Source organism: Meriones unguiculatus, chromosome 17, assembly GCF_030254825.1.
Source record: "Meriones unguiculatus strain TT.TT164.6M chromosome 17, Bangor_MerUng_6.1, whole genome shotgun sequence".
NCBI classification, from domain to species: Eukaryota; Metazoa; Chordata; class Mammalia; order Rodentia; family Muridae; genus Meriones; species Meriones unguiculatus.
The window spans coordinates 16,642,303-16,777,206 of record NC_083364.1 but is presented as its reverse complement, the minus strand read 5'-3'; the positions used below and the strand labels follow the sequence as shown (position 1 = coordinate 16,777,206).

General features: G+C 57.8%; 7 protein-coding genes and 1 long non-coding RNA gene across 23 annotated transcripts; 3 read left to right on the top strand and 5 right to left on the bottom strand.

Annotated features, from left to right (window-relative positions):
- Window positions 1-1,918: 1,918 nt before the first annotated feature.
- Window positions 1,919-11,949, bottom strand: Midn (midnolin). 5 transcript variants are annotated; one of them, XM_021641877.2, is made up of 9 exons: window positions 11,711-11,949; window positions 9,804-10,406; window positions 8,665-8,752; window positions 8,415-8,477; window positions 6,455-6,583; window positions 6,044-6,358; window positions 5,707-5,851; window positions 4,894-5,166; window positions 1,919-3,920 (listed from the first exon to the last, which is right to left on the bottom strand). In XM_021641877.2, exons 2-9 carry the CDS (start codon window positions 10,037-10,039, stop codon window positions 3,643-3,645), a joined length of 1,527 nt encoding a protein of 508 aa, XP_021497552.1. In that variant the 5' UTR covers window positions 10,040-10,406; window positions 11,711-11,949; the 3' UTR covers window positions 1,919-3,642. The 5 variants fall into 5 exon arrangements, with proteins under 5 accessions (XP_021497552.1, XP_021497555.1, XP_060227086.1 ...); XM_021641880.2 differs by having other exon boundaries at window positions 5,707-5,848; window positions 11,711-11,946; XM_060371103.1 differs by lacking the exon at window positions 11,711-11,949 and adding an exon at window positions 10,496-10,515.
- Window positions 11,950-14,244: 2,295 nt separating this feature from the next.
- On the bottom strand, window positions 14,245-17,836 carry Atp5f1d (ATP synthase F1 subunit delta). The gene is made up of 4 exons (XM_021641934.2): window positions 17,564-17,836; window positions 16,218-16,371; window positions 14,720-14,808; window positions 14,245-14,609 (listed from the first exon to the last, which is right to left on the bottom strand). The coding sequence occupies exons 1-4, from the start codon at window positions 17,834-17,836 to the stop codon at window positions 14,487-14,489; spliced, it is 639 nt and encodes a 212-aa protein (XP_021497609.2). The 3' UTR covers window positions 14,245-14,486.
- Window positions 17,837-18,895: 1,059 nt separating this feature from the next.
- Window positions 18,896-28,819, top strand: Cbarp (CACN subunit beta associated regulatory protein). Of its 4 annotated transcripts, none has more exons than XM_021641884.2 (10): window positions 18,896-18,919; window positions 22,160-22,259; window positions 22,365-22,504; window positions 22,605-22,669; window positions 23,054-23,198; window positions 23,911-24,082; window positions 24,236-24,364; window positions 24,693-24,906; window positions 26,174-26,354; window positions 27,110-28,819. In XM_021641884.2, the coding sequence occupies exons 2-10, from the start codon at window positions 22,167-22,169 to the stop codon at window positions 28,068-28,070; spliced, it is 2,100 nt and encodes a 699-aa protein (XP_021497559.1). In that variant the 5' UTR covers window positions 18,896-18,919; window positions 22,160-22,166; the 3' UTR covers window positions 28,071-28,819. The 4 variants fall into 4 exon arrangements, with proteins under 4 accessions (XP_021497559.1, XP_021497558.1, XP_060227085.1 ...); XM_021641883.2 differs by lacking the exon at window positions 18,896-18,919 and adding an exon at window positions 20,317-20,587; XM_060371102.1 differs by lacking the exon at window positions 18,896-18,919 and adding an exon at window positions 21,567-21,684.
- A 77-nt stretch (window positions 28,820-28,896) lies between these two features.
- On the bottom strand, window positions 28,897-45,313 carry Stk11 (serine/threonine kinase 11). Of its 3 annotated transcripts, none has more exons than XM_021641886.2 (10): window positions 44,227-45,311; window positions 34,538-34,621; window positions 33,801-33,890; window positions 33,214-33,346; window positions 33,010-33,146; window positions 32,623-32,750; window positions 32,277-32,334; window positions 31,218-31,417; window positions 29,263-29,468; window positions 28,897-29,134 (listed from the first exon to the last, which is right to left on the bottom strand). In XM_021641886.2, exons 1-9 carry the CDS (start codon window positions 44,514-44,516, stop codon window positions 29,275-29,277), a joined length of 1,314 nt encoding a protein of 437 aa, XP_021497561.1. In that variant the 5' UTR covers window positions 44,517-45,311; the 3' UTR covers window positions 28,897-29,134; window positions 29,263-29,274. The 3 variants fall into 3 exon arrangements, with proteins under 3 accessions (XP_021497561.1, XP_021497562.1, XP_021497563.1); XM_021641887.2 differs by having other exon boundaries at window positions 28,897-29,131; XM_021641888.2 differs by lacking the exons at window positions 28,897-29,134; window positions 29,263-29,468 and adding an exon at window positions 30,088-30,907 and having other exon boundaries at window positions 44,227-45,313.
- Window positions 45,314-65,256: 19,943 nt separating this feature from the next.
- Window positions 65,257-110,895, top strand: Sbno2 (strawberry notch homolog 2). 5 transcript variants are annotated; one of them, XM_021641815.2, is made up of 32 exons: window positions 65,257-65,382; window positions 82,040-82,214; window positions 83,873-83,943; window positions 85,555-85,666; window positions 95,734-95,895; window positions 98,333-98,416; window positions 98,628-98,724; window positions 98,913-99,067; window positions 99,160-99,293; window positions 99,369-99,459; window positions 99,541-99,684; window positions 100,699-100,816; window positions 101,200-101,305; window positions 101,570-101,723; window positions 103,785-103,961; window positions 104,108-104,205; window positions 104,670-104,755; window positions 105,583-105,774; window positions 106,008-106,177; window positions 106,638-106,769; window positions 106,894-107,029; window positions 107,104-107,216; window positions 107,340-107,411; window positions 107,484-107,592; window positions 107,734-107,808; window positions 107,889-108,032; window positions 108,981-109,075; window positions 109,149-109,241; window positions 109,328-109,459; window positions 109,553-109,629; window positions 109,759-109,949; window positions 110,028-110,895. In XM_021641815.2, the coding sequence occupies exons 2-32, from the start codon at window positions 82,134-82,136 to the stop codon at window positions 110,474-110,476; spliced, it is 4,050 nt and encodes a 1,349-aa protein (XP_021497490.1). In that variant the 5' UTR covers window positions 65,257-65,382; window positions 82,040-82,133; the 3' UTR covers window positions 110,477-110,895. The 5 variants fall into 5 exon arrangements, with proteins under 5 accessions (XP_021497490.1, XP_021497491.1, XP_021497493.1 ...); XM_021641816.2 differs by having other exon boundaries at window positions 65,307-65,442; XM_021641818.2 differs by lacking the exon at window positions 65,257-65,382 and adding an exon at window positions 66,817-66,895.
- A 535-nt stretch (window positions 110,896-111,430) lies between these two features.
- Window positions 111,431-114,244, bottom strand: Gpx4 (glutathione peroxidase 4). Of its 2 annotated transcripts, none has more exons than XM_021641900.2 (7): window positions 114,086-114,244; window positions 113,209-113,303; window positions 112,966-113,110; window positions 112,679-112,830; window positions 111,920-111,944; window positions 111,753-111,812; window positions 111,431-111,678 (listed from the first exon to the last, which is right to left on the bottom strand). In XM_021641900.2, the coding sequence occupies exons 1-7, from the start codon at window positions 114,167-114,169 to the stop codon at window positions 111,646-111,648; spliced, it is 594 nt and encodes a 197-aa protein (XP_021497575.1). In that variant the 5' UTR covers window positions 114,170-114,244; the 3' UTR covers window positions 111,431-111,645. The 2 variants fall into 2 exon arrangements, with proteins under 2 accessions (XP_021497575.1, XP_060227084.1); XM_060371101.1 differs by lacking the exon at window positions 114,086-114,244 and adding an exon at window positions 113,497-113,769.
- Window positions 114,245-120,340: 6,096 nt separating this feature from the next.
- On the bottom strand, window positions 120,341-127,450 carry LOC132648758 (uncharacterized). Its single transcript, XR_009587157.1, has 2 exons — window positions 126,266-127,450; window positions 120,341-125,481 (listed from the first exon to the last, which is right to left on the bottom strand). It is a non-coding gene; the product is annotated as an uncharacterized LOC132648758 (long non-coding RNA).
- Window positions 127,451-127,509: 59 nt separating this feature from the next.
- Polr2e (RNA polymerase II, I and III subunit E) lies at window positions 127,510-132,349 on the top strand. 2 transcript variants are annotated; one of them, XM_021641930.2, is made up of 7 exons: window positions 127,510-127,764; window positions 129,233-129,407; window positions 130,520-130,716; window positions 130,965-131,023; window positions 131,102-131,180; window positions 131,353-131,453; window positions 131,832-132,349. In XM_021641930.2, exons 1-6 carry the CDS (start codon window positions 127,708-127,710, stop codon window positions 131,416-131,418), a joined length of 633 nt encoding a protein of 210 aa, XP_021497605.1. In that variant the 5' UTR covers window positions 127,510-127,707; the 3' UTR covers window positions 131,419-131,453; window positions 131,832-132,349. The 2 variants fall into 2 exon arrangements, with proteins under 2 accessions (XP_021497605.1, XP_021497604.1); XM_021641929.2 differs by having other exon boundaries at window positions 131,353-132,349.
- Window positions 132,350-134,904: the final 2,555 nt, after the last annotated feature.

The window sequence follows — 134,904 nt, the reverse complement described above, 5'->3', positions numbered from 1 at the left end:
CACCCTTTCTCTCTTCCAGCAACACTTGGCAAACTCCTATTCTTCCCGCAAAGCCCCTTCCTACAGGTCGCCTCCCTTCTTCAAGTCCTCCCAAGAGGCTGGGAAATGCAGGAGAACCGGGTGTGTGTGTGGGGGGGGCGTCAGTCAACCCAAAGGGGATGTGGCAGGAAACGCCGGTGTGCCAAGCGGGGTGCACGTGGCGTGTCTGTGCTGGGGGGTCCACGTGCGACACCCCCGGGGACGCCCCCTCTTCCGTCCAGGCCCAGCCGCAGCCGTCAAGCCTCAGCTGCGACTCCCGCCCCCAAGTTTGCAGACACGCGGGCAGAGGGGCGGGGCCGCTGCGCCTCCGCGCTGGCGCACTCGGCTTCGCCAGGCCGGAGGCCCCGCCTCCAGGGGACAACCTCAGGCAATTGGCGCTTCCGGAAGACCGACGGGCACTTCCACCAATGAGCCCTCCCCGCGGGCGGGCGGACCCCGGACCGACGCGCGGGCGGGGGCGGACGGGGCGCTCTCCCTGCGGTGACGTCGGGAGCCTCTCTCGGTGCGTTTCCCTGGCAACCGCGTTTCCATCTCAGGTTTCCGGGGGGCCGCCCCCTCCCATTCAGCTTTTTCCTCAATGGGGTGTTGTGCGGGGGGGGGGGGGTGCGGAAGGAAGCGAGGAGCCGACCCCGCCCCTCTGCGAGTTCGGCTGCCTTTGCTGGCCTGAGCCTCGGTTTACCTCTGCTTACCTGCCCTGCGCACTGGGCCTCTACTCGGGGACGGGGTGATGGCCCTGCGGTGGGTGGTTAGTCCGTTCGCCCCGAGCGCTGGCGGGGTGCAGAAAGCTTTGTGGTCCGGTGATCTGGAGGTTTCACGGCCTCAAAAGGTCGTGACCTTAGACTCCCAACATGCACGCACCTGCAGATCAACCACCTCCAGGGCCAGGCCTTGAGGTCCCCCGGGATAGCCTACCTTCCACCCCCAATTCGTGGACTAGGTTGGCGGATTCCTGATGGCTGGTGGCGCAGGCGCCTCCCTTCCTGGCCCCTCACCTACGTCCCGTGGTCCCCAAATATCTGAGCGTATTGACCATGAACTCTCCAGGGGTTAGGCTTGATGGGTCACCCGCCTTCTGGGTGTGGGCGTGGGACGATCTGGGGTTGCTGGGCGGAGGGAGGGGCAGAAAGCTCCTAAGGAGTCCCAGGCCGCCCTCGGGGAAGCAGCTGCTCCCTCACCGGCTGAGGACTCGAGAAACATAGATTCCTACAAGTCCACACCTCCAAGCCCAAAGCTGTGCTGGGGCCTCAGTCTCCTGGGTTATAAAATGGGAGTGTAACTACTTCTGACCACAGCAGAGCGCAGAAAGACAGAGGATTAAGAGGCTGAGAGGGAACTGTGTCAGCTCGAAACCTGAAGGCACGGAGGTGCCAAGGTCCCAGGCATCACCAGAGACTGTTGTGCCCAAAGGGGGTATAGGGGGAGCAGAGGACCGAAGGAGCCCGCCCTCAGGGGTGGGCACCGAGGGGCTAGTCACCTGGCCTGGCTGGCCTAGCTCCCCCAGAACGCGAACCCGCAGCGCCCCCGACCCCACACTGCCTGGAGTTTGGCGGCGAGAATCTGCAAAGTCCTTCCCAGACCCTGAGCTCCCGGGAGCTGGGAAGCTCTGCCCCGCTGCTGACTCCCACGTTCCCGTCTCCTGCCCACGGTGGAGCCGGGAAGTGAAGGCGAAAGCGTCGCCCAGGGCATGCCCCGGCCCCACGCCCAGAAGGACTTCCGGCCCCGGGTAGCAGGAAGTGGCGAGGCCCTCCCTCCCTCCGCCCTAGGCAGCTTCCTGCCAGACCCGAGCCGAAGAGGCTTGGGAAACCATTTTCGGGAACCAGGGCGCCTCAGTCCTAGAACAAGGGGCCTGGAATCCCTAAGGAGCAAGCGGGGGCTACGGTTACGTCTCATTTTTTTATTTGAAATTCGGTGCTCGTGTAAGTTTTTTTTTTTTTTATCACCCTTCAATTTTCAGTAAAAGGAGACTTGGGCGAGGTGGAGCCCCACAGCCGGATTCTCTCCCCCTCCCCCCGAGGGCGGCTAATGCTATGTGGGGAAGTCCGTCAGAGGGAAGAACTATGGGTGGGCTCCCGCCTGAGGCTTCCACCCTCAGCCCAGGGACACTTCACAGGCAGTTTAAAAAAATCCTAAAAAAACCCAAAACACACATTTAAATAGGTATCCAAGACAGCTTTAAAAAAATGCACCCACCTAGCCCACCCTCCCTTTTCTTTTTTGGAAAAAAAAAAAAAAAATTTGAGAACAAAACCAAACCAAACCGAATTCTTGCTTGGCCTCTACCCTTGGGGATCCCCTCCCCCCACCCCCCACAAAAGACCTTTACAGCTAGTCAACACGTTCACATCCCAAACCATTAAGGTTGAACACAGTGAGGAGGCAAAGACGGGGTCCACACACTAGAACAAAGGGATCCGAGGACAGGTGTTGGGGTGGACACACATCCCGTTATCATGAAAATTTTCAATGTGGAAGGGAAAACAACGAAAACCACAGATTGACCCCTGCTGAACCGGCCCCAGAGTGAGGGGAGGGCCAAGTGGCCCAGCAGCGTGCTCTCCCCAGAGCGGGGTTAATGCTGTCACAGCTCGACAGCCCACTCCCCATCCCGCCTTACAGGTGAGGTGGTCCCTCGGTTCACGTCCCCAGCAGGGCCTGGAGAGGGACAGGGGCTTCTCGCTGGGGACCCCTCCCACCACCTACCCCCCAGTTTTGCTTTTTTCCTAGAGAATAGCAACCATTACTGGCTCAGTCAGAGAAACGAAATCTATAAATAGTCCCCCAAGCTCCATCGGGAAGGAAGGTTAGGGGAGTGGGTGTGTGGAGGAAGGGAAAGGACAGTGGGGCAGTGTCCTGCAGAAAGGGTGGCCGGAGGCCTGTCCCTTCCTGTGAGGAAAAGGAGCCTCCCCACCTGACCAACAAACAGCCACCAGCTACAGCGTCTGCCATCAAAACAGCTTTTTGGGGTGAGAGCAGGGCTGGCCAGGCATGCTGGCAAAGGCCTGTCATTGTAGCACTTGGGAGACTGAGGCAGAAGGCAGGCTGTGGGCATTGTGGACAAAGAAGTATTTCCCTGTTGAATCTCTTATTAGTTTCCAGGGTGGGAGGGGCGGGGGATCCAGCTGGCCTGGAATGGAGGCCAAGTCTGCAGACGGGGGTGGGGGTGGGGGACACTCCTCTCGGGTCCCCAACCCTCATCTGTAAAGTGCTTCTTGGAGAATCTACGTGGAGTTAAAATCCTGAATCGGGTTTCGGGTGGGGGTGGGGAGAGCTGCGCAGAGCGGAAGGGCTGGGGTGGGTGGCTTCCTCCGTCTGGGCCATCTGGGAACAGACTGCTACATATTTGGAGCTGGAGAAGGTGGGAGGGAAGGGCCCTGGCGCAGAGGCCGCGACCACGGTGAGGGAGGAAGGAGAGGTGGGCATGTGAGAAGGGATGCAGGGCAGACAATCAGGGGGAGGAGCTAAAAAAGAATCAGAAAGGCTGGTGAGTGGCGACGGAGGTAACCTCCTGCCCCCTAGAGCTGGGCTGCTCAGCGTCCGTGCTGTGGCTTCCCCCTGCCCGTGTCTGGGGTCCGGGACGTGACAGACCCAAGGGGACTGGATCCTTTAAGCCACCACAAACTCGGACTGGATGTCCGGGTTGACTTCAGGCTTCCAAACGGAGTCCTCGAAGTCGAGGCCCAAGCCTGCAGCCTCGCTGGGGCTGCCTCCGCCCCCACTGCTGCTGCTGTCACTGCGGCCAGCTTTGCGGCTGGGGGTCCAGTGGTAAGGACCCCGGGCGTCCCTCCGGGCCTTCCTTCGCAGGCGTTTCTGCTGCAGCAGGAGCTGGAGGCGTTCCACTTTGCAGCGCGTGGCGCGGTTCTCTGTCTGTCGCAGTCGGTCTCCTACAAAAGGGGACAGGCCTCCGTGAACCCTGAGCCCCGACTCGCGATGCCGGAGCACCACCAACGGGGAGGAGCAGGGCACACAATGCCCCAGCCCCACTCCCGTTCCTGGGGAATGCTGGGAGGGCAGGCAGGGCTGTGGGCTGACTAAGTGTTGTACCGGGGTTTAGTCACAGAAATGCAGGAAGTAAGCAGGGCGCAACTCCTCTAATTCCAGAGGCAGGAGGCCTGAGGCCAGCCTGGTCTACAGAATAAATTCCTGGACAGGCCGAGCTACATAGTAAGAACCCCGTCTCAAAAGACCAAAGGAGAAATGGCACGGTATGGTTGGATACACCGGTCACCAGTTATTTAGGAGGCAGAGACCCAAAAACTCCAAGTTCAAGACCAGCTTGGACAACAAAGTAGAAAATAAAGACTAAGAGAGCCGAAGGCTTGACTGAGCAGGGAGAGAGCGCCCTGCCTAGAGGCCCCTGGTGAGAGACTGAGGGTCTCTCTAATGAAATACAAACGCCAAACAAGCAACCTCAAAAGAACCTGTTTCCAGAACAGGTGCTACCAAGCTTCTGCCTCAGTTTCCCTCCTTGGAGAACAGGGCTATGGAGGCAGGTGATCTAGGTAGGGCACAGTGGCCACAACCATCCCACAGCTCGGGTGGGGGAGGGCCTGTCTGGCCCATCTTAGGGGCTCGAACTGATTCAGCCATTCATGAAAGAGCCAAAGGCCATCTGGAGATGGGCCTGGGGAGGGGGGAGGAGGAAGTGAGGCCGGGGCCCTCCGGAGCTCACAAGGACCCTCTGTGCAGCAACGAACAGTTGCCTCCTTTTCTCCCAGCTGGGGCAGGTCTGAGGGGGAGGGGAGCAGCTGCCAGCTCCAGGGGGACCCCAGGCAGGTCAGCTGTTCCCTCTGCCACCAGCTCACAAAGAGAAAGCCTTGACCGACAGGGAGGCTGGGTCGGGTGGGGAGCACTCACCAGGGGGCTTGCACATTCGGATCTGGCTCTGGCCCTGGAGCAGGGAGGTGGGAGCTGTGGCTGCCAGCTTCTCACAGGAGGTAGTTTTGGGGGTGAGGTCGGGGGCCGGTGAGGCAGGTGAGCACTGGGCATGGCAGCGGAGCTGGGTCAGCGAGGGTGGCATGCCCTGGTAATGCCGGGTGGCACTTAGGAGGTCATTCAGTATCTGCAGGATGGTGCCGATGTCCCGCCGCGGCCGCCCGCTGCTGTCTTGGCAGTTGGGATGCAGTGTGCCTGTTAGTGGAAAGGATCACGAGCCCCTGTGAGCCCCAGGCCCTGTTCAGCGTGGGGGAAGGAGACAGCGAGGTGCAGCGAGGGAGGTCTTAGACCCCAAGCCAAAGCTGGGCGGCGGTGGCGCACGCCCTTGATCCCAGCGCTCTGGGAGGCAGAGGCAGGAGGATCTCTGAGTTCAAGGCCAGCCTGGTCTACAAGAGTTCCAAGACAGCCAAGGCTACACAGAGAAGCCCTGTCTCAAAAAAAAAAAAACAACAAACCAAAAAGACCCCCAAAAGACAAAAAACACAAAACCAAACCAAACTCCCAAGACGGCTGGGGAACCTAAAGAAGAGCCCACCTCGAAAAAGGGTGTGGCCCAGCAGCAGCAGCGCAGCCTCAGCAGAGCCCATGTGACCACAGGGGCACAGGTGGCACGCCCTATGTTGTCTCGGGTCACACAGGTGCGCGCCCCAGATTCCCGGGGGGGAAGAGGTTTAGAGAGCGCAGCGGGGACGTGGGACCTCAAGCTCAACAACACTCAGGTGTGGCCACACCTACCAGAGAAGGTCCCTGAGAAGACCCCCGGGGCGTGGTTCACGAAGCTCTCGATGACGGCACCGGGTTTGCGGGAGCGGGCGGTGGGGCTGCTACCTGGGGTGGAGGTGGCGCTGCTGCTGGCCGGCGGAGAACAGTCCATCTGCTGCTGAGAGACGGAGACAAGTGGGTACCGAGGTGGGGGCACTCCCCGCCTCAGCTTCCCCAGCCTCCAAGGGCAGCCTCAGGGCGCTCCGACCAGCCCCAGGCTCCCATCTGCGAGCCTGCACTTGACCAAGGCCACCTAGCCGGAGCCCCCCACCCCACCCCCCTGGTGCAGAGGGAAGATTCGCATCCTCACCTCGGGACAGGCGGTGGAGGCTGCGTGGGATCGGAAGGAGCCGGCGGTGACGGGGGCAGGGGACACTGGTGAAGGGCTGCTGGATACTGGGGGCACACGGGCGGCACTGGACACCGACCGACAGGGCGAGGACACCGGGGCGGCCACGCTGGACTCTCCCCGGGCCGCAGCGGCGGCGGCCGCGGCGGCGGCGAGCACGTGGCGGTGCTGGAGTGGGGCATGCTGGGCGGCCAGCTGCAACTGCACAAACATCATGTGATCCCCGACGCGCAGGGCCAGGGTCAAAGGCGAGCGGCCTGACAGGAAGTCGCTGACCTGCGGAGAGAAGCGGGAGGCAGCCGTCAGTGGCCGGCGTTCTCATTCCCGATGCCCCCGGCCCAGCCCGGCCCAGCTCTCCCCGCCGTGTGTGACCTGGGGCCTCTCGCCGCCCCTCTCTGGGCTCTGGGGTCCCTGTCGGTGCCACGGACGCTTAAATAAAATCAATCTGTATTTCCGGAAGCCTCCTCCGGCAGCCCGGCCTGGCCCGGGTGTCGCTGGGGGCTGTGGGGGGGACAGAGGTGGGTCAGATTGGAGCCCCTGGTTCTCCCCAGCCAACTTGGGTCCTTTAAAGGGGAAACTGAGACCAGATGGGCGGGGCCCAGCTGATGGTCACTGCCCTCCCTCAAGTCATCACCTCTCCTTTCCCCCACCTCAGCCTCCAGATCCTGCCTGCCCGTGAGTCTAGCATTGGAGAACCCCTGGTAAGGCTCTCCCTTAACAGCTAAGCTGAATCCTGAAGGACCTCTCCAGTCAACCTTTGCTTTCCCAAGATAAATATTTATATGTCCTGGGCTGCGAGAAGGGGAAGGGCCTGGAGGCCTGTCCCCAAGGGCCTCCATTTGCTCTGGTAAGCATGTGCTCGCTCTCTGACCTGCTGGCTGTCTGCCCCCTCCCCGGCCTCGCACACTGTGGGGGCTTCTCTGTGGGCCTACCTGACCCCTGGATACACTGGGCACCCTCTGCCCCACCTGTGGGGCCCTGGCATCAGCCTTGTTCTCCCCATAGGCTGGGGGGGGGGGAGGTGGAGGTTTCTGAGAAGTGACATAGAGGCTATGAGTCACAGCAGACTGCCTCGCAACTCCCTCCCCTGGCTCTGCTGGCAGAGGGCTGGAGTAACCTTCTCCACTTGGGGCCCCATGGGGAGGGGATGAAGGGGTGAGCAGGCAAGAAAGCAGCCAGACCCCGAACTCCCGCCTCCCCGCCCCAGGTTCTCCTCCGCCTTACTCCCTTCCAGGCAAGGGCTTGAAATAGCTTCCTGAGCACCTGGGGTCACCCCTTTCTCTCGTGGGGGTGGGAGGCACAAATGGGTGGCCAGGTGAGTGATGCACTGTGGGGGGGGGTGTCTCAAGGCTCCACCTAACGCCCCTTCTAGTTCCCTCATGCCAGGCCCATCCCCCACAGACCAGCAGGCAAGTCTGCTCCTCGGACCCAGAGGCCGGACCACCCAGCCCCGGAGCCCCTGCGCCCCTAGCTGGGGAGACAGCACACCACACATCTGCGGCCACCGTGGGGGCCTCGGGCGGGCAGGCTTCCTGTATCCAGGCCTGGGCAGGGGAGGGTCCCGGGACCCTGCCTACTCCCCCTATCAGGGTGGCCACAGTCTGCTCCCCTGCTCCGCCACTGTGCCGAGGAGCTAGAGAAGCTGGGCGGCTGTGAGCAAGCAGGGCCCTGCTGCAGCCAAGAATATGCGGAAAGGAAGGGGGGGAACCCTCAACAAATCTGGGAACCCTCCTCAGAGCCAGGCCCAGCCTCCCTCCTGGCTGCTTACTAAATGTTTTCTTAACATCCTGTGGAGGCCTCCCTGGCCTAGGGCTGGGTGCCCCTGCCTGCCCCTCCCCTTGTTGGGGCAGAGAACAAAGACCAGAGAGAGGAGGGGGGGCTGGGAGACTGCCCACCCCTTTGCACCAGCGGCTTAAGTTCTGTCACCCTACTTCTCCAAAGGCACCCCCACGGGGTTTTTATTTCGAGGGGCGCAAGGGGCACACAGTCTACAGTGGGAGGGCACTAGGCCTCGGAGGGGACAAGCTCCAGTGAGCATGGGCCAAGGTCACCCACAGTCAGGGCCGGTGGGAAGATCGGCCCTTCCCCCCCAACCAATGGCAGCCACCGTGGGAGAGAAAAGTTCTCAAGGTCAGCTGGTCAGGTGCTGGGGGAGGTAGGGAGGAAGAGGAAGCGGGGTGACCAGGCCAAGCTGGCACCAAGGCGGGGCTTTCTTCCCCTCCCCCACAGGCCACCAGGGAAGCACAAACAGCTGGAGGCTCTAAGGGTGTCCCTAGGCGTGGCCGCTGCCGCCAGAGCCCACCTCCGGGTCAGGACGGCGGCGGGTGCTTACCTGGGTCTCGGTCAAACTTTCCAGGGCTTGCATAACGGACTGTTCGGGCCTTGAGGCCTGGGACTACAAAGAGAGGGATGAAGAGTGACCTCAGTGTGGGTTTAGAGCAGGGAGCTGGGGAAGGGGCCCTGTGAACTGGGGTCGGGTGGGAGAGCTCATTTCCAAGGGACAAGATGGTGCATTTATGGAGTGAGGTGGCCAGGGTTAAGATTACAGAAGCCTCCAGGGCACGCGCCCCTCAGTCATTTACCATGAGGCCAGCTTCCACCGTGGGCACGAGCGTCAACTTGCTCCCATCCCCCACGCCGAATTCCTGCAGCTTCCCCGAACTGAGCCGGCTGGGGGTAGGAAGGAAGAGGGTGAGACGGGAGACTACACAGAGACGCGGAAGCGGAGGCCGAGGAGGAGGAGGGCTGAGCGTGCGCAAGGAGTGGGGAGGACGAGCGCGCGTCCCACCCCACCGCTCGCTCCCCAGGGCGCTCCGAGTGCCTCGGGGAGGCCTCCTGGTCCTGGGAGCCCCCCTCCTCACCGGATGACTTTACTCAGGGTTAAAGCACCCCCCCACCTGCGAGGAAGGAGACTCTGCTATCACCTGCACCCCCGTGGGCTCTTTGCCACCCTCCCCCGCAGCCCCCTCCAGGCCAGCTCCTGCCTACAACTCCCCATTTCTTGCCCGGGCCCGTCTTTGTGGGCGCCGCGGGCCCTTTTAGAGAGAGGCCTTCCGGGGCTCTGCCGACCCAGGTTCCCCCTCCTCCCTCCCGGGCGCAGGCCGCTGCTCAAACAAAGAAGACCCTCCCCCTCTCGCCCCTCCCCCACTGAGGCCCCTCCGCTGGGGATGGACACCGTGTGTCCCCAGAGGCCCGCGAGGGGACGGGTAGGGAGGGGGTGAGGGACTCCCTGGCCTGGAGGCGATTTAAATACCGGGTTGGGGGGAGGTGTGGGGAAGCGAGAACAAAAGGGGGCAGAGAGACGCAAGTGATGGGGAGACAGCCAGACGCAGAGGGGGCCGTCAAGCAGATGCGGAAGCGGCGAGACCGCCGGCACAGGAGGGGGTGGCTCTGCACCCCCTCCCGGCGCTGAGGACAAACCCCTCCCCGTGCCATCCCGGGGGCCCACATCTGCCGTGCCACCCCCGTAGTTCCCGTGTATCCTGTGGCCCCGCGGGGCGCTCCTGCCTTTGTGCAGACCCCGACGGGGGAGGGGGCGCAGGCGAGTAAGGCCGAGCAGAGGGCGCCCGAGAGCGCGCAAGGCGCGCCGCGCGCCCCCGCCCCCCGTCTGGCTGCCCCCTGCTTCCCCGCGCGGCGCGCTCTTTGTTCCCGCCCGGGGCCCGGGCCCGAGGGGGCGGCCCGGTGCCAGGGGGCGCGCAGGCGGGGGCGGCGCTCTACCTACGTGTCTTTGTGAAGCAGCGCCAGGCGTTCCTTGGGTACTTTGAGGCGTTGGGACAGCCTTTTGCGCAGCCCTTCCACAGTCTCGTCGTGGGGCACCGACAGGTCATAGCGGGTCCCGGTGGTGCTGTGTATCGCCAGGCTCATGGGTGCGGCCGACTCCGTGGCCGCGCTCAGCTCGCAGGCGCCGCCGGGGGCCCCGCGCCGGCAGCTCCGGGCGCCGCCGGGCTGCGGCTCCATCCCCGGCGCGCGCAGGACTGGGGTCCGCGGGTGGCCTCCAATCCTCGCCGGGACTCCCCCGCCGGAACGAGGTCCTCCTCCGCTCCGCGGGCGCTCCTTGGTGAAGGTCCCAACCTTAGCAGTGGAGCCGGCAGGCGAGAATCCGAGCGGCGCTCCGGGGTCGCGTGGGCTCCTTGGTTTGCGCCCCGGGGTGGGGTCTGCGATCCGGTTTCAAGGGCGGAGGATGGCGACCCGGGCAGGGCACGGGGAGGGTTCTACAGAAAGGGGGCGAGCTACCCCGGCTCGCACGGTGCCTGGATCCCTCTCGGGTCGTGCTACCCCGCGCGTCCCTTCCCTTAGCAACAGCCGCAGCCGCCGCTCGCAAGATCTGGGGGTGAAAGTACGAAGAAAAAAAAAGTTATCATGTATCAACGTTCCAAGGGGCGGGACCACCGCCCCCTCCCATTCACTACTTACTCCGCCGGCCAGGCGGCGGCCAATCAACACACACAGGCCGCCCAGTCCGTCGCGCGCCCGGGCCAATGGGAACCGCCGCGGGGCTGCCCCACGTGGCAGCGAGGCCCGCCCCCTCGCCCCGCCCCATCCCTCTTGCATCCAATGGAGACGCCAAGGGGGTTGGGCTGATGGCGCTCCTGACCCGCCCCCGCGACCCCCACCCGAGTCCAGAGCCATTCATAAGGCCCAGAGAGCGCAACAAAGGGCGAGGGTAGCGGACCCCGGGTAGGAGGCCGAGCGGCCTGCCCCCCCCTCCGCGGGAGCGCGGCCCCACCCGCCCGCAGAGGCAGCGCTCTGGAGAGCAGGCCGTGGGCCCGGCCATTGTTCCCGACTGAGAGAGGAACAGGAAATCGTGGGGCCTCCCCGCGGGCTCCGTCCGGGAAGCAACGGCCTGCGGAAGCTGTCGCTCGAGCCCAGAGCCTCATGGCCAAGGGTCGCGGGTTGGGCTCTCAAGGACGGGCCAGTCCTCCGCCCCCGTGGGTGGGCGGATGCAATGATATCGGAGAACTTGGGCGGGACCCGCGGCTTGGGCGGGGCCCTGCAGCTCGGTGACGTGGCTCTGATTAGATCCGTCCCTCCCGAACCAGGGCCACTTCGCGTCCCAACCTAACCCACCCTCCCCTGTTTTCTCTGTCACCCCCCCACACCCCATCCCGGGTCGGCCCGTTTCCCGAGGTGCTCCCGCCCAAGCCGTGACGTGACGCGGCGTCCCCGGCTGCGCCCGCGCGCGCCCCGCTCCGGGCAGCGGTGAGTCAGCAGCCCCGGCGCGCCCTCTGCAGTCCCCGCCCGGGAGCGCTGCCCGGGTCCCGGGGGAGGAGTGCCCGTGCGTCTTGCTTGGGGAAAGGGGACGCAGAGACTCGGGGGTGGGCAGGTGGGGAGGCTCCGTCGAGAACCTTTGCTTTTACGCGCGGAGACTTAAGGCCGCACGTACAGGGAAACTGAGTCTCTTATCTGCAACTAGTTCAAGGTCAATGCCTGGAAAGAGGGAGGGGGCGTGGGCAGCGGTCCCGACAGGGCGGTGCCCATAGGACGCGGCCCCTCCCATCCCACAAGTGGGGGCTCCTTGTCCGGAGGCACCCCGGGCGCCGAAGGTTCAAAGAACAAAGAGTGGAAAGCCCGAGGAATCCTCGACGAGTGGGGACCCCTCTCCCCGTCCTGCGGCCTCCCTCTACTCACCGGGCACCGTCAGTCCTGGGTCCCCACTGCTCCAGACAACCTGTGTGCGGGCCGTGGCGAGAGGTGGCCGTGCGGGTCTGGGGACAGGCAGGCGGCCCCTGAGCCTTTATCCGCGCCGCCTTCCCTGGGGTGGAGTTTGGGCGGGCAAGGGGCGGGGGGCCGGGCACTGGTGACGCATCTGCCCCCCTGCCTGCTGGCCTGGGCTTGGGAGACCGGGCCGTAGGGCTTCGCAGCACCCACAGAACAGTCCCTCAGGGGTGCCACCGGCTCGGGTAACTCCTACCTCCACCCATACTCAGGTGCACCTCACATTGTGGGGGGGGTGTTCTGGCCCACTTCCCTGCCCCGCCCCCTTTCCTGTTGTCCTGGTGCTTCCGCCTGGGGGCGCCCGCCTTGGGAAGGGGGGGGAAGGACGGGAAGGGGTTCCTGAGTCAGCAGCCTGGGTCCAGGAAAACAGGGCAGTGTCACCTGGCAGGCAGCGGGGTGCCCCGGACAGCTGCCTGATGGCCTGGCCTCCGCATCCTTTCCCGGTGACCTCAGAGGCCATTTCTGTGACGATTCAACCACCCCTGGCCTGCCTAGGCCAGTCACCTGTGTGACCTCCATGAGTAGCCCAGTCCCCGACGCACCCTGTACCATGTGTCCCAGGAGTCAGCTCCGGTCATTGGGCTTGGCAGCACGTGTCCGCATCTCCAGCCCCTCTGGGCCAATTACAAGGTAGCCAGACAAACAAAGGAGACCTCCTATGGGGACATTCTGCAGCCCCAGCTGTGGGGTCCGTTCTCACACGCTGGCCCTAGCCGTTGGGGTGGACACTTGCCCACCCTACGGAGCAGGAAGCCAGCCCTTTAGCCAGGAACCAGACTGTCGCTCGAGTGGCCTCAGCAGAGGGCTTCCTGAAGACGAGGCTGCACTCTCCCTCCTGTCCCCACTCTACCACCGCCTGTCCACTTACCCACTTATCGGATCTCCTGCTTTATCTGGCCAGGGCACCTCTACCACCCCTACCCTGGGCGCCCCTCCCAGGCCAGTTCCTTCCTGCCCTCTGTCGTGCTCTGCCTGATCACGCTGGACAGGCGTGCTGGGCCCCCTGGGTGGCAAGCAGGCGTGTCCGGACACTCCCAGCCCCCCCAGGGTCACTTGGAGGCCCAGGGACTGAGGGATGGACAGAGCCTGTTCAGGAAGTAGGGAGACCTTTACCACCAGGTCAGAGGCAAGGTTGGACCCAGGAAGGATGTGATGGTGTGCACTGGGGCAGGTGAGGTGGGCTGGCTCTGGCAGGACCATTAGACTGAAATCTACTGCCCACACTTCCTGCTTCCTGGCCCTTCTTCCTCCATGATCCACTGCCCTTAGGTGTGAAGCCCCAGGACTCAGAGCTCTGTCCAGGCCCTGCCCTCAAGGAGGTCCCAACCTCTGGGCGCCCCACCCCGCCTGACTGCTGTCCCAGGACGCAGCACAGGGTGTCCTGTCCCGAGGCCGGGCTCCAGAGCTCGCACCTCCTTGCCGGAGATGCCTCTCTGGTTTTGGTAGGGCGGTATGAGGGAGTCACACTAGGTGTACTAGCCCAGGCTGGGCTGTTCTGAGGGCCTCCTGTTGACATCTGTCCAGCCTGTGTCTTTGGTTCTAATTGACAAGGCCCCTGGTGGCCCAATCAGCCAGGACCTGGGATCCCAGCCTGAGGACAGAGGGTGGGGCATGGGCAGGCCCTGAAAGATGACCTCAATGACCTCTGGGGCCCACACACCTCTAAGCCTGAGCCAGGCAAGGTGGGGCCCTAGAATGACCCTCCCATCAAGTATCCGGGAACACCCCCAGGCTGCAAGTGTCTGGAGGGCTCTGGCACACTCAAGCCCAGATCAGGCGCAAGTGGCCATCAGGAGTCACCCACACAGGGCCCTGACGTGTGCGACAAGCTTCACTCAGGCCCTAGCTGGCCTGCTGGCCACTGTCCAGGTAGTTCAGATGACTGGTGATGGCAGGCTCTGACCCTCCTCGCATTCCTCGAAGCCCAGAACTAGTGTCGGCCCCTGAAGGGGTGGGGTAGGGGAGTCAGCACACTACCTGGCCGTCAGGGTGGGGTTGGGGGGTGGTTGTAGAAAAGGGTGGGGTGTGCCAGGGCCACCCCACCCCACCAGGGGCCAGCTAGGGGCCTAAGTGCCTAAGGAGGTGCCAACCGAACCAGGCACCGGGAAGGTAGCCAGCTAGGCTAGGGCCACCCACAGGCTGGGTGTGCCCAGGGCGGGGCCTCCGTGGGAGCAGGTGGTACCTGCCTCTTCCCAGAGCCTGTGGGTGGAGCAGGGGGCCTCAAAGGGAGGGCCGTCCTCCCTGGTGGTCAGGTGCTGAGTCTGGCCAGCAGTGCTAGCCACACCCACCGTCTCTTGCCCATCCCACCTTGGCAAGCGGCACCCCAACAGCCAGTGAATCCCACCCACTGTTGTCCAAGTGCCTCTGGGGGCCCAGATACAGGAACCCCAGGCAGGGGCGGGGAGGGTCTTGGCTTTGTGCTGTGCAGTTAGAAACGAGAACACTCAGCTGGTTCCTGGTGTTTAATGGACAGGCCGGGGCAATCGGTGCCAGCTCTCCAGGGCAGCATGGGGATCCCGGGCCGTGGGCAGCCTGGGGGAAGACCTCCACGACCTGGCAGGCAGGCACCAGGAAGTTTTAAGCCAGTAACCGGAGCACGGCTGCCCCCTGGTGGCAACTAGAACAGCAGCCAGCCGCACAGCCCCGAGAGGCTGCAAAGACCTGGCGGTGGGTGACGACCACGCACTGCCTACTCCAGGGCTTTCACCAGGGCCTCGTTGGCCTCAATGCGGATCTGGATCTCGGCCCGCGCTGGCCCGTCCGCTGCACCTGACAGTTCCGACTGCGCCTTCTCCAGGTTGGCCCGGGCCGCCTGCCAAGGGGCAGGCAGGGTGAGCACGGCAGTGCCACACTGTGGCCCGCCCCACCCCAGCAGCCACACCTGCCCTGCCCAGAGCCTCAGTTTCCCCTTCCGATGCTCACCCCCAGGTCCAGCATGTCCAGCGTCACAGCTTCTTCAGCTAGTAACTGCACTGAGGAGTCCGCGTTCACGGTGATGGAGCCACTGCTCACTATGGAGAGATGTCAGAGACTGCTCACTACGGACAGAAGCCAGAGCAGCCTCCACCTGCCAGTGTGCTCACAGGAGTCCTCCACCTCCTCCCAGTGTGCTCGCAGGAGTCCTCCACCTGCCACTGTGCTCACAGGAGTCCTCCACCTGCCACTGTACTCACAGGAGTCCTCCACCTCCTCCCAGTGTGCTCACAGGAGTCCTCCACCTCCCAGTGTGCTCACAGGAGTCCTCCACCTGCCACTGTGCTCACAGGAGTCCTCCACCTCCTCCCAGTGTGCTCGCAGGAGTCCTCCACCTCCTCCCAGTGTGCTCGCAGGAGTCCTCCACCTCCTCCCAGTGTGCTCGCAGGAGTCCTCCACCTCCTCCCAGTGTGCTCGCAGGAGTCCTCCACCTCCTCCCAGTGTGCTCGCAGGAGTCCTCCACCTCCTCCCAGTGTGCTCGCAGGAGTCCTCCACCTCCTCCCAGTGTGCTCATGGCCAGCCGTCCAGGGTGACCCCGAGCCTGGGGCTCAGGCCCAGCATGTAAGCGGCTGCAAAAGGATTCCTGCCTGGCCTTGGTGCACAGGTCACCCAGCCCTGGGCTGACCTCATCCCCAGGCTGAGACAGGGGACTACCAGCTCAGCCAACTAGGGCAACACAGAGAGATGTCCTCTCAAACTAAGAGTGAAGGAGGAGCTAGCGCTGAGGTGCGGTCAGTACTGTGCTTGCCTGGCACATGCAGGGCCCTGGGTCCAATCCCCAGCATGAAGGAAACTGGGTGTGGTGACACACCTGTCGCCCAGCATGTGGGGCGAGGAGGCTCAGGAGCGCACAGTCAGCCTGGGCTACAGGAGGCCCTGCTGTGAGCTAAACAAAACAGGAAAGCGAAGGGGCTGCAGAGCTGAGAAGACCAGCTATGCCAGCAGATCGAGCAGGGTGCCCGGGAAAGCCCAGGTGCCCGTGACCCTGATGCCGGGGGCAGGCACAGCGATGGCTGCGGCTCACTGGGCAGCCTGCCCAGCCAGAAAGAGGGCAAACTCCAGGTTCAGGCCCTCCGTGAGAGGAATGAAGACAGGAGACGGACAACAGCCACCCCCTCGAGAGTGCGCACGCACGCTCGCACACCCCTTGCCCATGCATGACCGCGCAGAACAGACAGGGCCGGGGGTGTGGAGGCCTAGACCAGTGATGCTGGCGGCTCCCCTGCCCAGAGGGCTTCTCAAGGTCCCCCTCAACGCCGAGCCCCGAGACAGCACAAGACATTCCTCTCCATCTGGGGAAGGGGCGACGGAGGGCCCTTCATCGGGCTTCCTCCTACCCTGCAGGCTAGCTAGCTCAGCCCCTCACTTCCCTCCATGCTCCACCTGGGCGAGCTGCCTGTTGCCTTTGCTTTCTCCCTGGCCTGTGGGGGACCTGGGCCCCACTCACCAAAGTACTTCGTTGTGGTGCCGTCCTCAGCGTGGACCACTACCAGCCCAGGCCGCAGGACCTGCAGTGTGGGAACGTGGGAGGCCAAGATGCCAAAGGCTCCGGTCAGCGTGGGCACGTCCACCTGCCGGACGTTGGCAGAGTCAAAGAAGACCTGTAGGAGAGTGTACAGCATGCGGTAGGCAGTGCCCCGGCATCATGGCGACTGCGCTCTCCTGCTGTGCGATGGCCGCATGGAGGATTTTTTTTTTTTTCCCTCTTTGGTTTTTTGAGACAGGGTTTATCTGTGCAGCCTTGGCTGTCCTGGACTCAATTTGTATGCCAGGCTGACTTCGAACTCATAGCAATCCACCTGCGTCTGCCTCCCAGGGCACTATGATTACAGGCGTGTGCTGCTGTGCCCATCGAGGGTGAGATTCCGGTGGGGCATGGAGGCCATTAGCCTCAGCTTGCTCACCTATGAAATGGGACGCCTGTGTCTAAGGAGTGTGTAGGTGGCTCAAAACACAGGGCCGTGCAGGACAGGGTGCTGCTCCAGCCCCTGGGATGGCATCCTTGGAGACGGAGTTTCTGGGAAACCCTATGGCTGTCCTCCCACCAGTCCAGGAAGTTGCTTTGAGGGGAACAAAAACCTAAGGCCAACCTAGGCTTATGAAGGGCACAGGTGTGAGTTGAAAACCCCCGGCTGGGGTCTGCACAGGGAAGAGCTTTGGTCCAGGGGAACGCAATGGGATGAGGAGCCAGGCAATCCCACCAGTGCTGGGGCTTCCATTCTGAGACCATTCAGTGGCAGGATCTGGGTCCAAGAAGGGGTCTGGGTTTGGGTAGTGGTGACTCCTGCTTGGGTGACCTCTTGGTAACATCATGGGTAATAACTGGGATCCATGTAAATCCCCAAGAGGACAGGACTGTGGCCCATAGCAATCCTGGGGTCCAGGTGACACCACCTAAGCCTTGGGTGGAGGCTGGGGTTCACATGAACCTCAGGGACAAGACCTAGAATACAGGTGACGCATCAGAGGATGGGACCTGAGTGACCTCCACCAAGGTGTGGGGCTTGAGATCCGTGTGAGCCCCCCTCAGCTCAGCGGGCAAAATCTGGGTTCCAGGTATAGGTGACCTCTCCCCCACCAACACACAGGGTGGAGTCTTGGGTCCACGCCTTTAGGGGTGGGACCTGAAGTTTCAGTGAACACAGGTCTGGCCCTGGGTGACCCTACCGAGGGGGCGAGGCCCGCGGAGAGGGTTCCCGTGGGGTTGGAACTTGAGACCCAAAACAAGTGGATCCTCCACCCACCACAGGTTAAGTCAGGGTCTTGGCGACCCCGGGGACTGCGAGTTCGCACCTGCGTTGGGGAAGCGAAGGTGAAGGACATCTGTCCGGGCCCGGCGGCGGGGGCAGGCGCGGCCGCGGCCTCGGCGTAGGTTCGCGCCTGGAGCAGCAGGCGGCGCAGGCCCGGGCGGCGAAGCAGCGCGGCAGGCAGCATGGCGGCGGGGGCGTCCGTGAATCTCGGGCGGCGTGGACAGCGGACACCCTGGGACGGCGAGGCGGCCTTGAGGGAGGGCGAGGAGGACGGCGCGCGCGGCCTTCTGGGAGGCGCGGTTCCCACCGTGCGCATGCGCACACTGCGGTCCCCTGTAGGCCGCGCGCACTGCAGAGCGCGCTGAGCATTCTGGGAGGTGTAGTTTTTCTCGCCTTCCCTGCGAACGAAGCGCAGGGTCCTCAGGACGAGGTTAGGCTGAGCCGCAGCTGGACACCCACCCGCCGGAGGGGACATTTGGCGCGGAAGGGATGGTGACAGGTGTCGATCAGCGTAGAGTAGCGTATTCGAGGTCCAAAGAAGAAACCTGTTGGGAGAGGAAAATGGAAACGTAGACTAGCAGCTGGGTGTCGTAACGCGCTCTTGCAGCCCCAGCCGAGTGATCGGAAGGGGACCACCGAGTTCCACGACACAGTGAGAAGTGCGCACCGAAATACATCGTTAAAAAAAAACAAATGGAACCAATGTGCGGTTCATCCCAGCTCTTCGGAGGCAGAGGCAAACGGGGCCCCTGAGTTTGGGGCCACCCCGGTCTACACAGTGGGAATTTGCCTACACGTAATAAAATTGGTGCCGCCGCCGGCTGCGCAACGGGGAGCGGTGGCGCGCGCTCGGGCGCCCGCAGAGGGCGCTCGGAGCCTGAAGACGTGCTCGCTCTTCTCCGCAGTCACCCCACCCCCCTCCCCGTCCCCGTGGGCCTCCGCCCCCGCGCGCCACTGACGCAAAGGCGCGTGCGCGGGCGGCCGAGGGGCCCCACTAACGTCAGCCGCGTCCGCGCAGCCTCGCTCTCGGCCATGACGTCACCGCCCTGCCCCCGTGATCACGCAGGTTCCAGCCTCCGCTCTGGTCTTGGTCCCCATCCCTCCCCCGTTCCCCCCACCTCCCCTCCCGCCACAGAAAATGCGGACTTAGATTTGGTGGGGTGAACAGTAGGGAGGCGCGACTTAGGGGCGCAGTGTTGGACCTTAGGTGGGCAGCCGGCAGCTAGAGGGTCGTGGTCACTCATGAACCGGAGTCTGGGTGATGCAAGTGTAATTTCTTTTTTTTCTTTAAATTCTCCAAAGCATAGACCCTGGGGCTCAGACTTGCGCAACAGCCAGCTGTCCCGGCTTCAGTCAAGCCCCGGGAGACACATCAACCTGGACATTCTCTGCCTGTTCAGTGAGTAACGAACACGCCCACCTCCGTACCCAGGTGTGTCCTGCACACGTCTTACACACACACACACACACACACACCAACCCAAGGACCCCGCATCTACTCAATGCTCCTCGAAGCAAGGACCCAAACCTAGGACGTGTCTGTCAGGTCCTGTCCGCGCAACATGGCCACTGTGCCTTAGCAGACAAGCCTTTAAGAGCCTAACCTAGGGTGGTGGAGAGAAGGCTCCGCCGTTAATGGAGCGCTCCATTCCCGGCACCCGTGTGGGGCAGCTCAAGGCCTGTAGCTCCAGCTTTAGAAGTGACACCCTCTTCCACACACATGCGGGGAGGATTTACAGTATTTTAAAAATCCAGGATTGGTGACATGGCCTGAGCTTGAGGCCAGCCTGGCCTTTCGGTCTATGTAGCGACTTGCCGGCCAGCCTCAGGTCCTGAGTGAGTCTCTGTGTCAATCCTCTTCACTGGGGGCGGGGGGGGGGGCTGTTGTCCTGGAGACCAGTATAAGCAGCCCACCTCCGTTCCAGCAGGTAGGGCCTGGAAACATAGGCTCCTAGAATGAAACGGACCTTGGGTTTGAACCCAAGCACCAACCGGAAGAAAAAAAAAAATCACTGCAAGGGAAAGGATTTGTCTGGTATGAATGACAGACCTACGGACCCGTATGGATGCAAGTTAAAATTTCAATATGCTCATTTAGTGGGCAAGGGGACAGCAAATCTTCGGCTGGCAAGGACAGCTTGTGGGAGTAGGCCATCTTCGTTTGGATGTTGTGCCCAGGGATGGAGCGTGGGTTATTGGGCTTAACCGCTGGCACCTGTACGTGCTGGGCCATCTCAGCACACTTTTGTTTGTTTGTGAGGGGGGTCGCATGCAGCTCAAGCTGACTGAGGATTCCGTGTAGCTGAGGGTGGTCTCGAACGCCTGATCCACACGGTTTCGAATGCAGTTGATCACCATCACAGCCACTTTTGGGTGCAAGTTCTGAGGAGGTGCGGGGCAGCAGTGGGAATCTGGCGGGCCCGTAAGGGGACCCCGCAGAAGAGCAGCACAGGAAAAACAGGCGAGTTGCGGGACGTGGGGTCCCTAGATCTCACAGCTTGTAGACCGGGGGTGGGGGTGGGGGGACCCGCAGGCTGGAACCGAACACCCGGAGTGGCAGGTGACAAGCTGGATAGCCCAGGGTCCCCAAGACCCAGGGTCCGGTGTTCCGCTGGGGGCGCCGCGCGCCCCGCCCGCGCTGGGTTCCGGGACGCTGCAGCACCAGGTAGGCTGAGTCGTGCGGGGGGGGCGGGGCCGCGCGGCCGCGCGGCCGCGGGAGGGAGCGCCGGGCGCTCAGGCTCCGCCCCCCGCCCCCGCCGGAAGGGAAGAGGAGGCGGTGGCCAGCGCGCAGCGAGCCAGACGCGGCGGCGAGAGCGGCGGGGGCGGCCGGCCTGCGGGACCGGGCGGCTACCGGGGACACCGAGCCAGGGGCCGGAGCGGGCGCACCGCCAACGCGATCACGTGCGCGCGGCCCCTCCTCTCGCGCGCGCCACCCCCGCGCGCCGCTGTCTCCATTCATAAATTCTCCGCCGGCTCCGCGGCCACCGAGCTCCAGAGCCAGCCGGGAGCGCCGTGCATCCGCCGCCCGCCCTCCCGCCGCCCATGGGCCGCACGCCCCGGCGCTGAGGTAGGCGCGGCGGGCCCTGGCGACGGGGCCGGGCGGGGACGGGCGGGCCGATGCGCGCGGCCAGGGGATGGCGACCAGCTCCGGGGCCCGCCCTGACCCACCAGTCCTGTCGCGCGCGGTTGCGCGTGGCCCCGGGGAGGGAGCGGAGCGTGGGAACGGCCTGAGCCGCCCTGCACCCCGCCCACCGTCCGCAGCCCGGAGAGGGAGCCCGCCCATGCCCTCCCTCGGCCTCAGTTTACCCTAGTGACAGGACTAGAGCAGTGTCGCTCTGGCCCCTGGATCCTCGTGACCCTGCGCTTTCCCTCACCGTATCCTTCTCGGGAGGCCTGGGGGGGGGCGCCCTGTGGGACCCCTATCTAGGCTCGCGGTCCCGCCTGCCCTCACGACCCCACCTTCCTCGCTTCGGGTGTCCAGCCATCTTCCTCCTCACCCCTCATTGCCATCCTTGCCATGCCCCACCCCCCCTCCAGCCTGAACTCGTTTTCCGACCCATATTATGCGCCCCTTGCCGCCCGCCGACACTGATGCCCGCCGGCCTCTGCCTCGGAGCGCTGAGGACACGTAGCCTTTCTAGGGACTCATCTGTTCACTCAGCCCCCGCCCCCCCACTATTGAGTCCGAAAAACACTGACGACGCCGGAGCCTGCAGGCTCCTCTTCCGTGGGAGCGGGTTTTGCGCGCTCACGCTCAGTGTGGGAACTAGGGGTGGCTGGCCAGAGCTGCCCCCGACACTCAGAACCTCGTCCTTCCCGGAGTGAGGCAGGTGCAGTCCTGAGTGTCGCCCCCGCCCCGCGGTGTGGCCCAGCCTCAGTTTCCTCACTACTGGTGAAGGCCTAGTGGAGCAGCCATCTTGGCCACGGCTCGGGGCGCCCCTGTGGGCGTCCTCCCCCGCGCCCCCTCCCGCCTCCTTCTGCCTGGCAACCCGCCCCCGGCGCGGCCCTGCGCACCGTCGCCATGGGAACCAGATTTTTCAGGCCAGGAACAGATGAGCGTCTTTTGTCCTTTCCACTCCCACCAGTGGGGGGGGCACGGGGACCTTTTCAGCTGGTGTCGTGACTGGGGGGGGTGTCACTGGTGCAGCCCCTCCCGCGCCTCAGGTGCGCAGTCTCCAGTTGCTTTTCTGTCTCATGAGACCCTGAGACATGAAGGACCCCAGGGCTGTCTCCTGAGTGTGCCTCGGAGGCTTCTGGTCCCCATCCCTCCGAGGGTACTTAACATTTCCTGGGCATGGCTGCGCTACCTTGCTGGGCCGGCCACACCGGCCAGCCAGGTGGCTGGGACGTGGGAGACCCACGCTTGCCACAGACACACACACACACACAGACAGCGCTGCGCACGCGCGATGCACCTTCTGTGGGTTAAAGATGGCGAAAGAGAGGTCCTGGGAAAAAAGCCCTGGCTCCAAGCGCCCTTGGGGGAGGGGATGCGGGGGGGGCCTCTGGCCCCACCTGTCCATGAGTCACCCTGGTGACGGCTGCTGTGCGCGGGGATGATGGGGGCTGGCTTGCAGGGGCTCCTGTGGGGAGGGCTGGGCAGAGCTGAACCTGAGCTGCCTCTCTGCCCTGCCCGCAGCCTCAGAATGCAGCCCACGGCCACCATGGCCACCGCGGCCGCCACCACCGCCACCGATGCCCTGACCACTTCGTGGGAAAATGCCACCATCCGTCCCACGGTGGGTGACTCCTGGAGGCTGGGGAGAGGGGTGGGATGGAAGCTCCTCCCCGCAGCAGAGCCCTTACACACGCAGTCCCTGTGCGCTCACCCCGCCCCCACCCAGGCGGAGCCTGACCCCATCTTGGACAACTACGTGCTGCTGGTGGTGGTGATGTCGCTGTTCGTCGGGGGCACGCTGGTGGTGCTGTCTGGCGTTCTTCTGCTCTGCAAACGCTGCTGGGAGGTGCACCAGCGCTTCAACAGGTGCATGCCCTCGGAGCCTCGCGGGAACGCGCCCGGGTGCCCGCAGAACCTCCCAGGTGGGCGTCCCCGACCCTGCTCACCCTTCGCCTGTCTTCCTCAGGGCCATGGACGAAGCGGAGAAGACCACCACCACCTACCTGGACAACGGCACCCACCCCATACAAGGTGAGGGGCCCGCGCGGCCTGGCCTGCAGCACCCCTCGCTGCGCTTGACTGTGCCTCCCGCCGCGCCCCGCCCCTCGGTCCCCTGCCCGCCCCCTCGGGCCGCCTGACGGTCTGTCTGTCTGTCTCCCCCACCAGACTGGGCGCAGTTCGAGTCCGACTCATCTCTGTTTCCTTAACGCCCAGGCGTAGGTGCGCACAGGCGCGTGCTGAGAGCGAGTGAGTGTGTGAGCGGATGAGCGAGTGCCCGCCGCCCCGCCCAGCCCGCCCCGTCCTGCCCTCACTCGGCCCCGCCCTCCTCCCGGCCCGCCCCCGCCCAGCGGCCTGCCTGGCGGCGAGACACGCGCGGCCCACCCCGGGCCCACCCTCTCTTGGCTCTCCTCACAGACCCCGACTGCAGGAGGGAAGACCCCGAGTGTCAGGACGCCGAGACGGGGCGCTTCCTAGCCACCAGTTCCACCGGCCGCCGGGTGTCCTTCAACGAGGCTGCCCTGTTTGAACAGAGCCGCAAGGCTCAGGACAAGGGCCGCCGGTGAGGGAAGTCAAGGGGTTGGTCACAGCTGCTTGGTGTGAAAACGGGGGCCCCGGCTTCCCACAGGGTGGTTAGTAGAGAGATCCAAACCGCAGGACGAGACAGGAGGGTTACCGGCCTTCTTTGAATGTTTATTTTCATTTACATGTGTTGGCGGGCAGGTAGGTACATGTGAGTGCAAGGGCCCACAGAGGCCAGAAGAGGGCGGCCGATTTCCCCAGAGCCAGAATTACAGGTGGCTCTGAGGGGCCCGGAATGGGTGCTGGGAATGCCCCAGCCATCGCTCCAGTCTGGATTTCTACAAATCTGAGGCCTGCATAGGCAGTACGAGGCCAGCCAAGGGTGCATGTTAAGACCTGCCTTTAGAAAGAACACCAGCAGGCCTGGAGTCCCAGCGCATGACCAGCAGAGGCTGGAAAGGTCAAGGCAAAAACATCTACAAACAAAAAAATGGAACAACAATAATAACCCACAAACAAAAAAGGGGGGGGGACGTTGAGTGTGACAGGGGCAGAGGTAGGTGGATAGTCTGAGTTCAAGGCCAAGCTGGTCTACATTGAGAGAGACCCTGTCCTAAAGAAATAAACAAAACCCTGTCATGCCAACGCTTAATAGGTGGAAACATGAGAATTCAAAGTTCAAAGTCATTCTTGTTAAAGTAGATGCTATGCTAGGGACTGCCGTGGGCTGACTGTTGGGGTCCCTGACATAGGTACACCCTGACAGAGGGGGACTTCCATCACCTCAAGAATGCCCGCCTCACTCACCTCCACCTACCGCCCCTCAAAATCGCTACTATCCATGAGTGTGATTCGGGCGAGGCCAGCGCAGCGGCCACGCCCCACCCAGCTACCACCCCCAAGGACAGCTTGGCTATTTTCCAGGTGAGGGTCCCGGTTGCTGCTAGCCCCCGTCCTCGGCAAGGTGGTGGCGGGTACGCTGAGGAGGGCCCCGGCTGCCTAGGGTGAGACGGTGGGTTCACCCCTCATCTTTTTGCGCTGTTACTCCACCCCCCTCCCCGTCTCTCCGCTTCGCAGCCCCCTGGGAAGGCTCTCGCTGGCCGCTCAGTCGGTCCCAGCTCTGCCCTGCCAGGTGATCCCTACAACTCTGTGGACTTCTCAGAGATCAGCCCCTCGGCCTCCAGCGACTCCGGGGAGGCCGCCTCGGTGAGGGTCTTCTCTGGTTTCCCCTCGGCATCCCTTCTCGAGGCCACCTTCTCCCTCACAACCACTCCAATCCCAGAGCACGGCACCCTAGGATTCCCTTAAGAGCCAGGCTGGTGGGAAGGGTGAGGAGCCAAGAGAAGAGAGCTTCCGGTCACAGTCCGTCCTTCCCCCACCAAAGACGAGATTCAGGACGGCAGAGCTGGCCTGAAAGAGAAGGCTGCTAGAAGGGGCTGCAGGCTTGCTCAGCAGGGACCCAGGGGTCGGGCCGGGGCCGGCTGGGAGGGGACTCCACCCCTGACGGTCATCCTGCTGCCTCCCCCCCCCCCAGTTAGATGCAGGCACATGCGGTCCCAAGGCCGCCGGGCCCGGGCCTGAGACGGAGGCTGGGGAGATGGGCCCGGGCTCTTCGGGGGCCGGCACTGTGCTGCAGTTCTTTACGAGGCTTCGCCGCCATGCCAGCCTGGATGGGGCCAGCCCCTACTTCAAGGTCAAGAAGTGGAAGCTGGAGCCTAGCCAGAGGGCATCCAGTTTGGACACGAGAGGTAAGGCACCCCAGAGTGGCCGTGACTTCCGGGGGCCGTCTCCCTGGAGGCCTTGCGGATGGCCCGGAATGCCCAGGGCCTGAACGTGTCCGTCTCTAGGAAGGCTGTCAGCTACCAGTGCCCTGTGTCTCCTAGGCAGGGTGCCCCAGGCTTGTGTGCACGGGCGTCTGTCAGCATGCCAGTCCCCAGCCTCCCTGGGCCACACCCAGTCCCTTGGCCTGTACAGTTCTGATCATTAGAACAAGTCTCAGCGGTAGAGGACCTCTCCGGCACGCAGGAGGGCCTGGCTTTCCTGCCCCGTGTGGAGGTGTATATCCCAGTACTTGGGAGGGCAGAGGCAGGAGGACAGGAACTCAGTCGGCTGCAGCTGTGTAGCGGGTTTGAGGCTAGCCTTGGCTACATGAGAACGCTTCTCCGAAAAGAGAAAGCAGAGGGAGTGGTGGACTAATTTTAGGATCCGTGGATGCCTTCTTGTTATTTTGAGAAGCTGTCTCCCTGTGTGGCCCGGGGAAGGCCTTAAGCTCCCAGTAACTCTCTTGAGTCCGGGGGACGAGCCATACCCAGCTAACCCCCACTTTTGATAAGGCTCTGGACAGTAACAGTTTGGGCTTCAGTGGCGACAGTGTCCCATCCCGACGGCTGCCCGTGGTTGTGCCAAGAAAGCTGTTTACGAAAACAGGTGGCAGCCTGTCGGCCCCAGGGTACAGCGTGGCTGAGCTGTAGGGAGGACACCCTGGCCTTGCTTAGGTGACAGTGGGAGAGTGCCGGGGAGGATCCCGGTGGCAGAGGGCTCGAGGCCGCCAGTGCTCTGTGGGGGGTGCTTCTGTGGGATTGGAGGTGCTGCTGACTGCCCAGGTGAGAGCCTGGCTTCCCAGGTGGTGCGGATTGGCCGCAGGCTACTGTGGCCGCCCAGAACCTGTTTGCTGGGCGTCTCCCGCCCACCCTCCTACCTGGAGGCCTGCCCATTGGCTGTTCTGTTTGGGGAAGATCCTGGCTACTGGCCAGGCGCCGGGGTGGGGGCGGGGCAGCTCCCCCAAGCTTCCCAGGCCAGGGTGCAGCCTACAGGCAGCACCTTCCTCTCCCGTGCAGGGCCGCGCCAACCCCAGCCTCCCTGCCTCCTGCTTCAGCAAGCGCTGGGCCGCGCTGGCCAATGGGCGTCCTTTCTCACGGCCACTCCTGTCCAGCCAGGGCTCTCTGGACTGCCTTCCCCCGCGGTCTTTCAGTCCACGCCTAATCTCTGCTCCCGATCGACTCTGCCCCACTACAGGCTCTCCTAAGCGGCACCATTTTCAGCGGCAGCGGGCAGCCAGTGAGAGCATGGAGCAGGAAGGCGATGTCCCCCACGCGGACTTCATTCAGTACATCGCCAGCGCAGGCGACTCGGTGGCTTTCCCACCCCCCCGCCCCTTTCTGGCCAGCCCCACCAGCCCGCCCCCCACTCTCGGCAGGTATTTTTCAGTAGATAGAGGTGCTAAGGGTGGGCCCCTGGGCCCCTGCCCTGCCCCGTCCCCCGTAGGTGGCCCGGGGACTGCCCTCCTGGCCCTGTGGACACGAACTCGAGTCACCTTGGCCACTTCATGGGGGCCACCTCTCCAGCGCAGACCGGAGAAGGAGGAGGGAAGCAGGGAGAGCCTGGGTAAGGGTAGGTGGGCAGTTGTTGGCCCCAGGGTCTCCAAGCTGGGACACCCACCTGAGCAGAGCAGCGGGCCTGGGCCTACCCTGGCCCTGCCGGTTTGCGGCAGGCTCCGAGGCCTGAAGGGCTCCTCGGTGGTCCCAGCGACCCTTCTGCCCGCCTGCACTCCTGAAGTCTGCCCGACCCCTCCCAAGAGCCTTGGTAACTGCTTCTCTCAGAAGTAACCTCCCTCCCCTACCCAAAAGCAAAACTCCCCAATGCTAAAGCCGCTGGGATACAGGCCTTGCAGACTTGGGGGTGCCCCTTGGTCTCAGTGATTCACACGTGGCCGTCCCAGCCCGTGACCAGCGGGGTGAAGTAACCTAGTCTAGGACGAGGGGCCAATTTGGAGTCTAGCTCAGGCCATTCCCTCGAGTCTCCTTGCGCACACATCAAGAGAATGTACCTAGGAGTGGCCCGGGCTCCACGGGAGTCCCTCAGTGTCCATAGTCCCTAATGCACCAACAGTGGCCTGGCCGGCAGGGCGGGGCGCTCCCTGCAGGCTCTGACCACGTGGGCCTGGCCTTGCAGGCTAGAGGCAGCTGAGGCGGCGGGAGGAGCAAGCCCCGAGACTCCTCCGGAGCATGGCATCTGTTTGGGGCCCGAGCATGCGCAGCAGCAGGACCCGCAGCAAGAACAGGACGCCGAGCATGCGCAGTGCAGCTACCGTGACCTGTGGAGCCTTCGTGCTTCGCTAGAGCTCCACGCGGCCACTGCGTCGGACCACAGCAGCAGCGGCAATGACCGCGACTCAGTGCGCAGCGGGGACAGCTCAGGCTCGGGCTCTGGGGGTGGCGGCGCAGCACCCGCCTTCCCGCCTCCTCCCGAGTCTCCGCCCGCCTTGCGGCCTAAGGACGGCGAGGCCCGCCGCCTGCTGCAGATGGACAGTGGGTACGCGAGCATCGAGGGCCGCGGCGCGGGCGACGAAGCCGCTGAACTTCCTGTTGCGGCCCGCAGCCCTCCCCGCAGCCCGCGAGCCTGGCCACGCAGGCCGCGCCGCGACTACAGCATCGACGAGAAGACGGATGCTCTCTTCCACGAGTTCCTGCGCCACGACCCGCATTTCGACGACGCACCCCGCCACCGCGCGCGTGCGCACCCTCACACCCACGCGCGGAAGCAGTGGCAACAGAGGGGGCGGCAGCACAGCGACCCCGGCGGGGCTCGCGTGGTCACGCCCCCGGGGGCCGCGCGCCCCACGCGCGCACCCCTGCGCCGCGGTGACAGCGTCGACTGTCCCCCGGAAGGCGGCCGCGCGCTGCCCGCGGCCGGCGATGACCCTTCTATCCCCGTCATCGAGGAGGAGCCTGGCGGCGGCGGCGGTCCAGGCCCTGCGCCCTGTGTGGAGCCCGCCGGGGCCCTGCTGGACAAGCTGGCGGCCAGCCTCGACGAGAGACTCCTTGCCCCCCGCCTTGCCGAGCCAGTCGCTTCGTCCCCGGTGCTGGTGGTCGCTGCTGCCGCCCCCACGTCCCCCGACCACAGCCCGGTCTAAGCTCTGTGACTCGACCCGCCTCTCGGCAGCTCCTCCAGCCGCACTTGGGGCAGCCACGGGAATGGTGGCGACAGCAGGAGAGACCTGGGGTTGCCGTGTACGGGCGCGCGGCCCAAATCCCAAGTGCGCACGCGCAGTGCCCCCTCGGGCACTTAGCAGGGCGCAGTGGCCTCCCGAGGCACGAGGCTCCAGGACCCAGGCTCAGCTGCAGGGAGAATGAAGAGGTCGGACTTTTGGTCCGCGTACGGTGGACAGCAGCACCCAGCTCTGGCCACAGAGGTGGGTGAGGGCAGGCTCTGAGGCGCATGCGCAGCCTCCCTCCAGGATCAGCTGAACGTCCACTCCTGAGCACGTGCTGGCAGTGCCACTGCTGCCTAAGCATGCGTGAACCTCCTGGACGGGAGGGGACCACGGGGCACTGAGGACCAGAAAGGAGCTCCCTGCCCCAGACCCTGAACCCACTTACCTCGCCGTGGTGTGCGCTCGCTCGCAGCTGTGCCCTCCCTCAGCAATAACCGCCCGCCCGCTCTCCGCATGTGCTCAGGCCCCGCCCCGTCCTGCTCCTCCCCGAGAGCCTCGGGCTCTGCACACACGGACAGAACAGCCCAGGTGGCAGCTTCAAGTTTCCCAAGCTTTATTTATTGCCAAAAGATAGGGCGGCCTCGCCGCGAGTGCCCGCCCCCTCCCTGCCCTGCGCCCTCCGTGGGTAGTTGTGTTGTCTGGTTGATCATAAATGTCTCTGCATATTCGCTCGCTCTGCGTTTTCTCTGCAGGCCACCCTGTGCCCCGCCTGCTCCACCTTTCCAATCACCCTCACAGCCACAGCTCAAATCCACCTGTTTTATTTTAAAAAAAAAAAACAAAAACAAAAACAAAAAAACCAAACCAAAGACAGCGAGGCTCGCGGGGCGGCATGCGGGCGAAGCCGGCCAGTGGTCTCGACATAAAGTGCTTCTGGGGCGGTGGGTCCGCCCTCGGCTCCAAAGTCCGGAAGGGTCCGGATGGGCAGGCCCGGAACCACAGCCTTGCCGGGGCCTCTGCCCAGAGTTCCTGGCGACACACTGCTGGTGGAACGACAGTCGCTCAGCACCGGGATCCGGTACTGGCCACCTCAGAGTGGGAAGCCCTTTGTAAACCTGCGATCTCAGACCCCACCCCACCCACCCCTGCGACCGCCGTGCCCCGTGCCTACCTGTGGCCGCAGTCACTGCTGCTTGCAGGCCGAGAGCCGGCGGATCTTGTTGCTGGAGCACACCTTACGCGCAGGGTTGGTGGTGCCTGGTCGGCCCTCCGGCTTCCCCTTGCTGCTGAGCTGGGGCTCCGTGCCATTCACACACACGGCCTTGGGCAGGCTGCGGCTCTGTCCATTCTGACCCACTTCCTCTTCCAGGACCTGTCCTGCGGGAAGATGGCAAGCACGGCTTGAGCCAAAGGGCAGGCAGCCCAAAGTCCCGGGGCCCCGCAAGCCCCAACTGCGCCAGGGGCTGGCCAGGCTTCTGTTCTCTCGCCACCGAGGCCACCCCTCGGCAGCTCCAAAGGCCTGTCCAGCCAGGCCCAGTGCCTTCCATAGTGGGATGCCCTGGCCCTCCCTGCAGCACACCCATGCTCACCTGCCTGTCTAGCCTTGGCAGCCCAGCACCAGCTCACAGAGCTCTCCAAGGGAGCCACCAGGCTCCAGGCCCACAGTACAGGCCCAAGGAGATGAAGCCCTCAGCCTGGGGACTACTGACTAGCTGTGCTGAGCACAGGGAGGGACCATCCAGCCGGGGGCTACAGGCCTAGCTTGCCTGGGCGGCCTGCCTTCACGGTGGGTAGGAGGTCACCTCTCCTGAAGCTCCTCAGGCTCAAGTGGGCAGTATCTCTAGCTTGAGATGTGGCTGCGGGAACTCAACAGAGGCCCCACTGCCTGTGCTCTTGGATCCAGAGTTCCTCTCCCACAATGTCTCTGACGTGGCCCAGACTGGCAGCACCCCCACCCCACCCCACCCCCGGCCCTCATTCTGGATGAAGCTGGGCAAGAGGTTGGGCAGACCCGGCAGCAGGAAATCCCTCCCCATCTCCACACAAGGCACTGGGTACAAAGCTGCCTGCACTGTCGCTGCAGGCGGAACCACAATCTTGCTCTGTACGTCACTATCCCAGGTGACACAGGGGACCCATGGCCACCCAGACACAAGGCAGTGTCCCTTGCCTTCCTTCAAACCTCAGCAGCCCCAAGGGTGTCCCCTGCGGTCAGCAGCCTTCTAAGCGCTCCTCCTCCCCAGTTGAGGGGCCCACATGAAGAGGGCCTTGCAGGCACCAGCTCTCAGCTCGGAGCCCAGCCTATGGCCACAGCCTCGGAAAGGCTCCAGGTGGACATCAGGTATACACATGTCCTGTGGGTCCCACCTGGCACCCAGCAGGTATTCCAGATTCTGAGGCACTGCTCTCAGAATCCTCAATTGCTACAGGGACACGAGGAGCCCAGGGTCCTCACCCTCCTTCACACAGCTGTTTGACAGGCCAGGAGTGGCCTACCAGTGGGACTGGCCTGAGGGGCACAGGGACAAAGGCCCCGAGAGCGCTGGCCAGTGGTCACCTTGGTGCTGAGGGCCTGGCCTGCTCTCTGGTACCCTGCTGGGCAGCCTGCCGGGACAGCGGTGGGGAGGGGCAGTCGCGGCAAGCATCCACCTGCAGACACAGTGGCAAAGCTTTATGGCAGGCATGGGGCGGCAGCTACACTAAGGCCCTGAGCCCCTCCTCAGGCTCCTCTCCAGGGGGGCCTGCGCCCTGGCTCTTCCACATGCGTGTGTCGCATGCGTCCTCGCTAAGCCCTGACTCGGACGCCTCCTCGGCACCTGGGGAAGAAGGCGACAGAAGGTCAGGCGTGGCCAGGGCGGAGGGCCACCGGACCCTCCCTCAGGTGGCTGTCTCAGAGCACCTGCCCACTGCCCTCCAGGTCCCATCCTCCTGCTAGACGTGGCCAGGGAGGCCTAAAGAAGCTGTAGACGGGGCCCAGGGAGCCCCAGCTAGCCCAGAGTGAAATGCCATAGCCACAGGATGGCTATGACAGGCCTGGCGGCTCATGCCGGCTGGAGCCTGGGAAAGGGCAAGTCCCAGACTGCACAAAGGCAGGAGCTCCTGGGCAAGCCACGTCAGCCAGCTCACCAGGCACTGTGAAGTCCTGGGTATAGATGATGCCGTCCTCCATGTCAAACAAGTCCGCCTCCTCCTCCTCCTCTTCTGCTCGGCCATGAAGGTCCTCCAGGTAGGGAACCACGGTCATACTGCGCCAGCGGTCCTTCGTGTCTGGGCTCGGGGGGATAGGCACCAGCGCCTCAGCCAGCGGGTGTTTCTTCCTGAACCAGCTGCAAAAGCCCATGTGCAGCAGAGGCATCAGGCACTGTGCCACCCCTGCGCGGACCCACCACCGCCCACACCCCATGGCTGCCCATGCAGAGGGCAAGGCCTCAGTGCTCAGGCTGCAGGCCCCGGGTCTCGGCACGTACACCGACACTCCCCCCCACCCACCGACAGCAGCTGTAGCACCTTAGACTAGGGTGGGCAAATAGGGCCCTGCACCTGTAGTCCCAGCCTTGAACAGGGACGGGCTGAAAGGCCTTGCTGGGGAACAGCCAGCTGAGCCAGTGCCAGGCCAGCAAGAAGTGACAACAGGACTGGGGACAAATGGCAGGGGCAGAGAACCCCTAGAGCCAGTGTTAGGAGCAGCTGCTAGATCAAGGCTCTACTGCCACCCAGAAAGCTCCAGCCCTCAAGCCGCGAGAAGACACCATGCCCCATGCTCCCCGCTGGCTCCCTGGCTGCACTCCCATGTCCAGATGGCCAGGTTCCACTGGGCCAGTGACCAGGTGGGGTCCAGACTGACACTTCCCTTAAGGCCTGACAGGGCCTGCTGTGGCCCTTCCTCACCAGCTCCTGCCACACCCTTCCCTCAGTGGGAGGATCCACCTCAAAGCCCATCCCTGAAGACCCAACTTCTCAGGCACACAGCTGCCTGCACTCCTGACAGGAAGGGAGAGGTAGAAGAACCTCTAACCCTGGTCTACACTGGGCACCCCTTTCACATCCCAAGCTCACATACAGCTTTCCCAGGATAGCATCAGACACCAGACACATTCTTTCTCCTGTGGCCGTCCAGCAGCTGAGGCCATGCTCGCACATGCCTTCAACGGACCCCGGCAGGCAGAGCCAGGCAGCCGTGCTCACCTGTGCTGCCTAATCTGTCGGATGGAGAACCTCTTGGCTGGCTCGTACTCCAACATCCCTGTATGACAGAGGGTCAATGGAACAGCTGCCTGCCTGCCTGTGCCACACCCCACCCCATCATCCACCCCACTGCCTTCCTAGGTCCCGAAGAGACACACCGGGCATGGCACCGGAGATCTCCCATGCTGGCTGGCAGCTAACAGAGCGGCTGTCCTGTCCGTCAAGTCAGGCCACTGACCCTGCCCCAAGCCACCTCTGCCCCGCCAGGGGCTGACTCAGAACCCCTCCACAGACCAGGGGCTCTCCCCTGGCTGCCCTGGCCTTCGGGAGACCCAGAGATGCCCACCTCGGAGTAGGTCAGAGAGTGGCGGGCCGCAGTCACAAGGGATGGTGAAGTCCCCTCTCCCGATGTTCTCAAACAGCTTGTAGATATTGTCCCCCTCGAATGGGTACAGGCCCGTGGTGATGTTGTAGCTTCACATGGGAGGACAGTGTCAGTGCTGGCCACACCTGAGCCCGGCCAGGTGCCCCAAACCCAGAGAGTGTAACTCTTAAGTGGTACATGTGCAGCCACAGAAGCTACATGTGGCAACGCCCCGTGGGTAGTGAGTGGAGGGGAACTTCACCCACAGACCTGGGCTGTCCACACCGCTCACCACATCCCGTGGCTCACGAGGCCTAAGAACGCTCGAGAAAATCTGCAGTCCTGCCTCTGCACACACAAGACACTTACAGTGTGACCCCAGCCGACCAGATGTCCACCTTGAAACCTGAGAAGGTGTCCAGTCCGTTGGCGATCTCTGGTGGCTGGAAGGCTGGGGAGCCCTGGCTTGTCCGGCAGGTGTCATCCACAGCGAAAGGGTGCAGGGCCTGCAGGGCAGCGAGAGTCAGGGGCGCTCAGGAGAAGCGGCCCGGGAGCCCTGCACAGGGTGCCTACCTCGGCAACACCCAGGTCGGAGATCTTGAGCGTGCCGTTGGTGGTGAGCAGCAGGTTGCCCGGCTTGATGTCCTTGTGAACAATGCCCTGGCTGTGTAGGTACTCCAGGCCGTCAATCAGCTGGCGGAAGTACCTGAATGGGTGGGACTGGCTCAGGACCCACAGGGCCTCAGCCCACACCATGGTGTCTACACAGTCTGACAAAGCCTGGCCCACAAAAGGACAGGAATCTGGGTCTCAGGCACACAGGCCTGACAGTCAGAAAACCAGGCTCACTGGGAGTCTCGCAGAGCAACTACAGCCATTGCCGTGCAGGCCCAGGGAGCCAGGTTTCCCCTCGGCTTCACCCCCGCCCCCTTTGGTCTGTGATAACCAGGGGGCTGTGACTGCTGGACTGGAGGGTTAGTCAGGCCTGAGAGCCACTGTGGCTCAGCAAGGAAGTGGACCCACAGGGCCTAACAGGATGGCAACCCCAAGCACACTGGGTGGGGAACTGGGTGCCCAGAAACACTTGGCTTTTCCTGACAATGGCCGTCATGAGCCACAGAAGGTGCTACCTGCCTCTCCTGCACCTAGCAGCCACTTACCCATGGGCTTGGCACACAGGGAAGCGCTTCTCCGGCACACTGTCCAGCATCTCCTGCATGCCACACACGCAATACTCCATCACCATATACGTAGGGCGCTAAGGAAAGCAGCACACAGCAGGCCCTGGGAGCCGTGCTCCCAGCAACAGTAGTCTGGACTACCCTGAAAGTGAGGGCAACTGAGGCAGTGAAGACACTGCTGAGGATGCAGGGCCCTCCTGGGCCAGTTGACTGCCACTGCCCTGATCTCTGGCCATCCTCTGTGCTCCCTACCAGTGCTCCCAGGGCCCCACAGGGCCGCCACACTGCCTTGAACCACATGGAGCAAGCATGATGACACAGGAGGACCAGAAATGAGTTGGTCTACTCATCACACCAGCAAGGAATTGGGTGCCTGGGCGCCAGGCCTGCAGCCAGGCACAGGGCACTCAGTTCTGCGAGTACGCCGAGGATGCCCAGATCCAGAGGACAGCATGCAAACTACCTCTGCAAAGGGGCAGCACGGAAACCATTTGAACCAAAGCCCTGGCGATAAATGAAGGCCCCCGGAGACCTGTGAGGCCGGGCCAGCCACAATGGTCAGACCAAGCTGGCATAAGATGGGCGCTCCGTGCCTTGCTCACCCAGCCTGCTGAGTTGCCAGGCACCACAGAATGCAGCTGAGCCAGAGGCTTGCCCAGGGCTTCCACTCCCTACCACACATGGGCCGCCCTCACCCGCTCCACCCCACAGGATATATCTTCTGCTTCTCCTCATTGTACAGCACGTCCACAAGCTGGATCACATTCCGGTGCCGCAGCCGCCGCAGCAGCTGGATCTCCCTGCAACAGAGGACACTGCTCAGCCCACCTGCCTGCTGCGAATGGCCCACATGCGGCCTCCACAGAGCTGCCCACCTGGGAACACACAGGACACAGGGAAGGGGTGGGGCACGACGCCTACTTGCCTGTGACACCCGGGGCTCAGTCCCAGGGAGTGGACGGTCACCTGTGCTGTGGTGGCTTCAGGCCACAGCGGGGGGTAGGGATGGGGCCTGGGGCCATCCCTCCAGGGAGGGACCATCGGGACACTAAGAGTGTTTTATGAAAGAAAAGCTCCTTGTAAGGCACAGGTCCAACATCTAATGTGCCTGCAGCTAGGCCATGATACGGCCACAGGAGCTTCTCCCAAGCACTGTCCCACCTCACGACCTTGGGTGTCCACCAGCTGGGCTGAAGGTCAGCCCAGAAACTGGCAGCATCAGCAATGACCACTGGTGAGAGCCACTGTCCAACAGGTTGATGGGCCGCTGGCCAGTCCAGGAGGATTCCCTTAGCTCACTCAGGTCAGCACCTTTCAGATCCACAGAAGGTGTCCAGCCGCCAAAGGGCAGAGGGCAGGCAGGCAGGTTCACTCTGACAGATACCATAACATGCCCCAGCCACATAACGAAGTGTCACACATGTCTGAGCTGGAACAAGGCTCTGGCACTTGTTATAGCCTAGAGGGCCCAGTGAAGAGACCCAGACAGTGTGGGTCTCCATGACAGCTAATGGCCAGAACAAGTGACTCCAAAGCAGAGGTACGGCTGGAGTGGACAGCTCACAAGGCTTCCTTTATGGTGACTGAATGCTGTGGCACCAGACAGTGGTGACAGCCACAATATGCACATCCTTCAAGAGGCTGGCATACTGTAATGGGGGAGGCCAGCGTGGCACTGCTCTCTAGTTTGGTTTGCACCCTCATGAACAAGCTCAGCTGGGTGGGCGTGGCCTTCCTGGCCTGCCTTCACCATCTCAGGCCCCACAGCTTCCAGAAGTCTCCCTGCACACAGCCCACTGGGCATCTGTCAGATGCTCTGGGCTGTCTCCCTCCTGGCCTCCTCACAGAGCTGGTGTGCAGGGGCTGTGTGCAGCTGAGAGAAAGAGGTGCTCTGCTCTGAGCGCTGCCCAAGTTCAACACTGCCCACCCAGTCTAAGCACGCAGGGCCTAGAGCAGCCAGCCTTCCTCAATGTGGTAGGTACAAGAGGCCCTGGAGCTCAGCCCCTAGTTCTCCTTCTGTCCCCAGGGACCACAAACACAAAAGGAAAACTGCACATGCTAGATGCCCCAGCAGATGTGAGCCACCACGGGCACCAGAGGGGCACTGGCACCAGGAAGCCACAGCATCTGGTCATGGGGTTCCTGGAAAGCCACCTCAAAGATTCCTGGACCAGTGCTAAAACTGAACCCTTGACCCTAAGAGTCCCCATTTCCACACTGAGTTCCAGGCAGTTACCACAGCTTTAGAACCAAGGCTCCCATCCTGATGTCCCCACATGTCAGGTTAGGGCTTCAAGCCCACTAGGAGGGTGGGTGCTGATGCCATACCCAGCACACCAGTGGACAGCACTGTGACAGAGGCCACTATTCATTGTACAGATGCCAATGAGGGCAGAGGGGGCACTTGAGCGAAGTCAGCTGATAGCTATGCTCTACAGAGCCCCTCCCCCCCAAGTCTCCTGGGTATTGCATATAACAGAAGGAAGGGCCAGGCAGAGGCCCCAGGCATGAGGCTGTAGGCTCCCGGAATAGGACAGCCGCCCCCACCTCACTCTCAGGCTTAGGGAGCACCCTGCAACCAAGACCAGACCACACCAACCGAGACATCAGCACACACATCAGTGCAATGTGGCTCCATGCCACCTTCCCGGGTAATAAGCATCAACTGACCTGTTGAGGTCCAGGGCCACACTGCCCACCCTTTGGTTAGAACTTTACTTCCTAGGTGCCGCACACAGACCGAGGCTGCTGCTCTGCAGATGCCCCCACGTTCCCCACACCTAGAGCTTCCCACACACCCTCCCCACAAAGACCGCAGCCACTGCTCTTATGATAGGCAGTGCTCTCCAACACCCGTCTGGACCAAGTGGCTCACCTCTGTCCACCAGACACCCTCTGGCCTCTCCTTGGACCCTATTTACCAGCAGTCCCAACTCAGGCTATCACACACATGCTCAGTGCGCAGCGCCCAGCTGGCCTCCTGGAGCACCCACTCCCACCTAACAGACACACCTGCCGGTGGCTCTGAGCCAGCGCCTTGCTCTCTTCAGGGCCTGTGTAAGCAGCACTGCACCCCTCCCTTCTGGAGTCTTGAGCGTGCTCCTACCCTTAGGGTTACACACAGCAGCAAGCCGGGGATCACGTAGCCTCAACAACGTCCCTGGACACAGCCAACCACCCTCAGGGAGCCCCAGCACTGAGAACCTGACCTCTAAGGTCCATCAACTAAACCCCTGGGCTCAGTGTCATCTGTGGGGGGGGGGTGCTTACAGGCCCTTGGATCCCAGCACTCTTCCTGTGACTTCCCAGCAGTCAATGAAGACCATGAGAGCAGGGCAAGACCCCAAATGCCCACCTTCCCGCCAGCTCCTGACACGGCACTTGCCCTGTAGCCTATACCATCTGCCCTACTCAAACTGACGGGACTGCTCGAGTAAGGCCGCCCCAGGCCATCAGCTGCACATAGGCGTCATGCCCCTGGGCAGTGTGACTGCAGGTCTGTCTCAGCTATGCAGGAGGGTAAGGTGGGAGGACCAAGGGTATAGGGCCAGGGGCTGGACATGGTTCAAGCAGTGGCTGTGAGCTCCTGTGCTGGAACTAGCTTCACTTCCCAGCACCCACCCAGTAGCTCACAATCCTATGGAACTCTAGCTCCAGGGGATCTGATGCCCTCTTCTGAGACTCACAGGCTAATGCACACATGTAGTACACATACATAGAGCCAGATACACTAACACACGCTGTTTTAAATTTTAAAGAGGGGAAAGAGAGTTCAAGGTCGGCCCCAACTATGGAGACATCACAGAGTGTGGAGGAGAGAGCCCTGCTTCCAGTCACCCTGGGGTCTCTGCACTCGTGGATCTCAGACTGTGGGATGCAGTGGCCAGAGAGCACCCTCTGGACTCTACCGCTTTACCCACAGCAGGGAGCACGCATCACAGTGTGTCTAACAGGCCCTGCAAGGGCAGGCAGAGCTGGACTCGGGCAGGACACGCACCTTGGAGAGCCCTGGGCTCATCTGCAGCACCACAAAACACATACTCAAAAACCTAGAGTCAAACATGGTGGCGCATGCCTGTAATCCCAGCACTCAGAAGACAGAAGCAGGCAGATCTCTGAGTTCCAGGCTAGCTTGGTCTACACACTGACTTCCAGGACAGCTAGGAGATAGGACTATGTTGAGAGATCATGTCAAAAAAAAAAAAAAAGGATAAAATGTGGTGGGCTGACACCCAGCCCTGAGCACAGTAGTTGAGTGAGACATTCTTCCTGCAGAAAAGATCTTTAAGACAGAAGGTAAACAACATGGCTGAGGGTAAGGGGTGGCCCACCCCAGCACTCGGGGGCCAAGGAACAGAGGCAGGTGGATCTCTGAGTTCTAGGCCAGCCTGGGCTATAGAGCCAGCTCCAGGACAGCCAGGGCCACACAGAGAAACCCTGTCTCCAAAAAACAAAAAAGCAGCAGGGCTTGGTGTTGCATGCCTTTGACCCCAGTGCTCAGGGAGGCAGAGGTAGGCAGAGCTGTAAGTTCAAGGTCAGCCTGGTCTACAAAGTGAGTCTAGGACAGCCAAAACTACCCAGAGAAACCCTGTCTCAAAAAAACCAACCAACCAACCAACCAAACAAACAAACAAACAAAAACCCCTGAAGGTAAACACCACAAAACAACATTAGGAAGGCCAGGAAATGGACCAGATGTATTAGGCCCCTCCCTCCTACAGTAAGAGATAAAGGTTGCTCAGAGTCATTCTCAGGAGCCAAGCTGCAAAGAGGACTCTGAGACCAGCCAACCTGAAAAACACAAAACCCAGCTGAGCCGCCTGGAAGAGGGTCAGAGCAGCCATGTCACTTGGGAAGGACACCCTCCAGCCTGTGCGGCCAGGCATGCAGGCTGTGCAGTGTGCTCAGGGGCCCAGCTGTGGGCTGCGGGAGCCGTCACCCATGCTGGCTTCAGCCAAGCAGCTGTCTCAGTCATTTCTGCTCTCGTAAGTGACTCCCCCAAACTCACTGGTCCACCACACTGGACCTCCCTGCTTTGGTCTGCTGTGGGCTCCCTGTGTGGGTGAGTAGACAGGGTGTGTGTCTCCCCGGGAGAAGTCTTGTCACACAGCAGATGGTGTGGTGGTTGATGGTGATCATCAACTCTAGATGCACCTAGGAGCCAAGCCACTGGCCAAGTTCCCAGATTAGGGCTGGCAAGGAGAAGACTCTCCCATGCATGGGCTGAGGGGAAGTCTGCCTCCTGACTGCAGATATAAAGTGACGTGAGCAGCTGCCTCGCAGTTCTGATACCAAGCCTCCCTAAAGGGAAGAACTAGACCTGCACACCCCTCTTTCAAGTGGCCTCTGTCAAGCGCTAGGTGGCAGCAAAGAGACAAAGCCAGGATAACAGTATTCTGATGACTGGGCATTCTGGTACACAGCTGCAACCCAACACTCAGGAGGCTGAAGCAGGAGGGGCATGAGTTTGAGGCTAACCTGGGCTACATTGATAACAGAACAGTTTCAAACAAAACAAACAAGTAGGGCTGGAGTTAAGAGTTCTTCCAGGTGACCCAGGTTCAAGTCCCAGGACCCATACATGGCTCACAACCATTCACAACTCCAGTTCCAAGGGATCTGATGCCCTCTTGTGGTTCCCCCAGGAACTGTGTACATTTTTTAAAACAACACGCAGACAAAACACTCATCTACATAAAGTGTTTGTTAAAACAAAACTTCCTGCTTGTATGCAGCAAACTGGTCAAATGCTGAAGACCCTGACCAAGCCCCCAGCACCCCACTCCCACCCACAGGAAAGTACTTGGGGGCAGGAAGGGCCTGTGAGCCGAGGCAGGTTCAGGCACAGGAAGGGCCCCACCCTCCTGGCCTCAGGGCTCTGTGCCACCCTCCCCATGTAGTGTTTTTTGTAACCAAGAAAAGCAGAAGAGGAAAAGGAAGCCGCTGCACACATGCCTATAGTCTAGAGTGAGGCAGAGGCAGGTCTAGGTCAGCCTGGGCTACAAAGACAGCCCCCGTTCAGAAAGAACAGAACGCTCGTGCTGAAGGAAGCAGGAAGCCGGCTCAGCACAGCAGGGCATAGGCGAGGGAGGAAGCTCCTTCCGCTAGGTTCCACCCAAGCTCCTCTCGGGCAGCCCAGGCAAGGCCCAGGCAGGATGCATACACTTGCTCTCTGGCCAACTACCCAGAGCTGAGACCACAAACCTGCTGGAGCTGAGAAATGACAGGCCCTCAGCCACAGGCATCCCTGCACCCTAGACGGACCAGTAAGCCTAGGAGAGAGGACAGCAAGCCAACTCGGTTCTCAAGGCAGCAGAGCTCAGCGATGGGCACCCACCTCACCGTGTGCAGGCTGGCACTGAAAAGGAAAGGCTGACAACCTTGACACGGTCCCGAACGCTGGGCTGGGATTCTGCCTTCGGGCAGACGGGGAGCTCCACCTGCCACAGTCCAGTGTGCAGACTGCAGTACTGGCTCTGGGGACCAACATGGTTCCCTCACTGGAAGCATCAATTCCTTGCCAAGATAAGTAGCTAACAGTGGACCGAGGAGACAGTGCGTCTTGGCAAGCAAGCACGAACACCTGAGTTTAATCCCCCGACACCCATAAACACCTGACTGTGGTGGTGTACACCTGTGAGCCCCAGGACTCACTGGCTCCCGGCCTAGTCACCTAGTCTTGTCACAAGCCCCAGGTCTCAGTCATCTGAAGACGGTGGACTGCACTGTCAGGTGACACCTGAGGCCGACCTCTGCCTTCCACATGTACACACGGGTACGCATGAACACAACAAAATAACCCGGTGGTCACGGCGTAGATGGGGGCGCACTGGGCAGCCTCACAGCACAGTCCCTCAGGCAGGCAGCAGGAGCAGTTTGTCAAGGCTGGATGTCCTGTGAGCTGAAGGCTGAAAGCCGACAAAGTCCAGGGCTCTGCTTCCCGCCTCGCTAACATCCCAACTATGTGTACTGCACATCCCAGAGCCCGCCAGTCGCCATTGGTGTGGACTCCAGTTGTCCCTGGAGAGCTGCCAGCACCTCCCATGGCCCAAGCAATTGGGACAGGTGCAGATCCCGGACAGCGTGGCGACACCCAACAGCTGAGCACACTGTCCCCCCCATCTCTAAGTGGCCAGTGGCCATCCAGCACAAGCCACTCTGCCTGAGCAGGTGCTCCCTGTCTTCAAGGAGAGATGGTGGCCAGGCACTTTGCAAAGGGCACGTAGCTCAGCTAAGCATGGTCCACACTGCCAGGACCCAGCTTTTGGCAGAAGAGCCTTCAGCCCTAACTGCCAGCCTGGAGGGCAAAGGGAACTAAGAAGAGGGTCAGGGGGAGGGCCAGCAGGAGTCCTTGCTTTAGTGGACCGGGAGAACATAGGCACAGGAGCCCTACAGCCACAGCTGACCATCCAAGACCCGCAACTGGCAAAGAGCAACCAGATGGGGCGGGGTTGGGGTGCCTGGCCTCACCACACATATGCAGAGACCCAGAGCTCAAGATTAAACATATGACAAGACAGTGCCTCAGAGAAGCAAAATAAATGCCTTACATGGTGGTGCCCAGCCCTCACCCCCGCTGCTCAGGAGATGAAAGGTCACCTTAAATTCACACCAGATTGGAACCCAGCCTGGGCTACACGGGATGTCTAAAACACTCAAACGGGGATACAGAGAGATGCTGGCCGAGTAAGAAGGCTTTTGGCTCTTGCAGAGGACCTGGCTTCAGCTCCCACTACCATGTTAGTCAGCCACCAAGTCCAGCTCCGGGGAATGCTGGCCACCTCGGCCTAACACACTGCCCCCCCACACACATACACACATGCATGAAAGCAATCTAAACAGCTAGCGGGGGGTGTTCAACTGTCACCCCAACAGAAGCAGGTGGATCTCTGAAGCTGAAGCCAGCCTGGTATACAGAGTAAGTTTCAGGACAGCTGCACAGAGAGACTTTGTCTAGGAGGAAGGGGACAGGAGAGAAAGAAATTAAAAAACAAACACATCAACAACAAAATCCAAAAGCTCCAAGAAAACAAAACAAAAACAAGATTGAACACACAGAAGCGTTCTCCCAAGCGTCGAGCGCCTCAGTAGAGGGCTCTCACCAGGTCTGAGGCCTGTACAAAACACACACTAGACTGGAAGTCATGTCCTTGCCACATTCTGGGGGGGCTTGTCCAACTTGTTCCTGCAAGCAGGTCTCAGAAGTATACCTATGTACAAGCAACAGGCAGCAAGGCCCATGCAAAAAGGGGGTTCACATTGGGCCATACCCCATATCCACATGAAGCCCCACCAGCAAGGCAGAGGGGCCCTTCAGAGCTGTAGAGCCAGCAGGTCACCAGCAACTCCCTCATCTCTCCCCTCAGTAGGCATTAAGATCTTGCTACTTGTCACAGTTGGGCAACAGGAGCAAGGGCACAGGTCCCTAAAGCCTTCCCAGGACTGGAGGTGCCACACTGTGCCATGCCTTGGCACCCTCCCACAGCATGGTACTAGAAGGAGAATGCTTTGTGTGCAGACTGAAGGACAGGACCCCAGAGGCTTGTCTGGAAGGCTCCGGACACTTCACCATGAGAGAGACAACTTGAGTGCAGTTTATTAAGCTCCTGCAGACAAAGGGGCCTTTCTGCCTGAGCCAGCTGTCAGCCAAGCTGTCCCTTCAAGGCTGTGGCTCTGTGTGTGTGGATCCTCCAAGCAGGTGCCTACAGCCTTGGGATGTCCACTGCACAAACCCTTCAGGCAGTGTGTCCACACCAGCACTCCAGCATAGACACCTGGCCGTGGATCGTGCCGTGTGAGGATCTCAGCGCAGAGCAAACTGCCAGGCAGTCTGCAGCTCTGGCCTGTTTCTCCTCCTGACTCCTCCATAGTCAGAACAAACTTGTTGGAGCTGGGGCTGCTTTCACGGTGTGACTCCTGAGTCCTTCACCATTGTGCCATCTTGCCAACCCCAGTTTTCCTTATGAGACCAGGTCTTACTCTGCATCCCTGGCTGGTCTAGACCCGGAAGCAATCCTCTTGCCCTGTTCTTTAAGCACTGTGATGACAAGTGTGTGCCTACTTGCCCAGATCAACTCCTGTCTTGAGGAACAGCCCAGGCTCTTTACGGCACCCTAGCTGGTGGCCTCTAGTGGACTGTGGCCAACATCCCTCTAAGCTCACTCACGACACCTATCACCCCCATGCTTCTCCACTAACTCAGGCAGGGACATTGCAGGCTCTAGAAAACAACGTCTCTCACCTGAACCAGCCTGTCTCTGCAAGCCACACCCTGACCTGCAATAGCAGGCACAGTCCTCCGAAAGCCTGAAGTAGCAGATGAGGGCTACAAGTTCAGAGACAGCTGTGGAGGCTTCAGCCACAGGCAGACACTGAACCCTGGAGTGCTGATGACCCAAGCCAGGGTCCAGGCCTGGGCAGCCAGTCACTGGGCTCCCACAGGCCATTAACCCGAAGCCAAAGGAGGCCACTCACATGGAAGACCAATAGACCCACCCAGAAATGAGCAGCCTATGGCACCTCCACTTTAAGACAGTGATTTGGAACCAGGTTCTCACAGATCAGGCCTCTGAGTCCACTTTCAGCTGCTCCCAGGAGGAACACCTGCTGCTGGGTCCCCAGGTCGCCCAGTGCCAGACTCCTGCACCAAAGGCCAAGCAGGTCCTAGCCTAGGACACCAGCCTGTCCTGCTCCACCCGAGTCCACACACCTGTGCCCAGTTATCTACCCACCTTTCTGTGGGTACCACTCAGAGCAGAGCCCAGCTGGCAGAAACAAGGAGCTCCCAGTCTTTCCTGGGACAGGCTCACAGGCAAGGTCACAGCCAGGCAGAGCGTCCCCGCCATTGCTGGCCCCACAGATAAGGACCCTTCTAGGAAGCCGGGGTGAAGTTTCCCAAGTTCCAGCAACCTGGCAGGCGATAAAGCGTCCCCACGGCTCGCGACGCCAACTACGCAGGACACCCGCAGGGATCCAGGCGAGCACTGGCTGGCCACTTTCCCCCCACCCCCCCAAGTCTCTGTTCACCATTATTTTTGGCCCCACTGGTTCCCTCTGACTGTGTAAACAAACTAGCCACCCGCCTGGCAACGCCCGCCAAGGAAGCCAGGCGCGCCTCGAGCCAGGACCGGGCCAAGAGAGGAGGCACACAGTCACAGCCACACTCTCTCCTCCTAGGACACCCCTGAGGACAGTCCTGCCGGATGCCCCAGCACGCTGACCCCATGGAGTGACGCTCGGGGATTGACGGAGTAGATGGATAGTGGGAGTGAGGAGAGAGGAAAAGGAGGTAGGAAAGAAATGAGAAGGAGAAGAAGGTTGGAAGGGAGGAAAGAGCCAGGAAGTACAGGAGGAAGGGCCTCCCAAGGAGCTCAGCCCGCGTCAGCCCCAGGCCCTTGGCACCTACTTCTTGACGTTGGCCTCGCCATTGGGGATCCTGCGCAGCTTTTTCTTCTTGAGGATCTTGACCGCCCTGCGGCACAAGGTCTCGGAGTCCAGCACCTCCTTCACCTTGCCGTACGAGCCCTCCCCGAGCAGGTCCCCCATCAGGTACTTGCCGATGAGCTTGGCGCGCTTGCGGCGCGGCTGGTAGATCACCTCGGTGGAGTCGATGCGGTGGATGAAGGTGTCCATGCCCACCGACATCAGCTCGCCCTCGGGGAACAGGCCCAGCGGCTGGGGATCTGCCACGTCCATTCTGGCCCAGTCCTTGTCCTCGTCCCCTTTGGGGGCGCCAATTCTTTTCAAGTTCGAAACCCTCCCTCCCGCTTCTTCCAAATGTTCAAAAAGAAAAAAAGAAAAAAAAAAAGGGAACGATTCCGCAACCCTCCCGGTCCCCTAACCGGGTCCACGTCCCCTTCGTGGGAGCCAATTCTTCACTTTTGATTTCCCCCCCTTTCTTGGAGATGTTCAAGGAGGGAAAGTAACGAAAATAAGAATGAGAAAAAGCAACGAGCCCCCCCAACCCTCGCGTCCCCCCAATTCGGGTCCCCGGGGACGCTGCTTCCGACGGAGGCGACGGTCCGCCGTCGCGGCGCGCGGGCCGCTAGGTCATGGTCGCCACCAGGGCCCCGCGCTCAGGGGCCCAGGCGGCCGCGCCGAGGCCGGTCCGCGCCGTCCATGTCCGGCCCGCGCCGACGCCGCGCGCGGCCCCTTAGTTCCGAGACTTCCCCGGGCGCGGACTCCACCCGGACGCGGGACACCGGGACACCGAAGTCGGGGCAGGGAATCTTCCGGAGACCCACAGAAGAAAAATCACCCCGGGCGGCGCGTCCCCCTCGCCGCCTAGCCGCCGCACGACAGGCAGGAGGCCGGAGCGGCGAGGGGGGAATCGAACTCCGGGCAGAAAGATGCTGCCCGCGAGCGAAAACTCCACGCCGGCGCCGCCCTCGGCGGCTCGCGCCTCACTCGCGGACGCCGTGAGCCGCCTCCCCTTTCCTGGACCGACACGCCGCCGCCATCTTGTTTACCGCCCTGCGCCGTGCCGTCGTCGCACGCCTCAACGGCGGACACGCCCCCTCGCGGAGCTGACGTGCGCGGCAGTTGGCTGTAGCTTCAAGCCCCGCCCCCCTGCCCCGCCTCAATCCCGAACGCGGATTGGGCTGTTTGGATATGGGTGGGCGCCCGAGCTGACATTGGACAGACCAGGTTCCGCCCGAGGAGGCGGGGTCTACGTTCTCATTGGTTGACTCGAACGCCCGTCAATGGGAGTTGGCGTGAGCGAGCGACTGTAAAGGAGCTACTGTAGACTGTGGCTTCAAGCCCCGCCCTTTAGTGGGCTCCAGGAAGGCTATTGGTCAGTGCTGGACTGTGGGGGCGGGACTTTGTCCCTCAATGGCTGTTGCAAACGCCCGTCAGCAAACGAGCCTGACCGGCGATACCCCGGGGCTTGCGGTGGTGACCTCGGAGTTTCGGTCCTCGGGTCAGAGTTCACGCGCGTCAACGTCCCCGGGGAACGGCCCCGAGTGGGAGGGTGGGGAGGGTGGGGAGAGAGGCTCGCGGGACCCTAAGTTGATCCAGCCCGGGCTTGTTCTCAACGGCCTTGGCGGCGGGGTGAAAGGTCAAAAAGTAGCGGAAACTCTACGCAGCGCCGCCGCGGAGGCCCGGGCGGGGACGGGCGGAGCGCCAGGACCCGGCAGCCGGGCTGCCGAGCTGGCTCAGCGGGTCCGGGCGCCGCTCGCGAAGTCCGACCCGAGTTCGATCCCCGGAACGGACGACCTGGACGGCTCCGCAGGCGGGCACGCGTGCCCACACACGCACGCACACACAACTTTAAATAAAATAACAGCCGTCCGTAGACGCGTGTGTCTGCCGTCCCTCCGAGGCCGCTGGGGGGGCGGGAAGAGTCCGGGTGCCGCGCGCGGGCCGGGCGGGATCGGGGAAGCAGAGGGACCGCGGCGGAGGGTGAGGGGTCGCTGGGTGAGAGAGAGGACAGAGCGAGGGTGCAGAGCCGCGCCTGGTCAGAGGCCTGACGCCCCGCACCCACGCGGCGGCCCGCCACCGTGACGCCCCTTGCGGTGCATTCGGCGCCTTTCCCTGGCCTCCTGAAGCCCACGGCGCACCACCGTACGTGCATGTGAAATGAAACTTTAATATTTCTTAACAGGCAAGACGGACAGAGGGGGGCAGCTTCGGGACCACCAGGAGCCGCAGCCCTCACAGACTCTTGGTTTTCGCCTCCCGTTTCCTTGTTCTGACCTCACCTCAAGCCAAGGCAGCAATACAGTCTCAAAGGCATCGGCACCCTTCCCTGCCCGACACCGAGGACCCTAGGGCACCCCGGGAGCTGCAGGGTGCTAAGTGTCATCCCGGCCTGGAATCAGGGTTGTGAGCAGCCTTGTGGGTGCTGGGAACCGAACCTGGGACTTGTGCTAGAGCAGCCGGTGCTCAAACCACGCCATCAAACAGCCCCAACTTGGAAGTTTTACAAAGGAAGAGATTAGGATCTAGGGCTGTGACTCAGAATAATGATCAGGCAGTGTAGGGAAGGCGCTCTCTCTCACACACATCCTTAACATGATCCTATGTCCAACAGCTGCTGGATGTACTTTTGAATCTCTCTTTTTTAAGATTTATTGTTTATTTTATGTATGTGACTGCTCTATCTGCATGCACACGTGCACGCCAGAAAAGGGCATCAGATCACGTTACAGATGGCTGTGAGCCACCATGTCGTTGCTGGGAATTGAACTCAGGACCTCTGGGAGAGCAGGCAGCTGTCTTAATCTCTGAGCTCTGACTCCAGCCCAGAATCTTTTAGTTTGTAAGTGTGGGGACTCCTTCTTCAATAATGAGAATTATTCCTGAGCACCTACGGTTCCAGACCACAGAAGGGCAGAAGGAATGGGGAGGTAGACGCCGGAGTAACAGAGCTGCAGATTAAAGGTTAACTGTGCAGCCAGCTCGGAGGGTGCCGTTCCAGTGTAACCGGACAGGGCCCCCGGTTTCCACGTGAATCAGGCTTGCACACCTGTCAGCCCAGTGCCCATCCAGAGGTGGGATTTCAAGGTCATCCTCCACTGCATCGTGAGTTCCAGGCCTGCCTGGGCTATAAAGGATGAGTGTCTCAAGAAGAAGAAGAAAACGAAAATAAGGCTACACAGAGAAACCCTGCCTTGAAAAACAAAACAAAACAGAAAAAAAAAATTGGATCATTTCAGCTAAACACCCAGCAGAAACTGTCCGGTTAAAACCACTAGGCTTGGGCTGGAGAGATGGCTCAGAGGTAAGAGCGCTGGCTGCTCTTCAGGAGGCTCTGCTCTCACTTGGTAGCAGCCACATGATGAGGTCTGGCGCCCTCTTCTGGCCTACAGGCAGAACACTGTATACATAATAAATAAATTAAGCAAACCAACCAGGAGGTTCTTTAGCTCTCCTCGGTTTCATCCATCCAGCTCCTCCTATGCCTCGTAGGCAGGTCTTTTTGTGCCTCCTTCCTCCAGCGTTCCTGTGGCTCCAGAAGTTCTGCCAATTCTCTCCCACCTTTGCTATAGGCTGGGCAGCTCTTCCATTAACCAACCAGAGAGTGATGGAGAACAAGGTTTACAAAACATTAAGACAGGTGATACTTTGGTTGGTTGGTTTGGTTTTGGGTTTCTCTGGGTAGCCCTGGCTGTCCTGGACTCCTTTTGTAGACCAGGCTGGCCTCGAACTCAGAGATCCGCCTGCCTCTGCCTCCCAAATGCCGGGATTAAAAGAGTGTGCCGAGGCACCAGTGACAGCGATGCCTGACGGGCTCTCTGCTGGAAGAGAAATCAGCATTTGAATCTACAAAGACAACCTTTTCCAGTGGGCAAAGACATCAGTGCCAAAAGGCTCCATGGGGCGGAGAGAAGGCTCAGAGCTCACGGCACGGGTTGTTCTCCCAGAGATCCAGGTTTGGCTCCCAGCGCCTATGTGGCAGCTCACAACCGTGGGCTCAGATGCCCTCCTGGTCACTTCAGGACTGCATGCAAGCGCTGCCCATACCTGCTGGCCAAACACTCACAAAAGAAGGTAAATAGAACTTCGGGCCATCCAGGATTGAGGACGGCCTCTGCAGCAGATGGACGCGCTGGCGAGTGTGGCCTTGTTCCACCCCCAGCACCACCACCTGGGTGCGTTAGTTCAGTTCAAACACAGGTAGTGCAGGACCAGCTCAAGGTCACCTTCCATGGCAGAGAGAGCGGGAGAGCCTGGGCTATGTGGGCCCTTCCCTGTCTCTCACGTGGCCCACTGTCCTTGACAATAGCGGAAGCACCAAGTGAGCAAGTGAGTGTGAGTGAGAGCAAGCGCGGTGAGCGAGTGTGAGTGACTTAGAGTGACTGTGAGTGTGAGCAAGTATGAGTCAATGGCTCAGTAAATAGGCAACTAAGTGCTAAGTGCTGAAGAGCAAGCGGCCTGAGGATGGACAGCCCAGCCCCCAGTGTGGGAGTGAGCTGCTGGGCGTCAGCCGTGAAGCTGCCACCCCCGGGTCCTTCCGTTGCTCGCTGACTGACACCACCAGCTCCAGACCCTGGCTTCCGCTCCTGCCTCGGGCCTCATGGACCCATCAGGGAAACCTGCAGATCTGTGTGACAGCGGACACTGACAGACCAACAGGCCGTGCGCCGGGCTTGGGGAGCTGTTCACTCCCTGCCTGAAACCAGCACCCTGAGACCCCTAAGGAGCGGCAGAATGGGAGCCAGGGTCGCCGGGCCTCCAGGGATGCCAGAGCCACCTGCTGCTGTGCAAAGCTGAGGGGGAGAGGAAAGGCACAGTGTCCCGCCTCCAGCACAGGAAGACTCTCTCTGCCAAGCTTTCCACAGCGTCCAGCTCAGTTGTACTTGGCAGTTTCAGAATGAAGGATTTATTTCTGAGTTCAAAGTCCTATAAAATGTTTGTGTTTAGACTGTGAGCTCAGAAGTTTGTAGTCCGTAGCTGATCTTCCGGTGGTGTTTGTCAGCTTAGCGGGAATCCTGGCTAGGTAGAACACAGCAGTCAACCCAAAGGATCCCACTGTTTGCACAGAACCTGGCAGCAGAGGTGTGGGGCAGTGTTGCTCAGTGGTTAGTGTTACACAATCCAGAAAGTTTATATATACATAACAATCTTATCGATTCAGAGGTAATATTTATATCTCAAGAAAAGTTTCTTTTAAAGGACACTCCTTTTAAAAGAAGATTTATTTATTCTGCCTGCAGGGCAGAAGAGGGAACCAGATCTCACTATAGATGGTTGTGAACCACCATGTGGATGCTGGGAATTGAACTCAGAGCCTTATGGAAGAGCAGGCAGTGCACTTAACCTCTGAGCCATCTCTCCAGCCCCTCTAGCCCACATCTTTTTTTTTAAAAAAAAGATTTATTTATTATTTATACAGTATTCCGCCTGCATGTGTGCCTGCATGGCAGCAGAGGGCACCATATCTCATAGATGGTTGTAAGCCACCATGCGGTTGCTGGGAATTGAACTCGGGACCTTTGGAAGAACAGCCAGTGCTCTTAACCTCTGAGCCATCTCTCCAGTCCCTCTTTTTTTTTTTTTTTTTTTTTAAGATTTATTTACTATGCATACAATGTTCTATCTGCAAGAGGGCACCAGATATCATTACAGATGGTTCTGAGCCACCATGTGGTTGCTGGGAATTGAACTCAGGACGTCTGGAAGAGCAGTCATTGCTCTTAACGTCTGAGCCATCTCTCCAGCCTTCTAGCCCACATCTTAAGAAAAGTCTGGAAGAGTCAAATGAAAATGAAAAGGTTATGAGATTTTGGCAGTAAACAGTCCCTTATTTTTTGTTTTCCTCTGTCCCATACTAGCTGGCTTTTCTGATAGGAGACAGAGATTTGGGGTTTCCATTAACAGCATGAGTGGGGTTGTCCAGGCAGAGAGCCACACTCCAACCTCAATGCCAGCCTTATTTTTTATTTGAATTGGGACCACATGAAGACCATTTGCCACTTCTGTCCGTAGAGGGCAGCAGAGACAAGAGGGGGTGAGCAATCACTTGGCCAATTTGCTATTTTCTGGTGACATTTTCTCTTGATGATCTGTCCCTTTTTTCCCCAGATGTTTTATTTGTCCAGTGGTCTCTGGATTAGTTGGATTCTTTTATTCTCCAGTAAATATAAAAACAAAACTCTGTCCCAACCCTAACCCTGGGCGTTTCCTTTTTTTTTAGCAGGTCATATCTTTTCTAGGGCAAAATGTTTTTTGGAAACAGGAAAAAGTTATTATCTTTCAACTGAAATTTTGAAAAATTCTTTTGAAATTTTGAAATTAAATATACCTTAGTATGTGTGGATAAAAATACCTACATTCTCCTTTCTCTTAATATATAAACTCAAGGTTTTAAGTGTATTTAATTTTAGATCACAGAGGACATTCACATTGAATTTTAGCCTTCCTTTGCAAGCAGCTTTTAAATTTAAATCACTGTAATTCCTCTGTCTCCCAAGTGTTGAGATTAAAGGCGTGTGATGGAGAGATGGCTCAGAGGTTAAGAGCCATCCATTCCAGAGGTCCTGAGTTCAGTTCCCAGAAACCACATGGTGGCTCACAACCATCTGTAATGTGATCTGGTGCCCTCTTCTGGTGTGCAGGTGTACCTGCAGATAGGACACTGCATAATAAATAAATATTTTTTTTAAAAAAAGAAAAAGAAAAAGGCATGTGCCTCCCACATGCTGGGATTAAGGGTGTGAACCACTGCCTGGTTATGGGATTCCTTATAGTAGTTATTCTCGTAGGGTTGTCCTGGTTTAATTCTTATTTCTTAGTGTTAGGGGTAAACTTTCAATTTTTTTTGAATGTATAATCTATCATTCTTGCTGATTTGTTCTGAATTTTAATATTCTAGTCCTAATTGAACATGACACCAGTCTGTCCACTATTTCACTATTTTCAGATGGTCTGTCTTGCCAAAAGAGTTACATAAGATGTGATACAGTTTTGTATTTGTACAGTTGAGTATTATTGTTTTGTTGTTGTTGTTTTTCGAGACAGGGTTTCTCTGTGTAGCCTTAGCTATCCTGGAAGTCACTCTGTAGAGCAGGCTGGCCTTGAACTCACAGAGATCCTCCTGCCTCTGCCTCCCGAGTGCATCCCATGCCCAACTATGTCTTTGCTAGGGTTTGCTAGGTTTGGCCATGTCCACTCCTGCCTCCCGTGGTCTTCGCCGTTTACCTGACAGTCCGTGGTTTCCCGTTCGATGACCATATAGCGATTCCATTGCCCTGGCGCCATAGCTAGAGAAGACAGGACTCTTCCCTTTGTTTCCCTAGTTGTTTGTCTTAGGGCCAACGGTGCTCCGCTGGTTTGTGGTTCCTTCCTCAGCGTTGGCCATTTTGTCGCCTGGCCACAGGCTGCGGCTTCCCATTAGTTTTGGTTCCATCGGAGGTTGATGGGCCGTCAGTGAGCGTTATGTTAACCACCACGTGTGTGTTGTTGTTGTAAGGATTTAGTAGACACATCTCTGTTGTGCTAAAATAAACGTCTGATTTGCAGGCAATCCTGGGCTATTCCTGTGAAGAGACCTTTTGTTTCTCAAAGGTCATTGTCTTATTGGGTCATAAGACAGGGATTCCTTAGTCTCTGGCTATTCATTTACCTATTCATCAAGATCATCTATTAATAAGGACATTATAATAAAAATACTTGAGCTGGGCACGGTGGCGCATGCCTGTGATCCAAGCACTCAGGGAGGCAGAGGCAGGCCGATCTCTGTGAGTTCGAGGCCAGCCTGGTCTACAAAAGCCAGTCCAGGACAGCCAGGACAGGACAGGACAACCCTGTCTCAAAAACAAACAAACAACAACAAAAAAAAACTTGATAAACTTTAAAGTGTCTCATAGCCTTAGATATTTAAATGTTTTTTAATATAAAAATAAAGTACCTGTTTTAAAGATTGGAGTCACAGAGCATGCCCATGAGTTTTAGAAGACAAAACCAAATTTTAACAGTATAAACAATTCGGTGCCTCTAAAATCAATACCAAGTGCGTTATTTTGATTTTATAAAGTTTGCTGCCAGAAAAAGAAAGAAAGAAAAGAAAGAAAGAAAGAAAGAAAGAAAGAAAGAAAAGGAAAGTTTTTGTATATGACCACATGAATCAATCTTTGTTTGTTTGTTTTTTCTAAATCTGGTTTTTAAGACAGGACAGAAATTATGTAAAATCTTATCCCAATTTAAAAGTACCTTTGGAGACCTGTTTCTTTAGTTGGCTCATGCCATTTGTTGCTGTCCTGGACTCATTTATAGCCCAGGCTGGCCTTGAACTCATAGAGATCTGCCTTCCTCTGTCTCCTGAGCGCTGGGACTACAGGGTGCGCCGCCACACCTGGGGTAAACGCCAACATTTAAGAAGATGTATGGTGGCTGCATACATTTGTGTATTTCGGACAGGTTGTTTTAGCTTCCTCTGGCTTAAGGAGCACCTTGCTACCTGCTGAGTCTAGTTCCACGACCACAGAGGGTTCGTGGCAGAACCGGACGTCAGTGCTGAAGGGGCTGGGGAGCTGCCGGCGCCCCTTCCAGGGCAGCCTGTACAGATGGGGCGGCGCCCCGGCTCGCTGTCAGCCTCCCGACGGCAGGTGCGGGCTGAGGGCAGCTCCCGTCATCAATTTGTCGGTCCGTTTCAGCCGCCTTTTTCTTTTTTTCTTTCTCTCTGAAAATCCTTGAAATGACGTAAACTAAACAGCCTTTTCCTCAGAATACGAAACGCAGAGCAGCCATCAAGCAATTAAATAACAGCATCGACATAACCAGACACCAACAGACCCACATGCCCAGAACCAGAACCGAAAGGAACCAGAGGGCGGCCGGGACATCTTCTGACCTCCTCAGCCCCCGGAGCCTTCCTTGCCAGCTCTCCTACCACAAAACAGATCCTCGAAACGCTGAGCACGGATCTCCCAAACAGGGATGGAGCACTGAGTTCAGGGTGGAAGCCAAGAAAACTCACCTCAGATAGGGAAGCTTCACATGAAAGCGTCATTTTTGGGCTGGAGAGATGGGTCAGGGGTTAAGCGCACTGCTCTGCTCTTCCGGATGGTCCTGAGTTCAGTTTCCCGCACCCACATGGTGGCTCACAGCCATCTATAGTGAGATCTGACCCCCTTACGGCATGCAGGTGTACATGCAGATGGAGCACTCACGCATCAAATAAATAAATAGATAAATCAATAAATAAGAGCATTATTTTCTGAGCTCAGCCAGGTAGCTGGTTTGGGCTCTGAATCACATCCAGCTTCTCTTTTCTGAGTCACCAAGAGCCTAGACCATACTAGAAACAAGACCAAAACCATGAAAAAACCGGCCAGTGTGGGGGTTCATGATCGGTAAGTGTGGGGTGGTGAAGAGCAGAGGGCCATCTTGGTGGAACCCCCGGATGTTACAGTCCAAGGATAACCACACAAACCACTCAGACACTGATCTCAGTCAGATAGGGGTGGTTTATTGAACGCACACCCCAAGACTGATCGTGCTCAGGGACGCAGCCCAGACTTGCGAGCTGGGCTGCCATTCTTGGATTATTGCTGTAACCTGCTTAAACTCTCTCGCCCCTCTATGGAGACCTTCTTTAGTTTTTTTGTTTGTTTGTTTGTTTGTTTTGTTTTTTGGGTTTTGGAGACAGGTTTCTCTGTGTAGCCTTGGTTGTCTTGGACTTGCTTTGTAGACCAGGCTGACCTCAAACTCACAGAGACCCACCTCCCTCTGACTCCCTGAAGGCTGGGATTAGAGGCATGCACCACCACTGTACCTTGAACTCACAGAGATCCACCTGTCTCTGCCTCCTGAGTGCTGGGATTACAAGAGTGTGCCACCGCACCCTGCAAAAATATTTGTTTTATTTTTTCATGCCAGATCAAACGAAAGACATTTGTTAGTCCTTTTTAGTTAGTTTGGACTGAATAGCCAAGCTATCTAATGAACTATTGCCTCCTTTCATTCAGAAGATCTCTCCTGTTCGAATCTAATCTTTATCAATTTTGATGATATCCACGCCTTTTTTTCTCATGTAGAAACAAAGGCAAAATCTCTTCCCCAATGTAATACAGACTCTGTTTTCCATTCTGAGGTCAACACATCTTTAAACTATACAGGTTGATTTAATTCAGCAGTTTTGTTTTGTTTTTTTCCTACTACCTACTGTCTCTCCATAGCTGTTGTGTCCTGTTTATGGACAACCTGGACAGTCTGTAACTGTTCTCACTAATGCCTTTCAATATTTTCCTCAGAAGCATTCTTTATTTTTGAGTTTGTGTCCAAGATTGGAGCAATGTTAATCTGTGTTTTCCATTGCTGCCACAAATCACATCCCCATAGATTCATGGCTCTATTAGCTGCATATGGCTTTAATTTTCCTGTTTCTCCTTCTGGCCCTATGCACTCGACCCATCTTGCACTTGGTTTTACCTGAGATAAAGTTCTAATCCCTAGAAGCTGGATATTTACCTCATGAAGACGCCAATCTGGATGCCAAGGTTTTGGTGAAATATTGCTACATCTGCTCCTGTGTCTACTCAACTAGGGCTTCAATGCCGGTTACTTGTATGTTTAGCTTTGGTCTCAAATCGTTTATAGCAGTTTGACAAAATACTTGTTTTCTGGTCTCTCCGGAATTTTGTTTTATCTACCGAAGCTGTTCTGTCCTTGATTACACCCAGAGCAGTGTTGTTTGTAACAACAGGCACTAAATCTTTTAATTGCTCTGTGGATGAGTTTCTCTGACACTGAATTGAATTTGATTTCAGGGCCTGTGGGAGGCCCCTAGGGCCTTGCTTGTCCTTTGATCTGCACTCACTCGTCCAACACTGTGTTGTTGGGGTTTTTGTTTTGTTTTGTTTTGCCACACCTTCTACATACCCCAGAAGGTTGGGATCTTCTTTTTGAATCATTTCTAGAAAAAAAACATTGTTTCTGGTAACATCTTGCCTACAATTCCTTTTCAAATGACCCGGTTTACCACAAGTTAAAACATCTGCCATTTTGATTTTTCTTAAAACTTTTAGAAATTACTGCTTCTATCAGATGTGAGACCCATTATCAGCTGTATCTCTAATCCAGTCATCTGTTGGTGCTAACCTAGCCTTGAAAGGTCTAATCACCCTTTTGCATACCGAGTTAGTGTTTCAAAAGCAAAAGGTTCAAATTATATTTGTGTGACTTTGTATCTGATACTATTCTATTTACAGCTGAAGTCGATCTTTGTAAAAAAATCAGTGAAGGCTTCTTTTGGACCTTAAATAAGTGACTCAGACCTCTTTCCTGATTCTTCAACCTTATCCCCAGCATTTAAAGCTGCTAAATGGCATAGTGCCAAGTTGTGGTCCCCAAATTCAAGCTGGCTTTGCAACTCAGCATGTTGACCTTCACCCAGCAACTGATCCTGAAAAATATTAATACCTCTAGCCCTATTCCATTGCTCTATGGCCCTAGCTTCCTCTTTCCACCATTATTTGCCACTGTTAGCAGAACACCAACTTTCAGTATTGCTGTTGCCAAATCTTTCCAGTCTTGTGGGATAATTCTGTTCTGAGTTGCTCGTGAATTTAATACCTGCTTCACATAGGGTGAGTGCATACCATCTAAAATGACCTTTCCCTTAAATCTCTTCAAAACCAGTATGTCTATAGAGTTTCTCTTAACTTCATAACCTCGAGGGTGTAGTCTGTAGTCTCCTGGTGTATCTTGCATAGTAACTGGATAAACTAAGGCTGACTTTCTAACACCCTTGGGCCACTTCCCTTTCGATTTCATTATGCAGTGGGATGGTAGGGTCTCGTCTAAATTCCTTGTCTATGTCTGAGTATTTTTCTCATTTTTATTTGTAAGTCTCTCTAATTTTTTTTTCTTTTAAGGCTTGTATCTTATCAATCTACTTTTCATACCTTTCTTTTTCTTGTATATCTAAAGCTTTTTTTCTTTGAGAGGGTACAGAAAGCCACGGCGGCTATTAAGAATAAAGTATTAATTACTACACTGACAGTAATTATAATCGGTATTATGTCAGTCTCAGTTAAGTCATTTATCTTTTCATTTTCTGCTTCTATTTTCAAGCCATCTAAAGTAGCACTGTACAGGGTCTTAATGCCTGAACGCTCTCCTTGAGGACTTCCCAGGTGACTTTTCAAAGGTCCTGGCTTCTCGGTTTGTCCACAGCTAAAGTGAGTTCTCTGTTTGTCATAGGAGGAGTTGGAATGCCAAATGTTGTTTTTCACAAAATCTTATCATTTGATTGTTGAGGTTTGTGAATAGTCGAACACCAACCACTTGGACACCAGGCTCAGACAGATGGAAGTTTACTGAACATTTAGCAAAGTTTGACTGGTCAGGGACACAGAGTCTGAATTTGGGAACCATGACTGTGATGCTAAGCCATTCTCAGAGTGAGTTTCTAGAGAGAAAAATAACCAAGCAGGAAGAATCAATTCTATTCCAAGTACATCATATCTAGGTAGCTGTACTGGCTGGCTGGGATTTAGGTTAGGGGAACTTTGGGGGACTTTTTCCAGTTTTCTGGGAGAAAGGAACATAGCAGGGTATTTAGGTTTAACTCCAACAGAACATACACCTACTTTTAACTCAAGCAGAATGTGTATTTATCATCTACTGTTTCACTCTAACCAGCAAGTACTGAACTACTGAATTTTAAGTAAAGGCTGTTCTTGTGTCAGACAGGCAGAGCCTGCGAACTTGAACTCAGTTTCGCCTTTTGATCAAAATGGAGACTAAAGATAAAATGGCTTCAGTTATGGTAAAGATGAAAGCAGGTGTTAAAGGGAGTTACTGGTATGCTAAAAACAGAAGGTCTCGACAGAGGGGCTATAGTTATGCAGACAGTTAAAGCAGGCCTCAACACAAGGTTCACGGCGTGATCAAATATCCTGCAACAAGGAGGGTTCTCAGGCACCTAATGTGTGTCCCTGGTGTTTGCTACTTTATGGGTTCTTCTTTCTTCTACCCTTTCAACTTCCTAACACTACATAGGAGAGGAAAAAAAAATGATAGAGAGGAAAGGAAAGAGATCCCTCAGACTACTCAGCAAACTGTGACTAACAACCCACCCACTGGAGCTCTAGTATTTATGTACCCTCTGAGAAGTCCCCAGAATTGTCACACAGTCGCAGAAACTATTTGCAGCTGGCAAAACCATGGCCCTGCTATGAGCATGAGGCAAAGCATAGTCAGCTGCTGTGGACGGTCTGAAGCGGCGCCATGTCCTACACCTGGGATTTAAACCAAAAACACATTCTGTAGTATTTCTGCATTTTTAAAGGAAACCAAAATTCCAAAATCCTCCGCACACCCAGCCACGCCAAGCCCTGGCCCAGGCTTCTCACACAGGCGTCATGAAATGTCATCCCCTTGACGTTATTCTCACACTCCTCTGCAAAAGGCGCTGCAGGTTCAAGGCTCCTCTCCAGTCAGTGGGCGGAAGACCGCTGCGGGCACAGGGCTGGCCATGCGAACATGAGGACAAGAGTTCAACCCCAGAACCAACACAAAAATCCCGGCATGTGGGATGTGGCAGCTCACGCCTTTTATCCTAGCCCTTGAGAGGCAGACACAGGCAGGTAGACATCTGTAAATCCAACAATTCCTGCTTTACACAGGAAGTTGCAGGCTAGCCAGGACCACAGGGTGAGACCTTGTGGTGAGGACATGGGGACTGCAGAGATAGCTCAATAGGTCTTTGTTGTTGTTTGGTTGGTTGGTTTGGTTTCTCTGCTAGTCTCGGCTGTCCTGGACTCTTTGTAGGCCAGGCTAGCTTCAAACTCACAGAGATCCACCTGCCTCCGCCTCTGCCTCTGCCTCCGCCTCAGAGTGCTGGCGCAGCTGCGCGCCATGGTGCCCAGCTGAGATAACAGTTGATAGCACTCATCCATATAGAGGTCCTGGGTCTGAGTCCCAGCTCCCACGCATTGTCTCGCAAGCATCCATAACTTTAGTTCCAGGGGATCTGATGGCCCCTTCTCATCTCTGAGGGCACCAGGCACTCGTGTAATGCACGGACATGCATTCATGCACATAAAATAAAACACGCAAATCTAACATTCGGCCATGCCCCTCACAGTAGACCCCGTCATGAAGGCTTGACAGCCCCAGGGAGCAAACATGGCCACTGTGCAGAGTCCAGGGAGGCAGGTGGGCCACCGGCTGAGCGTCTCCGCGAGACTCCAGTCCTGACCAGTCCCTCATTAGAGCCATTACAGAGTCCAGCTGCGCACACCTATTCTGGGCGCCTAACCCAGGAGCACAGTGAGGAGCACAGCGAGGAGCACAGTGAGGAGCACAGTCATACCGTGAGGGCGCGATGTTCAGGGTGACTTGTTATGCAGCTGCAGCCTGGCCATTCACACTGGCTGACACAGCCAGCCCAGGCCATTCTTACAGCCATTTACTGTGTACATCCTGAATATGATATGTTATTTATCCGCTTGTTTATTTGTTTTGCTTTATTTCATTAAGACTATGTAGCCCTGGCTGCTCTGGGACGCACTATGTAGACCAGGCTGGTCTAGAACTTACAGAGTCAGGCCTGCTTCTGCCTCCTAAACACTCGTGCTACAAAGATGTACCACCATGTCCAGTTATCAGCATTTATTTTGTTCCGAGTTTGAAGATTTCTGTGTACCTTCATGCCCAATTCTGCATGGGTTTACTTGTGTATAACTCAGGGTCTCACATGTGCTAGCCAAGTCAGTTATTCTGCCACTGAGCTATGCCCCCATGTAGCCTGGGCTGGCCTCAGACCTGACCTTCTGTCTAGCCTCCTGAGTGCTGGGATGACAGGCCCCTGAATCATCTCCCCGTTTCTGGATTGCTCTGCTCTAGGCATTTCCCATCATGGAGCCCCACACCATGCAGTCTTTTGTGTCCTCGCCCTCCCTCCGTGTTCAGCCTGTGTCACAGTCTCTCTCCTCACGGCTGAGTAATGCTCCAGTGTGTATGAACCACCGTGTGTGAACCTGGGGCTCCCCCACCCCTGGCCGTTGTGACTCACTCTCCACTTTACTTAGTTTTTACTATGAAGTCATCACTGTAAGGCTGAATATGTAGCTCCATGGCAAAACGCTTGCCCAACACACTTGAGGACCCAGGTTCTATCCCCAGCACCAAAATTACAACACCATCTTCTCATATACAAACACAACACTTTGTGGCGTTTATATAAACTCCTTTAAAACTCTTCTGAGAGTTACTGAGGGGACATTTTTTTATTTTGTTTTGTTGTGTTTTCTGAGATACGGTTTCTCTGTGTAGCCTTGCTGTGTAGACCACTGTAATGGAAGTTTTGGTTTCTTTGTATGTTATGTAAATACGCTTTTGTGCTTTTGTTTTAATCCCAAGTGTGAGATTTTAGTTGAGCTATAGTTTGTCCACAGCTGATAATTGTCTTGTGTGGGATGTGGCTTTTGCCAGCTGGTAATGGCCTTCCCCATGCCACAAAGAGAGGGGTGTGGTCTAGGACTCCGAGAGTATAAATATGAGAGCCCAGAAAAGGAGGGGGGCATTTGTTGTTGCCGTGTGGCCTGGAGCAGTGGTTGATGGAGATTGGTGTAGAGCCCTAAAGAACCCCTTGACCCTAACTAGCCAGGAGAAATAAAGGGTCTGCGCCATCTCTCCCTGCTAACCTTTTCTCTCTCCTACTTAAGGCTGGAGGGTTGGTGGAAGGGAAATAGAGGCCTAAATACCCCAAATAAAGGAGAGATCTTTTTTTTTTAAAGACTGCTACAGGTGGCTTTTGCTACAGGTTAGGCTGGCCTCGAACTCACAGAGATCCGCCTGCCTCTGCCTCCTGAGTGCTGAGTCCTGAAAGTCTGGGCCACCTCACCCAGTGAGATGATGTTCGTTTTAAAGATGATCAAAGCAGCCAGGGCATGGTGGCGCACGCCTTTAATCCCAGCACTCCGGAGGCAGAGGCTGGTGGATCTCTGTGAGTTTGAGGCCAGCCTGGTTTACAAAGTGAGTCCAGGACAGCCAAGGCTACACAGAGAAACTCTGTCTAGAAAAACAAACAAACAAACACACACTAATATGGTCAATGCAGCGAGCAGGTTCTGAGCCTTCCTGGGGCCAGACAGCACTGTATGGAAGAGTTGCAATATAAACCCTGGAGGTCACAACCCCTATGGGTGTTAGCCTGTCCTCCGTCCTTGCTGGAGCTGGGTGTGAGGTGGTCCGTAGTGGCGGGTACACACCGGTGACCAGTTCCAAGCCCCCACCCACCCAGACCTGCTGGATGTACAGTCTCTGTGTCCCAGGCAGGGGTAGCTGAGCTGGCCCAGGCTGGACTCCATGCCCCTCTCCAAAGGCCGTCTGGTCCTGCTAGGATGGGGAGTGAGTCACCCCCTTCCTGGAATCTCCCTTGGGCTGGGTGGTGACTCCCAGGTGAAGGTCCTGGAATCCCCGGAGCAGGTGAAGTCACTGCTCAGGGCTCGCTTTGTGTCACTGCTTAGGACCAAGTGAGTGTGTGGCCTTGGCCTCTCCGGGACCTATGAGCAGTGTCCAGGGAGTCTGCAGTTCCCTCCTCTTGCCTGCTGAGGGTCTCAGGCTGTCCCTGTGGCCTGGCCTCAGGTGGTCCACCGCCCTGGTTATCCTCCATGCGCTGTATTCCCTCTGTGACTCCCAACCGCTCAGGAGTGGACCAGAGCTCTCCACCCAACGTGCGAGGCCCTCAGAGCCGTCATGGTTTTGCACTGGACTGGGAGCGCAGCGTGGAGTAAGGGGACCCCCAGGGCCTCCCGCTGCCCCAGTGAGTTACACACAGCTGCCTATGGGTGCTGGGCGACAGAGCATCTGAAACCGCACTCCTTTCTCCTCTCTAGGTCCGTCACTAGCCGAGTCCTTGGGTTTTCCTGTGCGTGTGTCTATTAGTGTCTGTACGTATGTGTGTATATGTGTGTATGTCTGTGTATATGTGCATTTGTATGCATACAGATGGGCACCCACGTGTATGCATGTATGTATGCATGTGTGTGCATACGCACGTATGTAGGTGTATGTGTCTGTGTGCATGTACATAGATGTGCGTATGTATGTGTATGTGTGTTTGTATGTGTGCACATGTGTGTGTGTGTCTTTGTGGCCCCGGGCTTTCAGCCCCTTACTGGGGAACTCCAAGCATTAGCCCCACATGTAAGCCAGGTTTCAGAGCCTTTTTTTTTTTTTTTTTTTTTAAGATTTATTTATTATTTATACAGCATTCTGCCTGAACGCCAGAAGAGGGCACCAGATCTCACTACAGATGGTTGTGAGCCGCCGTGTGGTGGCTGGGAATTGAACTCAGGACCTGGGAACTGAACCTGGGTCCTCTGCAAAAGCAGCCAGTGCTCTTAACCGCCGGGTCATCTCTTTCCCCCTCTTTTTACTTTTTGAAGCCAGATCTCGTTAAACTGTTTAGGCTGGCTTTGAACTCCCAATGTCCCTGCGTCATCTCTGGTGTCCCAGGATAACACAGTACTACGCCACCACGCCTAGCTCCAACGGTCTGTTTCGGCCCTGGCTGTACATACCCCTGCTCTATAACCCTTCGTGGCTCCTTGTTACCTCCAGGTTGTGTTAAGCTGTTGCGCCAGTTCCCCAAAGACCGCCAAGATCTAGTCCTAGACCTTCCCCTGTCCACAGGCTCTGCGTTTCACTCCTCTTGACACTATTCCCACTGTTCGTCCAGCACTGTCCAGCCTTCAGCTCCCCAACCTCAGGACCCACTTGGGACAAAGTGGAGGTGAGTGGACGATCGAAGCCGCAGTGGGCGTCCCGGGTGTCCCCGGCGTCCCGGCCTCACCCTGTAGAGGAGGAAGGCCTGGCCCGGGTGGATCTCAGACCCGTCAAGCAGGTTTCTTCCTCCCTGAAGCCTTGCCACAGACCGCGGCCCTAACAGGGGCCTGGCAGGATCTGGCTGTGCGCCCTGGGGCTGAGATAGAGGAGCCCAGGTCCTGGGACAGTAGCTTGCAGACACCTGGGGACACCGAGAAGCCAGGTGACAGGTGGGTAGAGCACAGCAGGAGGGGCCGGGGTCTGCACTGGGCGGTGCTGGCTCTTGGGAGGGGTGGCTGTGTGGGGAGAGACGGGGGAGGGGAGATGAAGCGGAGGGGCAAAGAGAGGCTTCGGCAGCTGCTCCTGCCTCACCGTCCCCTTTTGCATTAAGCTGGACCCGCTAGACCAGCTAGAGCTTGAGAGGGGGAGATAGAAGGGTGTCGGAGGTGGAGAGGGGGAAGACATGCTGCCAGACTGCAGGCCCACCAGGGGAAGTGGGTATAGAAAACAGAAGTGGCCAGGGGGCCACGAGGGAGGAGAGGCTTCGGTGGCAGCCTGGGAACACCGGGACTTTCCAGATTGTGGGGAAACAGGAAGTGGATCCCTGTCTCCCTGCCCCCTGGGCCAGGCGGGCTCACCTGCTCCTGGGTACCTGCCCAGGGCTGGGAATCTGCTGGGGAGCTAGCTGGCTGCTGGGTCAGAGAGGGGCAAATCTCAGCAGGGAAGCTGGGGCTGGGGCTGTGCTCTGACAGGAGAAGCTGAGGGCTCAAGTTTGTCCTAAGCAACAACTGCAGGGCTTTCTGCCCTTTGAAGTAATGAAATGGGCTAAGCACAACTCTTCACAGTGCTTGCCTAAACTGCTTAGTCCTGGGCTTCTTCGTCCCTACAATTCTGGCCACCACCACCCAACCCCCAAACCATGCCCCCCGACACACAAATTCTAAACATAAAACAGGGCTCTGGCTGTTAGAATACACAGTATGCACAAAGCTCTGAGCACCACCCCCAGCACCACATAAACCAGACATGGCAGCACATGCCTGTCACCCCCAGCCCTTGGAAGGCGGAGGCAGGAGGATCAGGAGTTCAAGTTCACCTTTGGCCACATTTTGAGTTTGGGGTTGGCTTGAGTGCGTGAGACCTTTCCCAAAACGAAAGAATCAACACTTTGGTCGATGTAGTCATTTGGGCTGTTATCTGCTCGTTGGTTTAAAGGTTAGGAGAGAAAGGCTCAGAGGAGTCGGCTCACATTCCTAGGGTCACACAGCAGCTCATGGTCCTGCCTCCAAAACTGGGCCATGAACTTCGAGCCAGGTCCCTGTCGCTCTCCGCGGCTGACTCCTGTGATTCCTTGGAAATCCCCAAATCTGACTAATTCCCTAGCCATGCCCAGCTTGGCGGATTCCTTCAGGCTGACAGGGCTGGATACACCCTGGCCTGGGCGAACTGCCCCCATTCGAGCCAGGGTTATCCATAGTGACCTCCTGGCTTCCTGTGGTGGACGTGGCAGAGGTCACTTCCATGCTGTTTCTTAGGTGACCTGGACAGTCCTCTGCTTCCATTTCTTCCCCTGGGGAAGGCAGGTGACACTCATCCCGGAGGACTAAGGTGAGAGGGGGCTGGACTCATGGGTGTGGGGCTCGGGCCTCCTGTGGCTCCCGCACTTGTGTGACTGAAACTCTTTATTCTGTATGTGTGTGAGTAGGTCGAGAACCACCTGGACTGTGTTCTGAGACATGGCCCCTCACTGGTTTGGAGTGTGTCCACTGGGCTAGGCTTCTGGCCAGAGAGCTCTTGGGGCCGTCCTGTCTCTACTTCCCCAGCGCTGGGATTTTATTATAAGCATGTGCCAGCACACCCGGGTTTTTACACGAGTGCTGGGGATTGAGCTCAAGTCCTCATGCTTACAAAGCATCCCAACACGCTTTACCAGGATGCTGCTGTTGTTTGGTTTTTGAGACAGGGTCTCTCGGTATAGCCCTGACTGTTCTGGAACTCACTCTGTAGACCAGGCTGACCTCAAACTCACAGAGGTCCACTTGCCCTGCCTCCAGAGTGCTGGGATTAAAGGCCTGTGCCACCATTGCCCAGCTTCTTTTACCTAGGCTATCCTTCCTTTTGGTCTAAAATTAACTCCCCCCCCAAAATAAAAAACCCACCAAACCAACAACAAACAAACAAAATTAAAGCCTAAGTTTCTATAGCCTTAGGCACCATGAGATCCCCAGGACATCCTCGCCCCTGCCTGGGTCTCCTTCTCCTAGGGCCTGTGTAAGAATGTGGAATCCTGGCTTTCTGCCTCCCAGGCAGGCCTTTCCCAGGGCCGAAATAAAGAGCCGTTGTCTCATTCTGGGATGGTGCTACACGCCCTTAATCCCAGCACTCAGGGAGGCAGAGGCAGGAGGATCTCCGAGTTCAATGCCAGTCTGGTTTACAGAGCCAGTTCCTAGATGGCCAGGCTATGTGGAGATAAAGCAGCAGCCTAGCGTTCGTTGAATTATTTATTCCAGGCAAATCTAATCTCAGGGTTGCAGGACACAGGAGGCTTCTGGATGGTGGTAGCTCTGGGTGTGAATTCATGATACCCAGCTGTGAGAAGGGATGGTGGCTGAACTGGCTTTACCCCACTGAGGCCAACACCCTAGGTCTGCATTGAGAAAGGAGACACATGGATGAAATCTATGGTAGGGTTGAGAAAGGACTGAACCAGGCATGATGGGTTATGCTTTTAACATCAGCTCCTGTGCTTGGGGTTGCACGCCGGTAATTCGGCACTTGGGAGGCAGAGGCAGGTGGCTCTCTGAGTTCCAGGCCAGTCTGGTCTACAGAGTGAGTCCGGGACAGCCAAGGCTACACAGAGAAACCAAACCAAACCAAACCAAAAAATCATCACTTGTGTCATATGGACTGGAGGATCTTTGTGAGTTCTAGGCTAGTCAAGGCTACAATAGTGAGACTTTATCTAAAAAAGATAAAGGAAAGGACTTCTAGATGGTTCTAAGGGAGCTAGAGATTGCAAGGGTGCAAGAGGTTGCTGGGGTCTGAGGTATCAAGGGTGCCAGGCCAGAGCTCCTGGACATGTGCAAAGCCCTGAAGGAGAAGCTGATGATCATACAGCCCAGAGCAGGGTCAAGTTCATTTGCTGAGGCAGAAGAGACAGTGAAGGGGTTCGGTTCCCTGCGGTGTTCAGGTCCCGCCCCAGCCCCAAGAAACCCCGCCCCCTCGCAAGAGCGGAAGTGCGCGCCGCCGCCAAGATGGCGCCCAGAACCCGGAAGTGAGCGGCGGCCACTGTGAGGCTCCGGGAAACTGAGGCGCCGCGGGCTCCGCGACCAGGTCTGAGGTGAGGCGCCGGCCCGAGACTCCGCCGTGACCCATCCACGAGCCCCACGAGACACATACGGTCAGGCCCGGGTTCCGGAGTTCTCGCGGTCGTTCTGGGGCTGCAGGGCGGGAGCGAGCGCGGAGGAGAGGGCGGCACCGCGACCTCTGACCCCCCACGACCCCCTGACCCCGCCCCTAGTCTCGACCCTTGTTCGCCCCCTTTCTCTCTCTGAACTTTGACCCAGCCCACCGCGTCAACCTCAGACTGTCTTGTTCCTCGAGTTCTGACCCCACGTCCAGCTGCGACCCCCTGACCCCGCCCTCTGCCACGACCCCTGACCCCGCCCCCGCCGTCGAGCACCTTGGCAGTTCTCTGTGCGATCCTTAACTCTGCCATCCCCGTGGACCCCTTACTCCCTCATTGACCCTTCTCCCTGGGAATCTTAAACTCCTGTTGCGACCCCCCATTGTCCTTTGACATTGACCCTAATTTCCTGTGATCCTCGTCCTTTGGGCGGACGTGGATTCCCGCCTCTGGTGATGAGAACACTTCCTGCTCTGGGAATCTTGACCACAGCCTGTCACTGCTGGCCTTGACCCTGGTCTTGGGTCCTGGGGGGTACCCCTTACTCCTTCCTGCACCTCGGAGCCCCGACAGTCTGCTTTGAACCTTGATCCCAGCCTCCTGCTACCTTTTGTCTACAATTGAACCTTAACCTCACACACGGGGGACCCCATTCTAGTGAATCCAGGTCCTGCCCTCCACTGAGACTCTGGTTGTTCCCTAGGAACCTGGACCATTGCCTTCCCCATGACGCCTGTCCTTGACCCTGTCCTGGGAGGGAACCCCAACCCCCACCCTGTGCCATGATCTCTTGACCCCAGCCTCAGTCATGACTTCCAACCTTTTCAGTTGTTTTCTATCAGCCCCTGTCCTGTGTGTTTTTTGTTTTCTTTTGACCCCTTTCTTTTTCTGGTGACCTTTGACCCCAGAGCCCCCTGGGGTATCTTTGCCACTTCCTACCCCACTTGTTGGCCTTAGCCCTGGGTTTCCCAAGACCCCTGGCCTCCTCACTGGGTTCCCTGGGTGAATGGCAATCACTACTGACCCCAACCACATCGTTCATGCTCTGCTCTTCTTGTTTGGGTTGGGGGAAGCGTGCTGAAAGTGATGTTGAAACCGAGAATCCAGGGAGCCGAGGGAGGCAAGTGGGTGCCACCACCTCAAGTACTAGAAATGGCACCGGAGGGGGACAGCTGGGCTAGCCTGGTGCTCTCTCCACCAGGCAGGGATCTCCGGGTGTCTCCTTAGATGTCGTGATTAACACTCTGAAAAGTTAAAAAAAAAAAAAAAGGCATGAGTGTGTCAAGTGGCCGGGACATCCCCCGGCTCCGCTTCCCGGAATGCCTGTGAGTCCCGCCTGCTGGGGAGCGGCCTTCCTGCCCTGGCTGTCTGGTGCCAGCTCCTGTACCCTGTGAGTGCTGAGCAAGCGGGGTGCCTGGCCTTGAGGGTGCTGGCTGTTTGGCGAGTGGTGAGTTTTCCAATATGGTGAGGGATCCTGAGGGGCCGAGCCGAGCCTGGATCCCAGTGAACGGCTGTTGGATGAAGCATTGCCAGGAGCCTGGCATGATTGCAACTGGCTCAGCCTAGAGCTCTGCTGTGTGGGATTGGGGATGTTTGAAGGGACAGGGGTATAACCTGGAGGCTGCAAAGATGTCCCTAACGCAGATCCAGGCCAGGTAGCAGGGCCTGCTTCAGTTTCCCTTCTTCCCTGTGATTGGCCCTGCTGGGGACCTGCTTGAAGAGCAAGTGGCTGGAATCTATACCTAGGGGGCCTCACTAGGCCCCTCCTCCCCTCCATTCTCTAGTACCTTTGGGCCCAGCTCTGGATTTTCCCAGGGGCTGGCTCCTGAAGGTGGGTACGAGGCTCCTTCCAGTTGGGAGTGATGAAGTCAGGGAACTCGCCAGCCCAGGCCTGGGTGTGATGGTGGTAGGCAGGTACTCTGTGACCCTCAGCTGATCCTGGCAGACTTCTGCCCCTGCCCCACCTTCAGGGAGAGCCTGGGTCATACATTGAAGTGAGTGGCCTGGCCCTGCCAGAGGCAGCCTTTCTGGGCTCTGCACTGTGGGCAGCCCTGGGTAGAAGTAGGTGCAGGTGTCTAAGGGAGAAACTGAGGCAGTGAGAGCTTGCATCTGGCCCATGTAACATTGCAGCTCACATGCTTGCCTGTACAGCCTTGGCCTCACATGCCAGGGCCCCAAAAGCAGGAAACACTGACCCAGAGACAGAATAAAGAGACGACTGTGCCTGTTGCCCCCACCCCCCGGCCCCTGCAGGGTGAGGTTGGCTGTTTCTCTGCTAGAGAGGTGTGTGACATAATCTAAAATTATGAAAGTGTGGGGGGGGTTTGAGTGGTGGTGAAGGAAGGTCCTCATCTCGCATTGCCAACATGGCCCCAGGCCTGTCTGTATGTGTGCTACACACTGGATTTCGTATGAGCACAGTCAAGTCTGTGCTGAGTGCCTGTGTGTGTGTGTTTGCCTGCCGAGTATCCCTCTCACTCACCCGCGTGGGGTTTGTGAGGTTTGCGTGTGTGTGCTGTTCACTGTGCACAGCCCACAGCTCCGTTCACTTCTTCCATGTCTAAGAGTCCTGTGGTAACAGTATGTTGGGGGGGGCAGCGTGGGGTATAGCCTGAGACAAGGTCACCCAGGTCATCCAGGCCTGTCCCGGACTGGAGTGCCAAGTCTCCAGCCTGCAAGGGCTTGGGGTGAGGGGCTGACTTCCTCCGGAACTGTTGCTGACAGTGCTGCCACCTCTCTGGTTACCTTGTTTCTCCCTGGGAGACGTGGACACCTCTTTTGGCTGTGGCTCGGGATAGCAGAGCCAGGACTGTGGCTGAGACTTTCGCCCGTGTGCAGTGGGTACTGTGTGCGCAGGACAGTGAGCAGGGACCTCGGGACATCGTGTTCAGAGGCGCAGATGCAGAAGGCCACACACTCCCTGTGGTGGGATGTATCCAGAGACAGGAGAGGCTGGGGCAGGGAGGTGGGGATGAAGTGACTGCTGTGGGGACAGGCCTTCCTTTGGGTTGACAGAGCATTCTGGAGCTCTTCGTATGACTTAGGATATACTAAACCCCAGTGCGTCGGAAGCTGCAGATGAACTTGATCCGTGGGCATTGTTTCCCAGTGCAAGGCGGCTTGTATGCCTCAGAAGCCCATGGCTGTGGCTGCCCTAGTCAGCGCACATCAGGGACACTGGAGATTGGCTTGGAACCTTGTCCTGGGCCCCTTGGAGGAGGGCAGGCACAGTGACCCATATAGCCACAGCTCAGCTCTATCTCCAGCAGGCAGCTTCCAGGAGCCAGGCCAGATGCCATGGTGGGGTCCTGGGTGTTTGTGAAGATGCTGTGTGCTGATGGAGGTGGCCTTACTGTCAGCTGTTGTCCTGGCCTCTTGCTCTCAGTAGTGACCACATTCATTCACACATGTGTTGTCAAAGGGACAGGAAAGGTGTCCAGGTCATGTGCTGAGGGTCTGAGGACAGCAGAGATATCCTATGTGCTAGGGAGACATTGACTTGGCCCCATGCTGCCACCTGGCCAGAGAGGAGGTGGACAGTGGGTCAGATACAGCGCTCCCAGGTGGCTTCAGATCTGCCCTTTTCCTCAAGTAGACGCTCACCCCTCACCCCGTCTCCTGTCCTCAGACCCTGCTGCCTGGGTCCCCAGGGTGCACAGGTAGGCTGCTCCCTCCAGACTTGTACCGCCCACAACTATGTCTGAGATAAACAGACATACAGGGTTTCAAGGCTGGCCTGGTCCTGTCCCCAGTGGCAATCCAGCACAGAGTGAAACTGAAAGGGGCGGTGGCTGGGATGGGGCAAGGTCCTGCCAGGTTTGAAAGTGACAGCATAGATCCTGGAGGAAAGCTTGTCATGTCATTTGCCTTTTCTGGAAGTCCCCTGACTCATGGAGGGGATCAAAGGCTGTAGACACAGGACAGGTTGAAGGTCCCATGAGGGCAGCAGATCTAGGTCTTTATGGGGGTGACTCATCATGGCCAGGGTGGGCTTCTGAACATGAGGTAAAACAAGGCGAGCCTTGCCTCTCTGGGCAGTGTGGTGCCCTCTCCCCTACCCCCCAGTCCTCTCCGTGCCCTGTCTCTGTTGCATGTGGAGAGGGGCAGAGTTCAATGTTGGCTCTGGGTCCTGGGAAGTGGATGCTGTGGGAGTCTGCTATGCCTGGCAGGGACCAGGGGGGGCAGGTGGCCAGGTGGCCAGGTGGTGCATGTCTTTATTTCCAGCACTCTAGGAGACAGAGGCAGGTAGATTGATGTGAGTTCAAGGCTAGTCTGGACTACAAAGGAAGTCCAGGACAGCCAGGGACACATAGAGAAACCCTGTCTCAGAGAAAAAAATAAAAATAAATAAATAAAAAGCTGGGCTTATTGGCAAATGCTGGTCATCCCAGCACTCAGGAGGCAGAGGCAGGCAGATCTCTGAGTTTGTAGACCAGCCTGGTCTACAAAGCGAGTACCAAGACGGCCAAGGCTACACAGAGTCTGTCTTGAAAAAAGAGAGCGAGAGAAACCAGAATGTTCTGGGTTGAGCCAGTGAGGGCTCTGTGTGTACCCCATGTGCTGTGAAGTGGGGTATCTCAGCCCGTGTATACTGGCCAAGGAGGGATCATGCCGGAGCCTGGCTAGAGGCCAGCTGAGAAAACCCATTGGTGTTACCTGGGCACAGATGGCCTGGAACCCTGGGAGACAGCCTTTTAGATTCTGAAGCTTGGCCTTTTGAGCCCCAGGTGGAGGTTGGGGACTCAGGATGGCAGCAGAGGTGTCCCAGAGTTGTCATTTCTATTCTGGCTCTGTGGGAACCTGGCAGCACCCAGCATTGGGGGCTGGGCGTGTCATCCTGTGTCGCCCACTTTAGATAGTCAAGGGGCTGCCACCCCCAAACTCCTGTCCAGGGCTTCTCCTGAAAAACCAGCCTGTCTAGATACCCAGGGCCACATTCTTTTCTCCTGCCCCCTCCTTCCATGGCAGGGCCTCCCCAGTATGCCCCGCCTACCTATTTCCTCCCCCCCCCCCAGAGGGCGGGGCTGGGAAAAGAGCCCCAGAGAAGCTGTGGCACTCCAGAACACCCCAGCATCTGGCACTGTGCCCTTGGAGCCCTACTGGGCACTCAAGAGTCTCAATTTGAGGGCATGAAGCTGGCCTTGGGTGGTGGTGGGATCCTGGTGTGGCCCAGAGAGAGCATCAGAATAGCCAGTCTTGTGGGTGCGCTCTCCCATGGTCAGGACTACAGCTCTCAGGTTTTGGTAGGAGTCCTGGGTGAGGGGCTGTAGCTCCATGCACAGAGTGCCTGCCACACACCAGCCCTGGGTTCTCTTTCCTCCGCATATAAACCTGGTGTGGTGCCACACACCTGTCATCCCGGCACTCTGGAGTTCTGGGCCAAAACCACCATGGGTGTGTCTGAGTGGCCATGGTGTCCCTGGGGTTCTCTAGGAGAGGCCTCTCTCTTCTACCTGCAGGCAGGGGAGTTGCCTGTGAGTATGTCTGAGAACCCAAGTTGGGACACACTGGCTGCCCCACTGGTTATGGAAATGGGCACAGCAGGGGTCCTCTTGATTCAAGTTCTATCCACCAACTGCATTGCAGAGGTGGGGCTTCCCCTCCCCACCAGCCTAGAGCCTGCCCTGTGGGCCCTTGGGAACCTGCCAAAGTCTGGGTCCCCATCTGGAGGACCCTGTGCGTATGCTGCTGGACATGAATTCTCACTGTTTTAGAGGGAAAAAAATGGTGGGCCTTGGGCAGCCGTGTCAATCTGGCCTGCCGGTCACTAGCGTGGAGCATGGGCTCTCACATAGACACACCGTGCTCCTATGCCCACAGCCCAGGCCCAAGGACGAGCTGTCCTCCACTCTCCTCTGAATGTTATAATGGATAACTTTCATGATGAAGGTCTCCTGTGTTGTTTTGTCACTGAGGCTAGACGAAAGGACTCCAAGAAGAGTAGTGGCTACTAGACTCGCTGTGGCCCAGTGATGGCCAGCCCCAGACACCACTTGAGTTCTCTAAGGGACACTGAGCTTCAGGGGGTTGGCAGCAAGTGTGGGATGATAGAGATGCCCATCTATGCCGACCATAGACTTTCAAGGCCATATCAGTTCCAAAGGACCAGGAAGGAAGACAGTCCCAGGGGGAACCTAGCTTAACATCTGCTGGGGAGAAGATGATCTGGGGGTCAGGAGACCGTAGCTCAGACTTTCAGCACTGAAAGTCTCTCAGAGACCACCATTAAGCAGGAGATCCAAATGGGCACTTCCCAGGGCTGGGGCTGGGGTCCTGGCAATGCATCCAGGACAGCCAGCTCTATTATGCTTCCAGGACAGGCAGCTCTAGAGCTAGGTGAGATGGAGGACTGTGAACCTTAAAGCCGGGCACTGGGGCAGGTCCTGAGGCTGTGACCTCTGACCTGTCCACATGCCTGTATGGAGCACCACCTCCCTCTGCAGCCAGAAGAGGGTGTTGCGAGCTCAGGGACCCTGGAAGGTCAGCTGACACCTGCATTGGGAGCTGTGAGTCCTCCACATGGCCACTGCCCGGCAAGCCTGGGAGCCTGGCTGTTACTCCAGCCCCAGTGGCACCCGTGGGCCCTGGTGTCTAGAGCTTACTCCTCAGATGGGCTTTTCCTCCTGATGGTTGCAGCATCCACAGGACACTGGCTGAGATGTACACCTGCCATCCCAGGGCTTGGAGGCTGAGGCAGGAGGATGAGTTCAAGGCCAGCTTGTGGTAGGTGAGACTGTGGCCCTAACAACAGAAAGCACAGCACCTTAGTGTGTATCCTGTCCTTGCTGTGGGAGAGTGAGGGGTCCCAGGCAACTGCCTGTCCCCATCCCTCTCTATGCCTCCCTTGCCTCAGCCCCTACTGGCCTCAACTCCTGCTTGCATTCCCTGGGTCGGGGCAGAGCCACAGCAGCCTGTCCCCTCCTGGGCTTTCCTCCAGGCTCATGGTGACCTCCTCAGTTGCCCCCAGCCTGGTTGCTGTCTATATCTCTCGGCAGTCGGGTTCCTAGAATCTCCTACCCTGTGCCCTCTCTTAAGAGGCAGGGTCATAGCCAAGTGAGGGAATGACAGACAGTGCCTGCCAGGCCCGGGACACCTTAGACTGCGTCCAGCATGGCCATTCTTTTTGCCAGCTCTGCCAAGGGCTATAGAGTCTCCAGCCTGAGCGCCCCATCCCACCCCTAAAGCATACAGCTGTCATCCCATCCCAGCACTTGTGGACAAGGCCTCTGTCCGAGAGACAGGGAAATTTTGCAAGAGAGGGTGGGCAGTTTAGACTTCACTCCAGGCTCCTCCTGCTCCTGACAGTCTTGTCCTCTCGTGTTCCCTCCTGCCTATCCCTGTCCCTCCAAAGCTCCTGGAAGGCAAAAATGGGGCATTCCATTGGAAACGAGGGTACTGTGTTGAGCCCCTACATTTGTGACCTCTTGAGTAACCATGGGGCAAAGGCTGTGGTGGACCTGTGACCGCTGTCCCCAGTCAGGACCTGAGTGTAGTAGTGAGGGCTTGCCAAGAGATTCTAGGGCCAAGTGCAGCCTGCACACTTTTTTTTTCCTTTTGTTTTTCAAGACAGGGTTTCTCTGGGTAGCTGTAAACCAGGCTGGTCTCAAACTCCAAGATCCTTCTGAATGCTGGGACTAGAGGCATACACCACCGCCTCCTGGCACCCCCACATTTTTTCCTGAGGGGATCACATGAGATTGGTGGAGGGGCGTCCTGGGCTGAGGGTCCTGCAGGCCAGCCAATGGCAGAAGTGTTGGCTGAGGGGTCAGAACTGGAACTTGAGCTACAGCGCACATCCAGACCCCCACTCCCTGGCTGCTCCCCAGGCACTGTGTCCTCATCACACATGTGTGTCTCCTCCCGCCAGCATGCTTCTAACAGCCTGTGCCCATGTCTGGAAGGCTGGCTGTGGCCTCTGGCAGTCATTGGCATCCCCAGTGTGTTCTAGGGGCCTCCGGGGGACTCTGGAAGCCCAAGGTCATGGCCAGGGCCAGGCTGCTTCCAGTGCACAGAGGCCCTCAGTTTCAGCCGTAGAGAGTAAGCACAGGTCTTGGCTGCCTCCGTCGTCCTAGTGTGGAGGCCCTGTGAGTTTCCCAGGGCGCGGAGCCTTCCAGCCTGCGTAGTTTGAAGCCCTTGGAACCCAAGCTCCAGACCCTGGGGCCCTGATGCCTCAGTCTCACCGGCCACCATGTCCAAGGCCAGGATGCTGAACGTGAGAACGTCACCTGAGTGCACAGGTCACTGGGCTTGGGGGTCAGCACCTCTAGCCCCATCTCAGCCATTGTGTGTTCAAAGACTGCAAATGAGGTGCTCGGCTGGCGCCTGCCTAAGCCAACTCCCACAGGCACTGTAGCGGCTCTGATTGCTTCAGACGCAGCCATGCACATCTGGGCACACAGCAGTGGAGGGCCCTAGGGCTGGCCCTGTGTCCACCCCACCCCGTGTGGTCAGGGCAGATAAGCCTGAGTTTCCTGTGTGTCAGGTGGTAGGATCTAGTCTGGGGGCCATGCCAGTCAAGGTGAAGGTCTGGTCCGCTCCATTTCTGACCACCGGAACTACTTACTCATTACATTCATTTATTTTTGGAGTTGGGGGCCGTGTATGCCACAGCATGCACATAGAGGTCAGAGGACTTGTGGGAGTTGGGACTCTCCTTCAACCATGTGGGTCCTGAGATTGTAACTCAGGTCACCAGCCTTGGCATCAAGCGCCTTTACTGCCTGAGCTGTCACACTAGCATACCTTACTTGTTGGCTGGGTTAGCCTCTTGAGGCTGGGGAGTAGCTCTAGGGGTCTCTATTCAGGCCCCTGTCCCAAGCTTCCACAGAAGCCTCAGGCTTCCTGGCTGTGTAAGATGGGCAGAGGAGACCGAGTGTGTGGGACCCTGGGCCACATGCCTGATCCTGCAAGTCACAGGCACCAGCCCTGCCTTCTCTGGCTCTACCAATGATGGAGGCCTCCACAGGCCCTCCCTGTGTGGAGACAAGGCTCAGCACCCCACCCCTGGTGTATCCAGCAGCCACAGTGGGGGAGGCCCCAGGACCTAGGAAAGGAAGACTGTGCTGTCTGTCTTACCCTGGCTTTCCAGAGTCACTGTGGTCCAAGGTCAAGTCTGTTTATAGAAACTCCCAGGCATGGGGGACGCCCGGGTTAACTGGCCCTGAGAGCATGGGTAGCCCAGGGTAGGAAGTGGTCCCAGCTGGACCTTGGGGTGGGAGCAGGCACACTGGAATGCTCGGAGTGGGTATTGAACACATCTTCTGGTGTGTGCCTGAGTGCCCTGGGGGAGGGGGTATTCTCTGGGGTTTGGTGTCTTCCACAGTCAGACTGACCTCTACAGAGGCCAAGGAGATGTGGTGCTGGTGCTGGGGCTCTTGGGAGCCCAGGCTCACTTGGTTATTGGGAAAGGAGTCAGGGTGGCCTGGCTGGACTCTGCCAGACTGCTGTTCTTGGCAAGCTGAAGAGTTTTAGCTATGAGGAGACAGTACTGCGACTATTTGCCCATGGTCATCCTCATGCACCAGCCCAAGGTGACAGCATGGTGCATTAGCTGTGGAGCGGGCTACTGTGGGCAAGGACCCATGCCATGGTCTTATTCTGCGGACCCTTATAGAGTGGTGTGGAGGAATACCCAGCCTCCCGCCCCCAGCCATGGGCACATCAAATGTGTGCGTCTGTCCTTGAAGCCACCCTTCTGCCAACTCCTCTCTGTCTAGGATCTCCATGGTGGTTCTGTGCTGTGTAGGGGTGCTGGTGGGGCTGAGGCTCAGTATAGCACTCAGCAGGCACAGAGCCTGGCTTCCAGGACGCCCTGGGCATTAGAAAGCAACACCAAGAGCCACCCAGTCTCAGTGCCTGCCGTTTATCCTACAGCGTTCTGTTTAGAGATCACAGCATTGAGTCCAGAGGCGCCTTGTACACTCAGGTTCACCAATGTTTGCCTGTCACCAAATTAGCCTGGTTTTGAAGATGGTCAGGTGACTGGTATTTCACAGGTATGGTCCTGCTGCTCTTCCTGGGGCTTCAATGTGGGCTGCACCCCACCCTCCCCCACTCCCACCTCCTGCCCATGCGCATACTTGTGTGAGCCTGGTCTGCACGATCTGGTAATCCACGGACAGGTTTTGTGTGGCTGAACCAGGGATCTGGCGCCCTGGTCCCCAGGCTCACTGATGTGACTAGGGTTTTGTGTGCTGCTTGGGAATAAGCCCTGACTTTGTACATGCCACACAAGCTTTTGTTTTGTTTTTGTTTTTATTTTTCGAGACAGGGTTTCTCTGTGTAGCCCTGGCTGTCCTAGACTGGCTTTTGTAGACCAGGCTGGCCTCAAACTCACAGAGATCCACCTGCCTCTGTTTCCTGAGTGCTGGGATTAAAGGTGTGGGCCAATATGCCTGGCTGGCATCATTATTTTTAACTGTGCCTCCTGTTTTTATTACAGCTTGTTAGATTTGTTTATTTTTAACTTGTAATATGTGTTGGCTACTTGTGTGTATGTGTGCCTGCTACCCACAGATGTCAGAAGAGGGTTTCAGGTCCCCTTCAACTGGAACTCAGGATGGTTGTGAACTGCCATGTGGGTTATGGGAACTGAACCCGTGTCCTCTGCAGGAGCAGCTGGTGCACTAACCATGGAGCAGTCTCCAGCCCCATCGTGGTATTTCAAAGAAGGGGAGAGAGAGCAGAGAGAGTGGCATAGGTCTTTGTTTTCAACATCATGAGAGGCTGAGACAGGAGGATTGCAAGTTTAAGGCCAGCCTGGGCAAGTTAGTGAGACCTTGTCTCATTTTCAAAACAGGTACTGCTTTCATTTATTTAGTTACTCTTACTTAGTTTGGGGGGGTGAGGTGGTTGGTGGGCACATATATGTGGGAGACAGAGGACAACATGTAGGAGTCATTCCACCATGTGGGTCTCAGGTGTTGACCTCAGGTTGTCAGGCTTGGCGCTCAGTGCGTGTACCCACCAAGACATGTCACATGGCCCTGAAAAGCGTTTAAAAGCCAGGGCAGGGCTGTGGTTACACAGCAGAGCCCCTGCCTAGAACCCCCAGGAAAGGTCTAGAGCCCCACCTAGAACCCTCCAGTTCCTCTTGCCAGTACTCATTCTCAGTGGGTTTTGAAGACTTAGGCACACTCCTGCCCGCCATCTCAGCTGGGCCCTGTCCTTCAGTGGATGGACACACCTCTAATTATAGCTGCGCTTGGCATCTTTTCTAGTCAGCCCCCAGCTGTTCACAGACTCATCCCCATGAAACTCATCCCAAAGGTTCCCAGGAGGCCAGGTCCGTACAGAGGAAGGGGCTACCTGGACCTTGAGCTCCAGGACCAGAGGCTGCATGCATCTCTAGGATCTGAGAGACTGCAATGGTCTCCTCACTAGACAGCTCTAGCTGGACTAGTCAGGGCCTAGCCAGGCATCTGAGTCGCCCAGTTCTCTGCCTCCTGCTGCCTGGACCAGATCCCAGGGCCATGCACTCGCTGGATTTGGGGACATGAGGCTAGCCGCCCTGACCCTGTGGGGGCCTGTATGTCCTGGAAGGTGAAGGGTAAGTGCCAGGGCTCTGCACTGTCTGTCTGCTGTGCCCTGCGTGTTGCAGCTCAGGACATTCTGGCTGGTTCCCTGTGGGCAGCAGACATCCACTTTGTGGCTGACTTCAGGGAAGGTAGCTCACAGCTAAGGTCCCACCATAGGTGCTGAGGCTCCCGGAGGGCCAGCAGCAGCTGCACAGTGCCACAGGCACTTTTAGCAGCTTGAGGTCCTTTGCCCTTTAGGCTGCCCCTTTGTTCATTTTATGTCTGCCGACACTCGTAGAGGGCCACTAGCCCCTGCCTCCCAGGTTTAGTCATGCGAAGGGTGTGCCACCACACCTGCCCAGCTGGCCTGAATTCTTGATCCCAGGTGCTGGAATGACAGGCATGCACTGAGGGCGGGCGTGATGGTGCACGCCTTTAACCCCAGCACTCGGCAGGCAGAGGCAGGGGGATCTCTGAGGCCATCTTGGTCTACAGAGAATTGCAGGACAGCCAGGACTACATGGAGCAATGCAGTCTGGAAAGGCAAACAAACAAAACAAGACAGGTAAGCACCACTACTGTGGTCAAACCAGAACCATGCATGCCAGGCAGGGCTCCTCATGCAGAGCCCTGTCCCAGCCTTATTATTTATTTATTTGTGTGTTTATTTGTTTTTGTTGATGTGGAATCTTTATCTGAAGCTCAGGTTGTCTTAAGAACTTGGGGAAATCCTCCTGCCTCGGTTTCCTGCAGGCACGTATTACTGTGCTCTAGTCAGGCTTCCGAGTATAGCATTGGGGTCTGGTCTGGCCTCCTTGAAGCCCTTGTGTTCTAGGCAGGAACCTTAGCCAGCCAGGGTCTGTGAGCAGTTGGAGAGGCTGCACTCGGGAGAGACCCCCACACTCTCCATGTGCACAGGGACCTAAGGCAGGCTGAGACGAGGAGCAAGGCTGGTTTGAGCTGCCCAGTGTCTGCTGGGCCGGTTTCTCCTGGTTCCTGCCTTGCCATCCTCAGTTCTTCTAGAACACACAGTGGTTCGCTGTAGTCTCTCTTGATACAAGTCCGTGAAACTCGGTCGCAGAAGAAAGCCGCATGCCCCTGCAGGCTGACCAACATCACTGCGTGGGGTCCCCTTTGCGGAGACCAGTACCCGACCTGTACCACTCCTGGCCACACACCTGAAAGCAAACGCAGCAGGCTGCCAGCCAGGGGTGGGCGCCCTGTGCCCTCGGGGCTCCAGGCCCTTTGTTGTGCCCCACCTGATTCAGGAATTTGCTTTTTAAACGTGTTCAGTGTGTGTGTGTGCGCGCATGTGTGCACACTTGGAAGTCAAGGGACAGCTTGGAAGAGACCGGTCCCTCCTTCCACCTTGTGAGTCTAGGTGATCCAGCGGGGCATGATGGCACAGCCTTCATTCCCAGACGGAGGCAGGCTTAGTGGAGCTCCGAGTTCACGGCCAGCCTGTTCTGCATCGTAAGAACAGTCTTTACAGTCTTTACCCACTTTGCCATCTTGGCAGCCTCCATCTGAGCTTATTCTGGTCATGTGTGTGGCTGACTGGATGCCCTGGAGTGTGAGTTCAGGGCAGGAAATAGCATAGCAGGAGACAGCTGTAGAGAGCAGGGTTGAGAGGTAGGCCGTCATGTCCCAACACGGACACCTTGGGAGACCTTGGGAGGGAGGACGACCACAGGGCATGCTGGAAGGATGGAGGAGGTGATGCCGTGCCGTGGCTGCTAGCAAGGAGGGTGCAGGTTCAGGTTGGGCACTGTCCTGTGAGGGTGGGCGGCAGGTACAGCTGTCTTCTCCACAACCCAGCACTCAACAATCTAGTTCTGGGGCTGGATTTGCCTATTCTAGACACTTAAATTTTTGTACTTACTATTATTGCTGCGTGTGCGTGTGCGCGCCATGGGGTGTGCGTGGAGTCAGAGGACAGCTTGCAGGAGTCAGCTCTTTGCTCTTGTCACTCATGTCGTCAGCCTGTGTTCTAGACATTCTTATCACGGAGTCCCACACTGCGGTCCCTTGTGTCTGGTTCTCACTGAACACAGTGTCCGCAGCGTCCCTCTACCCCGTGGAGTGTGCCTGAGCCCCACTCCTGTTCCTGGCTATGTAATACTCTGGTGCGTTTGTGGTACACAACATGTGTCCATCGTCTGTCAGTGGCCCGTGGGCTAGGTGTATGGAGGATAGGCTGTTCTGGATGTTCGCGTGGAGCTTGTGTGGACCTTTGCTTTGGGCACGAGGCTGAAAGCAGAGTTGCTGGGTCTTGTGACAGCTCTGTTTAACTCTTAGGAACTACTGAACTGTTTCCAGGGCTTTGCCATGCTGCTGGATTGCCTGTGCCATGAGGGCCTGGCTCCTTCTCTAAACTCAGGGTGCCTAGCGTACCTTAGCAAGTGCCCCTTGTCCCCACCCCTACCCTAGGTTCAGGTCTGAACTCTCTGCCTGGCCAGAGGGGCCAGTGAGGATCACCAGAGCTCAAACCACAGCTCACCTGTGTGTGTTTCCTGCCACACAGGCTCCTGAAGCAGGTCCTGTCCCTGACTGATCAGGCACGACCCATACCTTCTGGAACTGCCACTCAGAACAAGAGGGGGCAGCAATGAGTGCTCCGAGGGGGCAGGAGGAGAGGACACAGCAGAGTGGGGCCCGGCCCGCAGCTGTGGGGTTCCTGGGACAAGTCCTCAGCACCGCTCTCTAAGCCGGCTGCCTCCAGCCCAGCGGGCACCAGCTGAGTGAGCGTCTCCTGGGAGCCTGAGGGCACAGGCATAAGCCAGCACCACGGGGCTGGCCTCTCAGGGTGAAGGCGGGTCTGCCCACTCACCCTCAGGGTACTTGGCTGGGAGGCAGAGGCTATGGCTGAGAATGTTTGAGCCTTCCAGCCCCTTCAGACCGTCAGCTAGTGGCTGCCCCCCCCCCCCCCTGTCTCTGTATGTGTGTACATGCTGTGTGGATACATACACAAAGGATTCTATTACTCTTGCTCATTCCTTTGCTTAAAGAAACAAAACAAGGCTGGAAAAACAAAAAATAAAACAAGGTGGTGGCTCATACCTCCCCCCTCCCACACACACAGGGTTTCTCTGTGTAGCCCTGGCTGTCCTGGACTCACTTTGCAGACCAGGCTTACCTTGAATAGGTGGTTCACACCTTTAATCCTAGCACTCTGGAGATCGAGGCAGGCAGGTCTCTGAGTTCAAGGCCAGCCTGGTCTGCAGAGTGAGTTTGAGGCCAGCCTGGTTTGGGAAACCCTGTTTCAAAAAACAAAACAAAAACTAAAGCAGATTGAAATAAAACAGCCTCTTGGGCTTGAGAGATGGCCTAGCTGTTAGGAGCACTACCTGCTTTTGCAGAGGACCAAGTTCAACTCCCAGCATCCGCACAACAGCTCACAACCATCTGTAAGCTTAGTTCCAGGGCATCCAATGCCCTCTCTAGGTTCTGCAGGCAGCAGGCACACACAGGTGCACAGATACACATGCAGGCAACGCTCACATTAATTAAAGCACATACAGTTGAAGCAAACCTTCAACACCCAGCAAGGCTGATCCTGAACTCGTTGTTGTTGATGACCTCAGACCCCTCACCATCCTGGGTTGGGCCTAGTGCTGGGATGGCAGGTGTGCACAGCACGCTTGTGTACGCCGGACCAGCACTCCACCCTCATAGTCCCAGCCTGATTTACTCCCTTGGGGCAGCCTCTCACCAAGCCTGGAGGTCGCCGTTGTTTGGTTGTGTCCGTCAATGCTGGTAAGAGTGGCCATGCCCGGCTTGTTGTGTGGGTGCTGGCATCCAGAGTCCGCACAGTGGGTGTTCTTACCTGGTAGACCATCCTCCAGGTCCTTTTTTTGTCTCTCACAGATGGTCTCATGTAGCCCAGGCTGGACTCTAACTTCCTGTGTAGCCCTGGATGACCTTGACCTCCTAATTCCCCTGCCTCTACCTCCCTAGTGCTGGGACCACGGGTTTGCAATACCACAGCTTGTTTATGGGGTGCTGGGGATGGAACGCAAGGCTTCATCTATGCTTGCAAACAGCCACGGGTCTGCCTTGTGTTTATTTTTTGAGGCAGTCACGCTCTATCCCAGGCCCCTCTTGAGCGTGTTTCCTTGCTGCCTCAGCTTCTCAAGTGCTGTGGTGATAGCCTCCTGCAGAATGCTGGGCCATGCCTGGCTAGGCAAAGGCTCATCACTGAGCCACATCCCCAGTTCACCACAAAATATGAGGACAGCCAGTCCCCCAGATCACACACTCCATCAGTGGTCTCTCTGAATGCCTCCCAGTTGTGACCAGCTCTTAGAGGTCCGGGCTTGCTGGGCAGATAGCCTTGGAGCTGGGACTAGTGGGGAGCAGGGCTTCTGGCCTTGCTGGCATTCTCACGTCTGCCCACTGGGCCCCTTTCCCTCCCTCCTGCCACCATCCCCAGGCAGGCCCTTCCCCTGGCTGGATTACACAAGCCACTGCCTGCTGCTTGCGGCCTGGGCTGTGGGCAATTACTGGAAGGCCCAGCTCTGCTCCAGGGCTTGGCTGGGCGGTGGCCATCTCTTCTTCCTGCCTGTTTGGTGATTAACCTTGTGTGCTGCCTGCCTGAATTCCACCCCCACTCCTGGCTGGTCTAGGGGCTCTGATCTTGGCTGGTGGGGAGCCTGGGGAGCTCAGTGTGCTCTGGTCTGTGCCACAGGCCTGCGGCAGGACACAGTTGTTCTGTGTCTGACCCTGTAGGGGCTTAGTGTTCACCACCGGCCCGCCAGAAACACCCTGAGCAGGACTTTCCTGGATCAGACCCGGGCCAACTTCTGGAGTTCTTCTGAGGTACTTGGGGCTCCTGATAGCTCTGGGTATCTGTAATGTCCTCTGAGGGCCCGTCTGACCCTCCCCTGGGATCAGAGCCTCAGGCTGTGCTGCTCATTAGTGGCTGGGCCCAGTGGGCAGTAGCCATGCTATGACCAGCTGATGGCCTCAATGGGGCAGGAGCCACCCCTGTGCCTTATGCCCTGACACCTTCCCAAATGGGAGGGACAGGAGTCAGGGGCCTTCACAGTCCTTTCAGGATGATCTCTCCACCACAGGACATGAAGTTGCACCTGCTGCTGCCAGCACAGAGTGGGAAGCCCAGATAGTCGCCACCTGAGGGTCTCGGAGCCCCCTCCCGCCACCTGCCTGATGCTGGCAGTGGAGCTCACCATGGATGGGGACTTCCCTCCGCATGAGCTCCCACCCCCTGGAGGTGGCATCCAGCTACAGGTGAGCCTTGTCCTTGAACTGAAAACCACCTCGGGGTACATAGTGGGTGCCCTGATGGCCAGTGTGGCCAGGACAGCCTTTGGAGCACTTCCTGCTCCCCAGCTCCCTGATACCCTGACATGGTCCTGCCCCCGAGTGCAGAAAAGGGTTGACTTTGATCTTGGCCGGCAGCAGCCTCCCTCAAGTCTCCTGACACACAGTTAGCTGTGGAGGGGCTGTTGTTGTCATTTTGTTTTTGAGGTTGGGTTTCCCATAGCTTAGGCTGGCCTCAAGTGTGCATATTTTGAAGAGGGTGATCGTGAACCAGCTCCGCCTGCTGAAAGCCAGGTGACAGGCACGTGCCACCACACCTCATGTGTGTAGGGTTAGCAATGAAGCCCAGGGCTTACGTGCTGCAAGCTGAGACCAGCTCCAGCTTTTGGGTCGTTTGAGACAGGACGTCACTCTGTAGCCCAAACTGGCCTGGAACTCTTAGCAGTCCTCCTGCCTCAGCTTCCTGAGTGCTAGGACTCCTGGCAGGGCTTCTCTTCATTGAAGGAGCACCCTCTCACCCTCTGTCTTCTCCTTGTGCTGTCACAGGCCCTGAGGATGCAGGACAAGGATACCACACTGTTCCAGGACACAGGAAGGGTGGGTGGTCAGACAGGATGAGGGTTAGCCAGAACTGGGCCATAGTGTAGTCTCCAGGAACACAGGTGGGACAGGAGGGCTCTCTGAGGCGATTTGCAGGGCCAGGTGGGGTGGTACTGACCCAGTGCCCATACCCATGCCCAGCTGTGGCACCATGCACTCCTGTGGTGGAGCACGAAAGAGGAAGTGTCATTAATGGAGCTTCCAGACCTTTTGGGGTGGCGGAAGCAACAACTACTGATACCCAGAATGTCACTTGCAGCTCAGAAACCCTGGCTAGCTTCCAATGCCTGCGGCCAGTGGCAACTAGGCCATACCGACCTCCTATCTCCTGCTTGGCTTTCTGTGTTTCCCGCCCACTGTTCCTTCATCCACAGCCCATAATTTACTTAATTATTTCCCTATTGTCGGGCCTTTGGAGAGAGTCCAATTTCCTGTGCTATAAATATCGCTGCCTCCTCCTCCCTCCTTCCATCCTTGTGGTGTGATTCTGAAACAGGATTTCAGGGAGAGACCTGGGATGGTGGGCTCTCAGTGGGTTGAACTGGGACCACCAGGCTGTATGTACTTTATGGTGACATTCCATGATGCCCATTTAAGGCAGAGCCAAAGCCCCATTAGGGATAGGAATGTTGATCTCCTGTTGAAGAGGTTGCGGGTGAACCTCAACTTTTCCCAGGGTATGCTTTGGGCCTCAGTGCCTGGAGCTACATCCCCAGCCTAATCCATTCCCAAACCGCTCCCTTACTGGGGGATTCTAGACAGGGGCTCTGTCACCAAGCCATGTTCCAACCCCTCCATGCACAGCCTCCAGGGCTCTTGTTGGCAGGGGATGTTTTCAGCCTTCCGGGGCCATACCCCCACACTTAGTGCATCATTACCCCCTGCTGTCTGCATTGCAACCCTCCATGGCTTCCCTCATGCACATGGGCAGGCTGAGACCCTGGCTGACTCACTGGTTGTCCAAGCCCTGCCTTTGCACACTGGGGCCCTGCTTTCCTCCTGCCACCCAGTGCCCTCTGTTTCAGAATCCGCTCCTGCACCGTCCATGGTGGAGCAACTTCCCACCGGCGCATCCCATCTTCTCCAGTGAAAACCAGTAAGTGTGGCAGTGGGGCCTCACCTCACCTCTGCATGGCCAGAGCCCACCGAGGGCCCCAGGGTCTGGAGAGAGCGCTGGCTGAGCCCTGCGTCTCATCAGCCGGCTTTGAGATGGAGGAGTTACTGGGGGAGGACTCCAGGACACCCAGAGAGCCCTGGGTTTTGAAGGCTTAGAAGGAGTCTGCCTGGGGAGTGTGCAGACATCTCAAAGCAGATGCGGTTACAGCTTCTGAGTGTTTTGTGATGCTTGAGGGGCCGTTTAAGGATGCCGCGTGCCTGCATGTGCCTGTACATGTGGAGCCAGAGGTCAACACTGGCTGTGTGTAACCCTGACCAGAGCTCACTCTGTAGACCAGGCTGGTGTAGAACTCACAAAGCTCCATCTGCCTCTGCCTCCCAAGTGCTGGGATTAAAGGGTGGCTATCACACCCAGCTCATATATGGGCATTTTGACTGCATGTATGTCTGTACATGACATGCATGAAGAAGGTGTTGGGTCTCCTAGAATTGGAATTACAGATGGTTGTGAGCTGCCATTTGGGTGCCGGGAGCCAGTGCTTTAACCACTGAGCCATCTCTCCAGTCCCATCTGCCTTGGTTTGGGGGTAGGGGGCATTGTTTTAATCTTTCGGGGGTTTTGGTTGTTTGTTTGTTTGTTTGTTTTGTTTTTTGAGACAGGGTTTCTCTGTTTAACAGAGCCCTGGCTGTCCTGGAGCTCGCTCTGTAGACCAGGCTGGCCTCAAATTCAGAGATCTGCCTGCCTGTCTCTTGAGTGCTGGGATTACAGGCGTGCACCGCTGCCCGGCCCACCTTGGTTTTTGAAACTGGATCTCCCACTGGACCTGGAGTGCACCACTGTGGCTGCCTCCGCTTCTCCCAGTGCTGAGGTCATAGGTGTGTGCGGCCACGCCCTGCTCTGTGGGGTACAGGTCCTCACCTGCACAGCAAATGCTCTTCTGCACAGAGCTGTCTCCCCAGTGCAGGCTCTGGAATTTATTATGTAAACTCAGCCCTTACCAGGTGCATGCAGCCGTCATGTTTGTCTTAGGAAATTCTCCAGGTAAGAGGTAGAAGCCTAAGATGGCCACTGCCTCTCTGCTCTGGGAACCAAGGAGGACAAGGAGTTGGAGCCCTGAGAGGAGAGGCTCTGGGACCTCCTTTTCTGCCCTTCCGAGTTCCCTTGAGCCTACCCCCAGGGTCAGCACAGCTCACTGAGTCTGGCCCTCCTCACCTTAGAGTGTCATTACTCAGGTGGGAGAGAGGCAGCCATGACAAGACTGGCATCCGTTCTGGTCCCAGCCTTCTCCTCACTCTTCTTGGCCACTGAGGAGCAGGACAGGGAGATGGACAGGGAGGGACTCGGAGTCTTAGGGTATGATTGTCCATCCTGTCTTGGTGCAGAGCTGAGGGGCAGGTTGGTGGACTGTTTCAAGCCTGGTCCAGGATGTTCTCAGCTGTGTGTCTGAAGTGCCTGGGCCAGACCGTGGCTGCTCAGCGTGGCTGGCAAAGCCACGTGGTTGAGCTCCCATGAGTTGTGAGGAGTACTGGGATCCTCTGTCTCCCTCACCTCACCCAGCCCCATGGTGACGATCCTGACTTCTTCTTGCAGACAGTTCGTGGGCTCCACCCCATTCCTTGGTGGCCAGTCCTGCCCTGAAACCAGCTATCCCACCCCAGCCAGCGTCCCCAGCTTCTTCTCCAAAAGCAGCGACTTTCCTCAGGTAACAGTCTTCCTTGCGCCCACTGCACAGGGCTCTTAGCTGTTGCTGTGGCCACTGGTTTTCAACAGGGCTGACTGGCACAGGGATTCGAGGCCACTCTGGGCAGGGAGGATCAAGGCCAGGCTGGCCTTGGCATCGTGGGATTGAGATCTGCTGTCACTGGCCTTTGGCACTTCGCCTCGGGGTTGTGGGGTTGTGTCTGGAGGTGACTTTTTCACAGCCTGGGAGCTTTATGAGGAAGGCTAAAGGCTGCCAGGGGCTGGGGCCCGCTGGTAGAGCGTCCTCACTGGCTGCCATGGTGTCTTCTGCCTGCACTGTGGCAGGACCTCCCTGCAGGCCCTACACAAGTGCCCGTGCCCTGTGCAGCCTGTGTGGCAGAAAAGCTCACCCGCAGAGCCCAGGAAAGAGTTTGAATCCCATTCCCTGTGGGACACCAAAGCAGCTGCTCCACCGGCCCCCTCACTGCCACTCAGGGACTTATGCCAGCCAGCTGTCCCAGAGGTGTCTGCTCAGTAACAGGCAATGGCTCACGCCTCTGTGTGAAGAGGCTCCTCAGACCACAACAAGGAAACCAGCCCAGCCTATCAGCCCCTTTCTGGCTGCCTCCTCTGTCTTTCTGTCTTTGCCTCTGTGTGTCTGTCTTTGTGTCAGTCGGGATTCTAAAGGAATAGAACTAATGAACGAATATACAAGATACAGTGTATGTCATACACAGGGGAGATATACAGGCACACGTGGCCATTCGGCAGAGTGGCTTGTGGCAGGCTGTGGTCTGGAGTCCGTCTGTGGCTCTCTCCCATAGTCTCTCAGTCCAGGAAGCTGGGTGTCTCAGCAGTCCCGATCCAGAGCTGGAGTCCTGGCGGATTCCTAGGGAGCGCTGCTCTTCGGTCTGCACTGGAATCCTGAACAAGTAGGTTCTAACACGAGCGAAGGAATGCCTCCGCAGCAGGGTAGATGAACCCGCCAGCGAGAGTGAGGGCAAGCAGGCAGAAAGCAAAAGCTTCCTCCTCCACGCCCTTTTGTGTGGGCTGCCACCGGACGGTGTGGCCCAGGTTTAGGGTGGTCCAGTCAAGAGACTCCCACAAGTGTACCCAGCTGCTTGGGCTGGTTGATTCCAGATGTCAAGCTGGCAACCAAGATCAGCTATCACACTCTGTCTCTGTATGTCTCCCTGTCTCTACCCTCTGTCTTTGTGTCTATCTGTCTCTATCTCTCTTCTGATGCCAGAGGCCCACTCCTGCCTCCCTGTGGTCAAAACTCCACGAGGTGAGCCACCCCCTTGCTCTGCCAGCGGTGCTCGTGTGGGCTGCTTGTATGAACCCCATTTGTCCCCACACATCTGACGACACGGCGGCTAGCTGTTACCTCTCATCAGTGGCTGGCCGTTTCCATCCAGTGGGTGAGCATTTACTGAGCACTTGCTGATTGTGTGTCTTGCACACATGGACCCCAGAATGCTTTGGAGGTGCCCACCCTCATGCCTGTGCCCTGTCCACAAAAGGTTGGATCCAGGGGACTCTGTTAAAACTGGCAGTGGGGCCCAAGCTCATCACCTGCTTCCACGCCCCCCATCTCCCCAGGCCACAGATGGCCTCTAATTCCAAGAAGGAGCCAGACCTAAGCCAAGCCTCACAGCAGGGCAGAAGGAGTGGCTTCAGTAAGGACCCCGAGCTAGGGGCCTCTCCCTGAGGCAGACAGCGAGAGTCAGAGCTTACGAGATGCCGCGCTGCCAGCCCCGAGCAGGGAGGAGGGCTGCAAGCCCGCTGGAGATGCTGCCCCACCTGCCTGCGTGTAGTCTCTGCCTTGCAGGTGGCAGGATTCACACTGGCTTCAGGACACAGTTTCCCAGTTTGTTCCTGTGGCAAGAAAAGCAGACACCCCAACCCTCATGTGGCCTCTGTGCTCTGTGGACATGTCCCCTACCACAGTGTGAACCAGGAGTCAGAACGGAAAACCCACCTCTGCTTGGACAGAAGCTGGGAACTAAACATGAGCCCCTGAGCTTCCTGGCAGAAGAAGCAAAAAGAGAAAAGAGATGAGCCACGTGCCTTATGCCTACAAGGAGAAAGCCTGTGAAGGTCTTCCCATCCTCACTCACACTCTGGGAGCCAGGCAGGAGGATGGAGAGTTTGAGGTGTTCCTGGGCTACACCTTGAGAGTCTATCTCAAAGCAACAAAAAAACTACAACAGAAAGAGAAATAGAAGAGACCAAATGTTATCTGAGACTGTCCCTTCCCCATGGGTAGGAGCCTCCTGTGCTCAAGGCAGCTTGGAAGATGCCTCTGATGTCTGCTGCCTTCTGCTCAGGCCCTGTGCTCAGCCTCCTCATCCCTCTGCTATGAGCTGTGGGGTCCCCTCCCCTGACAGCATTTCCCATGATGCTGCTTATCTCTGAGACCTGGGCCCCCAGCAGCTGCTGACTGGACCCGCCACGTCACACACTGGTCACATTGGGCTCCCACCAAGTGTCTTGAGTGCCTGACAGTCCCCCTGGAGCCCTGCCTTCCTTTTCAGCCAGTCCCAGTCCTCGACCGTCTGCTTCTCCCAGGAAAGGGCTCGGTGCATCCCTGCTCGGCCTTCCTTCTCTAGGCGGCACGGAGCCCCTACCCCATGGGCTCCCATACCCCTGCGTGGTGACCGGAACAGCTCCACGGGCCCCTGTGGGAATAGCGCACCCTGGGCTGTACAGGTGCGTGGCTACTCGACACCTGGTTTTGTCTCCATTCTTGAGTTTTTTTTAGTTGAGACATCATGTGACTCCCAAGCTCCCATGTCACCCATCCCATGAACCACCATCTCTCCCTCCTCAGTCCCCAGCACCCAAGAATCCTTTTCCTGTCTCTGGAGTCCCCTGCTCTGGACATTTCCTGTATGGAGCCCCACACTGTGTGGCCTCTTGCGTCTGGGCCTCTGGCGATGTCTTCAAGCCCCTCCACACTGTGGCCTGTCATTACCTCTCATGGCTGAGCAATACTCCACGTGTGTGTTGTCCGCTCATCTGCAGGAACTTGATTATCCATTTGACCATCGTGGATGACAAGCGTTTTCGTGGGGATTTGATACTGTGGTTCAGGGGTGCATCCCGAGGAGCGTGGGTGTGGCTGGAGACTGCAGCCAGAGCTGTCAGCCTTTGAGTACTGGGGGTTTACACATAGTTGGCTCTTAACTTGGGAGGGCAGGTGTTTCATGCTGGGGCAGAGCCTGGGTCAGATGGGAGCGAGGGGGGCCGGAGGCCTGGGGGAGGGCCTGCCATCTAGAACCACCTGCCCCTCTTCTGCGTTCTCCTCAGGCCTCTTCTGGGCTGTACCCCTCCTGGACCGCTTGGGTGTCCTCAGCATTCCCAGTCCCCCCATCAAGCTGTGTGTCTTCCCTGAAGCCCCCTGGGTAGATGCAAAGCCGTACAGACCCCACATTCTTGGCCGTGGTCCCGCCACTCATTACCCCTAGCCCCTGTACAGGGAGGGTAGCCTGCAGGAGCCCTGTGTGCACAGGTAGGCCGCACCCCAGGCCCCCCGCTTCCCTCAAGGCTGTGTGTCCCGTAAAGCGCTCACTTGGCCAGCTGCTGGGAAGCTAGATGAGCTCACGCTCAGGAAGGAGCGCTGCTGCCTCCCGCCCCGCAGCGCAGCGCATCGCATCGACTGCTCTGCAAATGCTAGCGGGGATCAGAGGTCTGGCCACTGCCTGCGCAACGGCTTACCGGCATCAGGGAGAGGAGGGCCAGAGAGGGGCGCTAGATTACAGGAAGCCACACCGGCGGCGGCTGTAGCTGCTCCCGGCTTGTAGAGACGTGGGCTGTGGGTTGTGGGGACCCTGCGTGTCGAGATCCACTGTGGCCTGGGCTGCCTGTGCGCAGGACTGTGAGCCACAGGCCACGGCTCGTGGAGAGGCAAGGGTGGGCAGGGCAGCGGGGCCTGCAGCCCAAACCATTAAGAACCGTCTCTCCCAGCTGGGGAGCCTGCTGGCCCAGGGGGTCTTCACAGTGCCTCCCTGGGCACTCCCACTGTCCCAGGCACCCCTTACCTCTGAGGCTGTCTCCAGCCTGTTGTGTCAGGGCTCCTCCTGTGTCTGTCCCTCCATGTCATAGGGACAGCTGTGGTGGGGAAAAATTCACCGTGACCCTGCAGAACCTCACAGTAGCCCAGTATTTCTGTAAGGACTGTGTTGCTAGGAGCCAGGGCCAGACACAGCCTGTTCTAACAGGAGTGTTGTGTTGTGTCATATTGTATGTTTTTCTTGAGATAGGGTCTCTGTAGTGCAGGCTAGCCCTGAACTTATTATGTAGCTGAGGATGATCTTGAACTCCTGGTCTTCTCAGCTCCACCCCCATGTCTAGTTTCCGTGGTGCCCTGTGATGAAGCTCTGCACTCTGAGCACGCGCTCTGCCCACCAAGCCTGCACCAGCTCCTGCGTTCTCCTTTCTCTTTCTCTTTGGTTGGTTTTGCTTTGTTTTGGTTTTTTGAGATAGGACTCTACATGTCCCTTACTTTCCTAGAACTTATTATGTAGATCAGGCTGGCCTTGAACTCACAGAAATCTGTCTCATAAGTGTTGAGACTAAAGGTGTGTGCCACCAGGCCTGGCTTATCTCATTATGAAGCCCAGGCTGTTTTGACCTTGTGACAGGGCTCCTGCCTCAGCCTCCTGAGTGTTGGGATCACATGAGCCACCATGTCACTGTAGCAGCTGGGATGAGCTGCTGGCTGCCTTCTGCCATCCAGGCCAGCCCTGCTTCTCTGCCCTGGGGTCCCCTATGTTAGGCTAGCAGTCCTCCCTGTCCTGTTCTGTCCCCTGCGTGGTACAGGAAACTCCGCTGTTCCCAGCCTGGCCATACAGTCCTTCACCAGGTGGACAGGAGGATGGGCAACCAAGGCAAAAGGAGACACAGTGGGGAGTTGAACCTAAGGTCAGATGGTTCAGGCTCTCCTTCCCACCCCACTGCCTCTACCAGGTCCAAAGACAAAGTTGCTGGTGGTCCCATAACCTGTCCATGCCCTCGGGCTAGCTCTGTCACTCCTGGCCACCACTAGGCTTTGTGCCCTAGCCTGCCCTGTCCATCAGGATGACGTAATGCCTTCTGCTGCTGAAGTCCTCGGGTCCCTCTTTCCCATGTTCCTAGTTCTCCCTCCTCCCAGGCTGACTCTCAGAGAGCTCCCAGCCAGTCTTCCTGGCTCCTAGAGTTCCCTTCCCATCTCGTGCCTGGCCTCCAGGGGCTGGGAGGGGCAGAATCACCCACAGCTATGGTCAGAGACCCCTCCCCCCACACCCTGAGTGCTTTCTCCTTATACCCACCTGACTCTGACCCCTGGGAGCACCCCAGGCCCGGTGTCCTCACTGTTGGGGAGTGTCGAGGCTTTGGCTTTTCATATTAGTTCCTCCAGTCTTTGTCTACCCCCACCCCCAAGACAGGGTTTCTCTGTGTAGCCCCGGCTGTCCTGGAGCTCACTCTGTAGACCAGGCTGGCCTGCAGTCCACAGAGGGCTGAGATGAGATGTGTTCCACCAGCGCTGGGCCCTTGGTTCTTGGGATTCCCATAGCTGTAAAGATTGTCCTTTCAAAGTCCACTCAGCACCTACGGGAGGATCAGGAGCTGGAGGTTAGCCTCGACTGCATAGACTATATTTATGGATGCAGGCATCCCTCACCTCTATGTAGTTCTAGAACATTCTGTCTCTCAAAGAAAGGTGTACCCATCCCATCCCCAGCCCTTGTAGCCCACGCCGTGAGCGGGCCTGTGTCTGGCTGTTTCTGAGCACTGTGACCTTATGGTTCCTCTACACTGCCCTGCTGGAGCCTCTCTTGTGTTCGTGGCTGTGTGATACTCCTGTCTGAGGACAAGGCATGCTTCGTGCGCCGGTGGACACCACTGTTTCCTTCTTTGGTGCTGTGATTCACTGCTGTGGGTGCTCCTAGTTTTCCCACAAGTATTTGGAAATGTGTTTGTGAGGTTAGATCTGAGCCAGCACTCTGCTGTCTGAGAAGCTGCTTCCCCAGAGGCCTCGGGCTTCAGCTCCCCACACCCTCACCAGCAGTTGGCATTGTTGGCTTTGACTTAGCTGTTCTTGGAGGTGGCATCCTGCTCAGATTTCTGTTGTGAGTTTTTTGACATAAGGTCTTGCAGTGTAGCCCAGGCTATACTCACAATCCCCCTGGCTCAGCCTCTGAAGGGCTGTTTCGGCAAGGATGCACCACAATGCCCGGCTTCACTGTGCTGATTGGAATTGACAGGTTGCTCCGTGCTGTGCCTGTCTGCAGTACGAGGGCTCTTGGGAGGATGAGGGGCTGGGAGATGGGTTTGCTCTGGCTGCTCCTGGATGGGATCCTGCTGGCCTGGGCTCCTCAGCCTCTGACACTGTGTGGCCTTCCTCCTGGTGTACCTCACCCTACAGCAGGAGAAGCCGCAGCTCCCAGGCAGCCACAGCTGTAGCCCTGTGGGGGGCCACGCCACTGTGCTGCACTCCTGCCCGCCCACAGCAGAAGTGGCTCCTGCTTTGTGGCCCTGGGGTCTGTCCTCAGCATCCCAGCCCCTGTGGGGACACCAGGAATGAACATTTGTGGCCCTGGGATGAGGAAACTGGAGGATGTGGTTTAGTGAAGGGTTAGGGAGCCCCAGTTCATCTTAAGGGAAGAACAGAAGGGTACCCAGGCTTTACTTCCCCTAGCCCAGCTTCTCACGATTGTGCCTACAGCCCCTGTTCTTTGTGATCCCCTGGGGGAGGGGCTGGCACACAGCACGGAGCCCTGGGCTTCAGCAGTCCCAGGGAAACTGAGGCTTTGTCTTTTGCCCCCATGGGATGCCCCAGAGGAGTGGGGTCAGACCAGGCGCTGGGCCCCGGCAGGGTGCGCCGCCTGCCTGCCGTTGTTGACAGCCCTTCTGGGCCGATCCGCCCCCTACAGTAATTCTCCGAGCTCTGCCAGTAACTGCCCTGACTTACCAGGCAGGCATCATTTCCTGAAACCCAGCCCAGCCTTAGGGGAAGTCGGGAGCCGGTGACTAACCCTCATGCAAATGGGGTCGGCAAGATCGGTAGGCGCTGCGGACTCTGAGCCGCTGAGCCTTTGGCCACCGTGGTCATGAGGCTGGCGCTCCCCGGCTGTGCTTCCAGGGGGACACGGAGGCCACTGCTCAGCGCCCCGCACCCCGACAATGTCGCAGCTGCGCTTCTGGCTGCAGTTCGCCGCGCTCAACAAGGTAACCAGCCTGGGACCAGCAGGGCCACCCAGAGCCACCTGTGGCGCCCCTGAGCTCCCACAGGTGGCAGAGCGGTGTCGAGGGACGCCCCCAGCTCTGGCCACTCTGTACTTTTCTTGGCAAGTTACAGTGAACATGCCAGATTTTTTTAAGCTAGAGAGTTGGGACTCGGGGTAGTGGCTGCATGAGGTTGACTGTGGGGAGGAGCCACAGGTGCAGGCAGCCCAGCTGCCCTCTGTGCTGGGGGAGGGCTGAGGTGAGGGTGTCCTCAGCCCAGGAGGGACTGTAGTGAACTCCAAAGGGCAAGACTCAGTCTCTGCCAGGTCTGGTAGGACGGGCAGAGCAGGGAACCCACCTTGCCTCTGGTCCTCCAGTCCAGGAGGAGTTGGGGTATTTGTGTTTCTGTGGGTCCTTTCTGGGTTTGTCTTCCTGGGCTGGGGAGGTGTCTGCTGTGTGACTTCAGAGGCCTGGGAAGATTTAGGGCTAGTTCCTGCCGATTCCCCCACCCCCACTCCCAGCAGGGCTGCTTCAGATACTGCAGCCTTAACCATAGTAGGGACCCTCCCAACCTCCTCATGTGCCACCCAACAAGGTATAGATCTTAGAAGGGCCTCACCGGGACCCCATCCTTAGAGCCTCCTGCAGGGGAGGCCCAGAGCACCCAGGGGACCAGGCACCTAGCTGTGGCCTTTCCCATGAAGGGCGCCTCACCAGTGTGGGTCAGTGTAAATTAGCTGAGTCCCGAAGTGTCTTGTGTATTGGCACTCAGGTGAGCAGGGTCAGGCCTGGGTATTCCGGAAGCCCTGTGTCCAGATGAAGTACCCCACCCCACCCCCGTGCCCATGGGTGGAGGTGGTGTCAAGACATTTATTCCTCGCTGGCTTTGTTGATAGAAGTTTTAGACTGGTGTGGAAGGTGCCAGGCAAGGCACTTTCCTGCCACCCTGGCACTGGAGGTGGAGATAGGAGGATTGGGGGTTCAAGGCCATCCTGGGCAATATAGCAAGTTTGAGGTCAGCCTGAGCAATGTGAGAGTGCCTCAGAAAATTAGAGTTCCAGAGTAGCCCCGTGTAGCCCTCAGGGCCTCACTTCCCATCCCTGCTTCATACCCATCACACTGATGAGGAGCTTTCCACAACCACACAACCAGAGTGGCCTGCCTCAGTTTCCCCTCACTTTCTTCCTCCGTCTGCGACCCCTTAGGAAATGGGCCATCCTGTCCCCTCAGGTAGCTTCCTGGGGCCAGCCTTAGCTGGCATTGTCCCCATCTGGGCTGAGGCCACTGTAAGAGCCACAGCTCCTGAGCGTCCCGGGGAAAGTGGTGACAGAACAGGATTGGAGCTGCTCTTGCCAGTGGCTTTGCTAAGCCTTGGTCTCCTCAGTGTGGGCCTTGTGATCCACTGACTAGCTAGGGCCACTGTGGGAGTGTGCTGGGCACCTTGCTCATGGGTCCTCAGGAGCCCTGAGACGTGCAAACCCAATGCCCCAGGGCTACGTTCTCCTAGGGGATTTTCTCACCGTGCTGGAGAGCAAGGATCTCAAGGCTGTCCCAAAAAGGGTTGAGACTGGGTGCTGTGCTGGGGACAGGGCGCGAGCTGTGGCTGTCCAAGCCTACACCCAGCACATGATGGGGACACAGGCTCTCGAGAGCCCATGGTGCCCTTTCCTGCCCTGAATACAGGCTGCCACCTCCACAGTGTTGTTGTAGGGCCCTGGGAGGTGAGGGTTGTAAAACCCAGCCCCACGGCATCCCGTGTCACTCAGGGTTCCCCAGGAAGCCACCAGGTGCCCAGCCAATTGACTCCCCTCTCCTGAGTGAAAGCAGATGACCCTGACCGGCCTCAGCCAAGGGGTCAGCACCTGCAGCTGTCCCCATGCCAGTACTGGGCCAGGACCAGGACTCTTGAGTCTATGGAGACAAGCCCTGAAGAGCAGTGGCAAAGCAGGCTGGGGCGGCTCAGAGCCACACTCAGGCCTTCTGTCCCTCCCGACCTAGCCTTCCTGTGCCCTGGGGCAGAGAGAGAGCGCTAACCTGGGCTGAGCAGGTTCAGGGACAGCCCCTCCCCCAGGGCAGTCCATCCTCCAAGGGTTCCTCCCAGGTAGAGCACCCTCGGAGTGCTCTGTCAAGGCCGGGGACAGAAAGCGTAAATGGGGCTCTGCAGCAGGTCCCCTGGCCCCAAGGGCAGGTGTCAGCAGGACCCTCAGTTTCCTGCCACTGGACTGCCATGCTGGGGCTGGTGGCTCATCTGGACCGCAGGGCACAGGGAGGCAGTGGTTCTGCCTAAGCCCCGGCCTTCAGGGTGGTCACCGAGCCGCGATCCCTTGTCTGGCAGGGTGGGGCAGGGGACCCCCACCTGCAGGGCGCTCTCAGGCGGAGGCGGGATTCCTGACTGGCTGGCTGGCATGGTGGCTCACACCTTGGGAGGCTGAGGGAGTAGGAATGCCGTGAATTTGAGTCTAGCCTGGGCTGCTGAGTAGACAGGTGTATGTTTATTAAGTTTTATTCATATTCCATCTGGTTCACTCATTTAAACTGTACATTTCTGTGGTTTTGATGTATTCACAGCTGTGTATTTATGACTTTTAGAACATTCCATCCCATCCCCACTATCATCACCCAGCCCTCCCACCCCTGGAACCCCTACATCCCCTTGCCATCACTGAGGTCCTGTTTCTGGCCCAGAGTCCACACTGTGTGGCCTCATGTGTCTTGCTGTCACTGAGCACCATGTCCTGGGTCACTGCATGCTGTGCTGTGTGTGGGACGTCACTCTTCTTGGCTGTGTAATACTCCACTCACTGTGTAGCACAACACATTGTTGCTTGCCTGGACGCGCACACATGGCCAGCCACTGCCTCACCTGTGCCTGTCCCCTAGGACCCCTCATTCCTTGAGGACCTCTCCAATGTCTCCATCTTCTCTTCGTCTGTGGATTCCCTGTCCGACATCCCAGATACACCTGACTTCCCGCAGGCCGACAGCCTCAACGAGGTGCCTACCATCTGGGACGTCAGCACCACCTCAACCTCGCACGACAAGGTCAGCGCCCGTGTGTGGCACCTCCAGGGCCGCCCTGGTGATACGGGGTAGAGCAGGGGCCTGGCCAGAGCTTGGGAATGATGACAGCAGCATGCTCAGGCCTGGGTTATAAGGGGTCCTGGACCCCAGAGGCTGGCCAGCCAACCCCACAGCCCTAGAGGCCTGCCGCACAACCGAGGTCCCCTCGGGCCCCCTGCTGGGAACCCAGGTGAAACCTAGAGAGAAATGAAAAGCAGCTTGAGTTTATTTTCCTTGGTTTCTTTTTTAGTGTCCGAGCCAGGGTCCCACAGAGCCCAGTCTAGTCTCAACTTTGTTCTGTAGTCAAGGTTAACCTTGAACTCCTGATCCCAACCATCTCAGCCTACCGAGCACTGGGTGAAGGTGTGTGCCAGCACGTCCAACATCAAAGGCAATTTGGCTTATCAATTCTTACCCCAGGAACTCTGGCCTCAGTGGACCCCAGGCAGTGTCGGGAGACAGACACTGTGACCAGTGCAGGGAGGGGCAGCTCCTGGCCCGGGGTGGGCGATAGTGACCCTGCTGAGCGCCCTGCAGGCCCCACGACGCCTCCCAGGGAGCACCTGGCCTCGCGTTCAGGCTGAGGGAACATGTGGCTGATGGTTTAATGCCGGGTCTGTTCCCTGACCCCATGAGACCACAGGAAGCACCACAGTGAGGCAAGCAGAGTCTCTGGGAACCCTGGCTCCCAGGACCGACCTGTGTCCCTCCCTGCACACACAGCAGGCGAATGTGCAGCACAGGCTTCGGGGTGTGCAGGACTCCAGCCTAGAGGGATCTTAGCCAGAAGTGTTGCCCCCAAGAGGACACTAATAACGTCTGGGAGCCATGGATGGTTCTCCTGACCGCGGGGGTTCCTGGTGTGCCCAGAGCTCATGGAGCCTGACCTGGTCCCTGATCGCAGCAATGCAAGGCACCCCAGTCCAGGCCTCTCCAAGGTCTTCCAGATGAAGCTCCTAGACCTTGAGAGTGTAAGTTAGGAATGCATCCAGGAGCCTCCAGGGGGAGACCTTGATGCCCTACACTCCAAGCTAAGGCCCAGTTGGCACAGGGCCAGCAGGACAGGGGCCCCTGTGTACCCCACCCCACCCCCTGCTGTGTGGAGCCTCAAGGCCTGTTCCTCCTGAGATCAAGGCCACAGGGTCCTGCCCACCCCGTCCAGGGCCCCAGGCTGCCGGGACCAAGCTCCATATCTGAAACCCAACACCCTTTGCTGCCCCGGCCCGGAACATGACTCAGCCTTCCAGGAACCTCCACAGGCTGTTTGGGTTTTTGTTAATTTAAGAAAGAAAAAAAGAGAGAGAGAGCAAGAAGGCAGGAGGGCTGAGTGTGGACTTGCAACCTTCCCAAGCTTCCGCTGGCTTTCAACATCCCTGGCCCTGTTCCCAGCAGAACAAGGGCCTTGCGACAGTGACGGTCCCAGAGTGCCCTAAAGACTCGTGTCCTCCCTTAGGGTTCTGCGTCTCAAGTGAGCTAAGCAGAGGCCTGGGCTCCTTGAGTAGAGCCTTCTCCTGGCTCCACGGAGCCCTGGCTTCCATCCCCTGGGCCACGTGGGCTAGGTGCGCTGTGTATGTCACCAGGGGCCCAGGAGACAGAGGCAGGAGGATCGGGAGTTCAGGGTCATCCTTGGCTACAAAGGAAGTTTGAGGCCAGCCTGGGCTACCTGAGCCCGTCTGAAGAAAAAGGGGGTACGCAGGCTCTGTTCACAGCACCTACATGGTAGATAACAACCATGTATAACTCTGGTTTAGGGGTCCAGCACCTTCTTCTGGCCTCCACAGGCACTGCGTTCACACAGTGCGCTTTACACGCATAGAAGGAAAACAGCCATACACGTAAAATAAATAAATCTTTAAAATATATCCATATAGCTTTAGGTTGAGGAGTTGATAATCAGTTTGCGCAGGAGCGACCTGTACCCTGCTGTGGCCACAGACTCAGCCCACCGGCCAGGCCACACCATTTGTCCAGACCAGGGTCAGCGCCTGTGGCTGGTATTCCGTCTCTGCTGTGTGACATTTGGAGTCCAGTCACAGTGTGGGGGACATTCTCACCTGACCACCCACAAAGGAACCTTTGCCCTGGGGAGATCTTGAGATCCCACCACAGGTGGCGGCCGCCCTCAGCTACTGGGTACTCAGTCACTCCCGAGGACATTTGCCCAGCCCTCAGGGCCCAAGTCTGCATGCCAGGACTGGCTGGCTGGCTCTTGTCCACTTTTCCCTGGACCAGGGGCTACCATCTTATAGTCTCTCATGTGCCAGAGGGACACAGCTGTTCGCAGCCCACCCTGCCAGGGCCTGCCGAGTCCAGGTTGAGGGGGGCAGGGCTCTCACCCCTGAAAATGAGCAGTCCCTGCCTAGGATACAGACGCTGGCATGAGAGGCCGTGGCTTACACGCTACCCTGCTGTCCCCTAGCTGTTCCTGCCTAGTGGGCCATTTTCAGCTCTCGAAGACCCGGCGACCTCACTCCCCAGCACCCCACTTCTCGTCAGCTACCAGGTAACCTGGAAAGCCGGGGTATTTCCTGGGGATCTAGAGAGAGGCTCCAAAGGCATGTCCAGTGTGCTGGGCCCTGGGAGGCCTGGATGCCGGGCTGCCCTGCCCGTTATACACCTGGAAAAGTTGAGGCCCCACTTAGAGGTAAGGGTGGGGTCTCCATTCCCACAGCAGGGTGCTGGGGCCCTGCAGTGTGGACTGTCGCTCCCTACAGTCACACAGCCAGCCTGAGGAGGAGGAGGCAGAGGAAGAGGAGGAGGCTGAAGAACTGGGCCACGCCGAGACCTATGCCGACTATGTCCCATCCAAGTGTAAGTGTCGGGGCCAGGGCAGGATGGAGATGCCCTGGGAAGACAAGATTCTCGCACCCACAGCGTGGCGGCATCGGGAGTGGGGTGGTCTGTGCACGGTGGCTGGCCGGCAGGATCCTACCAGTCACTTCCAGTAGCCTGCTACTTCCCTTGTCCTGGGCCAACTCTGCCCTCTGTCCCCTCACCAGCCAAGATTGGGAAGCAGCACCCAGACCGCGTGGTGGAGACCAGCACACTGTCCAGCGTTCCCCCCCCAGACATCACCTACACCCTGGCCCTACCTGTCTCAGACAAGGGCACCCTGTCTGCCTTACAGCTGGAAGCCATCACCTATGCCTGCCAGGTAGCTGGCCCTGCCCCACCCCGCCCACCATGCTCATAAGGAGGGCACCAGGCATCCCGGGCCTGACCTGACGAATCTCTGCTCACCCACAGCAACACGAGGTTCTGTTGCCCAGTGGGCAGCGTGCTGGTTTCCTAATTGGGGATGGGGCCGGCGTGGGCAAGGGCCGCACAGTGGCTGGCATCATAGTGGAGAACTACCTGCGTGGCCGGAAGAAGGCTCTGTGGTGAGCTCCTTGCCTAATGGAGCGGGTAGGTGGGGTAGGGCAGGGAGTGGGGCTCCTGACCAGGCCTTTCCCCAGGTTCAGTGCCTCCAATGACCTCAAGTATGACGCAGAACGGGACCTGAGAGACATCGAGGCCCCGGGCATTTTGGTGCACGCCCTCAGCAAGGTAGGCAGGCACAGACAGCGGCTGAATGCAGAGGCAGGGGAGTGCCCCTGAACACAGACCCATGGCTGAATCTGTCCACAGATCAAGTACGGCGACAACACTACCTCAGAGGGTGTCCTTTTTGCCACCTACTCTGCCCTTATTGGAGAAAGCCAGGCGGGCGGGCAGCACCGCACGCGCCTGCGCCAGATCCTGCAGTGGTGTGGGGAGACCTTCGACGGCGTGGTATCCTGTGGCCGTGGTGGCTGGGTGGACCGAGCGGAGAAGGCCAGAGCCCAAGGGCTAAGCCTGTACTGGGTGGCTGCTGAGTGTGTGGGAGGGGTCCAAGACTGAGGCCTTGGCGCTCCCGGACCAGCTAGGAGCCCCAGCACCGCTGAGAGCCGTGCTGATGCTGGGCTGAGCACAATGCAGGACCTGCAAGCCTGCCCTGTTGCCTGCACCTCCTGGTCGCGCCCGAGCAAGCCCGTGGGCGACCAGATACCCTCTAGTGTGAGAAGTGACTGGAAGGCAGTGGCTGCCACACGCTGAAGGTGACAGTGCGGGACAAACTGGTCCCGCTGGAGCTCCTCGGTGTGGGCAGCCTAAAGACCCAGGGCATCCACTGCTGGCCCTACAGGGTGTGCCCGGGGCCCGCAGGGCCTGCCCTGCTGTGGGGAGAGACCCTAGCCAGTGTTTTCTTGCTGTCTTTCTCCTGTTGGTCTTGAGATAGTCTTTCCATGTAGTCTAAGTTGACGCCTCCACTTAGTGCCTTTTTTGTTGTGTTTTTTTTTTTTTTTTTTTTTTTTTTTGAGACAGGGTTTCTCAGTTTAGTCTTGGCTATCCTAGATTCACTTTGTACACCACGCTGGCCTTGAACTCACAGATCCGCCTGCCTCTGCCTCCCTGAGTCCTGGGATTACAGACATGCGCCACCGCACCCAGCTCCTTACTTTTTCTTTTTCTTAATTTAGACAGGGTCTCTCAGCTATAGCAGGCAGGCACTAGGCCTGAGGATGAAGCCCAGAGCTTCATGCCTGCTAAGCAAGCACACCTGCCACTGAGCCCCCATGCCCCACCCCCAGCACCTTTCTAACACCTACCAGCTATTGAGGGTCCCAGATCCCAAGCTCCCACATCCTCCCAGTTGACAGATACAGCCCCCATGCCCACGCTCTGCAGTCCCCTCTGCGGAGGAGTGGGATATTTGACTAGGGACAGCTTCCGTCCTTGTGGAACATTCCTTAACCCAGCGTACCCCAGATTGTGTTTGATGAGTGCCACAAGGCCAAGAACGCCAGCTCCACCAAGATGGGCAAGGCTGTGCTGGACCTACAGAGCAAGCTGCCCCAGGCCAGGGTCGTGTACGCCAGCGCCACAGGTGGGACATGGGACAGCAGCCGACCAGGGTGGGCGACCCCGTCACCTGTGTGGCCTGTTAGTGCTGTCACCTACACAGGAGGGACAGCAGTGGGGCCTGAGCTGCCAGCCGTGCACGGAGTTTGGACCTGTGCCTTGTTTCTGCTTGGCCCCTGGGGCAAACGTGGAGCTTGCTGTCTCTAAGCCAGCCTCTCCTCTGCTGAGAGCCTCTGGCTGAGCTTGCGGGTGCCCTGGACATGTTCCCCAGAGCCTCAGTTCCCCTCCCTTGGCCCCCAGGCCTCCTGGGCCTATGACCCTGTACCCCACTCAGCCTCCACATGACCCGGGCCACTTCCCAGCTGTGTCTTGAGTTGCCGGCCTCAGGCCCCCGCTTCCAACCACCAGGTGCCTCTGAACCTCGCAACATGATCTACATGAGCCGCCTGGGCATCTGGGGTGAGGGCACACCCTTCCGGACCTTCGAGGAGTTCCTGCATGCCATTGAGAAGAGGTGAGCCCCACGCTGCCTGGGGGGGGCTCCCCACCAGACATCCAGAGGGCCGGTTTCTCCCCAGCACCACCTGTCCCCTCAGTCAGATGAGCCCCTCCCCTCTCACGGTCTCTCTGCTGCACTGTTCTCTAGCCACACAAATCTTCCCCAGGCCAGGCGCAGCCTTCACCCTCACAGCCCAGGCCTGTGCAGAAGTTCACCTCCTGCTCTTTGCATCCTGTACCCTAGTGGGACACAGTGCTCAAAGGCCCTGTCTGTCTGCAGGGGAGTGGGCGCCATGGAGCTTGTGGCCATGGACATGAAGGTCAGCGGCATGTACATCGCACGCCAGCTCAGCTTCTCGGGGGTGACGTTCCGCATTGAGGAGATCCCACTGTCCCCCGCCTTCGAGCAGGTCTACAACCGGGCCGCCCGGCTGGTAAGTTGGGGTGACTGTCTGCAGGAACCCTGATTTTCCTCCTCATCTGTGTCACACTGTGTGCGCTCTATGGCAGGGAGCAGATGATTCCCGGGCTCAGGCAGGAGCATCCATCCGCCTGAGGCAATTCTTCGTGTTTTTTTCCACTTTTACTTTGTGTGTGTGTGTGTGTGTGTATGTGTGTGTGTTTTCTTTTCTATTCTTTTTGGTTTTTTAAGGCAGGATTTCTCTGTTTCTGTGTCTGTTCTGGAACTCACTCTGTAGACCAGGCTGGCCTTGAACTTATAGAGATCTGTCTGCCGGGACTAAAGGTGTGTGTCATTACCTCCTGGCTACTTTTGAAAAAAACAAAACAAAGCAAAACGATTTACTTATTCTTATTTTTAGGCATTGGTGGGGTTTTTGCCTGTATGTATGTCTCTGTGAGAGGTCAGATCTCCTGGAACTAGAGTTGCAAACATTTGTGAGCTGCTGTGTGGGTGCTGGGAATTGAACCTGGGTCCTCTGGAAGAGCAGCTCTTCATCCTTCATCACTTTTATTTTTGAGATTTTTTTTTTTTTTTTTTTTTTTTTTTTTTTTTGGTTGAGACAGGGTTTCTCTGAGTAGCCCTGTCTGTCTTGGACTTACTCTCTAGCTCAGGCTGGCCTTCCAACTCACCGCAGTCCACCTGCCTCTGCCTCCCTGAGCGCTGGGATTAAAGGTGTGCACCAGCACTTCTGGCCGAGATTATCTTAACGCACTGTAACTCACCTGGTTTCTGCATGGAGGATTCACACCTGTGACACTAGCAGTCCCACCCCCACTTGCTAGGACTCCCAGGCATGTCGCCCTAGATGGTGACCTGGAGCCAGTGACCATGTCCAGCCTCCAGGCGGCTGTGGCCCTGTATGGATGTATGGACAGGGTCCACACTGGCTCAGCAGTAGGCCCTTGACCCTGGCCCACGCTGACCTCCCAAGTACTAAATGACGTTGCCCCCAGCTTGTCTAGTGTGTGCAGAGCCCTGGGTTTGGGTCCCACAGCACAAAACAGGAAAGAACAAACTGGATGATGACCCACTGCTGCCACCCAGGCCTTCAGGGGCCGTGGGCCAGCCTGAGCTACATGGAAACCTCTGTCTCCAAACGGGGGTTGGAGAGGGGGGTCAGCAGGTGAGAGCACGGGCTGCTCTTCCAGAGGACCCGGGATCAATGCCCAGCACCCACTGGCAGCTCACAGCCAGCTGTAGCTCCAGTTCCGGGGATCCGATACCCTCACACAGACAGACAGGCAAAACACCAGTGCACATCAAATAAAAAAATATTTTTAAAATTACAAAAAAGGCCACAATGCATGGTCCTGGCAGAGCCATGCTGTGATGAGCAGCCCTCCAGGACTGCAGGGACACCGGAGTGCCTGGCCTGAGGCCTCCAAGGAGCATTCTTTGTCCTTCAGGCCCAGCCAGCCTCACCCAGGACAAACTGTCCCCAGAGGACCCTAGAGCATGTCAGAGGACAGGCATGGCTCTCCTGACGGGGAGCTCCTGGCAAGGACTGTAGAGAGGCCAGGGACACGGCTCAGAGCCTTGCAGAGCCCAGGACGCCCCACAGAGAGACCTGTGCCCACAATCCCTTGAGTCCCGCTGCCCTGTGGAAACGTTGAAACTGGGAGTGGGGTGCATGCTTGCCATCCCAGCACTTGGGAGGCGGAGGCAGGAGGGTCAGAAATTGAAGGGCGTTGTTGGCTACATGTCCAGCCTGGGAGAGATGATGCACGCCCTCTCGGGAGCCCCTCCCCAGAAGAGGGAGGTGCTTTGTCAGACATCCAGCATCCACCTATCAGTGCCCAGGAGGCTGAAGCAAAGGGTTCAAGGCCAGCCTAGGCTACATGAGACTCTTAATCAAATAACAAGAAAAACAGCCCTCCTCACACACACACCCCTTTTTGAGCAGTTCTTTGACGGCTTTGCATGTGTAGTGTGTTTTGACCGTGTTCATCCTGCCCTGTGCATCCTCCCCCCCACCGCCTCTGCTGCTGCCAAAGACAGGCTGGCCGGCTCAGCACAGGCCTTGCTCTTGCAGTGGGCCGAGGCGCTGAGCGTGTTCCAGCAGGCAGCCGACTGGATCGGCCTGGAGTCTCGCAAGTCCCTATGGGGTCAGTTCTGGTCGGCACACCAGCGCTTCTTCAAGTACCTGTGCATTGCAGCCAAGGTGCACCGGCTAGTGGAGCTGGCCCAGCTGGAGCTGAGCCGTGACAAGGTGAGGGGCCGCTGACCCCTGCCGCCTCCCCTCAGATTTGGGGGATGGCCGCCGCCGCTGCCCGGGGACCGAGCAGGGTCTCTGGGGTACATGGGCAGGATGGGACAGTCACCCCGGAGCCTGGCTCAGACGCCGCTTCCCTGCAGTGCGTGGTCATCGGGCTGCAGTCCACAGGTGAGGCGCGGACCCGAGAGGTGCTGGCCGAGAACGAGGGGCAGCTGCACTGCTTCGTCTCCGCAGCAGAGTGAGTGCTGGGGAGGGGGTGGGGCACTGGGACAGGGTGATGAGGGACGGGGCACAGAACACGCTGGGGGCAGCCCCTGCCGTGCAGCTCCCTGGGGCCTCACCTTGCCCCTCCGCACCTGGGGAAAAGCCGCCAGGGCAGGACCAGATGGGAGTCCTGTGGGCGACCCCTGGGTCTGGAGGGCACATTCTGGGGTCTCAAAAGGAGACTTTGGATCATTGCCCATACATGGGGTGGTGCCGTTTCAGCACAGCGCCATGGGGCCCTCAGGCCTGGCATTGTGGCCCCCCAGGCCTCAAGTCCCTCTCAAGAGCCACCCCAGTGCGCCCCAGTGAGGCTCCTTCCCGCCTTGTCCTGCCAGAGTCCCCAGCCTGGGAGCCATTGGGTCCTGCCCGCCACCCCCTCCCTGAGCTGCATGGCCACGGGCCACCCTTTTGCTGAGCCCTCTTCCTTCTCCCTTGCAGAGGCGTCTTCCTGTCCCTGATTCAGAAGCACTTCCCTTCCACCAGGAGGAGGCGTGACCGTGACCGGGCAGGAAGGAAGAGGAAACGTAAGCCCCCCAGCTCCTCCCCTGCTTTGTGCTCTCTACTTCGCACCCCTGCTCCAGAGCTACCTGGAGCCTGTCCCCACTCTAGTGGCCTGCACGTGAACACCACGGACAGCGAAAGTGTGTGGCACTGGCCACGTCCCTTCAGGGTGTTCAGACAAGCAAAGGCCTGGGCCAAGATCCCAGCAGGCTCCAGCCTCAGACCACCTGGGGACCAGCCCCCACTAGCCGAGGCCCTGGGGACCCCAGTGACACGGCAGATCCCAGCTGCAGCCCCACTCTTGGCAGGTGCTGTACAGGCCCTGCTTCTCAGCCGCGTATGCTGACTTAAGGACTGTCCTGTGCCCGAGGGCTCTAGGTAGGCGTGTAGCCTCCTGCCTTCCAAAGCCAGGCCCAGAGAACCCAAAGATTCACCTACAGACACAGCCAGGCACGAAGGACAGCACAGGGCACCTGCACTCCATAGTCCCCCAAACACACACAGGACCTCTCACCCTCCCCACATCTGTCAGACTGTTACATGAGGACCCTGGACCTTGAGGCTCTGACTTCCTCTTTCCTACCGCTGGGGTCCAGGCATGGAGCCTATGGCTGAGGGTGGAGACACGGTACTCCAGTTCCCCTCACCCTCAGAAGTAGGGCTGGCGGAAGTACAGAACACACCAGAACGGCAAGAAGCCGGCCTGGTCCCACACAGTCCCCGGGTCCCTCCTCACCCGAGGGTAACCCCCTGCCAGCCTCAGTGCCTCTCACCCTCAGCCCTAACCCCAGCCTCACCTGCTTCCGCAGCCGCAACAACCCCCACAAGCTGACCCGTGACTTCCCTGCAGGGCGGCCTCGGGGTCGCAGCGCCAAGGCTCCCAGACTGGCACTGGAGCCAGCAGGAGTTATCCGCATCAGTGACGGCAGCAGCACCGACTCGGATGCTGGCCTAGAGAGCGACTTCAATTCGTCCCCAGAGTCCCTGGTAGATGATGATGTCGTCATTGTGGATGCCCCAACGCTCCCCATAGATGACCGAGGTGAGCGCCTGTCATCCAGCCAGACTCCAGGTAGCCCACACAGCCACGTGAGGCCCTCTCCCCACCATGTATCCGTGTTACGGATGGGGAAACTGAGTCTCACACCCAAGGTCAAGACCATGCTATTAAACACAGCAGAGTGGGGCCTGTTGTACCCAGGGGCCTCCATTCCTCTGCTGTGACTCCCTTCATCCTCGAGAGGCCACTTCACTGACCCTTTTCCTCACTCCCAGGTCCCGTGTACCCCCTTCAGAGAGAGCTGCAGGGCCCTGGGGTCCTGGACCGGGTGGAAAGGCTGAAGCAGGGCCTGCTGGCTAAGGTGCGCGCGCTCGGCCGAGAGCTGCCGGTGAACACGCTGGACCAGCTCATCCACCAGCTCGGGGGCCCTGAGTGTGTGGCTGAGGTGAGCCTGGGCCCCTAGACAGCTCCGAGGGCCCTGTGGGTCAGCCCCTAGGGACGGGTACAGCCTGGCTGCATAGGGTCCTGAGCACCTGTCCCTTACCCACCCCCACTGGCCAGCCTGGGCTACATGAGCGCCAGTCTCAAAAAGGGGAAGGGCTGGAAACAAAGCTCAGCAGATAAGCACACTTCTTGCTCTTCCAGGCAGACCTGAGGCACCAGCACTGTGCCGCACGCTCAGACACACTTACACAGAAAATAAAAAGTATTTTCTAAACAGAAAGGAAGGAAAGACTTTGGTAGTGTCAGGAGTCCTCATGGCTGCGGAGGCCACATTGGAAACCAGCTCCCTGCACAGGGTCCCAGCAGAGCCACCTTGTACCTCAGACAGGGCCATGGTGCACTGGGCCCCCGGGGCCACCACACTGACCCTGTCGGGACCTGCTTCCTCCCCTCTCAACCAGATGACCGGCAGGAAAGGCCGTGTGGTATCCAGGCCGGACGGGTCAGTGGTCTTTGAGTCCAGAGCAGAACAGGGCCTGTCCATCGACCACGTGAACCTCAAGGAGAAGCAGCGCTTCATGAGTGGCGAGAAGGTGGGGCCAGGGCCAGGGCGAGCCCCTACGCAAGTGAATGGCTGCCGGGTGGGGGCCGTGCGTGCTCCTGTTGCCGAGCCGAGAGGAGGGCGCCCCACTACCCTGACATCTCCCCCACCTCCAGCTCGTGGCCATCATCTCTGAGGCTTCCAGCTCTGGTGTCTCCCTCCAAGCCGATCGGCGTGTCCAGAACCAGCGGCGCCGCGTACACATGACGCTGGAGCTGCCTTGGAGCGCAGACCGGGCCATTCAGCAGTTTGGTGAGGCCCTGGCCCTGCCCCGGCTGCCCTTCCCCGGAACCTGCCCCAGTCTCTTAGAGCCTTTTTGTCCCTAGGCCGCACCCACAGGTCCAACCAAGTCTCAGCACCCGAGTACGTCTTCCTCATCTCCGAGCTGGCAGGGGAGCGCAGGTTCGCCTCCATTGTGGCCAAGCGGCTGGAGAGCCTGGTGAGCAGGGCAAGGGGGGGGCAGGTGAGGGAGTCGGGGGGGGGAGCCATGCTGGGCGGGACTGGGGCAGGCCGAGGGGATGCTGGAATCTGAATCACAGATTGTCCTGGGCCACCCTAACAGGGTGCCCTGACCCACGGAGATCGCCGAGCCACCGAGTCCCGAGACCTGAGCAAGTACAACTTCGAGAACAAGGTAGGTAGAGGGTGGGCAGCCCCGGGGAGGCCGCCCCCTGCCCCGGCCTCACTCACCCCATCTGCCCCACAGTACGGCGCCCGTGCACTCAGCCGTGTCCTTGCCACGATCCTGGGCCACACGGACAACCGGGTGCCCCTGCCCCAGGGCTACCCTGGAGGGGATGCCGCCTTCTTCCGTGGTGAGCCTGGGCTCCTGGGTCAGGGAGGCGTGGGGAGTATTCTGGGGGCTGGTTCTGTCAGGATTTGGGGCCTGGGTGAGGGTGGGGTTCTAGGAGAGGGCGCCCTGGGATCCGAGGTCAGCGTTAGGTCTTCCCCCGCAGACATGAAGCAGGGGCTGCTGTCTGTGGGCATCGGCGTCCGGGAGTCACGCACCGGCTGCCTAGATGTGGAAAAGGGTGAGTCCCGCAACTGCGAGGAAGGTAGCGGCTGGGAGGGTGAGGACGCTGGCCTGAGACCCAGCTCCATCCACCTGCAGACTGTTCCATCACCAAGTTCCTGAATCGCATCCTTGGGCTGGAGGTCCACAAGCAGAACGCCCTGTTCCAGTATTTCTCTGACACCTTCGACCACCTCATCGAGATAGACAAGAAGGAGGGCAGATACGACATGGGCATCCTGGGTGAGCGCCAGACGTGGGGCCCAGGGGCCAGTGCGGCCTCTGTGGGAAGTGACCGCTGAGTGGCTGCCGAGGAGGCCCAGAGAGGCGAACCTGCTGGCGCTGGGCAGCCGCAGAAGGGCTCAAACTGCGGTTACAAAACCAGCCAGCCGACCAAGAGAAGCAACACGACCTCAGTGCTTCCAGGAGGCTACAACCTCAGTGCTTCCAGGAGGCTACCTGTGGGCTTGTTTGGGGTTTTGTTTTTATTTTTTAACTTGTGATTTTCTGAGACAGGGTTTCTCTGTGTAGCCCTGGCTGGCCTGGAGCTGACAGAGATCCGACTGTCCCTGTTGGATTACAGGCGTGTGCCACCCCGCCCGGAGGGAAGCTTATGTTTCTGTGTCGGGCTGCTCTGAGAGCCAGCTCCATGCTGGCGCTCACTGAACCTAGTGTCTGCTGCAGCCTGGGCTAAGGTTGTGGACCCTGAAGAGAGATGGTCGTTTCTAGGTGTGCTGGCACCCGCCTGTCAGCCTAACGCTCACAGAGGCAGAAGGATGAGTTCGGGCTCACCCGCTGCACTAAAGTAGCTACCTGAGAGCCTGCCTCAAAGCAGACCAAACAGGCCGGAGGGAGAGCAGCAGTGAGGTCGCTGCTCTTCCAGAGGGCGGGCTCAAGTCTCCCAGGACACAAGCCTGCAGCTACGCCCCAGTGGGTCCCACGGTGTCTTCTGGCCACCTCGGCACAGCACACACTGTGGGCACACAGGCAGGGACACAAAAAGACAGACCCGTCCTCACCAACAGACAGTTCTCTGGTTAGCCGGGCACAGGATGCCGAGTACCCGGCCTGGAGGTTACCAGACGCCTACCCACAGGACATCTGGCCTCCAGGCTTTTGGGGCCTGCTGATGGGAAATATAAGAGAATCAGCTCCATCAGCCTGACCCCTGACCTCCTACCCTCTCCTCAGACCTGGCCCCTGGCATCAACGAGATCCATGAAGAAAGCCAGCAGGTGTTCCTGGCACCGGGGCACCCACAGGATGGGCAGGTGGTCTTCTACAAGGTGAGCAGAGGACCACCCAGCCCAAGCCCTGGCTCCAGCACCCAAACCTGCTAACAGCCCACTTCCCACACAGATCAGTGTAGACCGCGGTATGAAGTGGGAAGACGCATTGGACAGGTCGCTGGAGCTCAAGGGCCCGTATGACGGCTTCTACCTCTCCTACAAGGTGAGTGGACCACTCCTGATGGGTGCTCTGCCAGCCACCTCCCCAGCGACCCTGCTGGCCATAGGCCTCACCACTCTGGATCCTAGGTACGAGGGAGCAAGACGAGCTGCCTCCTGGCAGAACAGAATCGCGGCGAGTATTTCACCGTGTACAAGCCGAACATCGGCCGCCAGAGCCAGCTGGAGACCCTGGACAGTCTGTGCCGGAAGTTCCACCGGGTAGGGAAGGACCTACCCTCTTATGGCGGCTGGGAACGCGAGGGGAGCTCCTGAGCCTGTTTCCCCTGTTGACTCCCGGGCCTGCGTCCCCAGGTCACCGCGGAAGAGGCCAGGGAGCCCTGGGAGAGCAGCTATGCCCTCTCGCTGGAGCACTGCAGCCACAGCACCTGGTGAGGCCCGGGCGGGAAGCCACAGGAGAGGGCGGGGCCGGGCGCCCAGCCTCGCAGGGCCCTGTGGGCTGGGAAAGCCGAGCGCGCGCTGCCGCTGCGAGCTGACCAGCGCTCGGCCCCCCGGTACAGGAACCAGCGCTGCCGACTGGCACAGGAGGGCAAGGCCTGCTCCCAGGGCCTGCGCCTCCGCCACCACTACATGCTGTGCGGGGCGCTGCTGCGCGTGTGGGGCCGCATCGCCGCCGTCATGGCGGATGTCAGCAGCAGCAGCTACCTGCAGATCGTGCGTCTCAAGACCAAGGACAAGAAGAAGCAAGTGGGTGAGTGGGGCGGCGGGTGCGTGTCCCCGGAGACAGGGGTCCCAGGTAGGCCCTGACCGCGTGCCCGCGCCGCCACAGGCATCAAGATCCCCGAGGGCTGCGTCCCCCGCGTCCTGCAGGAGCTGCAGCTGATGGAGGCCGAGGTGAAGCGCCGCAGCACTCACGGTCTGTCCGCACGCCCACCCACTCCACGCGCGCTCGCGCTCCCCTGCGGTCCTGCTGAGGTGCTGGACTTGACCTACAGCCCCCCGGCCGAGGCTTTCCCGCCGCCTCCACGCTTCACCTTCCCTTCGCTGCCGCCCCCAGACCCCAGCTCTCTGATGCTGGGCGCGAGGGATCCCGCCACCAACCCCGCGGAGCTGGCACACCAGGGCTGCGACATCAACTTCAGGGAGGTGTTGGAGGACATGCTCCGCTCTCTGCGCGCCGTGCCCCCTCAGAGCCCTGCCCCCCTGGTGGGCGTGAGCGGCGGGGCCACCGAGCGCCAGAGCGTCATCCAGTTCAGTCCGCCCTTCCCAAACTCATAGGCCGCCGCCCTGGACCCTGCATCACAACTGTCCCGGGCAGGGAGGCCCACCGGCTCCTCTGCAAGCAGACGGTTCCCACGACTACTGAGGGTGCCAGGCCGCAGTGCCTTCCAAGCCAGCGCGGAGTGGGGCCTCCGGGCCTCCCCCGCTCCAGCGGCTCCCAGCCTGGACGCTGTGGGGCTTGGGGGTCCCAGAGAGCTGGTAACTCAGGAAACCCGGTGCTCAGGCTCCGCCGTCTACGGGGGCTCCACGGGGCAGACCCCGTTAATATATGCAATCCCCTGCTCCCTAAATTATTGTCAACCGCCCCTCCCCAGCCCCAGAATGTGGGCAGCCGGCGGGCCCTGGTTTCTATGTATTTATAATGAACTGATGTATATATGTAAAGATCTTTTTTAAAATATACCGCCTTTTGCCTACTTCCCAGTGTGTTAAGGCCAGTGGGAGAGGGGACCTGAGGGTCACAGAGCAGTGGCTGCTGCCCACTTAAGAACGGACACAGGTGACAGGGCCACGCAGCAAACCTGCCACAGGTGTGCTGGTTGGGACATGCTGGGGGGTGGAATTAATCCCAGACCAGTGGCAGCTGCAGTCGGTTGGGGTGAGGATCACGGGTCCGGCTTTGCAGACCTCCAGGGAGTCATTGGAGGCAGGGGGCCATCTGCTGGTACTTCTGCACAGTCCTAGGGTCACTTCCGCCTGGGAGTCCAAAGCTCACACCCCACAGGGAGTGAAGAGGCCCCGGGCCAGTAGTTCAGGGGACCCACTGGCCCCTCCCTCCCGGCCTGCCCCAGCTCAGCCACACCCACTGCAGGCAGTCCTTCCAGCGGGCCTGGGAGCCTCGGGGTCAGTAGGGACTTTTGATCAGCTGACTCAGATTGGCACCCAGAGTCCCAGGGCACAGGAACTGCTCAATCCTCGGTGCGCTTAATTCCTGACCCACGGACACACACGCACATTTCTACATTTTATTCCCACAAGGCAGCCAAGCTGAAGCTCGAGCCGGTGCCACAGGCCTCTGGACCTTCCTCCGGCGGGGATGCACGCCAGGTCCTCAGGGTTGCCCCACCAGCAAGCTGGTTTGCAGGCAGCCCGTCATGAGTGCCGGGGGGTGGAAGGCTCCAGGGGTCACAGGGCAGGGGGCTCGGCCGGGGCACACACTTGTAGGGCTAGAGATAGCACGGCAGGTCCTTCTCTATTACCTGTGGGGAGATGACACGGTCAGGCGGCCCCGGCCTGGCTCGCTCACCCAGCCCTCCTCGGCAAAGGGGCTTACCTGGGGCTCTTCCATGGGGCCATAGCGCTTCACCACGCAGCCATTCTTATCAATGAGAAACTGGGGCAGAGCAGACATGTTGACAGGGTGCAGGGGAGCGGGCCACACCCACACGCTCACACACACACACACACACACACACACACGGAAACCCCAGCCACTCTTACCTTGGTAAAGTTCCATTTGATGGCGCTGTAAGAGATGGGGAGAGAGGGCTTAGAAGTGGCACCAGGGCATGGTGGTGCCCAGCTTTAATCCCAGCACCCAGGAGGCAGAGGCAGGTGGATCTGAATTCCCTGCCAGCCAGGGCTACAGAGTGAACCCTGCTCCAGAGGAACGGGGGTGGTGGGCTGCCTCACTCAGCGGTTAAGAGAACGCACCGGTCTTCCGGAGAACAGGGTGGTGTGGCTGGCACTGCCAGCGCCCACAGGGCATGCTGGCCTACCCAAGTCTCTAACTCCAATTCCAGGGACTCAGAGACATGCATGTACGACACGGACAGACATGCAGACACAACACCCATACACAAAAGGAAAGTTTCGGGGGGGGAGGACGGTGATCAATGATTAAGAGCACTGATAAAAGCACTGGCTGTTCTTATAGAGAACACAAAAGTTCAGTGCCTAGCCCCCTCTAACTCCAGCTCGGGGGGAGTCAACCCCTTCTGGCCTCGGCTGACAATGCACCCAGGTGGTTCTCATATTTCAACCAAACACATGAAACAGAAACAAATCTTTGAGGCAGGGTCAGGAGGTTCACGCCTTCAATCCCAGCACTTTGGAGGCAAGGCAGGAAGACCTGTGAGTTCCAGGCCAGAAAACCTCCTCCCCCCCCCCATAACACACCCAAAACTAAGAAGCTGTCACCTACTCCCACCCTGGTCCAGAGCCATCTGGCCATCTGCCCACGCCGCCAGGGCCACTCACTTTCCCAGCATGCCCCTGCCCTTGGGCTGGACTTTCATCCATTTCCACAGTGGGTGGGCATCGTCCCCATTCACACAGATCTTGCTGTACATGTCAAACTTGACGTTGTAGCCGGCCGCAAACTCCTTGATTTCCTGATTATTCCCTGGCTCCTGCGGGAAGCAACAGAGTCACTTGGAAGGTTTGCGACCCTGCATGCAGACATGCAGACACACAGACACACAAACACCGACCCGGGCCCTCGTGGGGGCGGGGCAGGGGGCCGCTGACTGGGGACAGCCACGCACCTGCCTCCCGAACTGGTTGCAAGGGAAGGCCAGGATTCGTAAACCACACTCAGCATATCGGGCATGCAGATCAACTAGCTGAGTGTAGTTTACGTCGGTTTTGCCTCATTGTGAGGCTACGTTGGTGACGATGCACACGAAACCCCTGGGAGAGAAAAAAAAAAAAGGGTGGAAATGAGGCGGCCGTCAGGAGAGCCCCGTCTTCAGACTGGCCCTGCACCACCCTCCTGTCCAGGCACCCACCTGTACTTATCCAGGCAAATCATGTGCCCGTCGATGTCCTTGGCTGCGAATTCGTGCATGGAGCGCGCACAGCGCCAATCATCGCGGGATGCGCACTGTGAAAAGAGGAAAACTGAGTGTCCCACCTCCGTTCCCCCAGGGCGGTCAAAAAAATAAAATAAGGGCAAGCCCTGGGGCACCGGGCGGGGAGGGCAGGCTCCTCGGTCCCCACACGCGCCCCTCTCAGGTAGGCTGCGGCCCCATGAAGACTCTCCCGGGGGAGGAGGCAGGGTGTCCCCGGACGCACACCGAGCCCAGGAGGTCGGCGCAGCTGCTGCAGTCCGGGGCCTGCCGCAGCGCGGCCGGAGAAGGGCCCGACGGCTCGGGCCCCGGTCTCATCCGGCGGGCGCGCGCCCTACGGCGGCGGCGCGAGCGAGTTCTCCTCCTCCTCCGAGGGCGCCGGCGCCTCCGGGGACTGCGGCGCCGGCGTCGACGCCATCGGCGGCCTCCCCGGGACCGGCTACGCTGCCTGCAGCGTCCCGGGGTCCCGGCGGCCGCGCGGCCCATGGCCGCCCCTCTGCGCGTCTCGAGCGCGGCGCGGGGACAAAGAGCCGGTAGCCAAGGCGCCGCCGACTATGACGCACCGCGGCGGACGGGGCGCGTGACCAGGTCAGAGCCCGCCATGGTGACCCCGACACCGGTTCACGCCCTCGGGGACCTTCCCCCGCCGAGGCCTGGCTCTGTGCGGCCTCGGGGGTGCCACCCGGGCGCCCCCCACTCCAGCCAACCGACCCCACGACCCCCGATCTCCACCCTGGACGAGGGATCCGGCCCCCGAGCCCGCCCCCGCCCCGGCCGCGGCCACGACCGCAATCCCCCGCGTCCCCAGGGCGCCCACCATGGTGACTGCCAGCCCAGGCGTAGCCAGAGCCCCGCACAGCAGTGCCGGCTTCAGTAAGCGGCTCAGACGGCCCCAGCTCATCTCGGCGGCCGGAGCCAGCGGCTCCTCCCCTCACGCAGCCGACCAATGGACGCACGAGGCCGAGTGTGGCTTGCCCGCCCTTGGCCACGCCCACTGACGTCTCTTATTGGTCGGGTGCGCCTGCGCTGAAGACGCGAGGCCCCTGCAGCCAATGGGAAGACGGAATGAGGGGGGTGGCGTGGGCGGGGCTGGGCTTGCGGGTTTGTTGTTGTCAGCAACTGCGCATGCTCAGTGGTGGGGCGGTCGGAGAAACGGGAGCCGCGTCCGCGCGGAGTGCGCGTTGGAGTATTGCGGACAGTTAGTTACCCGCGAGGTTGCTTGCAGCTGGGCAGGGGGCCAGGGCGCCTAGGGGAACCCCTGGGAATAGAAGACTAGGCAAAGTCATCCCCCTAATCACCCCCTTTGAGCACAGGAGCTTCCTTTTTCTCCTGGAGACAGAATCTCATGTAGCCCAGGCTAGCCTTGAACGATGTATAGCAGAGGATGACCTTGAACCCCTGTTCTTCCAGCCTCAGGCTACTGAGTGCTGGGATGGCAGGTGTATGCTATTCTCTCCAGCCCACACACATGTCCATTTCACTATTTTTCTCTCCTTTAGAGCTGGTTTTATGTACCCCAGGCCTGTCTCAACTCACTTTGTAAAAGCAGGATAATCTTGAGCTCCTAATCCTCCTGCCTTCACCTCCTAAAAGCTGGAGAGGCAGATGTGCAGTGCCTTGCAGTGTAAGGATGGAACCCAGGGCCTGGAGCCTGCTAGGTGTGGGCTGTCAGCCCAAGCCCCAGATTTCCCTCATTCAGGCCGGCTTGAGGCTCACAGCAGTCCCCCTGCCTTAGACTCCTGGGTACTAGGATGCCAGGTCTATGACAGCAGGCCAGATCCTGATCCCTGTAGATACTGAGGAGGCTGTACGACTGGGTCGTGGGAAGGAGGTGGCACCGGGTACAAAGTGACCGCACACACAAAGGGCTGTGTTCAGACTTCAGCCCGCAGGTGACAGGCACACATGGGTACTTGTGTAATCCCAGCACCTGAGACAGGAGGATCCCTGGGGCTAAATCGGGACAGCCAAATGCTTGGGGTCAGTGAGGGATTCCCTGCCTCAAAAATAAGGCAGAGAGAAGTGTGCCGGCCACACCCTTACCCAGCCCTTGGAGGCAGAGAGGCCAGCCTGGTCTAGGAGAGAGTTCCAAAGGTCAGCCAGGGCTACACAGTGAACCCTGTCTTAGAAAACAAGGCGGCAAGAGATTAAGGAGGACAGTCCAGCATGGCTTCCACACAGCAGTTATCATGTGACCTCAGAGGTCCCTGCACAAGTAGCCCCAGGGCCTGAGGGCCTACGTGAGAATAAAGGCTACACAAGGAGTCACTTGTCCAGGTCCCACACAGGTGCCTCCACACAGGGAGGACAAAGGGCCCACAGGGCTGCACACAGAGGGTGACTCACGAAATTCCTCAGTCAGCTGCCCGTCCCACCCCCTCCCTGGACTCTGATGCCTCTGCCAGCCCTTAAATCGGCTCTGTTTTTTTGACCGCTCGAGGAGGCCATCTGTCAGGAGCCCTCTGGAGGCGCTGGGTCCCTCTGAGGGAGCCCAGGAGCCACCTCCTGACAGGCAGAGCCCAGGAGCCTAAGAGGACCGGTGGGTTGTCACCAACCATTCTTTCACAATCTTGTTGGGCAGGGTTCTCAGCGACCCCAAGGGCCCCTCCCGCCTCAGGAAGTCAGCTGTTTCCTCCCAACCCAGAGTAGGACAAGCTCTGTAAGGATTTGCCTCTGAGCCTTAGCCTGAAGTTGTAAATAAATACCAGCGCTCAGAGGCTTAGGGCGGCCACACCCCCTTCCTGCTTAGTGTCTGCTAAAATAAAGGCAGGATTGAGAAAGAGAGCCACGGGGCGGGGCTGAAGGTGGCCAGTCCCAGGAGCCCAGCCCCAGGCTCTGGGACAGCTTTGTGTGTTGAGAGTCCCATTCTCCCAAGTGACCAAAACTTGAGTCCTGGGGCGACCACAGGAAGCCACCAGCTCCCAGAAAGACCAGGACAGGGCCCAGGCTTTTACTGCTTATTTTGAAGACAAGGCCTCTCTGTAGCCCAGGCTGGAACTCAGTCTGTAGCCAAGGATGACCTGGAACTCCTGATCTCCCACCTCCCAAGTGCTGGGCTGGCAGGTGTCTCTACGCCTGTTTACAGGTGCTGGGTGTGGACCCCTGGCTTTGCACATACCCCGAGCCCCTGAGCCCCGACCTTCATCTCTAATTTTCTTTGTTTTCTCAGACCAGGTTTCTCCCCTTCTCCCGGGCTCCTTACGTCCCAACACCGAAATAACAGAAGCACAGCCACCCGCAGAGAGGACCCCAGACACCCTGGAGGACCTGGTGAGCCGGAGTGTAACTGAGGGGGCGCTTGCTCAGCGCTGAGCAGCCTTGCTGGGTCCTCTAACAGGACCCAGAGCAAGCTTCAGGTGGCTGTTAGCCCTGTCGCCATATCAAAGCCCTAGAGTTCAGAGCTGGGCCACTGAGTCCTGTGGCCAGTCAGTCCTGCTCTTTCCTTCAGTCCCAGTGTCTCAGAGGACCCTGGTCTGTGTCCGGACAACTGAAACTACAGTTAAAGATTTAATGTGTAGGGCTGGAGAGATGGCTCAGAGGTTAAGAGCACCTGCTGCTCTTCCAGAGGTCCTGAGTTCAATTCCCAGAAACCACACGGTGGCTCACAACCATCTGTAATGAGATCTGGTGCCCCCTTCTGGCGTGCAGGTGTACATGCAGACCAGCATTGTATACATAATAAATTTTGAAAAAAAAAAAAGATTTAAAGTGTAAAATCTCCCCCTTTGTCCAAAGAGCCTTGGAGTTTCTGTCTCTGTTATGTTTAACAGTAAGTTGTGCTAAGGCAGCAGTCCCCAACCTGTGGGTCACAACCCCTTAGGGGATCCATGAGTCCTTTCACAGGGGTCTCCTAGGAGCACTGGAAAACACAGATACTTACATTACAGTTCATAACAGTATCAAACTCACAGTTACGAAGAGAATAATTTCGTGGTTGTGGGTCACTATCCCTTCACTAATGTCTAAGTGATGGACCCCAACGGAAGGACAAAGGGAACACTAGGGGCACATGTGGCAAGGTCCAACCTGGGGTTGGGCCTGAGCCTCCAGAGTTAAGGTTTTAGTTGGGAGGCTGGCTTTCTCCCCTACAGGGCTGAGATTATCACTCTTGGGGCAGCTGCTCCAGAGACCTGTGCTCTTTGTCTCTTTGGTCAACCTTGACCACTTTCCCCTGCAAATAGCATATAGGATGCTGGGTTTCTTTTATTAGTGAGTGAGTTAGTTGTTTGTTTGAGACAGGGTCTCTCTGTGTAGCCCTGGCTGTCTTGGAACTCACTCCATAGCTCAGGCCGGCCTCAAACCCACAGAGATCCGCCTGCCCCTGCCTTGGAGCACTGAGATCAAAGGTGTGTGCCGCCACTGCCCCGCAGGCCCTGTTAGTTCCCAGTAAACTTGCTCAGCTTAAGTCATCGGCTTACGTTTACGCAAGGCCTCCCAGGCCAGCTATGGCTTTTGCCTTCATTCTTTAGTCCCCAGGCCTCCCACTCCGCACCTCCCCATTGCCTTTGAGACCCGTATTCCTTCGGGCTTAGGTCTGGAAGGCTAGACCAGCACACACCCGGGGTTACGCCTTTCTTTTTAAACTTGTGTTATTGATACACATTTTTGTGTGTATGAGTGTTTGGTCTGCGTAAGTGTCTGTGTGCTGTGTGTGTCTGGTGTCTAAACAGGCCAGAAGACGACAGGGTCCTCTGGAACTGGAGTTAGGGACGGTTGTGAGCTGCCATGTGGGTGCTGGGAACTAAAGCTGGGTTCTGTGCAAGAACAAAAAGTGCTCTTAACCCGTGAGTCACCCCCTCCCCTTCTTCCTTCTTCCTTTCTTCTTTCTTTCTCTTTCTCTCTCTCTTTCTTTCTCTCTTTCTCTTTCTCTTTCTTTCTTTCTTTCTTTCTCTCTTTCTCTCTTCCTCTTTCTTTCTCTTTCTCTTTCTCTCTCTCTCTTTCTTTCTCTTTCTTTCTCTCTTTTTCTTTCTTTCTCTCTTTCTCTTTCTTTCTCTCTTTCTCTTTCTCTCTCTCTTTTTCTTTCTTTCCTCCCTCCCTTCCTTCCTTTTTCTCTCTCTCTATGTAGAGCAGGCTGGCCTCTTTCCCCCCAGGGCTGGGATCAAAGGCTGCACGGCCAGCACACTTGGTAATAGGATCCTTTTTGAAGAACTGCTGGGGCTGGGCTCTGAGCCCACCACCCCTGAATGCCCAGCACGGTGATGAGCACCAGCTCTCATCCCAAAATTGCATTGCTGGCGGCAGGAGGATCAGGAGTTAGACCAGACAGACCGGTGTGGCCTCAGACCTCCCTCCACAGTGTGTGCTGCCCGGATCTCGCAGGGGCTCCCAGACAGTGGGGGAACAGCCCAAGAAGGCCCTTGCCTAGAAGAAAGCCACGTGCTCCACTTCTGCCTCTGAAGGTGTTTGCTCCAGGAATTCCAGTCAGCTAGATGAGGTTATCTCTGTTTATACCACAAAAAAACAAAGGCAGGTTGCTTTCCCCCCTTTTTTTCCATTCTTTCATCTATTACATCTGTCTGCAGTTTCTCCTCCCTCCCCTTCCCCAGCTTCTCCTCACATCTCCCCTCCCCCACCCTCAGTTCCACCCCAGCTCTGCCTCCCCTCAGAAGAGAGCAGGCCCCTCAGGGACATCAACCAAACACCAGGCACATAGCGTCACATCAAGGCTGGACTAGGCAACCGGACCAGGAAAAGGGTCCCACAAGCAGGCAGAAGTTTCAAGTTCATGTGCATTTAGTGTGTTTTGCCTGCATGCATGTTTTTATGAGGGCAACAAATCCCCTGGAATCAGAGTTACAGACAGTTGTGAGCTGCCATGTTGGTGCTGGGAGCAGCTGGTGCTCTAACCACTAAGCCATCTCTCCAGGCTTTTTTTTTTTAGAGAGAGAGAGGGTCCCACTCTGTAGACCAAGATGACCTTGAACCCTCCAGCCCTGGGATGAAAGGTGACAGTATGACCACAGCTTATTTTCAGCCTGTTTCCTTTGCCATGCAGAACAAGTTTTTGTGTGGACCCAAGTTTTCATCCTTCTTGGGCTGTTCCCACAGCGGAATTGCTAGATCCTGCAGTGACTGCTTCACTTTTCACTCTCAGCTCTCTGGGTACGCACACGTGCACCCCAGGAGAGTGTCCGATCCCTGCGAGTCGCTTGGGGTCCCACATGCGCGTGTGGGGAACTTGGCTTCCCCACGGCAGCCGCGCAGTGCTCTCCACCTCTGAAGCACCCCATCGCTCGCACCAGCCCTTGGGTGTTGGAGTTTCTGCTCCCCCGGTTGGAGCTGGGCTGTGAGGCCAGGTGCAGAGGCCACAGGTCATCGAGGACTCTTGTCACTCAGGATCCTGGGGCCCAAATGCTCCAGGCAGCACCGCTCTCCTCTCAGGCTGCCTTCCCTGTGGCTCACTGCTCTGAGGAATAGCAGGACAGTCCCAGCTGCCACACCAGGGCCACACCGGGGCCCTTCCATTGTTTCCATTTAGTCCACCCTCTTGCCAGGCCCAGGACTCTCTCCTCAGGCCTCCTCCTGTCTCCTCTTTCCTCAGCTGGGACCCTCCTGTGCCTCTTCCCTCCCCAGGGCCTCCTGCCCCACCTTCCCACCTCCTCTCATCTGCCATTCTTTCTTGCCCTAACAGTCTGCCTGGGCCCAGCTCTGGCCGCAGACCCCAAGTGGCCTCTCTTTCTTGGTCATAGGTCGTGGCAACCCTGTCCAACTTGGCGATTGCTGGCTTTCTTGCCTCCAGACACATTCCTCACCTAGTTGCCAAGACACCTGGCTCCTCTTGTCCTTTTTCCTATTTCAGAAACTCTGTGGCAACAGCGTGGCCTGGGGAGGGGTGCTTCCCTGAGCAGCTGTGAGGGCGCCAAGGGAGAAAAAGAACAGGTTAAGTCAGGAGCCAGAGGTTGCAGCCAGGACCAGCGTCCAGGGATCCGCAAACGCGTCCACCAGCTGGAACAGACCCTTCCTGATGTGGATCCCACAGAGCCCGAGCCCCCTCAGCCCCTCCCTGACCCTTGCTGCGCTGTCCCAGGCAGGCACCCAAATTACAATGGCCACAAAGAAAAAAAAGGCAGAGTTTGCTTTGTTGTGTTTATTTTGTTTTGAGACACATTGTTAGCTCTGTAGCCCAAGTAGGCATAGAACTCATTATGTATCCTAGACTGACCTAAAACTTAACAGCTGTCCTCCTGCCTCAGCTTCTCAATTCTGGGATGACAGGTGTGCCTCTCATATCTGGTTCGTGTGGAGCTGGGGATGGAACCAAGGGCTTCAGGAATGTGCTGCCTGGCTCCTCCCCACTGAGCCCTGACCATGACACTGTTTGCCGTGAGTTTTTTGTTTTGTTTTGTTTTGAGACAGTCTCACTGTGTAGCCCTGCTGGCTTGGAACTTGCTATGGAGACCAGACTGGTCTCAAACACTCACAGAGATCTGCCTCCTGAGTCTTTAGATTGCTTTTAATTGTGTGTCTGTGGGTTTCTGCGTGTCTGTGCAGGCACAGGTGAAGGCCAGAGGCGCTGGAGTCCCCGAGGCTGGAGGTACAGGTGCTGGGTGTCACCTGACACAGGTCTTAACAACTAACCGTGTCTCCTGCCTCGAGAGCTGAATGTGGTCTTGCTACCTTAGCCCAGGCTGGCCTATGGTGATCCTGTCTGCCTCCACAGTGCAGGGATTTCTATGGCTCTCCTGTTCATGGCCCCTGTGTTCCCTTTAGCACCACACAAGGGAATACAGCTTACCATAAGGAGACAAAGCATGACGACAGAAGGGACCAGCTGGCAGGGTTAGGGGTCCGAGGAGAGGGGGTGAGGCTATGGGATCAAACGCATTCCGTGCTCACATGAAAATGCCCCATCTGTGCGGGACCCTCCCTCCACAACAAAGCTGAGACTTCAGAGAGAACGCCAGATGGGATTTATTCTTCAAGACCCGGCGTCAGCCTGGACAGAAGGCAGCCGCAGCTGGCACGCCCGTGTGTGTGGCAAGGGACCACGGCTCCCTGCTCTCCTTTCCCCGTAGGCCGGCCCTCCACACAGTCTTCTCAGAAGTCCCTCCCAGGTGCCCCCTCCTCCCACAGGCAACGTAGGCAGTCGGGGAAGAGGGCCAGAGCTTCCCGCTCACCTGCGATTCTCCAAGGAGCTTGAATTCACCTCATACCAGAAACGGATCATCGTCACTTAGTTCTTATGTCCTCACTCCTTTTCGCACTTACAGGTCTGATTTTTAGAATTTCCTTTTCAAGACAGGGTTTCTCCGTATACCCTTGTCTGTCCTGGACTCACGGACTCACGTTGTAGACCAGGCTGGCCTCAAATTCACAGGGATCCGCCTGCCTCTGCCTCCCTGAGTGCTGGGATTACAGGTGTGCGCCACCGAGCCTGGCTCCTATTTTCACATTTATTTTTACCTTGTGAATTGGCCTAAAGTTCTTCCATTCCATTTTGCTACAGGACTGATGTCTGACCAGTGGCCAACACCATTAGGTTTGTATTGCTGTGCATTTGTCTGTTGACTGCTCTTCAGTGAGTTTTTCTTTCTTTCTTTTCCTTTCTTTCTTTCTTTCTTTCTTTCTTCCTTTCTTTCTTTCTTTTTATTGTTTGTTTGTTTGTTTTTGGAGACAGAGTTTCTGTGTGTAGCTCTGGCTGTTATGGAAATCCCTCTGTAGACCAGGCTGGCCTCAAACTCACAGAGATTCACTGTCCTCTGTCTCCTGAGCGCTGGGATTAAACGCATGCACTACCATAAAAGGCTTCATGACTTTTTTTAGTCAAACCTTCACATAAGGAATAAAGCGGCAGCCTGCACCCCTGCTTCAGGGTCTGGAAAGATGGCTCAGTGGCTGCTCTTGCAGAGGACCGGGGTTCAATTCCCTTGCACAACCCTCTGTAAGTCCAGTCCCAGGGAACCCAGCGCCCTCTTCTGGCGTATGGGTACCAGCATACATTCAAGCAAACATACACACTAAAGTGTCAAAAAAAAAAAAGTCTAAAATATTTCCAATACAATTCCAAGTGAAAGTAGGACAGGGGACACCCTATCTCGAACTCGAACACCATGAGCAAATACCACTCCCTGAGTCAGCTGCTCCCCTATTGGGCGGCCAGGGGCCTTGGGAATGTTCCCCTCCAGAGCTGTATTATTGGGACTGAAAATGCAACACCTTCTACCACTCAAAACACAAGTGCCTCCAGTAAGAGGCCACCAGACCTTGGCACAACTGACTCGACGATGGCAGTGCCACTCGGGCTCTAAGACTCAGCACGGCGACAGTACCGCTCGCCAAATACAGAAACAAGGTCTAATGCATCAAAGCCCCCAGTTACGGGATGCTCTCTCTCTCTCTATGGACTAACCTTGGTCTTTGGCTTCTGTAGATCCACTTCTGGTTTACTGTTCTTGTTAACTGAAGTCGGTCAGTCCAGAACACGGGTTTCGTGTTTAAAAGCTCATCCTGAAGAAGGCTCAGGCTACACCAGGATCCCAGACACTAAGGGCAGTCACTGCCCGGCTAACAAAGTCTTTCTTTCTATTGGCTTCTCTGGTGGACACCTCCCCCTCCCCCCCCAACACCATCTCCTACTTCCCATCACCTGTAACCTTGTCTCCCAAGCCATTCGCCAGTGTCATCAGCTGGCTACACACTCCTTTAAAGGCCTCTGCAGTCTGACAGTGAAGCTATCTTGATGATCATAGGTAGGTTAACTCACTCTAGATCCCTGATAAAGCCCACTGCAGTCCTGCAGTAGTTCCTAGACTTACATATCTTTTTAGAATTCCCACTAGGGCGTCCATGAATTCAACAGAGAGATCAGAGGACCCAAGTTTATGCCTCTCGGCCCCGAGATTGGCTTTGTGAAGAGGAGACTGGAGGCCAGGGTGTAGGGTTCATCTAGGTGAACCAGCAGGCAGCTTCTGTGTCCACCAGCTCGGGGACACAGACTGCAGAGAAACTCCTCTTTGCCCCTCTGTTGCTCGAGACATTTGGGACATTTGAATAGACTCCAGGAGCACTCGGTGGATAACAAAATCCATCCTGTCATGTGAGACACGAAGATTAATCCACACTCCATGCTGAGAAAAAAAGGTTTGGACGTGCTGGCCTACTCAGCCAGGAGCAGGAGCAGGTTCCCGAGTCTCATTCCCCGTGTTCCTCATCCTGAAACAGGGCCAGCTTGCAGTGTGCCCCTGCGGGGCCTGTGTCACACCCCAGAGGGACAGGCACTCCTTGAGCCTGGGCCCTGTCAGACAAATGTAGGGGTCGTTGCGACACACTCCACCCAAGCTTTCCGCCTTGTTCCTCCTGTAAGGCCCCACGCCCCTCAGCCCACTATTTCCACCCTCTTTGGATCCTGTAAGCGCTGTGTTCCTCCATGGCTTCCTGGGGCTCCTCCAGGGCTTTGTAAGGCCGAAGGCACTAACCAATCAGATCTGATCCAGGTGTGCGGCCCTCGCCCACGCCACTGCGGGCTGAGCTTCTCCACCTATTCTGGTTATGGCTGCAATCAGGGAGCACTTCTGGGCCTACAGACCCTTTCTCAGGTATTGCTCTCTGGGGTGAGCTTCTCCCGAGATCAGGCTGTGTGGTCCGCTATCCACTAACAGCAGTGGAGGGGCCTGATATCCGGGGTCTTGGGTTCCGGGCAGACGTACTTGCTGCAAATGCTCTGCTTCTTTCTGTACCCACAGTTTCAGATCAGCCAGCTGCCTACTTTTGTTTGTTTTAATGGAAAATTCATACAGTGTATTTTTATCATGTGTCCTCTCCCCCAAGTCTTCCCATGCTCCTAACGTTATATTCTTTATTTCTTTTTGAAACAAACAGCCAGGAAGTGGTGGCAAATGCCTTTGATCTCAGCACTCAAAGGCAGAGGCAGGTGGATCTCTGAGTTCCAGGCTAGCCTGGGCTACACAGACAGTTCCAGGACCGCCAAGGCCACATAGATCCTGTCTCAAATAACAACAAAAAGAAACACACATACACAAAAGCATGAAGAACAAAAACATAAACAAACCCCGAGGTGAATTTGTCTTGGCCATGTGCTGCTGGGCATGGGCCTACCCTGAAGTGTGAATATATCCACAGTGAGACTCCACTGGAGAAAATGGATTTTTTCTTCACACCCGGATGACAACTGGAGGTTGCTTCTTGGTTAAGGGTGGGAGCTCATGCCCACTTCCCCTCTCAGCTTTAGGACGCCATCTGGCTTCAGCCTGTAGAGGCTCTGCGCGTTGCCACAGCCTCTGTGAGTTCACATGTGCGTCAGTCCTGCTGTGTCTGGAAGACACTGGGTCCTTGGTGTCATCATGCCCTCTGGCTCTCACACGTGCTCCTCCTCTTCCTCACAGGTGTCTGAGCCCTCTGTCGGAGTCAGTGAAAACAACTTTTAAAGGCTGGGCGCTCCAGTCTCTCACTCTGCACGCTGTCAGTTGTGTGTCTGTGTTGGTTCCCATTCACTCAAGAAGCTTCTCCAGTGAGGAGTGAGCAGAGATAGCACGGGTCTCGGGTTTTTGTCTGCTATCCTAAAATTTTCACTTCCAGTTGAGGTTTTCTTTATTGACTGTATTTCTTTTTTAAATTAATTTATTATGTATACAGTGTTCTGCCTGCATTACACTTGCAGGCCAGAAGAGGGCATCAGATCTCATTCCAGATGGTTATGAGCCACCATGTAGTTGCTGGGAATTGAACTCAGGACCTTTGGAGGAACAGCCAGTGCTCTTAACCTCTGAGCCATCTCTCCAGGTCTAGGGACCACAGTTGAGTGTTCTGGATCCTGGCATAGCGTTGAGCCTTTCCTAGGGTGAACTTTTAAGCACAATAACCAAGGTTTGGGTTGACATACTTCAGCTACTAAGAACAGTTAGCCAGAAGCAGAACTACTACAGCCAAAAAGCGAGGTGAGTACATTCAGACTTTCCCAGAACTATATGGACTTTGATGGATTAGGCCTTGGCTCTCTTTTGGCAGATGGTGCTGGCTATGTGCTGAGTTTTACAGCTTGAGTGGTATTTTCATCATGGGGGCCTGAGCCTGGGAGTGCCTTTTACACTGAGATCTAGGCATCTGGAGGTATGATACTTGAGGTATTTCTTGGTATTACATCCGGTTTCATCTTTGTTGTGTGGGTTTTCGGCTCTTTGGTTGCTGTTGCCTTCTCTGGGTCCTGGGCAGGTATGGTTGCTGTGGTATCCCTGGTAGAGGAGCCTCTACAGTCCTCTGGTGACAGAAAAGGGAGGACAGGCTGAGAGGGGCCCAGAAAGGGACTAGGGAGACGGGGTCCATACCAAGAGGTAGAATCCCAGGGAGTGGAGGTAAGGTGGGAGGGGGGCTCCTATAGGCAGGCTGTGTATACTGGCAAAGCCTGGGGCTGAGTGCCCCGAGTGGCCCTTATCCTGATGGCCACGCTGTAGCTGTATGGCAGTAATTAATAAAGCAGCAGCTTTCTTTAGCCCCGCCAGCTCCCAAAAGAACCGACGCAGAGAGACTGGCTTATTTTACAAGCTTGAAGCACTGGAGCTGGATGGGTTTTGAGCCTCTCAGCTATGTAGCAATGCTCCGCTACACAACCCAAGTTACTGGCCAATATGCCATCCTTGCTGAACTGGATCTGCTCCACCACTGGGAAGCCCCTGCCTTGCACCTAACCATTTCTCTCATGTCCCAAGCCCACCTACTCGGGCTCTGGCCACTCACTGCCATCAAGAGTGAGAGGATCGCGTCTGCTGGAAGTTAGTGTCAGGCCCTCCCCCACTACCTTAAAAAAAGAAAAGAGGGGCTGGAGAGATGGCTCAGCGGTTATGAGCACCGGTGGCTCTTCCAAAGGTCCAGAGTTCAATTCCCAGTAACCACATGCTGCCTCACAACCATCTACAGTGAGATCTGGTGCCCTCTACTGGCCTGCAAATGCAGGCGGACTACTGTATAAATAATATTTAAAAATACTATAAAAAAGGAAAAGAAAAAACAGTGTCTGACTTAGAACTCTCAGGGAACTACTCACCTTGCCTGCAGACTGCTGAAACTAAATGAATCCACCAGCACTTCTTCCGACTCTCATTTTCCAAAAACTTCTTCGGCTCTAGCCCCTTTTCATTCATAGCTCCTTTAGCCAAGTGTAGCAGGCTCAGCCCTGTTGTACAGCCTCTGTGGTGGGCTCAGTGGTCAGGTGTCCTTGGAGGGGTGACTCCCAGATTGGCAAGAACTTGTCTTTCCAGGTCATGATCCCCACAAGTTCCCAGGCAGGAAGCAGTGGTGTCCTGTGGACTCTGAGGTCAGGCTCACGGCAGGAGGGGATGGTGGGCGGCGCCTAGTTTTCCAAGGACAGATCTTGCACACACCTTTAATCCCGGCGCTGAGGAGGCAGAGGTAGGCCATTCTCTGTGCGTTTGAGACCAGGCTGGTCTGCCTATTGATTTCCGAGGGGGCAACTGCCCCTCCACCCTCCCACCCCCACCCCGAAAGAAAGGAAAAATGTGCATTTCTGTGAGGTCTAACTACAAGCTGGAAAGGGTTTAGCCGTGGAAGCCTTTCCCTAGGGTCCATGTCTTCACCACCTTGTTAAGCTTTCCACAAGTCAGCCCACACACACACACACACACACACACACACACACCATACATCCATACTTTTTTCCTTTTACATTTTTAGTAGTTTAGCTACGTGTATTTGTGTCTCTGCATGTGGGTATGGATCTAAAAGTGTGGTACCCACAGAGGCCAGAGGCATTGGACCCTCTGGAGCTGGAGTTACACATGGTTGGAGGCTGCTGGCAACCGATTTCTTACCATGCAAAACAAATACAAACTAATAAAAACTTGTATAAAAAGGGACACCGAGGCACACGAATTTAACTCTTGTGGAGGGCCCCTTGGGCAACTCGAGGCACAAAGCCTGCTAGGCTGTCACAGTGTCCCAAAGAGTCGCAGGCCCCTCGCCCAGCAGACAGACTTTCGCTACCAGGCTCCTCCTGCTGATCTTTTTGTTTTGTTTTCGAAGCAGCGTTTCTCTGTGTAGCCCTGGCTGTCCTGGACTCGCTCTGTAGACCCCGACCTCGGGGATCCGCTTGCCTCTGCCTCCCGAGTGCTGGGATTTAAAGGCGTGCGCCGCGCCACCGCATTCAGCCTTTTATTATTATTATTATTATTATTATTATTTTGCCTGCCTCGGCCTCCCAACTCCCCGGGATCAAAGGCACGGTCTAAGCGGAGAAACCTCCCGCAGGTCAAGCATCGCCAGGCCTCCGGGCGGTCCGAGCGCCGGGGTTGTCCATTGCGCAGCCTGTCCTGGAAGTTCACTGTATTCAGGCGTTCGCCCAGGACAGCTCGGAGCCGGCGGGGGCTTTCCGGCGTTCGCGCAGGCGCACTGTGTTCGTGGGGGGGGCCTTGCCGCCGTCCGGCTCAGGCGCGCTGCGGGCAGCCCCAGGGGCGCGTGAGCGGCGGCAACATGGACGACGAGGAGGAGACCTACCGGCTGTGGAAGATCCGCAAGACTATCATGCAGGTGAGGTGAGCGCGGGGAGGTTTGCGCGAGGAAGAACCGCGGTTGCCGCAGCCGGGGGCAATCCCCCTGGCCCAGCCCCGCGCCTCCTGCGTGCGCCCCGCCCGCGCGGGCCTGCCACTGTCGGCGATGCTCCCGCGCTAGCCCCCTGCCCTGGCCGGGCGCCGCTTCGGAGCCGGGGAGACTGCGTGGGCGCCCCGGGTGCTGGAGACGAACCCGCGCTGTCCGCATGCCAGGCCGCCGCTCCACCGCCCTAGCCCCGGCGCCAGCACACGCGGCAGCGCAGCCACGCGTTGCTCGGTTTCAGGGGATCGGACACCCTCTCCTGGCTTCCCGTGACTCCCGACGCACGTGGCCTGAAAAACTATCTTAAAAATAAGATGAGCCGGGCGGTGGTGGCGCACAACTTTCATCCCAGTATTCGGGAGGCAGAGGCAGGCGGCTTAATAAACAAAACAAAACCCCAGCTTTGGCCGGACACGGCGGTGCACGCCTTTAATCCCCAGTACTGGGAGGCAGAGGCGGACGAATCTCTGTGAACTCGAGGCCACGGTGGCGCTCGCCTTAGATCCCGTTGCTCTGGATGCCGAGGCAGGCAGATTTCCGAGAGTTAGAGGCCATCCCGATCTCCATAGTGAGTTCCGGGACAGTCAGGACTTTGTAGAGAGACATTGCCTCAGAAAACCGAAATAAACAAAAGGTAAAAAAAATGCTAATTTGCTGACACTCTCTTTAATCCCATCATTCTTGGGTCAGTCAGCCTCCGAGTTCAAGACCAGCTTGGCCTGTTTCAAAAGTTTGCGATCACCCAGGCCTGCACAGTGAGACTCTGCCCCAAAAATAATAGTAAAAAAAAAAAAAAAAAAAAAAAAAAACTAGGTTAGCCAGGTGGTGGTGCGCGCCTTTAATTCCAGCACTTAGGAGACAGAGGCAGGTGGATCTTTTGAGTGTTCAAAGCCAGCCTGGTCTGAGTTCTAGGGCAGCCAGTGATACTCAGAGAAACCCTGTCTGGAAGAAAAAGAAAAAAACAGAGATCTTGGTGTTTGAGTTGAGCAGGCAGGATTGTGGTGGTGAAAGAGCTGTGTGTAATTTTGACTTACGCTGTATGGTGTGGAACCAAAAACTTGGTCTGAGCTGTCCCAGGCCTGTGTCGCAGGCCTGATCCGTGGTCCCCCTCATCAGGGCCCAAGGCTGTGAGCAGGAAGGTGATGTTTGGTCCTTTAGTTGGACCGGTTGCCCTACAGCTGCCAGCGATGATGTGGGGAGAGGCAGGCTTGGCTGGGGTCTGTGGTTCCAGCCTCTCTAGGGCATGAGCGCCAGAGTGTGGTGGTGGCCAGCCGCGTAGCATGCAGTGCCGCTGGGGCAGATGAGTGCTGCTGCCCTTTCTGTCCCCGGCCAGCCCAGTTCATTCAGCATCAGGCCTGCCTGGCCCAGCCCAGTGCTGAGGACAGCTGGCTCTGTGTCTCCGCAGCTTTGTCATGACCGTGGCTACCTGGTGACCCAGGATGAGCTGGACCAGACGCTTGAGGAGTTCAAGGTACAGTTCGGGGACAAGCCGAGCGAGGGGAGACCGAGGCGGACAGACCTCACCGTGCTGGTGGCCCACAACGATGACCCCACAGACCAGATGTTTGTCTTCTTCCCAGGTGAGGGCCTCTGGGCTGCAGCCATGGCCTGCCTCCGGGGCCCTTCGTTCTGGTGGCCCCATCCAGGCCCTGGCTCAGGTGCCAGCTCATGGCAGCCTGACACAGCTCTGTCCCCTTTGTTTATGGTCTCTCTGCTTTCTGCCCAGCCAGTGAGTGTGGGCCCCACCCAGGCCCAGCTTTGCCAGCAGGACTGTGGCGGGTGTCCCCCTGTCTGCGCTTTCCCTGTCTCCCCTGGGAGGCTTCCTCTCACGGTCAGTTGCTGACCACTCTCACCCCTGAGTCCCAGCACAGCTCTGTCCCTGTGGCTCCTGTCTGCTCTGTTCTATGGTGCCTATGGTGCCTGCCTTCTGCTCTCCCCAGACGAACAGTCTCCTTGAACCTGATGCCCTACGACCCTGGGGCCTGGGTTTTCTGTGAGAACCGGGAGTGCAGGGATGGGCATGGTAGCGTATGCCTGTAATCCCAGCAGAGCAGGCCGTCTAGGGCAGCCTCGTGTACAGAGCCAACTCCAGGACAGCCAGGACTGTGTGGATCAGTCTTTCGCAGCCTTCCGGGTGCTGTGACCCTTTAATACAGTCTCCTGTGTTGTGACCTCTAACCAGAAAATTACTTTCCTTGCTACTGTTGTGAATCACAGTGTAAATATCTGTGTTTCCCAAGGGGTTCAGGACCCACAGGTTGAGAACCACTGATGCAGCAACAACTTGAAGTTTCAAAAAAAATATTAAATTTTAAAAAGGTTGTGTAGAATGTGAGACCCAGCAGTTTGCAAACCATGTGTATGTTTACCTATGGGCCTGTGGTTCTGGGCCCTGGTGCTCCAGCTAGCCCAACTTGGCCTGTGGAATCAAGGCCAGCCCCATGTGGACACGGGGTCCATCTCCTGGCCAGTCAGTTTCTTCTTGAGGCTGTCCAGGCTGACAGACTTCAGAGCTGAGGGTGCCCACCCTCTGTTCCAGGGGGGCCCTCAGAGTCTTGCGGCCAGCAGCTTTCTTCCTGCGTTGGTTCCTGGGCTCTCAGGCAGCCCCGCCATGGGGGTAGAGACAGATCACAGGCAGTCGGGGCCGTGGTGGCCTCCGGGAGCGGGTGTGAGGGCTGTGCTGTGTCCACAGAGGAGCCCAAGGTGGGCATCAAGACCATCAAGGTGTACTGCCAGCGCATGCAGGAGGAGAACATCACGCGGGCGCTGATCGTGGTGCAACAGGGCATGACGCCGTCCGCCAAGCAGTCCCTGGTGGACATGGCGCCCAAGTATGTTCTGGAGCAGTTCCTTCAGCAGGAGCTACTCATCAACATCACGGAACATGAGGTGAGTCTGTCTCGGGGAGAGAGGGGGTAGGCCAGGGCGCCACCGCCTGGGGGGCGCGGCCGTGGACCTTTGCAGCCTGGGCTTCCACCATTCCTTTGCCAGGGCAGCCCGCCTGAGCGTGCATGGTGGTAGTATGAGGAGCCGCGTCATGTCCTTTGTCTGCCCCTGTGACAATGCCTTTTATCCTGTTGGGCTCTGTTGAGGTTCCTGATGGCTGTGTGGCTGTGGGGGGGTCTCTGTCTCCACAGCTGGTCCCGGAGCACGTGGTCATGACCAAGGAGGAGGTGACAGAACTTCTGGCTCGGTAGTATCCTTTACCCTGCCTGTCCTGCCCCACCCCCGCCCCGAACACCTTGCCCTCGTGCTGTCCTTAACTGTGTCCAAGCAAGCTTCGTGAGAGCCAGTTGCCCAGGATCCAGGCTGGGGACCCCGTGGCTCGCTACTTTGGGATCAAGCGAGGGCAGGTGAGAAGCCATGGCCAGCATCCCCTATAGAGCCTTGGGAATTCTTGATTCCTAAAGCACCCTGGTTCCTCCGTCCTCTCCCTCTGAGGCCAGGGCTGTGATGGCCAGAGGACAGTGGTCCGTGGCCACTGATTCCAGGGCTCTGCCAACCCCAGCTGTCCCTGCCCCCCAGGTTGTGAAGATCATCCGACCCAGCGAGACTGCCGGCCGCTACATCACCTACCGCCTGGTGCAGTAGCTGCAGGGAGCCGCAGGGAGGGCCAGCGCTGCCCGGTGAGCCTGCCCGCCTCCATAGCTGCTGCCCATCCTTGAGCCCGAGAGGGGCTGCCTTCCCCAGCCAGCGCACAGTGCCGCTCCCTTCTGAAAATGAGAGACTGTTGGGTGAGACATTCTGGCCACAGAGCCCGGTGTGTTGACCCACCTGACGGAAGGAGAGAGCTGACTCCTGCAAGTGTCCTCTGACCTCTGCACCCAGGACTCGATTGGGAGGGGGCCTTTATCCCAACACCCAGGAGGCAGAGGCAGGCAGATAAAGAGTTCCAGGCTATCTGGGGCTACACAGACTCCCAGACAGCTAGGCCACATCGTGAACTTCTCTCTCAGAAAGCAAGCAATCAAAGGAAAAAAAAAACCCTGTACTGTTGTTCCCAGGTGAAATCCTAGCATTCTGGAGACTGAGGCAGGAGGATTGCTGTAACCTCAGGGCAAGTTTGTGGACTCTTTAGCAAGAACCAGGGCAGCACCCGTGTTCTGGTGTGAGCTCCTCTGAAAAACAATAAAAAGAAATCCACCTGTGGCGTGGGGCCTGCCCGGAAGCCTCCAGGAGCGGCTGACCAGCCCTTCCCAGCTCACCAGCGACCTCCTGCCCTGCACCTTGATGGACAGTTGAATGGCTGCCACCTCCCCGAGGACCAGGTGCATGGCTGCTGCTCCCATAGAGCCCAGGGTCTATGGAGCAGGGTGTGGGTCATAACCGGTTTGCCTTTTGACTCAAGGGTTCCCATCTGGCCCCTGTCTCGGGACATGGCCCTTCAGCATGTCACCAGGCAGCCTGTCCTGCCCCTATGCGTCCTGAGTGCTGGCCATACCCCACTCCTTTATCACTGTGAGGTCACTGCTCTGTTCAGGGTCCTCGCAGGCCTCTTGAGAATTAAAAGATATTTTGTGGAGGTTTGTTACTGTGGTGGTCCTGGCATCCCACAGGGTGGCTGCTGCTTGCAGGATGGGTCCTGGAGGGCAACTTCTTATGTCCCCTGTGGCCTCCCCTTCCTCCTGGCTGCTATTCCCTCTTGTCTGCTTGCCAAAGGCCGCCCTCACTATCATGAGGGGTGGGGGAGGACTGTGGCTGGTGAGCACTGTGGCCAGTCCTTTCTTTCCACTGAGATTCGAGACAAGGCAGTGCAATCGGGGCTCCAGCTGACAGAGTTGTCGGGGTGACCCTTAAGCTGATGCTCTTCTGCTCGCCTCAGTGCTCAGGCTGGAGCTGAGGGCCTCCCCGCCTGTGCTCCGCCCTGGTACTTTGTCCCAGCTGTGGGGTGCCAAGTTTGTCCATAAGGCCCAGCAGCTGCCATCTTGTAATTCAGGACATTGCATCACTCGTGTTAGCGTCAGCTGTCAGTCCAGCATCTGTGAGTCCATTTCCCGTCCCTGCGTTCTGCTCTTTGCATCCCCTACCATTGTCCCATACTTGCCTCTTGTTTGGGTCTCTTGGAGCTGCCTGTCTTTGAGGTTCTGCCACATTGGCTGGTGCCTCCTGTTGGTGGCTGTGTGATTGCCTGGCTTACGCCCACCTTCCCGTGGACACTGGGCTGTTGCACCTGTTAGTTGCTATGTCTGTGGCACACACCAGGACCAGGAGTGTCTCAGACGCTTTTGTTTTGAGACAAAGTCTCCCATTGTATGTGGCCCGGGAAGTCTTCGGATAGCCTGTGTGTGGGCATTACTTTTTAAACCTTTATTTTCTGTTTCTTTTAAAGATTTTATTTATTTTACATACATATGTATTCTATCTGCATGTACACCTACACACCAGCAGAGGGCATCAGATCCCAGTATAGATGGCTGTGAGCCACCGTGTGGTGGCTGGGAATTGAACTCAGGACCTCTGGAAGAGCAGTGTTCTTAACCGCTGAGCCATCTCTCCAGCACCTTATTTTGGGGTTCTTATGCCTCTTTTTCTTCCTCTTCCACCAGCACTGGGTAGGAGAGAAAGGTTTGTGGGGAGATGGGGCATAGTTTGTTTAGCTGCCGCCTGCTGCTTAGGGCTGGGTTCTTTGGGGCAAGTTTGTTTCAGGACATCTCCAGCTTCCTGCAACCAGGGGCAGCAGAGGGGAGCATCAGCCCGCTGCTTTCTCTTGGCTCTGGCATTTATTCCCTCAGAGTCCGCAGAACTAAAGTATCGGCAGCTGGCAAAGGGCCCCTTGCAGAGCCTACACCTGCCGTGGACAGTCTGAATCAGCCCCGCCTCCCACACCTGGGACCAAAACAAAACCATGTTTACATCCACAGCACCTGAGTGCTGGGCCACAGATGTGCACCACCACAAGCAGGTTAAAAACACTTGTTCTTACCTCCCAGCTTGTGTGAGAAAGAGCCAGGACATGACCTGTGGAGTGAGGAGAGGTCAGAGGCTAAGCTATAGCCCAGGCTAGCCACCCTGGAGTCTCCCGGGGCATTCTCCACCTCCCGTCTTGTCCACACGGAGCTGGGGTCAGATACTTGATAGGGATCTGCCTCTATCTTCTGGGAGATGAGAGCGGAGGCCTTTTCCCTGCTTGATACAGAAGTTCACCTGCCTTTGCCTCCCAAGTGCTGGCATCAAGGACTTGTGTTACCACGTTAATCCTTTTTCCCGGTTCCTGAGGATGCCAGAGGCTCGTATCCCGTGGAACTGAAGTCATGTGTAGTTACTCTGTGGGACCCGGGACCTGAACCTGAGCCAATTGCCAGTGCTCTAACCTCTGACCATCTCTTCTGGCCACCTCCATCCTTTCTTGCACATACCTTGGTCCCCTCAGTGTTTCGGTGAGGTCCTCAGGCCACCTGCCCCCGTGTCCTGTGACAGGGTGGAGGCGCTGCAGAGGGCTGACCTGTGCTGCTGTCCGTACCTCAGGTGCAGAGGGTGGGGTGTTTTCCACTCAAGACTGAGGTTTCTGGAGTTCACATTCACACAGCCTTCCCCTCCTGTCTAGGAGGGTGGCTCTCCTCTAGAGGGACACTGAGAATCATCCTGGCTGAAACCTGCCTGATCTAGAATGGCAGGGAAGTCCCACTCCCAGAGGCCCCTGGGGTCTTCAGATCTGCATAGACAGGACTTGGGGGAGGAGTTAAGTCTTCAATAGGGCAGAGCTGCAGTGTGGGCGGATGGAAATGGATGGCGGGGAGGACAGCCATGCAGACACCTAACCAGGACGGCACAGAAGGTTCTCAGCTGTGGTCACCACAGGCGAGAGCCTAGAGCAAACCGCCCCGTTCACCTTCTGTGAAGTCACACAACAAAGAGCGCAGGAGCCCCTTGTGTCTTTCTGTGGAGCTGGTGGGTGGGGTGTGGCTCCTGGTGGCGAGCACCTATGCAGCAGCGGGAAGCCCCAGGGTTTCACACCCAGCACCACGCGGCCAGCCTTCCTCGCTGTCACACCACGGCCTTTTCATGAACTGTCTACTGTACTTGACTAACTGACGTGGGGCCTGCTGCTTCTGGGCCACTTGGCAAAGTTCTCTCTCG

Bases quoted from the DNA above. Each gene is read 5' to 3' on its own strand.
- Midn (XM_021641877.2), bottom strand. From the start codon at position 10,039: ATGGAGCCGCAGCCCGGCGGCGCCCGGAGCTGCCGGCGCGGGGCCCCC. The intron at 8,753-9,803 runs GTAGGTAGAGCG...TCCTACCCCCAG, and splicing joins GCGCTGCTTCACAAAGACAC to CCGGCTCAGTTCGGGGAAGC. The intron at 3,921-4,893 runs GTGAGTGCTCCC...CCCCTTTTGTAG, and splicing joins CCGAATGTGCAAGCCCCCTG to GAGACCGACTGCGACAGACA.
- Atp5f1d (XM_021641934.2), bottom strand. From the start codon at position 17,836: ATGCGCACGGTGGGAACCGCGCCTCCCAGAAGGCCGCGCGCGCCGTCC. The intron at 16,372-17,563 runs GTGCGAACTCGC...ACTCTCCTACAG, and splicing joins CCTTCGCTTCCCCAACGCAG to GTCTTCTTTGACTCTGCCAA. The intron at 14,809-16,217 runs GTGAGTGGGGCC...ATCTCTCCATAG, and splicing joins CACCACAACGAAGTACTTTG to TGAGCAGTGGCTCCATCACC.
- Cbarp (XM_021641884.2), top strand. From the start codon at position 22,167: ATGCAGCCCACGGCCACCATGGCCACCGCGGCCGCCACCACCGCCACC. The intron at 22,505-22,604 runs GTGCATGCCCTC...TGTCTTCCTCAG, and splicing joins GTGCACCAGCGCTTCAACAG to GGCCATGGACGAAGCGGAGA. The intron at 23,199-23,910 runs GTGAGGGAAGTC...TCCCTGACATAG, and splicing joins GCTCAGGACAAGGGCCGCCG to GTACACCCTGACAGAGGGGG.
- Stk11 (XM_021641886.2), bottom strand. From the start codon at position 44,516: ATGGACGTGGCAGATCCCCAGCCGCTGGGCCTGTTCCCCGAGGGCGAG. The intron at 33,347-33,800 runs GTAAGTGGCTGC...CCACCCATTCAG, and splicing joins CCTGTGTGCCAAGCCCATGG to GTACTTCCGCCAGCTGATTG. The intron at 31,418-32,276 runs GTGAGCACGGCT...GGGCTTTTGCAG, and splicing joins CGACAGATTAGGCAGCACAG to CTGGTTCAGGAAGAAACACC.
- Sbno2 (XM_021641815.2), top strand. From the start codon at position 82,134: ATGCTGGCAGTGGAGCTCACCATGGATGGGGACTTCCCTCCGCATGAG. The intron at 101,724-103,784 runs GTAAGTTGGGGT...TTGCTCTTGCAG, and splicing joins ACAACCGGGCCGCCCGGCTG to TGGGCCGAGGCGCTGAGCGT. The intron at 105,775-106,007 runs GTGAGCGCCTGT...CCTCACTCCCAG, and splicing joins GCTCCCCATAGATGACCGAG to GTCCCGTGTACCCCCTTCAG.
- Polr2e (XM_021641930.2), top strand. From the start codon at position 127,708: ATGGACGACGAGGAGGAGACCTACCGGCTGTGGAAGATCCGCAAGACT. The intron at 130,717-130,964 runs GTGAGTCTGTCT...CTGTCTCCACAG, and splicing joins TCAACATCACGGAACATGAG to CTGGTCCCGGAGCACGTGGT. The intron at 131,024-131,101 runs GTATCCTTTACC...ACTGTGTCCAAG, and splicing joins ACAGAACTTCTGGCTCGGTA to CAAGCTTCGTGAGAGCCAGT.